Source organism: Mus caroli, unplaced genomic scaffold, assembly GCF_978045245.1.
Source record: "Mus caroli unplaced genomic scaffold, Mus_caroli_1 scaffold_11, whole genome shotgun sequence".
In the NCBI taxonomy this organism is placed as follows: Eukaryota; Metazoa; Chordata; class Mammalia; order Rodentia; family Muridae; genus Mus; species Mus caroli.
The window spans coordinates 18271543-18387980 of NW_028227266.1; the positions used below are offsets into that span (position 1 = coordinate 18271543).

General features: G+C 47.9%; 3 protein-coding genes across 12 annotated transcripts; all 3 read left to right on the top strand.

Annotated features, from left to right (window-relative positions):
* The first annotated feature begins 6548 nt into the window (after positions 1-6548).
* Positions 6549-40493, top strand: Slc44a2 (solute carrier family 44 member 2 (CTL2 blood group)). 4 transcript variants are annotated; one of them, XM_021172275.3, is made up of 23 exons: positions 6549-6659; positions 23710-23758; positions 27391-27464; positions 27560-27644; positions 27804-27888; positions 28014-28124; positions 28217-28277; positions 28362-28485; positions 28576-28659; positions 28747-28859; positions 30455-30586; positions 30916-31015; positions 31101-31193; positions 31531-31615; positions 32295-32557; positions 32641-32735; positions 33481-33584; positions 33673-33746; positions 33927-33997; positions 34137-34225; positions 37947-38031; positions 38481-38652; positions 39153-40493. In XM_021172275.3, exons 1-22 carry the CDS (start codon positions 6629-6631, stop codon positions 38603-38605), a joined length of 2133 nt encoding a protein of 710 aa, XP_021027934.1. In that variant the 5' UTR covers positions 6549-6628; the 3' UTR covers positions 38606-38652; positions 39153-40493. The 4 variants fall into 4 exon arrangements, 3 of the variants coding, with proteins under 3 accessions (XP_021027934.1, XP_021027933.1, XP_021027935.1); XR_003837607.2 differs by lacking the exon at positions 6549-6659 and adding an exon at positions 23145-23260 and having other exon boundaries at positions 38481-38656; positions 39153-39195; XM_021172274.3 differs by lacking the exon at positions 6549-6659 and adding an exon at positions 23145-23260.
* Positions 40494-55519: 15026 nt separating this feature from the next.
* Ilf3 (interleukin enhancer binding factor 3) lies at positions 55520-92942 on the top strand. 6 transcript variants are annotated; one of them, XM_085844462.1, is made up of 22 exons: positions 55520-55720; positions 56223-56392; positions 75319-75416; positions 75731-75769; positions 76143-76372; positions 76843-77020; positions 79739-79886; positions 81140-81231; positions 81623-81718; positions 82434-82545; positions 82975-83072; positions 83624-83735; positions 83821-83931; positions 85081-85280; positions 85581-85748; positions 86739-86864; positions 87029-87205; positions 87298-87454; positions 87562-87615; positions 90736-91098; positions 91655-91786; positions 92328-92942. In XM_085844462.1, exons 3-22 carry the CDS (start codon positions 75414-75416, stop codon positions 92462-92464), a joined length of 2733 nt encoding a protein of 910 aa, XP_085700588.1. In that variant the 5' UTR covers positions 55520-55720; positions 56223-56392; positions 75319-75413; the 3' UTR covers positions 92465-92942. The 6 variants fall into 6 exon arrangements, with proteins under 6 accessions (XP_085700588.1, XP_021027016.1, XP_085700589.1 ...); XM_021171357.2 differs by lacking the exon at positions 56223-56392; XM_085844463.1 differs by lacking the exon at positions 56223-56392 and having other exon boundaries at positions 90736-90990.
* A 6515-nt stretch (positions 92943-99457) lies between these two features.
* Positions 99458-113080, top strand: Qtrt1 (queuine tRNA-ribosyltransferase catalytic subunit 1). 2 transcript variants are annotated; one of them, XM_085844465.1, is made up of 11 exons: positions 99458-99725; positions 99862-99930; positions 100022-100160; positions 104038-104116; positions 104229-104344; positions 105252-105390; positions 105714-105789; positions 105862-105971; positions 106047-106134; positions 106447-106625; positions 110479-113080. In XM_085844465.1, exons 1-10 carry the CDS (start codon positions 99483-99485, stop codon positions 106597-106599), a joined length of 1212 nt encoding a protein of 403 aa, XP_085700591.1. In that variant the 5' UTR covers positions 99458-99482; the 3' UTR covers positions 106600-106625; positions 110479-113080. The 2 variants fall into 2 exon arrangements, with proteins under 2 accessions (XP_085700591.1, XP_021028505.1); XM_021172846.2 differs by lacking the exon at positions 110479-113080 and having other exon boundaries at positions 106447-106686.
* The last annotated feature ends 3358 nt before the right edge of the window (positions 113081-116438 follow it).

Genomic DNA, 116438 nt, shown 5'->3' on the forward strand with positions numbered 1-116438 from the left:
ATGGTCCTAGGGGGTGGAACGCCCACCTTTGCTGGTGACAGGCAAGCCCTATGCCCCTGATTACACTCCCAGCCCTTAATGTTTTTGTCTGGGGCCTCATGTATACAGCACAGGCTAACCTTAAATTCCCCCCCTCCCTTTTTTTTTCTTTTTTTTCAAGACAGGGTTTCTCTGTATAGCCCTGGCTGTCCTGGAACTCACTTTGTAGACCAGACTGGCCTCGAACTCAGAAATCTGCCTGCCTCTGCCTCCCAAGTACTGGGATTAAAGGCTTGTGCCACCATCGCCCAGCTTTTTTTTTTTTTTTTTTTTTTCACCTTAAATTCCCAAGTCTTCTACCTAACCCTGCCCAGTTGCAGCACCATCTTCAGCCTCGCCATAAATACCTTCCCTACACCCTTTTTAAAAGACCCATCTATTCCAGGCCTTCGTATTTAGCCAAGGATCACCTTGAACTCCTGAGCACCTCTGTACCTTCTAAGGGCCAGGGTGACATGCATACCCTACCACAGTCCATTGATGTGGTACAGTGATCAGTGATCAGGAGGGAACCCAGGGCTTTGAGTATGCTAGGCAAGTGCTCTACCAGCTAAGCCAAGCCCTCATTTTCTGGATAACCCTTTGAGGGAAGCATCGAGCTGCTGTTATCTTCCATTGGCAAGATGGGGAGCCTGAAGTTTGGCTCCAAGAGGGTAAAATTGTCCAACAGTTTTGTTTGTCTGGTTTTGTTATTAATGCTATTATATAGTCCCAGACAGCCTGGAAATCATTATCCTCCTGCCTCAGTGCTCCGGGGATCACAGGAATGCTCGATCGTGCCCAGTTTATGTGTGCTGGGGCTAGAACCCAGACACTCTTGCATGCTAGACCCATGATCTACCAGCTGGGCTCAACCCCTCAGCTTTTAGCTGGCTCCAGCTCATAGGCTCCAGGAGAGGAATCCTTCCTTACCATCAGCAGACACGGGCAGCCTGGGCTTGCCTCACCCCTGCTGGGAGTAGGATAGGCAGATCCCAGGGGCTTCCCTGCTTGCAAGGACACTGTGATATACATACATACATACATACATACACATTTACACGCACACAAACACATGCTTGAGCTCACACACACATCTCAAAATACAAGGTGTGGAGAGAGCCTGAGAAGCCAGGCTGGTAACACAAGCTTTTAACCCTAGCACTCTCCAGATAGAAGCAGGCAGATCTCCACAGTCAGATCTCTCCAGGACAGCCAGGGCTACATATTGTCACCTTGACTAAAAACAGAACTCATAATGGGGGGGGGCAGTGAAATTGCTCAAAGGTGGCTGTTTCAGCACCAGTCTAATCCCCAGGTCCTTCATGATTGATGGGAGAGAACTGATTTCTATAGGTGGCCCTCTGCCCTCTGCACACAGACACAGAAAATAAACCATATATAATTTCAAAGAAAGATGGCTAGCTCCTGAGAAGGGAATGTGTCTGGAGTTGTCCTCAGGCCTCCGGACTTAAATGTGCACAGCACAAAGCCAGCAACACCCTCCTGGGACCTAAGATGCATTCACATGGTAAATGGAACCCAGAAGCCTGGGCCCAGCGCCCTGGAATCTGAAACTCAAGGCCTAGTTAGCTAAAAAATTCATGAGACCAAGAGCCTCCTTGGGGGCAGAGAACAGACTCGCACTGTCTTGCCTCGGCCAGCCCAGCCCAGCCCAGCCCAGCCTGGCTTAGCACAGCCCAGTTTGGCTCAGTAGCCACCACCATCCCAGGGATGGTGGCTTTGTCCCAGTTTGTTCTAAATATCTTGCCCTCCTCCTCCCTCCCTGTGTCCGACCTCAGCTTCCTTATCAGCCTCCTTCCTTCTCCTCCTTCTAAAGAAATGCGTCTACCCCAGTGATCAGCGCCCACTCTCCCTCTCACACCTGTGGCTCCCAACCCAGCAGTCAGACTCCAGCTGACCTATGGCCCTCACCCCTCATTACATTCTCACCCAATTTGCTTTCTTTATGCCATTCTTTCTCTGTGGAGAGGTCCCTCTGACTTCCTACTTTGTGTCCAGGACACAGCCATCCTCTGGGTTTTTCTGTGGCCGGCAGGCACCCTTCACAACTGGCTTGTAACCTTGCTGTTTTGAGGTAGGGTTTCTTTGTGAAACCTTGGCTACTCATTGAGTAGACCAGGCTGGCCTTGAACTCAGAGATTCACCTGCTTCTGCCTCCCAAGTACTGGGATTAAAGGTGTGCTCCACCACCACCCAGCTTGTTGATGTTTTTGAGATGGCAGTGGTGGCACAGGCCTTTAATCCCAGCACTCCGGAGGCAGAGGCAGGCGAATTTCTGAGTTCGAGGCCAGCCTGGTCTACAGAGTGAGTTCCAGGACAGCCAGGGCTACACAGAGAAACCTTGTCTCAAAAAACCAAAACAAAAAAACACCAAAACACAAACAAAAAAACCAGGGTCTTTCTTTATAACTCTGGCTGTCCTGAAATTCATTATATAGACTAGGGTGGCCTTGAACTTACAGAGATCTGCTTACCTCTCACTGCTGAGTGCTGGGATTAAAGTTGTACTCTCAACAAAAATGAAGTAAGTATTTTTAAACATCCTCCTTCACACCTGCACTGCCTGGTTCCGGTCTCTCTAGAAACCATTGTTTGTTCCTGTCGTTTATGTATAAGTGCATGCATGCACGTGATGTCTTCCCAAGCTCGGTTCCTCTTCACCCATCACACCCCCATTGCCATATGGGACCAAGCTACTAAGTGGCTGTACAACGGTGGAGAGGGCGTGGGCTTCTCAGCCCCACTTCCTGAGGTTCACCTCTTTGTTCCACCTCATGCTCACTGTGTGGCAGTGCGGAAATTGCTTAACCTCTCTGAGTACTTTCCCCACACTGGAAAGTTGTTATAAAGACTTCATATAAAAAAAAATTCGAATTTCTCCTGGCTCTGAGTCAGCTCTATAAAAACTCAGCTTTTATGACTGGACACGTGGCTCAGAAGTCAAGGCTCTTCCAGAGGACCCACGCTCAATTCCCAGCACCCAGACCACAAACACCTGTAATCCCAGTTCCGGGGACCAATGCCTTCTCTGGCTTCCACGAGCAGGAGGAATACACAAGATGTGCACATGCAGACAAATGCTCACACATATAAGATTAAAAAGTAATATTAGTACCACTTCCAGGCTCTTCCACTCTAGAAAGACACTGCTTGTTTATTTGTGTGTATGTCAAGTGTGTGGGGTGCCTGGGGAGGCAAGGACGTCTAACCCATACTAATACATATTTTCACTATAAATGATAAGGTTTCTTCTGCTGCCCCAAAACATTTTTCCCTTAAGAAGACACAGTGTAAAATACGAGTTAAATAGAAAGATCTAAAAACTAATTAAGGGAAAGGCCCCTGTGTTCTTATACCAGGGTAAGCCTGTGCTTGTATCCAAAATGCTTTCCAGAAAATGAACTACGTCCCAGATGGCTCCTGCTCCAATGCATCCAACCAGGACAGCATCCTGGAGACCAGGAGACAGGAAGATCCTGAAGATAAAGGATAAACCTACAGAGAGGAAACATCCCAATAGAAAATCCAAGCTGATGACCCATGGGGACAAGGACATGATACTACTGACCCAGAAAGGATGCTGTTATATTTGCAGACTATATTACATGTTAATTCCCAGCTTTGCCAATGCAAAGTCTAAAAAGATGGCTTTCGTCACGTTTATCATAGCATTTGAGAGACAGAGGCAGTTGGATCTCTGTGGGTTCGAGACCAACCTAATCTACAGAGTGAGTTCAACCAGGGCTACACAGAGAAACCCTATCTCAAAAAAAGATAAAAAGAAAAAAGAAGCCGGGCATGGTGGCACACGCCTTTAATCCCAGCACTCAGGAGGCAGAGGCAGGCAAATTTCTGAGTTCGAGGCCAGCCTGATCTACAGAGTGAGTTCCAGGACAGCCAGGGCTATACAGAGAAACCCTGTCTTGAAAAAGAGAAAGAAAGAAAGAAAGAAAGAAAGAAAGAAAGAAAGAAAGAAAGAAAGAAAGAAAGAAAAGAAAAAGAAGAAAGAAAGGTTGCCTACAGTAGCAGACATATGAGATGTTGTTTTGTTAAGGGTTGCTTTCTGGGTTTTGTATTACCAGTCCCAGAAAGGATGACTGAAATACAAAGAGAGGTTTCAAAAATGGCTTGTATGATTAGCACAACTACTGATATTACAGCAAAAAAATTAGAAGAAATTAGTTAAGAGAAAGGCAAACTGAACCACAGTTCTACAAAATAGAGCTACTATAGATTATTTGTGGCTCAAGCACTGGCCTGGTGGTCAATAATTTCCTGGCGAGTGTTGCTTTAATGTGTCAGAGTTTTCTCATACTATTGGTGGTCAAATTAAAGAGGTCCATCCGCATAAAGAGATAATCAAAACTCTCGGAAGACATCTGCGAAGGGCCATCATGGTTCAGATGGCTTCCTCAATCCTTGGTCATTCTGTTGGGTATCCTTGTAACTGTCTTGTGCGACTAATAGACTAGCCACGCAGCGATGCCTTCAACCTTGGCCTCCGTTACAATCGTAAAGTTCTCTGTAAAGAAAAAAAATAAATAAATAAAACCAAGTGGAGATGTAGGAGCACGAAGATCATTGTGCTCAGAGAGGAACAACCTGGAATGTTAAACACACGGGTTGCTCCTTCACAGAAAGGGATACAAGGGTTGCAGGACTTGTTATCAGCACAGCAGGCCAGGAGAAGATGTGACCTTTGCACTGCCTGTGTGACCTCTCCAAAACCACACTGGATTCTCCCCCAGGCCAACATCAAGAGCTTGGGGATGGCTCTATGTGGCTTAGGCTCTCCTGAAACCAGCTATATACATAGCCAAGGATGGCCTAGAAGTCCTGTACGCCACGCTAGGCTCTTCTATGCCTCCTTCCACGGCCCACAGAGCTCCCAACTAGACTACCAGACACCCTTGCGACTCCTCTCCTCTTCTCTCTTCCTTTCCTCTCCTTCTTTCTTTTTCGTAGCTGGGGATAGACCTAGCCTTACACATGCTAGGACAAATGCTCTACCACAGAGCCACACCCTCTTTCCTTCTTCTATTTTAAGCATTCCATTTTAACTGTCTCTTTTACTTTTGGAGCGTGGGAGGGGAGTTTCAAGACAGGGTTTCTCTGTGTAGTCCTGGATGTCCTAGGCCTCACTCCATAGACCAGGGTGGGCTCCACTTGTCTTTACCTCCTGAGTGTGCCACCACCATCCAGCTCTTTTCCAGTTTTGTTTTTGTTTTTTTGAGATGGGGTTTCTCTGTATAGTCCTGGCTGTCCTGGAACTCACTTTATAGACCAGGCTGGACTCGAACTCAGAAATATGCCTGCCTCTGCCTCCCGAGTGCTGGGAATAAAGGCATGTGCCACCACGCCCGGCTTAGGTTAACCATTCTTTATTTTCTCAAGATTTATTTCTTTATTGTATATAAAAGTGTTCTGCTTGCATATATGCCTGCATGCCAGAAGAGGGCACCAGATCTCATTATATATTGTTGTGAACCACCATGTGGCTGCTGGGAATTGAACTCAAGACCTCTGGAAGCCCGGATCTGGAAGAGAGCAGTCAGTGCTCTTAACCTCTGAGACATCGCTCCAGCCCTAATCATTGTTATTTTATAACTTATTTTAGATCATGTCTGTCAACATTTCAAACCTTCCACTGATCAAAGAAAACTTTTGTTTATTGAGACTGGGTCTCATGTACCCCAGGCTGTCCTCAAACTCCTGTGTAGCTAAGGCTAGCCTTGAACTACTGTGCCTCCTTCTTCATCTCCCAAGTGCTGGGATGACAGGTGTGTGTTTTTCAAAACTACCTTTTAAGGTTGGACATGGTGGCATACACCTTTAAACCCCACACTCAGAGATAGAGGCATGGGTAGCTCTCTCAGTCTGGTCTACATAGCAACTTTCAGGACAGCTAGGACCCCAGGGAGGCTCAGTCTCAAAAATAAAATAGAATAAAATAAAGGAGATCCTGCAGCTTCTGCCTCCCCAGTGCTGGGATTGGGAGACTAAAGTCGTAAACCTCCTGCCCGGAGGCCCAGGGACATGCCACTCCTCCTCTTTTTTTCCTTTCTAACTTGTGTTCAAACTCTCAAAATCTTGCCAATCGGATGAATGAACACATGACAACTTTTTCTTCATCCCTAGCTCAGTCAGCGCTCAGTACCTGGACAAAGAATGGCTTGCTGAGCGGTGGTTGAGCACACCTTTAATCCCAGTATTCGAGGCAGACAGATCTCTTGAGTTCGAGGCCAGCCGTGTTACAGAGTTCCAGTACATCCAGGGCTGCACAGAGAAATCCTGTCTAAAAACAAAACAAAAACAAACCCACAAACCCCAAAACAACAACAAAAGGAAGGATTGACAAGCAGATGCAACACACTAATTGTCCACAGAGAGAGCGGACTGGAAACCAGAAGGCGGCTGCCCCCCAACGCCCCTCCCTGGGCACGCCCTAAGGGGCGGGGCTGCCTTGGGCGTGCGCGCTGGGGGCGGTGTCAGGCGGGGCAGGGCGGGGCCAGCAGCGCGCGGTGTCTCCCGCCCGCTTGGGTTGGGGTCGCGCTGGCTTCGGACTCAGCTCCCCTCGGTTGAGGCCATGGAGGACGATCGGAAGGACGCAGTCTATGGTAGGAGTAGCCTCTGGCCTGTAGATCGCCTGTGCTGACTTGGGAAGGAGGGGGTTTTGAGGAAGGGCGACATCTGAGAGCCTTAAAACAAAACACTCGTGGCTGCAGGCAGGACGAAGGCCCTTCTGTCCGCGTCCTCAGGCCTCTGCATCCCGCGCTGGCTCAGCCGGAGCGCTTGGCCCTAGCCCAGGTTGCCCCCCGTGTCTCTTTTCGGGGATCTTCAAGCTTACTCCCTTCCTGAGCGATGGGCCGGGACTTATGGCGCATGCTCCTCCCCTGGAGGTCCCGTTATCTGGGAGAATTAGGTGATGGGCGGGGGAGGGGATGCGAGGCGATCTTAGCTTGGGGTGTGGGCAAGAATGGGGCCCGACCTCGCCACACGTCCCGTCTCCTTAAGACCCAAGTGTCCTCCACATCTTCGCCATTTACATCCAAAATAGCGACTCCAAGTTTAGTACTAGATGGGGAAACTGAGGCAAGGTTGGAGAGTCCCATATAACTGGAATTAGGTGCCCAACGCGACAGGGAAGGTCAGAGACGAGGCGGGCAGGCGGGGAGCAATGCAGAAACTTTCCCTGCCTGTGCTGATTGTTGCAGGTGCCTGTAATTTTAAGGGTTCTAGGAGACCCGGACCTCAGTAAGGCCTGAGGGTGGCCTCAGCCACTTGGAGCTGGGGGTGGAGCCATGATGCGGATTTCTCACCCCACCCGACTCTGGGTTCCCACGGACCGGGTGTTGAACTCTGAGCCTCCTTCCTCTTTATCTATTTTAGGTTCCCTGGGCCTAAATCGGCCACAAGCCTTAAGAGGCATAGCTGTGACTCTGGCAGAGGGGCTCTATCCCTCCCCCTGATATACCACTTTGTGTGACTGGAACTTCCTGGAAACTGCAAGATTCTAGAGTCTTGGGGAGGGGGCCGGAAACGGTTCAAAAATAACTAGAAAAGCAAGTAGGCTCTCTGCCTTCCTCCTCTTTCCTGGGTCTGTGCTGTCCAGGGGGAGGGGGGGGGAAAGAATAGACAGGTCCCAGAGGCTGTGACACACCCTTCCTGGCCTAAAGGAAGGTAGCAAGACCTAGCCTTTCAGGGCTCTCCCAGCTTGAAGTTGCCAGCCCCCAGACCACCAGAAGGTCTCCCTGTCTGAAGCCCCAGGCTCTTGGGTTGCTGTGCAACTATTGAGTGCTTCTGGCTGTCTCTGGTGTGGGAGTCTTGGTCTGGGAGCCTGAGTATGCTTGGGTATCACACCTGAGAGAATCTTTGGTCTTCTCGAGGTCTGTTTGGAATAAAAGTGGGACAGAATGAGCGTGGATATTATTTTATCTGGCTTCATTTTGTCCAAAGGGTGGAACTTTTTTTGCGGGGAGAGGCAGAGGGGGGCTGTACATTGTGTTGGGATGGAAACCGGAGACCCATGGCGCATGGTTAGTAAGCCGTGGGTTTGAAGCTAGGACCCTGGCTCATGTTTAGCAAGAACTAGAATCTAGATGGGATCGCTCATGCTCAGAAAGCACTGGTGTTTATGTGTGGGTGGGGCTGGAACCCAGGGCTTCTGCAAGCGCTGAGACTGAAACTCAAGGCAACACGCATGCTCAGTGGGCAGTAGGGCCTGGAAGCCTGGAAGACTCAGTCGAGTTCAGCAAGTGATTGGCCTAGATCCCACTCTGCTGCTCAGCCCCCAACACCCCCCCCCACCCCGGCACCAGGCCCCCAGGAATTTAACGAACCTTTCACAGGCAAAGGTCTGACTGGGAACGCAGCAGTCCACCGAGGAGAGAAAGGCGTAGACCGCGAAAGGACCAGTGAGAACATGTAATTGTAGGTTGTTAAGGTTGTAGAGCAACGGACAAGATGCTATGTGTGAAAGAGCCACTAGGGTCTATTTTAAGAAATGAAGGTTGGAGTGTGCCGGCCGGGTGAGATGATTGAGACACGTGTGTTCCAGGCAGAAGGAAAGCATAATATTTTTCTCTATGAGATTCAGGAGCCTGTGAAGGAGGGTCTACCTGGCATCCAGAGCCACACCACCTCCTCCAGGCAGACCACCCTGCTTGACTGCTTGCAAATGGAAATTTTCTGTTCTCTCTTTTTTTTCCTCTCTCTTTTCCTTTCTTCCTTCCATCCTTACTTTCTCCCTCCCTCACGTCTTCCCTTCCTCCCTTTCTTCCTTATGGGTTACTGAGGTTTAAACGTAGGCCTCATAGGCCTAGAGCATACAAATTCATGAGGTAGGTGTAGCACAGACAGCCTTGACCTTAGTCATCCTATCTTTGTACCACGGACCTCAGCCCCCGCCCCCTTTTTTTTTTTGTTTTTCGAGACAGGGTTTCTCTGTATAGCCCTGGCTGTCCTGGAACTCACTCTGTAGACCAGGCTGGCCTCGAACTCAGAAATCCGCCTGCCTCTGCCTCCCAAATCCTGGGATTAAAGGCATGTGCTACCTCAGCCTTTACAAGTAGCTGGGATTACAGGCTACCAGGCCTTCCTATTGGAAGGACCTTGTTTTGCCTGAAACTTAGTCCACGTGACCAAAATGAAAATTCTGGGCTGTGCAAGCATCCCCGTAACATTGCTGCAAAATAGTTTAAGCTTCCTCTCTAAATTCACTATGTGCTGAATGACTGATCCTTTTGCCTCCCCTTCTAAATTCTGAGGCGATGGTTGTGCACCACCCTGCCCAGTTTATGTAGTGCTGGGGGAAAAAACACCCAAGGGTTCCTCTATGTGATTTATCACGCCTTAGCTCAATGTCAGCTTTCTCTCAGGCATAACGGCTAATCCCGAGGTCTCTCAGTGCTTTCCCATTCTTCAGTGTGACCAATGGGAATGGCTTCGGGGGTTGTTACAGGAAGGCTTTAGAGAGATCCAGCTTCAAGTCAAGCTGGATTCTGATCTTTCTGGGTTTTGAGACATGGTTTCAGGGTTTTACTGTCTGGCTGTCCTCAAACTCTTATTTGTAGACCAGACTGGCCTTGAACTTAGAGATCTGTCTGCCTCTGCCCCTGCCTCTCTGCTCTCTGCCCCTGTCCCTGCCCCTGCTGGGATGAAAGGCATAACCACGCCTGGGTAAGGTTCTGATCTTTATAGGCTGTGAGACTGGGTGAGTGGGTGACCTCTCTCAGATTGCACCATTATGCATAAGGCTGGCAAATTTTGTTTGTTTGTTTGTTGTTGGGTTTTGGGGTTTGTTTTTTTTTTTTTGGTTTTTCTGAGACAGGGTTTCTCTGTGTAGCCCTGGCTGTCCTGGAACTCACTTTGTAGACCAGGCTGGCCTCGCACTCAGAAATCCGCCTGCCTCTGCCTCCGGAGTGCTGGGATTAAAGGCGTGCGCCACTACTCCCGACTGGTTGTTTGTTTTTTGACACAGGATCCATCACATGTAGTGCAGGCTGGACTTGAACTCACTGTCTAGCCCAGGATGGCCTTCAATTTATTATCTTGCTCCACCTCCTAAGAGCAGGGGTGACAGGCATGTGCCAGCATGCCTGGCTGGACTCCATTGTCATCGATGTGTGGGAGGGCCTTGTGTGCTCATCAGCTACCCCTGGGGCTGTTGGCATGGATGTCTCGGCTTTTCCGTGAACTGATGGACAGGCAAACCTACCTCAGGAACAGGGCTGGGCAGGGCAGGAAGTGCCTTTCCCGGTAGATAACATGAATCTGGAAGAAGATGGCAGCTCCACAGGAAAGGGAAATGGCTCAGGGCCTGGCAGTGTCCTTAATGTCACAGCCTTCCTCCCAGCCCAGCCTTGGCAGGAGCAGGCAAAGATTCTGGAACCCAAAGCAGAGTAGCACACAGTGAAGCTTGACTAACTAACTAACTAACTAACCAACTAACTAACTAACTAACTAAGCAGACAGATGGCCTTGCTGGGGATTGTTGCTGTTTGCACTGCGCTTGCCAGGGACCCATGGGTCGATCCTCAGGCTCCTTCATCCGCAGCACCTCAGGAACTCCAGGTGCGGTGGTGCATACCAGTTCTCAGGAGGCAGGGGCAGGAAGCTCAGAATCCATCGCTGGAATTCATCATTGGCTACACGTGAGTTTGAGGCCAGCCTAGGCTACGTGGGAGTATGTCTCAAAAAAAAAAAAAAAAAAAAAAAAAAAAGAAGAAGAAAAGGAAGGGCCTGGCTAGGTGCCCGTGGTTGAGCGTGTTCACTGCTCTAGTCGAGGACTGATTTGGTTCCCAGCACCCAAGCTGCAGAACACAGCCTCTGGTAACTCCAGCTCTATAGGCGTTCACATCCTCCTCCAAGCACATGGTACACATAACCTCAGGCACACATACCACACACGTGCACATGTGTGAAAACAAGTAAAGCTGGGTGTGGTGGTGCACATGTTGAGTTCCAGCACTTGTAGGCAGAGGCTGGCAGATCTCTAAAAGCTGTAGGCCAGCCTGGTCTACCTAGTAATTTCTTTTTTTCTTTCTTTCTTCCTTCCTTCCTTCCTTTCTTCCTTCCTTCCTTCCTTTCTTTCTTTAAGATTTATTTATTTTATGGATGTGAGTATACTCTGTAGCTGTACAGATGGTTGTGAGCCTTCATCTGGTTGTTAGGAATTGAATTTAGGGGCTGGTGAGATGGCTCAGTGGGTAAGAGCACCCGACTGCTCTTGTGAAGGTCCAGAGTTCTAATCCCAGCAACCACATGGTGGCTCACAACCATCCGTAACGAGATCTGGCGCCCTCTTCTGGAGTGTCTGAAGACAGCTACAGTGTACTTACATATAATAAGTAAATAAATAAATCTTAAAAAAAAAAAAGGAACTGAATTTAGAACCTCTGCTTGCTCTGGCCCAAAGATTTATTTATTATTATAAATAAGTACACTGTAGCTGTCTTCAGACCCACCAGAAGGCGGCGCCAGATCTCATCACGGGTGGTTGTGAGCCACCATGTGGTTGCTGGGATTTGAACTCAGGACCTTCAGAAGAGCAGTCAGTGCTCTTCCACACTGAGCCATCTCACCAGCCCTCTTTCTTTCTTTCTTTCTTTCTTTCTTTCTTTCTTTCTTTCTTTCTTTCTTCCTTCCTTTCTTCCTTTCTTCTTCCTTCCTTCCTTTCTTCTTCCTTTCTTTCTTTCTTTTTTTTTTTTTTTTTTTTTTTTTTTTTTGGTTTTTTTGGTTTTTTCGAGACAGGGTTTCTCTATGTAGCCCTGGCTGTCCTGGCACTCACTTTGTAGACCAGGCTGGCCTCGAACTCAGAAATCCGCCTGCCTCTGCCTCCCGAGTGCTGGGATTAAAGGCGTGCGCCACCACGCCCGGCTCTTTCTTTCTTTCTTTCTTTCTTTCTCTTTTTGGTTTTTCTAGACAGGATTTCTCTGTCAGACATCTCAGGCCCATCTAGATACCTGATTAACATGGAGAACTCTGGGTTTCTATGTTACCTGACCAGTTGCCATGGCCATCGTGTGGAGTGTCATAGTCATGTGCTCCAGGACAGGAACTTGGCTGGGAGCACATCCAAATGCCTACCATTCTCAATTATGAGAATTGCCAGAGTTTCTTAATCTGCTCCACCTTATCAGTTTTTGTCTGGTGACACAGTTGCATGTGCCCCACATGTGTGGTCATGTGTACATATGTGGAGACCACAAGTTGACACCTGGTGACCTGGTGTATAGTTTATACTTTTATAATATTGGGGTTTTGTGCTGGGCAGTGGTGGTGCATGCCTTTAATCCCAGCACTTGGAAGGCAGAGGCAGGCAGATTTCTAAGTTCGAAGCCAGCCTGGTGTAACCGAGCCTCAGCTGAGCCTTTCTTCCTTTCTTCCTTTCTTCCTTTCTTCCTTTCTTTCTTTCTTTCTTTCTTTCTTTCTTTCTTTCTTTCTTTCTTTCTCTTTTTGGTTTTTCTAGACAGGATTTCTCTGTATAGCCCTGGCTGTCCTGAACTCACTTTGTAGACCTGAGTGCCGCATAGTTCTCAGCTCTTCTCAGTTCACAGGAGCATCTGGATGTTTGGGAACCCCAGCCTCAGCCTCTGCCTGGGCTGTTCCTCACCTGGGCTGGGGCCCCCATCTTGGACTTCATTCCACAAGCCTGGCACCCCAAGGTTGGTAGCCTAGCACCTTCCTGTCTGCCCCAGCCTCATTCATTTGGATTTTCAAGACAGTTGTAACAGTGGAACTTGCTCTGTAGACCAGGCTGGCCTTGAACTCACAGAGATCCACTTGCCTTTGCTTCCTGAGTACTGGGATTAAAGGTGTCCCCACCACCCACTGTTAGGACACATGTCCCCTTTTACTTTCCTATCTTTTAATGTGTGACCCAGTGAGTGGTAGGGTCCAGATTTCTCTGTCAGGACAGCCAGGGATACACAGAGAAAACCCTGTCTTGGAAAAAAAAAAAGATTGGGGTTTTATTGTTGTTTGTTTGTTTCTGAGACAGGGTTTCTTTTTTTGTGTATCCCTGGGCTCTTGGAACTTGCTCTGTAGGCCAGGCTGGGCTTGAACTCACAGAAATCCGCCTGCCTCTGCCTTCCTAGTGCTGGGATTAAAGGCGTGCGCCACCACTGCCTGGCCACTTTTGAAATTTTTACGAATACATTTATTCATTTATTGTATTTGTGTGAACCGGCATGTGTGTGAGGACAGGCTTGGGAGTGAAGGAGTGAGTTCTCTCCTTCAACAATGTGAACCTGGAGGATGGTGCTGAGGACGTCCGACTTGGCAGCAGTTTGCTTGTGCCCTCTGGCTCTCTAACATGTTCTGAGACCGTGTCTGTGCCTAAGCCTGTTACAGGTCTTACCCCAGCTTTTATGTGGGTGCTCATGCTTCAGACCAAGGGTTTTGCTCACAAAGCCAATTTCTCCAGGACTCCTCCATATCTCTATCTTTTTAGACTTATGATTTTAGTTCTATATGTATGGGTGTTTTGCCTGCATGTATGTCTGCAGTGTGTGGGTGCAGAGGTCAGAAGAAGAGGTCGGGTCCTCTGGAACTGGAGTTACAGATGGTTGTGAGCCAGGGTGTGGCACTGAGAAGGGGTCCTCTGTAACAGCTGTGCTCAGTGAAATACATTGTAGCAGGACTGGAGGGAGCGAGGGCTTAGTGGTTAAGAGTACTGGCTGCTCTTGCAGAGGACTCTTCCTTTCCCAGAACCCAGGTGGTGGCTCAAAACTATCATTAACTTCAGTCCCAAGGGACCTGGTTCTCTAGTCTGACCTCTGCTGGCACCATGTGTCCCCATTGTGCATAGAGAGACATGCAGGCAAGACACTCAGGTAAAATAAAAACGAACAGGCCTGATTTAAACAAGCTTTAAGATGGTTACTTTGTAGCCTTATCCAAGGAGGCTCCCTTGCTGAGGAATGATAATAGGCAGTACTGTTACCCTATGAACTAGCCAGGAGAGAATAGTGTGGGCGATGAGACTAGGGTGTGGGTGAGACTCCAAGTCAGTGAACGTCTCTTTGGTTCATCCTAGCACCAAACACGTGGAGGTTAGAAGACAGTAGGTTACAGATGTGCTGGGTCTGTGGCCTGCAGACAGCATCTGGAGAGAAAGAGGAACTACTCAGAACTTGTCTTGGAGAGGAAGTGAGGGTACAAGTGGTTTCTTCCTCTCCGTCTTTTGACTCTTGTATGGTTGTTTTTTTTTTTTTTTTTAATCTGTATTGAAATGTCTGCATGTGTTTATGACAGGGTCTCTAGTAGCCCAGACTGTCCTCACACTCAGATTCAAACTCAGTTGAAAGCCCAGGACTTGCTTTGAACTCTTGACCTGCCTCCCTTCACCATCTGAAGGCTGGGGTGACAGGCATGTTCCACCCTGCTCAGTTGATGGGATGCTAGGGAAGAGCCCAGGTTTCTCGGGTTTCACGCAAAGCCAGGGCTCCACCAATGACACCTGTGAGCTTTTATTTATGTATTCATTCATTCATTCATCCATTCATTTTCTTTTTTAAAAAATTATTATTTATTAATTTAATGTATGTGACTACACTGTAGCTCTCTTCAGACACCCCAGAAGAAGGCATCAGATCCCATTACAGATGGTTGTAAGCCACCATGTGGTTGCTGGGAACTGAACTCAGGACCTCTGGAAAAGCAGCCAGTACTCTTAACTGCTGAGCCATCTCTTTAGCTCCATTCATTCATATTCTGAGACAGGGTCTCTCTATTCAACTCTGGGTGTCCTGGTACTCAATATGTAACTAGGCTGGCCTCAAACTCAGAGATCTGCTTGCCTCTACCTCCCAAATGCTGGGATTAAAGGTGTGTGCCCCTATGTCCAGCTTTTAACTAATTTATGAATTATTTAATTTAATTAATTAATTTATTTTTAGAGGTAAACTTAGGCTGATCTAGAATTCACTCTGCAGTCTCAACTGGTCTCAATTTTACCATCCCCCTGACTTGTTACCCCAGTGCTGGGATTGCAGGCATCAGCTCCCAAGGTCAACTCCATCTTTTTCTCTTCATCCCTTCACTGCACGGGCACTGCCCCCAAATTCTTGTCAGAATAACTTGTCCAAGGAGCCAGACTCTCTGGGCCAGGCCCAGACTTCTGGGAAGGCGGGGAATGTGTGGGTGAGGCCTTGGACACTGGAGCCCTTGACTTAGCCAGTGTTTGGAAGTTGTGGGGGCAGGGTGCCACTTGATGTCCCAGTAAAAGCATAGTGGCACTGCCTGTGTTGGTTCTCTTATCTCCCACCCCCACTGTGCTCAGGCAGATGAGTCCTCATTCCCAGCTTGGCTGGACCTCCCTCCACTGACTTCCCAGTCCAGCTGCCCTGCTCTTCCCCACCACCACACCACTCTCTCTCTTCTTTCTTTTTCTTTCTTTCTTTCCTAATTTTTTTTTTTTTTGAATTTTTGGTTTTTCGAGACAGGGTTTCTCGCTGTGTAACCCTGACTGTCCTGGAACTCACTCTATAGACCAGGCTAGCCTCGAACTCAGAAATCTGCCTGCCTCTGCCTCCAAGTGCTGGGATTAAAGGCGTGCGCCACCACTCCCGGCTGGGGTTCCCTCTTAGGTGACCCTAGTGTCAAGTTGACATAAAGTTAGCTATCACAGGGATACTAGGCAAGTGCTCTACCGCTGAGCCCCGCCCCCAGCTCCTCCATAGTGGATTCTCAGCAAGGGTTCTACTGCAAGTCATGCTCAAACGCAGAGCTTGTGGGCAGCGGGGGTTAAAGAGAATGGTTTGTCTCATACTTGGAGGTACAGTCAGGGGGAGGTGGAGGCACCAGGAGCTTTAGGCAGGGGTCACATGGCATCCACTATGTGGAAAGAGAATGACATCATTAGGGTGGCCTTGCACCCTTTCTGTATTTGAATTTGTCACACTCTGTCCTCAGCCTCCTCAGTAGCTAGGATGACAGGCTTATGTCACAGACCCAGCTCTATTATAAAGCCACCAGGGCTCAGCCACAAGGCAAAAGTCCCTTTCCTAATCATCTCCCAAAGGCCCCACAGTGTACAGATAGTCTTTGTCTTAATATCTCCCAGTGAGGATTGTAGCTGGGGACGGCACAGACACATTCCAGCTCCCACACGCAGGAGCTACCAGAGAAACGGCCAGATTAGACGCTGAAGGGCTTGATCATCAGTCTACATGATTGCTATGTTGGCCACCAGCTGTGGGGATTAACCAAGTGGCTTCAGTTTAACTTTCTTTCAAGTAAGATCCCAGTTAACTTAGCTTTTTCTTTTCTATTTTCATTTTTTTCTCCCCCTCCCCTTATGCGTGTGTGTGTGTGCGCGCGCAAGTGTGTGTGTGTGTGTGTGTGTGTGAGAGAGAGAGAGAGAGAGAGAGAGAGAGAAAGAGGGAGAGAGAGCACACGCAGCTTCGCCTGCTCAGGTGAGGTGAGCGTGGTTCCAGCAGAGGCTGGAGCTGGAGTTCCAGGAGCTCAGGCTGAGCTCTTAATGGCTGAACTGTGTCTCTGGTCCCCCAGTCCCTAGTCCCCATCTTGTTGTGTTATTGTGACAAGGTCTCACGTAGCTCAGATTTTGAAAAAGATTTATTGGGCCAGGCATGGTGGGCTGGGCCTTTAAACCTAGCACTCAGGAGGCAGACAGGCAGATCTCTATGAGTCTGAGGTTAACCTGATCTATAGTGAGTTTCTTGACATCCAGGGCTATGTAGAGAGATTGCTTTGGAAAAAAAAAAAAAAACAGCAACAAAAAAGATGTATTTGAGCCAGGCGTGGTGGCCCATGCCTTTAATCCCAGCACTCGGGAGGCAGAGGCAGGCGGATTTCTGAGTTCGAGGCCAGCCTGGTCTACAAAGTGAGTGCCAGGACAGCCAGGGCTACACAGAGAAACCCTGTCTCGAAAAACCAAAAAAAAAAAAAAAAAAAAAAAAAAAAAAAGGATGTATTTAATTTGTGTGCATGTTTGTGCCTTGTGTTTCATGAATAAGGAAGGCGGAGTACAACCGCTAGACTCTGCTCCTCTGGCGGCCTCACCAGTCCAGGGGTGGCACTGACTCTCGCTGTTTTCTTTTGTGTGTGGTGTGAGCACTTAAGAGTTGAGTACTGAGGTAACCTTATCTTCCTCTGCAACTCTCTGCCTTTGTTCCTTTCTTTTCTGTGTGTGTGTCAGGGTTTCTCTGTGTAACCCTGGTTATCCTGGAACTCACTCCGTAGACCAGGCTGGACTTGAACTCACAGAGATGTGCCTGCCTCTGTCTCTCAAGTGCTGGGATTATGGCAAGAGCCACCTCGAGCTCTGTTTTTTTCAGGGTCTTACTATGCAGTCCTGGCTGACCTGAGACTCGCTGAGATTAAATGTGTGCGCCACCATGGCCAGTTTATGCCCATTGTCTGACAACATTTCCTGAGGAAACGAAACACACTTGGCCCCTCACCCTAGATAGGGAACCCAACAGACCAAAGTGGGGCGGATACCACCAAAGACCAACTTGGTGAACCATTAATTTTACTGGGGTTACTTACAGGAATAATGGGTGTGGAGTTACAGGAGAAGTGACTCAAAAACCGCTATATCACTAAAGCCCATCTCAGCATGGACGACAGTTCCCAAAGCTGGGAACCTGGAGCACACAGCACAGCCTGCAGACAGCTCAGCAGGTTGGAGGCTGACCTTTCCGGGTGCCTCAGTTGGTCTAAACCTCCCCCAGACAGTTCTTTTTGTCTGGGAGTCTTTGTAGTTTTATCCCTCTTGCTGCACAGCCTCATCTCCTCCAAGAGGGACCCTCAGTCTTTATTCTTTTCTCAGGCAGGGAGGGTCTGGTGGATCTGGTCAGTTTGAAGCTACTTTGTTGTTCTTTGCCTCTCTGCTGGATAGAATGTTTGTAGTCTCTGAGGCTGCCACACACACACACACACACACACACACAGGAAGACCTCAGTTCATTGATGCTGTTCTCCTCACTCCTCCCCATCCCCACCCCCACCCCAGGGTTTCTCTGTGTAGCCCTGGCTGTCCTGCAACTCAGTAAGACCAGGTTGCTTTTGAAGTTATACAGATCTGCCTGCCTTTAACTCTCAAGTGCTGGGACTAAAGGCATGGTCTCTACCCCAGCTGAATGACTCCGTAAATGGATTCTTGGAATTCACACCTGGGTCCTCATGCTTATAGGTCAAGTGCTCTTTACTCATTTAGCTGTAGCTTAAACTTCCCATTCTCCTACCTCTATTCCCCAAGGGTTGTCATGGCATGTGGAGCACGTGTATATTCAGCCTCAGGAGTGGAGGACTTGTGCCTCCGAGACAGGGGCTTTAAGCCACTTCCCCTCCCCACTCTGGCACTCAGCTTTCTGTTCACATTGTCTGGTTTTGTGGTTACAAAGACTCAGGCTCCCATCCTGCAGGGGTGAATCAGCCTCCATGACCAGAAAGTTTTGCAAGCGTCCCCTCCTCTCTCATCCCCAAGCAGCTGAGCTGCCAGAACCCATCAGACTGTGCCAGGAGTGGTCTAGGTTTTCCCCAAAAGGCCTCAGTGCCAGGCTGGAGCCAAGCCATTCCCATGCCTTCTCTACATTTAAGTAAAATTGCATTTATCTATTATGTGTGCAGAGGCCTGCAGGCAGGCATGCTCACTTCCTTACGTGCACACAGACATCAGAGGTCAGAGGCTAACTTGCAGGAGTCAGTCCTTTGTCTTCAATATGTGGGGCCTGGGGATGGAACTCAGGTCATGAGCCTCGGCAGCAAGTACCTGTATCTTCTGAGCCATTTCACAACTCCCCCCGCCCCCTACTCCAAACCCCGCACCCTGCAATCTAAGATCTGTCTTAAGGTTAATCCAAATTCTATCTTTCTGTCACTGTCAGCTGCTAGACAACACGGACATCTCCTTCCTTCACCAGGTCTATGTTATTGCTCAGTCACTCTTAGCGGCTCCCACGTGCCCATCAAACCTAAGCTGGGGGTTGGCAGTTTAGGAGACCTGGTTACATGGCTTTCCCCAAGGTGCCAACAGTACCTGTCTTCATGTGGCTGTCTCTTGGGCCAGGGGTCCCAGTTGACACTAGAAGCATCTAATACTCCCTTACCCTTCTCCCCACTCCCCTCCCAGCCTTGCTATCAGAGACACAGTTTCCTGCAGTTTCTTCATGCTTTTAATAGTTGAGGGTTTAACTATTAGCATGATTAATTCTTGTGGAATTTGTTTGCCTCTGAGTCAGGACAAGGTTAAATTTATTGTCTTCCACTTACATATCAGGTATACTGACTTAAAGACTTGCTTTATCTGTGGACTGAAAATTTGTAGCTGAGACTCACTTTCTGTTACGGTGTAGTAGGCCCTCAAGTTACTGTGTAGCTGAGGCTGGCTATGTCTATGCACTCCTAATAATCTTCTCAAAGGCACCTTCTTAATGCTGGGTCAACAGGTGAGGGGCATGGGCCAGCTTTATTTATTTATTGTTTATTTTATTATTTATTATTTGCAAGTACACTGTAGCTGTCTTCAGACACTCCAGAAGAGGGCGTTAGGTCTCATTACCATGTGGTTGCTGGAAATTGAACTCAGGACCTTAAGGAGATCAGTCAGTGCTCTTAACTGCTGAGCCATCTCTCCAGCCCCCAGCTTTTTAAAAACAAGACAAAACATTGTTGGGGCTCAGCGGTTAAGAGCACTGGTTGCTCTTCCAGAGGTCCTGAGTTCAATTTCTAGCAACCACATGGTGGCTTACAACCATCTGTAATGGAATCTGATGCCCTCTTCTGGTGTGTCTGAAGACAACAACAGTGTGCTCATAGACATAAAATAAATAAATAAATCTTAAAACATACACACATTGTCTCACTGTGTAGCACTGAGTTGGAACTCCCTATGTAGACCAAGCTGGCCTGGAACTCAGGAGATCCACGTGCCTCTACCTCCAGAGTGCTGGGATTACAACTGTGTGCCACAGTGGCCTGCAGATCTCTAAGTTCCAGGGCTACACGGAGAAACCGTGCCTTGAACACCGCCCCTCCAATAAATAAAATTTTTAAAAAATTAAGGTCTTTATTTACTTTTGTGCATTTGTGAGTGCCTACATATATGCTCATCACGTTCCTGCATGGTCAGTCTTCTTAGAGGTAGGAAGAGGGTGTCTCATCTCCTGGAACTGGAGTTACAGCTGCCATGTGGGTTTGGGGAACTGAATTCCCATCCCTTGCAAGAACAGCAAATGCTCTTAACTACTGAGCCATCTCTACAGCCCTAAGTGTTTAAGCTTTTTTTTTTTTTTTTTTTTTTTTCACCAGGGTTTAAGCTATGTAAGTCAGAATGGCCTCAACTCAAGGCAGTTCTTCTGCCTCAGCTTCTCAGGCCATGCATGGGTGGCAGTTGTAGGCCACCAAGCCTAGCATTAGGGGAAAGAGTTTGCTGGGGATTGGATTGAACCCTAAGACTTTACAGAAATCAAGCTACTTAGCGCTCTATCTCAAAGGAACTGGATATGAAGCAAGACACCTCGGGCTCTGGCCTGAGCCCTGCTGGAAGGAGCAGTCATCACCCTGCTGGTTCTCACTGGGAGACAGAGATTTGGATATGAAGGATGAGGTGCACTTGAGGCTTGTGAAGAGTGGTGGGGTCAGGGGGGAGGGAGCCACTAGAGAGCGTCATTGAGGATGTGGTTGTAGAGGTGACCACTTGGTTTGACTGTCCTGAAGGAACTGTCCTAGTACAGAAGTGGCTTGTTGCCTGGGACTAGATCTCCTCTGTCCACTGCTAAATCTAGGTGAGGTGTGGCCAGCTGGTGTGAGGGCTGCTAGGGGCTTTGGGAAACAGAGGGAGTTTCTTTGGGAGTTCTGGTTAGCCTCACTCATGACTTGGAGCTTTTGGCCCTGCCTGTTTGTTGAAGCCTGTGGCTTAGGGGTCACCCAAGGCTTCCTTACCATGAGCCAGGGGAGGGGAGGTAGCCTTTTTCTAAGGACAACTGATTAGAGAGCAGAGCCTGGCTGGGTGTGCTGGACTGGGAGGCGCTGCTGGAGAGGTATTAGTGTTTCTTGTGTGAGGGTGCTACTCAGTGCTTTCACATGTTAGGCACTAAGCTGGAGCACTGAGCCAGGGCTCCAGCACTGCACCGGGGGATTCTGCCACTGAGCCGGGGCCCTAGCCCCTCACTGGGGGATTCTTATATGTCCTCGTGTGTACACCTACGATGGTGAACACATCACACCAACTGCATCCCTGTTTCTTCAATATACTTTCTGTATATATACTTACCAGTATAGAAACATACAAATTAGCCAGGCAGTGGTGGCATAGGCCTTTAATCCCAGCACTTGGGAGGCAGAGGTAGGCAGATTTCTGAGTTCGAGGCCAGCCTGGTCTACACAGTGTTCCAGGACAGCCAGGGCTACACAGAGAAACCCTGTCTTGAAAAAAGAAAGAAAGAAAGAAAGAAAGAAAGAAAGAAAGAAAGAAAGAAAGATACAAATTGGGCTGGAGAGATGGCTCAGTGGTTAAGAGCACTGACTGTTCTTCCAGAGGTCCTGAGTTCAAATCCCAGCAAACACATGGTGGCTCACAGCCATCTATAATGAGATCTGATGCCCTCTTCTGGTGTGTCTGAAGACAGCTACAGTGTACTTATATTTAATAAATAAATCTTAAAAAAATGTACAAATTACTTAAGTGTGTGTGTATATATACCTCTATCCAACTGTATAATGTTAACCCAGCTGTATGCCCCACACTGACACCTGCTGCAGACCCTTACATTGACTCAACAGTGACTGTAAGCAAAACATTTTTGCAATTTACTTTTAACAAGGGTTTAACTTTTCCTCTAGCCCACCACCCAGCAGAGGTAGTGGAAGAGAAAAGTTATCAGGCTATAGGAGAAGTGGACCTGTTCAGCAATAGTTCTTTAGAGCAGTCTTGATCTTCCTTGGCAGCAGTTCAGTCCTGTAACAAACACCAAAAGGATTCAGCAGCTGCAGACCCCTCCCCCTAGGCAGGCAGACACCAGGCACGAACCAGCAGCCACAGTTCAGTCCTCTCAGCAAGCAGACTCTGTGCAAGTGGCAAGCTTTTGCAGGAACCACCGTTCTTCCGTGAGTTTCTCTCATTGGTGGCGTTACCACAAGTTGAACTCAACAACACTATGTAAGGTGAACCAATACATGTGCATCGTTAGCAAAGAATATTGAGGCAGAGCAAACCAAAGCTCAGTGCCCGTCTCCCACTGTGTGTGGGGTCATAGTTATACTCCATCATCGATTGTCTTTTCACGTGTTTGCTATAGCCAAACATCCTTTCACCTGTGTCTGCTTCAGGAAAACAGTCTTTCACGACGTGTCTGCCTTAGCAAGAATCCTTTCACCTGTGTGCCCCAGGAAACATTATTTGACATAACTGACTTTCCAAAGAATTAAAAGTTTCCACTTTTACAACTTTTAAGCTGTTTTGCCAGCTGCTTCCCACAGCCTCCTGTGCCTGATCTCTGAGGCCGGGATTGGTATTTCCTGGGGCTGTTGTTGTGAGACCCGTATTACTCTGTAGCCCAGACTGTTTTTGAGCTTGATGTCACATTTGGTCAAGCCAGACCACATATATACATACATAGAAATAGCAAATATATATATTTGCTGGGGAGGTGGAGACACAAGGATGAATAGATTAAGGTTATGCTTGGCTGGACAGTGAGTTGTATGCCAGCCTAACCTATATGAGACTCAAATAAATAAATAAATGAATAAATAGCCAATCGATCCCCCATTTCATCCATTTATTTCAGTTTTAGCCCAAATGTTTTTTCTTTGGTGTCTGCTGTTTTCCTTCCTCCCTGTGCCTCAGTTTCCGTCCTGCAGGGTGGAATATTCTGGGGTGACATTTTAGGGTTGAGAAGTGTCCCTGGTTGCATTGCCTCATGGGTAGGTGGAAGGTGGGTGGATGGAAGACAAGACCAGAGCCACCTCAGGTTCCTGGGTGGGGGCTGGGTGAAGGTGGGGGGCAGGGAGGGCTAAATCCGGCCTGCCAATGAGTGGCAGTAGCAGCTGCCGGCCCCACCCGGCCCTGCCCCCTGGATCGGTCCCTCCCCTTGGTTCTTTGGCTGGGGCCTGTCTGACCGGTTTGGGCCGTCCTGGAGCAGCTGCAGCGGGTGGCGGCTGTGTCCAGGAGGGTTCCGACCGTCAAGGCGCCGTCGGGGCTGCACCGCAGGAATGGGAAAGGATTCGCAGAATTACTACGGGAAGCACGGTACGCGAGCTCTCCTTAGGCACCCCTGGGGCAGCAGCGGGCACCGTGGACTGGCAAGGAAGGTTGCAAAAGGGAGGTGAAAGGAATTGCACTCGAGTCGCGGTCCACCTTTGGCCCACACTAGGTCCCATCACCCCAGTGTTCCCACAGCTGCCTCAGATACCATTCCACTCTCCTCTAACCGAGGACCTGACCCACAAGCATCCCTAGAACACGAACCTCTCCACAGTGGACTTTGTGTTCCTTGCTCTGCATTGTAAGTCATTCCAGGCATTTTCCTTGGGTGATAGCAGGCTGATGAATCAGCTGGCCACCCCCAGGGACAATGGTCTCTGATGAGCTTGGGTGTAGTCCCCTGTTGGTAGCATGCAGACACAACTCAGAGCTCCTTATCTCCAGCTTCTGCTGGCTGTCATTTTCTCATCCTACTCAATCCTGTTGTCTTTCAGGGACGCCTCAGAAATACGACCCCACCTTCAAAGGACCCATTTACAACAGGTAAGATCACATCCCTCATGGGGAAGAGGGCAAAGATGGGGAGATGTGTTCCAGTGTGTGTTCTCCGGCAAAGCAGGATAAACCAGTGCAGTGGTCAGTGATTCAAAAGCTAGTTTCCTCAAGGTCCTAGACACCTGCTGGTGAGTCTGGAATGGAACTGAGCCTCTTGCACACATTAGGCATGCACTGTGCACTATACATGGGGCCTTTTCTTGTTTACATTTATTTATGCGTGCACATGTATGGGTGTGGTGTGCATTTGTTACTCTGTGTGTGTGTGTGTGTGGTGGTGGTGGTGGTGATGAGAGGAAATCTTGCATGAATTGGTTTTCTTCATTATGTGATCCAAAGATCCAAAACAGTCCACACCCATCGGCTGAGCCATCACCATTGCTCCCCTGCCACCCCACCCCCAGCCTCAGTACTAAGCCGGGGCTCTACCACTGGGTGGCATTCCCACTCTGCCTTTTTGTTGTTTGTTTGTTTGTTTTTGAAACAGAGACTCTCAATGTAGCCCGGGCTGTCCTAGAACCTTCTATGTAGTCCAGGTTGGCCTTGAACTCACAGATTCACCTGCCTCTGCATAAGCCTTGTACACATAGACAAAATTTTATTTTGACCTGGATAAATAGCTTTCCTAGTCCTATGATCTCAGCTACTTGAGAGACAAGAGGATCAAAAGTTCAAGGCCTGGGGAAGGGAGGAAGAATTGATACAATTATAATCTATTGCATGGAATTCTCAAATTATTAATAAAAATATTATTTTTAAAAGGACAGTACTGGGTTAAAAGTATGTACTGCTACACCCAGCTTCTGCTTAATATTCTTTTTTAGAATTAATTTTGTGTGTATGAATATTTTGTTTACATGTGTGTATTGCACCACATGGTGGATGAGAGAGGGTATCAGAGCCCCTGGAACTGTGGCAATGTTTTCCCACATTTATGTCTGTGGTCTGCGTTGTGCCTGGCTGGTATCCAAGGAGGCCAGAAAGGGGGGTTCAGATCCGCTTGGACTGGAATTACACAAGGTTGTGGGACTCTAGGTGGATGATTGAAGTCAAACTTAGTGCTTTTAAACTGAGAGCTATCTCTTCTGCTTCTCTCTCTCTCTCTCTCTCTCTCTCTGTTATAAATATATATTTTGTTTTTTGAGACAGGGCTTCTCTGTGTAGCCCTGGCCATTCTGGAACTTGTTCTATAGGCTGGCCAACACTCCCTGGCTATTTAAAAAAAAAAAAAAAAAAAAAAAGTTCCAGGCTTTCCTGGGTGACTTTCAGAGATCCTGTCTCAATTTTTTTTTTTTTTTTTTTTTTTGGTTTTTTCAAGACAGGGTTTCTCTGTATAGCCCTGGATGTCCTGGAACTCACTTTGTAGACCAGGCTGGCCTCGAACTCAGAAATCCACCTACCTCTGCCTCCCGAGTGCTGGGATTAAAGGCGTGCGCCACCACGCCCAGCTTCAATTTTTTAAATAGAGTTTTAAATTTATTTTATGTGTGTGTTTGTCTACATGTGTGTATGTGCATTATATGCATGCCTGCTGCCCACTGAGGTCAGAAGAGGGCACCGTATCCTTTACTGGAGTTACTGATGGCTAAAAGCCACCATGTAGGTACTGAGAATTGAGCCTGTGCCCTCTAGAAGACCAGAGCAACATGCTGATATGGTTTGGTTTGGCTTTGGTTTTGTTTTTTTGAGACAAGGTTTGGGTTTCTCTGTGTAACAAAGCCCTGGTTATCCTAGAATTGATTTGCTGAATAGGCTGGCCTCAAACTCACAGACATCCACCTGCTTCTGCCTCCAGAGTTAAGGGATTAAAGGTGCAAGCCATCATACCGGCTGAGGTTTGTTGTGGGTTTTTTGTTTGTTTGGTTGGTTTGGTTTGGGTTTTTTGTTTGTTTTGTTTTGAGACAAAGTTACAAGGTTTCTCTATGTGGTCCTGGCTGTCCTGAAACTCATTATGAAGATCAGGCTGGCTTTGAACTCAGAGATCCACCGGTCTTTGCCTGGTGAATGCTGAGAGTAAAGGGGTGCACAACCACACCCAGCCTGCAACAAGTGGTTTTTCATTACTCTGCCAACTTTCCAGCACCTCGGATTTTTAAAAAAATATATTTATTTATGAGTGCTCTATCTGCAAGTATACCTGCATGCCAGATGAGGGCATCAGGTGAGTCACCATGTGGGTGCTGGGAATTGAATTTAGGACCTCTGGAGAGCAGGGGCTGCTCTTAACCACTGAGTCATCTCTCCAGCCCCAAGATTTTGTTTTCTTAAAGCCAGGACTGGAAATAAGGTTTGGCTGACAGAGTGCTTACCCAGTGTTCAGGAAGGCTTGTTCCACTCCACGCTGGGGGAACTCACCTCATCAGGGATGAGAAGGCAGCCCAAGCACAGAGTGGAGGCAGGAGCATCAGGATTTCAGGGTGAACTTGGCTGCGTAGCAACTTTGAGGGAGCCTTGAGTATGTGGGACCCTGTGTTAAATAAGTAAATAAAAAGTGAAGGGTGAGCCGGGGCGTGGTGGCGCACACCTTTAATCCCAGCACTCGGGAGGCAGAGGCAGGTGGATTTCTGAGTTCGAGGCCAGCCTATTCTACAGAGTGAGTTCCAGGACAGCCAGGGCTACCCAGAGAAACCCTGTCTCGGAAAAAAAAAAGAGTGAAGGGTGATAAGGCGGCTCAGCAAGACCATTGCCAGAAAGCCTGACGACTGGCATTCAGTCCCTCAGACCTGCATGGGGGGAGAGAAAATGGACCCCTCAAAGTCATGTGCATACATTCACAACACAGACGCACACACGAGTGTGGTGGACTGAGAAGTGTGGCAGTGGTGGCTGAAGAGATGGCTCAGCAGTTAAGAGTACAGACTGCTCTTCCAGAGGTCCTGAGTTCATTTCCCACGTGGTGGCTCACAACCATCTGTACATAAACATGCACCTGCACACCTACACACACACCCATACACACACATGCACCTGCACACACACCCACACATACACACACACAGGCACACACTCACGCACCCCCCCACACACACACACACCATTAGGAAATGTAGTAGCAGTAAAATTCGTATGACCTGGAGCTGGTGATGGCTCAGGCTTCAGCTCCCAGCACTGCAGTTCAGGGGACTCGGTGCCCTCCTCTGGAGTCCATGGACACTAGGCACACACATGGCTCACAGACACACTGGGCAGGTAAAACACCCATATACGTAAGTAAAAATTAAAAGTTTTCAAAATGAACAGAGACCAGACCTGGTGGCACAGGCCTTTAATCCAGGAGGCAGAGAGAGGTGGGTCTCTGAGTTTGACGCCAGTGACGCCAGCCTGGTCTACATAGCAGGTTTTAGGCCAGCCAAGGTTACATGGTGAGACCCCTTCAAAAAATGGGGAAAAAAGGCCAGGCGTGGTAGTACACATCTTTAATCCTAGCATTTGGGAGGCAAAGACAGACAAGATCACTTTGAGTTCAAGGCCAGCCTGGTCTACAGAGTGAATTTAAGGCTAGCCAAAGTTATATACAGAGGAAACCCTGTCTCAAACAAACCAGTTTGTTTGTTTGGCCCACATTTCAGATTATTCCTAAAAAGGGGATGTATAATGTCATTTGTTGCTCTGCTCCCCAGGGGATGCACAGATGTCATTTGCTGTGTGTTGCTCTTCCTGGCCATCGTAGGCTATGTGGCTGTGGGCATCATAGGTAAGTGCTGGAAGGGCCGGCATGGCCTCTTTGATCCAGGGTGGTGCTGTGGCAGGGAAGTGACAGAGTCTGTCTGTCTCTGCATCTCTCCACAGCCTGGACCCATGGAGACCCTCGGAAGGTGATCTACCCCACTGATAGCCGGGGCGAATTCTGTGGGCAAAAGGGGACAAAAAATGCGTGAGTTTATTTATTTGCATGTGCACTTAAGCAATAACATCCATATGGGGGTCTTGGCAGACCATGGCAGGCTTGGTGTTGAGTGCCTTAACCCCTTGAGCCATCTTTAGGTTGGGTAAGAACTCCCGACCAACTCTATTCACCCTCCTCCAACCCCAGGGACAAACCGTTCTTGTTTTACTTCAACATCGTGAAGTGTGCCAACCCCCTGGTCCTGCTGGAGTTTCACTGTCCCACCCCTCAGGTAATGCGTTTCACCTCTTCCCCTTGGTGTTTCCCCGGAGCTCTCCTCATGAGCATCACGTGGAACCTCCGTCCCGGATGGCGTCTCTGTCCTGATTCTATAGCCCCTTCCTTGTGCTCCCCCAGATCTGCGTGAAGCAGTGTCCAGACCGCTATCTCACCCTTCTGAGTGCGCGCAACACTCGTGACTTTGACTATTACAAGCAGTTCTGTGTGCCCGGCTTCCAGAATAATAAAGTGAGCAGAAAGACGGACCCCTTTGGTGCTCGGGTGGTGGATGCCAGAAGGGGCTTTTGTCAGGGATTCGCTTGTTCCTATTCTCTCTGCAGGGGGTGGCTGAGATACTCCGAGATGGGGAGTGTCCAGCAGTTATCATCCCCAGCAAACCTTGTGAGTATGGGGATCCCACGTGGATGAGGTGCAGACTGGGGAATCCGCAAGGACTCCCTCTGACAGCGCCTTCTGGTCCCACAGTGGCCCAGCGGTGCTTTCCCGCCATCCATGCCAACAAAGGAGTCCTCATGGTGGGCAATGAGACGACCTATGAGGATGGACATGGCGCCAGAAAGAACATTACAGATCTAGTGGAGGGTGCCAAGTGAGAGGACAGCCCTCTAGTGTGTGGCATCCTGGGGTGGGACTGGAGCGGACCTTCTCTGGGTATGACTTGAGTCTCTTTCAACCCTAGAAAGGCCAACAAGGTTCTAGAGGCCAGGCAACTTGCCATGCAGATATTTGAAGATTACACTGTATCCTGGTACTGGATTATCATGTGAGTTGGAAGGAAGGTGGCTGTCCCCTGGCTACCACATCTGTGAGCTAAGGATAGTGTCACTCATGCCCCTGTCTTATCCCCCAGAGGTCTGGTCATTGCCATGGTGCTGAGTCTCCTGTTCATCGTCCTGCTACGATTCCTGGCGGGCATTATGGTCTGGGTGATGATTGTTATGGTGATCCTGGTGCTTGGCTATGGTGCGTCTCCCCTTCCTCCTCCTCTTCCCTGCAGACCTAGGGTCTGCAAAGTGCAAAATGTCTGCTGCCCCGGGACAGCTTTCAGAAAAGCCAGCCTCAGCCTTCAGATGTTCTTCACTGTTTAACCGACCAACGTGCTTAAGTAGAGATTCATGCAGTTGTTGTAGGTACTTTGAGGCAGCCAGAGCCCGTCAGGAGTGGATGGATGAAATCCAGCTTGCTGGGGCTAAGCTTATAACTCAAGCACTTACCTGTAGCCCTCCAGTAGGTGCTATGGTTGTGGCTCAGTGGTTTAATGCAAGCACATGCAGGGCCCTGACTTCCTTTCCCTCTCTACCACAGAAAAAAAGAAAAGAAATAATTTACCTCTCAACTTTGAGACCCAGGGCCCCGTTTGTCATTTTAATCAACAACAAGAGACATTGTGAAGACATCTCTTTAGCCCAGTGACTAGGCTTTTCACTGTGGTGTCCAGGGTGCCAGTTCAAATCCCAGCTTTGCTGCTTCCTAGCTCTGTCCTGGGGCACATGACTAAGCCTCCTGTGCATAATTACTTCCACCATCTAATGGGAATAATTGCTTTTCTGGGTGGGAAACTTAATGAGAAGGTGGTAATGTAGTATTATGATGATAATATCAAGAGGAGAGCCTGCGAGGGGTGGAGGCCTGCCTTGCAAACCAGTGTCTTGTGTTCTAATTAAGTTTTCTTCTTCTGTGGATTTTTTTGGGGAGGGGGGTGAGAGAGTTTCTCAATGTAGCCCCGGCTGTCCTGGAACTTAACTCTGTAGAGCAGGCTGGCCTTGAACTCAGTTCCACCTGCCTCTGATTCCTGTCGGCTGGGATTGAATGTACGCAGTGCTATGGCCTGGCTTTTCTGTATTTTGATGTTCATGTACTATGTGTGTTTGTGTGCATGTACATGTGAGGACAAGTTTCAAAAGTGATTTTCCTCCTTTTACTATGTGGGTACCAGAGTTTGAATTCAGGCTTGGCAGTGGGAGCCTTTATCCACTGAGCCATTACTGGCCCTTATTCTGATTTTCTTCCTTTTAAACTTCCTGAAAGGACCTTTCATCTTGGGATCCAGATATCAAAGCATACATGTTAGCGTGGTGGTCATGCCTGTCATCTTCTGCCAGGGAAGGCGGAGTCAGGAGGATCATAATTTGAGTATGGATCCTGCTACATAATAAGACTTAGTCTCAAAAACCAAAGAAAGGTGTTCATGTTAACCATGGTTTGTGCTGTTGTTGGCAAGTTAGGTGACTTGATATTTGTTTTTGATTTTTGAGACAGGGTCTCAGTGTATAGCCCTGGCTGGCCTGGAAGTGGCTGCATAGATGTCTGCCCTTTTCTGCCTCCCAAGTACTGGCATTAAAGGGGTGTGCCTCCATGCCTGGCTGGCTCAGGTTATCATTAGACAGGAGGCTTCCTAATACCTGTTCATTCTTTCATCCACTTTTCGAGCACAAGCCTGAGCAATAAATATATTAAGTTCCAGGCCAGTCAGTGCTCCATAGTACCTGTCCCTACATACTACCCTATCTCAAAAGACAATCGGGAAAGTTACTGTCTGCGCTTGTGGCTCTACACAGGCATCTTCCACTGCTACATGGAGTACTCGAGACTCCGTGGAGAGGCAGGCTCCGACGTCTCCCTGGTGGACCTTGGCTTCCAGACGGACCTCCGTGTGTACCTGCACTTGAGGCAGACCTGGATGGCTTTTAGTGAGTTGCAGCACCCCTTCCTCCCCCATGCTTGTATTATGGGAAACCTAGGAGGGATTGAAGTAGGACTCTGAAATGGGTGACTCTCAGCTTTTAGAGAAATCATTTAATTGTATGTTATTTTATTTATATCTTAAATCAATTTCATTTCTTATTACTTTTAACTTTTAAAAATTGTATACTTCCTTGTTGAGAGGGGTGGTCTGTAACAAGGCCCTCCTGTGTGGAGGTCAGACAGAGGAAGCTCTCACTAATTCTCTGCTTCCACCGTGACTCTGGGGACTGGAAGTGAATTTACAGCCCTGATGGCTGCCCACCCTTCTCCACAGTGATCATTTTAAGCATCCTGGAAGTGGTCATCATCCTGTTACTTATCTTTCTGCGCAAAAGGATATTGATCGCCATCGCCCTCATCAAAGAAGCCAGCAGGTGGGGCCTGGAGAGCCAGGGGTGTGTGTGCCTGGGGGCTCAGCCCGGCCGTCTGAGCTTGATGTCTGTCTCTGTTCCTCCCCAGGGCTGTGGGACATGTCATGTGCTCCCTGCTCTACCCACTGGTGACCTTCTTCCTCTTGTGTCTCTGCATTGCCTACTGGGCCAGCACTTCTGTGTATCTACCCCTCATGAGTCTGGGGTCCCCAAGGACAGGTGTCCCTAAAATGCCCTGCAGTTAGGGTGGGTCTACCCCCTTTGTTTTACAAACTTCTATAACCTTTATATTGGGTAAAGGGGTGGCAGTATTTAGAGGTCTAAAGACAACTTGCAGGAGTTGTGTACTCCCTCTGTGAGTGGGTCATTGGGCTTGGTGGCAAGTACCTTTATCAGATAAGCTGGCCTCCTACCTCAGCTCTGAAGTCTCAGGACTCCAAGGGTGAGCCAGCACTCCTGAATTCCCCCACACCTTTGGGTCTCAGTTCCAGCTTTCAGTTTCCTTAATGAGCCTTCAGCTTCCTGTCCACCTCCAACACTGCCGTGTACAAGGTTGTTGATGACACAGCCTGCCCACTTCTGAGGAAAACCTGCAACCCAGAGGTAGGCGTCCCTGTGATGGAGGACAGGGCTGCCCTGGCCGCCGCCTCTTGAAGATGTTTACCTGATGTCACTCTTTTCCCTCTAACTCTTTCTTCATTCTGGTGTGTGTGTGTGTGTGTGTGTGTGTGTGTCATGTGTGTACATATGTGTTTGTCAAGGTCACTGCTTTATATTTCTCAACCTTATTCCTTTCAGACAGCATCTCTCACTATTTAGTGAGCTAAGCTGGTATCTTAGCTCCCTATGGCACTGGGGCTACAGGCTAGCACATGGTCACACCCATGAATTTATGAGCAGGATGGAGACTTGAACTCAAGTCCTCATTTTTAAGTCCCCTTACCTATTGAACCATTTCTCCAGGCGTGCTAACACCTTTTTCCGGACTAAAGTAATGGATTGTTTGTTTTGTTTTGGGTTTTGTTTGTTTGTTTGTTTGTTTGTTGGTTTTGGTTTTTCAAGACAGGGTTTCTCTGTGTAGCCCTGGCTGTCCTGGAACTCACTTTGTAGACCAGGCTGGCCTCGAACTCAGAAATCTGCCTGCCTCTGCCTCCCAAGTGCTGGGATTAAAGGCATGCGCCACCACTGCCCGGCGTAATGGATACTTTTGCTTCTAGGACCTGTCCTTGGTCTAGCCTCAGCTACTCTGAACTGACACTGTGGCTCCTTATCCCTCCCCCAGACCTTCCCCTTGCGGAATGAGAGCCTCCAGTGTCCCACTGCCCGCTGCCAGTTTGCCTTCTATGGTGGCGAATCGACCTACCACCGTGCCCTGCTGGGCCTGCAGATCTTCAATGCATTCATGTTCTTCTGGCTAGCCAACTTTGTGCTGGCCCTAGGCCAGGTAACACTGGCCGGAGCCTTTGCCTCCTATTACTGGGCTATGCGGAAGCCTGATGATATGCCTGCCTTCCCCCTCTTCTCTGCTTTTGGCCGAGCACTCAGGTAAATAGGAGTGTTGGGGTGGGAAGGGGAGGGATGCAGGGACCTCTTCTGGCCGGGCCACTGATCCGAGATTTTGATTCTAGGTACCACACGGGCTCCTTGGCTTTTGGCTCCCTTATTTTAGCCATCGTGCAGATCATCCGAGTGATGCTGGAATACCTGGACCAGCGCCTAAAAGGTGCCACCCTTCCTGTAGCTTCAGCCAGGGCCTGGACTTAGCCCCTGATTGGGTGTTGCTTGAGGGGTGGGGCCGGAGCTATGCCTCTCCTGGGTTTCCCTTTGTGAAGGGGTGGGACTGAGGGGCAGAGGAGCAGGTGGAAGAGCCAACTGAAGGCAGGCATGGTGGCACAGGCCTTTAATCCCAGTATTCCAGAGTCAGGCAGACCTTTTGTGAGAGTTAGAGGCCAGCCTGGCCTATAGAGCGAGTTCTAGAACAGCCAGAGCAACGAAGCGAGCCCCTGAGAAGAGTGAACTGAGTTGCTCAGAGTTCTGGGTGTCTAGGGGCGGGCGGGTCGGATCCAGGAAGGGCATCTCTGACTAACAAAGCTGTCTTGTTTTGAGGCAGCTTTTTACTGAGTAGTCCTAGCTGGCCTGAAACTCTGATATGAGATCCACCTGCCTCTGTTTCTGAGTGCTTGGATTGAAGGTATACATCACTGCTCCTGTTTTGTTTTAAAAGGCTGGCATCCAAACTCACTAAACAGCCAAGGATGACCGTAATTCCTGATCCTGGGCAATTCCTTTGCTGGATTGATTAATTTACTTACGCTGAGGCAGACTCACTAAGTGGTTGAGGCTGGCCTAGTAGTAGTTCAGGCAAGCCTCAGACTTTGCAATCCTTAGCTGTCTTGCTGGAGCTTGGGGGTCTCATTCAAACGAAACTCATCTCATGGCATCCTTTCATCCCTTCCGTTCTCTTTCAGCTGCACAGAACAAGTTTGCCAAGTTCCTCATGGTTTGTCTCAAGTGCTGCTTCTGGTGCCTAGAGAAGTTTATCAAATTCCTGAATAGGAATGCCTACATCATGGTGAACAGCAGGGCTGTATTGCTGCCCTGGGTGGGAGGATTCCCCATCTCCATCCCATGGGCCTCATACCTTCTTCTGTTCACTCCAGATTGCTATCTATGGCACCAACTTCTGTACCTCAGCCAGGAACGCCTTCTTCCTGCTTATGAGAAATATCATCAGGTTAGCGGGACACACCTCCACCCCTCAGCCTCCCTGTCCTATCTCACCTTTCCCAGCCCCCCTCTTGCCCTAGCCCCCTTTCTGAACCAGTCTTCCACTTACTGTGCCTCCCCTCCCACCTCCACCCTCTCCCAGGCTCTGAACCCACGCTCACACCGCTCCCTTCACTCTCCCCTACAGGGTGGCCGTCCTGGACAAAGTTACAGACTTCCTCTTCCTGTTGGGCAAACTTCTGATTGTGGGTAGTGTGGGTGAGTGGTGCCACCGGGGCTGTCTACACTGGCGTCTGGGAGCCTGTCGGGAGTGACCTGTAAGCTGGTGTCAGGCTCGCGTAATCTTCTATGGAGTCCTTCCTTGAGGACTCAGCCTTGTCCCTTCATCCCAACACAGGCATCCTGGCCTTCTTCTTCTTCACCCATCGGATCAGAATTGTGCAAGATACAGCCCCACCTCTCAATTATTACTGGGTTCCGATCCTGGTGAGCACCTTTGGGGACAGACCAGGGTAGAAGCAGGGGGTTGAAGATAGGGGTCGGGAATTGCTCAGATTTCTTTGGCGACGGTTGGGCGGTGGCACAGTCATTGGTTATTTGTTCTCTAAATATTTACTGAATACCTGCTGAAGGCACAGGGATGGAGGGACTTTTCCTTAGGAACTAGAGTTACTGCCCTTTACATTTGTTTATTGTGTTTGTGCTGGATAGATGCACTTGTGGAAAGTCAAAGACACTTAGACACTTGTAGGAAGTGGTTCTCTTCTCCTTCCATGTTTTAGGGGTTGGATTCAGGTCATCTGGCTTGGTGGTAAGTGTCTTCATCCACCAAGCCATCTTGCCAGCCCTAATAATAATTACATATACACATATATAATATATATTACATATAATTAATAATATATATTATTAATAATAGATCTTATTATCACTCTTACTATTATTGTTGAAAAATGTTATTTTGTTATTTAGGTTTCTTTTCCATTTTGTTTCGTTTGTTTTTTGAGACAAGGTTTCTCTGTGTAGCCCTGCCTGACCTGGAGCTGGCTCTGTTGACCAGGCTGGCCTCCAGTTCCCAGAGATCCACCTCCCCTTGCCTCCCAATTGCTGGGATTACAGGAGTGGGCCACCACAGCCCTGTTCTTTTCTTGTTTTTTGAGACAGGGTTTGTCTCCATAACTCTGGCTGACTTGGAGCTCGCCATGTAGACCAGGCTGGCCTCAAACTCAGTGGCTTTGTTTTTTATTTCGAAACAAAAGTCTCTCCATGTAGCCTTGACTGACTTGAAACTCATTACGTAGACCAGGCTAGACTCAGACTCAGACATCTGCCTACCCCAGCCTCTTAAGTGCTGAAATTAAAGGTGTGTGCCTTTAATTATCTCTATTTATTAGCTTTTATTTTATGTGTATTGGTGTTTTACCTGCATGTGTGTCTGTGTACCACATGCATGCATGATGCCCGTGGTGGCCAAAAGAGGGCATCAAATTCTCTGGACCTGGGATGTGGGATTACCAATGGTTGTGAGCTGCCATTCGGGCCCTGAGAATTGACCCCAGGTTCTCTGGAATTGCAGCCAGTACGCTTGTCTGCTAAGCCAACTCTCCAAAACTCCCCTCTTTGCCTTTTTTCCTTGACTGACACCCAGGCCGACATAGAACTTTTGATCTTTCTGCCTACCAAGCCCTGGGATTGTGCCACATTGTGTCACCGCAGAAAAGGCCTTGCAGGTTAGATGCGTTGGACATTATCCAATGATGATGCTGATGGCACACACCTGCCATCTCAACACTAGGAAGAACAGGCAAAAGAATCAGAAATAGAACAGTAAATTCAGGGCCAGCTCTAGCTACAGAATTCTCTATCTCAAAAAAAAAAAAAAAAAAAAAAAAAAGGCAGGCAGTGGTGGCTCATGCCTTTAATCCCAGCATTTGGGAAACCAAGGTAAGCAGATCACTGAGTTTGACAAAGCAAGTTCCAGGACAGACAGAGAAACCCTGTCTCGAAAAATCTTAAGAAAAAGAAAGTATGGAATGTCTAGGCAAAGGGGAATAGCAGAGAGCCTGAGGTCTGGACTCTATTTCCTGGCAGTGTCTCCTGCTGGATCCAGGGCTCCCTGGTTTTGGCTAGTCCAGGTGGCCAGCTTGCCCTGGTGCTGCTATCATCAGTCTCAAGTGCTGGGATTACAGGGGGCCGCCTCACTCACCTGATGCTTGCATGGGTTTGGAGAGTCTGTCTCAGGTCCCCAGGTTTGCACAGCAAATGCTTATCCACTGACCATCTCTCGTGTGCCCCAGGCAGTCCTGGCACCTGCTGTACAGCCCCGGCTGGCCTCAGATTCAGGCTGGCCTTGCACTTGAGCTGCCAAAGTACTGAGATTATAGGCACACACCATGTGGCCCTGTGGAATGTGGGATCCAATTCCATAATGCCCCAGAATGCTCAGAAAACTGCAGCTGGGGGCTGGAGAGATGGCTCAGCAGTTAAGAGTACTGATTGCTCTTCCAGAGGTCCTGAGTTCAAATCCCAGCAACCACATGGTGGCTCACAACCAGCTGTAATGAGATCTGACACCCTCTTCTGGTGTGTCTGAAGACAGCTACAATGTACTCATATATAAAATAAATAAATCTTTAATTAAAAAAACAAAACTGCAGCTGGGTAAAACCTCAAGGGAACGTCTATAGTGCTAGGAGCATCTGTAGCATGAGTGGTCTAGAATCAGACACTACTGCCAGGGGCATGACCTGAAGACTTGCTGTTAGCGGTGAAAGTAAAAGCTAGGTGAGCTAGAAACTCAACAGCATATGCCAAGGCCCTGGGGTTGGAAAAAGCAAGGAGCATTGTGGAGCTGATTGGGTTCTCCTAAGGTGAAATGTGGAAGGCCAGACCTGGTGGCTTAGGCCTGTCATTCTAGCACTTAGAAGGTAGAGGCAGGAGGATAAGGTGGTCAGTTTCATCTTGGCTACTTGTTTGAGGCCAGACGGAAAAATGTGTGAGACTATCTCAAAAAAAAAAAATCTAATCTAATCGGACTGGGTGTAGTGACTCATGCTAAGGTGAGGAAGACCCTAAGTTCCTGCCACAGTACATACAGCACGGTGGTGCACATGGAGACCTCCAGTACTGGGCAGATCCCCAGAGACACTGCCAAACTTTCTAGCCAATCACGCAGTTTATCTCCTAAAACTAAGGCGAGGGTCCAGCAAGGAGGCTCAGAAACTCACCAAGCCTGGAGACATGAGTGCCGTCCTCTGGACCCTCATGGTGGGTGGAGAGAGTCACCTACTGCAGTTCTCTTCTGACTCCATAGCATACTGTGGGGTGTGTATGTTACCATGAAATGTAATATAGATATTAAAACAAACATTTAAACTAAGGTGGAGAGAGATGATATCCGATACTGACCTGGCCTTCACACACACCAACAGCCAAGTGGACTGAGCTGTGCACTGACCCATAACCACAGCCCACTGAAGGCTAAGGCTAGAGAAGGAGCCATGCAGTACAGTAAGAGGGTGATGTTCTTACTACAGACTCATGTCAGTTCCCAGCAACTGCACTAGACTCTGTAATTCCAGTTCCAGGTGATCTGGGTACCTGTACACGTACATATAATCAAAAGTAAACATGACGGAAACAGGAAAAGATTTACTCATGGCCATATTGACATGATAAATAAAATAAATGATTTTTTTTTTTTTTTTTTTTTTTTTGAGATTGGATCTCACTATGTAGCCCTGGCTGGTTTGGAACTCTATGTAGACCAGGCTGGTCTTGAGCATTCTGTTTCCAGGTGTTGGGATTAAAGGCGTGAACCATGCTTTTAGGGCTGGAGAAATGGTTCAGCAGTTAAGAGCACTGTTATTCTTGCAGAGGACCTGGGTTCAGTTCCCAGCACCCATATAGAGCCCCACAGCCCTTCTCAGCTCCAGCCCCAGGGGGTCGGCAACTTCTGATGTTCATGGTTATCAGGCACACACATGCTACCCATATAAACATGCTCACAACACACTCACACAGATCTTTTGTAAAAGGTAAAAAGATGTTCTAAAGATGAGGCAGGAGGATTGCCATGAGTTCTATAATGGCAGACAGCCTCTTGGCTCATGAGAGGGAGAGGTTTCTTAGCCTAGGGAGGACAGTGATGGGACGGGGTTGCTCTTCACCTGAGCCAGGCTGGAACAAGATGTTTTCTCCGGAACAGACAGTGATCATCGGCTCCTACTTGATCGCGCACGGCTTCTTCAGCGTCTATGGCATGTGCGTGGACACGCTGTTCCTCTGTTTCTGTGAGTGACCCCTTTATCTCAGCCCATCAGGGACCCTGACTTCCTTCTCCCCAGAGGACAGGAAATGCCTCCCTCCAATGAAAGCACAAAGCCACCCTTACCCCAGAGTTCCCCAGGGCTGGAGGTGTCCCTTCCAGGCCCATGCATGCCTTTCTGGCTTCCTCACCGCGCTTCAAGCTAACTGTTCCCCACCCCCCTGCCACCAAGATGTAGCTGGAACACTCTGTCCCCTGGGTCTGTGGCTTTGAAATTTCTGGCTTTGTTGGGGACTAGCACAGGGTCCATGGCTGCCACTAACTCTGGTCTCCACGTGTCTTTTTTCTCCCTCCTCCCCTTCTCCCCCATGCCTGCTGGCTTCTTTTCCATTTTTTCTTCTGCCTCCCTTTTCCAACCCCCTCCTTTCCTGACCACCCCACTTTCCACCCCCTGCTGGTTCCTGGGGGGCCCAGGTGAGGACCTTGAGAGGAATGACGGCTCTCAGGAGCGACCCTACTTCATGTCGCCTGAGCTGAGAGGCATCCTATTGAAGGGGAATCCGCAGGAGGGCAAGCAGGAGGAAGTGGAGGAGGAGTAGACAGTGAGGGAGCCGGGCAAGCTGGCCAGGGGGCCTCTGGAGACCGGGTTTGTGCGTGTGACTGCGGCGCTTCTTTGACTGGGAACACGTGGGGCTCCTGCAGTCATTCCTTACCCCTTTTTCCAAAACCAGGCAGTCATCCTCTCCCTGAGCCCTAAGCCCATCCTCTCACTGGAGCATTTAGGCAGGGGCTCAGCCACGGAGCCCCTCCCTCAGGCCCTCCCTGGAGGATTCTGAGTGCTCTACCACGGAACTATGCCCCTAGCCTTGTTGATTTTGTATTTTGAGACATTGTCTCTCTCTCTCTCAGTTGCCCAGGCTGGCCTGGGACTTAAGGTAGTGAAAGCAGCCCTTGAGCCTGGCTTGTTTCAGCTTCTTAAATACCTTGGGTAGCAGGCCTTTGCTGCCACGCCCTGTTCTCCTGTGTGTTGCTTTCTAACCCTGAGGCTTTTCTATGACCCTCCCTCCCTTCCCTGCTCCCACCCCAACCCCCACACCTGCCTGTTGACTCCCTCTCATGTTACCTGCTTTGGGGCTCTGTCCACAGTGGAGGATCTGGAGAGAAATGACGGTTCAGCCGAGAGGCCTTACTTCATGTCTTCCACTCTCAAGAAACTCTTGAATAAAACCAACAAGAAAGTAGCAGAATCCTAAAGACATCTGCCTCCCAGACCTCTCAGGACGCCGGGATCGGTGCTTGCTGTGCAGCTGGGTCAGAGTCCCCAGCTCATCAGACTTGCCTAACACATCACTGCCTCTCTGCACCCTCCCCAAGTTCCCATTTCCAGGAGCCTAGAGGACTGGGGCATCTTTCCTACGCCAAAGGGCACTTGGGAGTTTTCAGTGCAGCCCCGGAAGATGGGACAGAATGGATCTCTCCAGCTCTTACAGGCGCAGACGGTGCCAATATGGTGAAGTAACTTGTTGTCGGGGATGGGAGATGGCCCTAGGATGTCTGCAGCAAGCTTCTCTGTATTTCAGTAACCCTTCTGGCCAAGAGGGAAAAGACTGGATGAGAGTGGGCAAGTCAGCTCAACGAACACTAGCGCCAAGCTCCCCAGTGGGGACAGAATTGGATCTCCATGGCTGATGTACTTAAGGGCCAGCAAATACACGTCTCACTCTTAGTCCTTTGTAGCCTAGACAGACAGTAAGGGGTCTACCTGCTTCTCTTCCATCAGGCTCCAGAACTGGATGGAGCCACCAAGAGTGCCTTCATATGTAACCCCACCTCCAGCCTGAGCTGGCTGTGGTCACAGGAAGAAATGTGTACCCAGAACTGGAGGAGTCTTCTGGATAAACAGACAGCATCTGGGAGGAGGGCCCTGTGTGAGGAACGATTGAGTGGTGGTGGTTGGGAGTAGTTGTGGAAAACAGGCCTCTGTACTTAGACCCTACAGAGTTGCTTTGACTGATGGCTTCTAAATGGAAAACTTGAGGTTGGAAAATGAATGAAAATAGGGCCTGTCTCCCCAGCCCTTTTTCTGCCAGTAATGCACACTGCTCTCTTTGTAAGAGATGAGAAACTTAAGTTCACCCAAGGGATGGTTTCAGGGACTGAGGTGTGGGTGTGTTCTATATTCCAAATGAACTAGGCCTATCTGGTTTCTTTCACTTGAAACTAGAGAATCTGTTTGCCAAACTTCTTGATCTTGGGAGCCAGTAGACTGGTTCTTCACTTTACCTACCATATGCTTAGACCCGCCTCTCACCCCTACTTTGGCCATCCGTAAGATAGCAGGATCTTGGAGACACGGCCCCCAGCCTGGGGTCCCAAGGTTTCCTGTGCCTGCCTTGTGTGCCATCCCACCCCACCCTCTTGTATGCCCAGCCCTGTGCTTATGTAATTGCATTCCGGCCAGTTAATAAAGTGCCTCTTGTACAGAGACTGACCTGGTGTGCTTAATAGGAGTGTGGGATGCTGCTGGAAGGGAAGGAGGAAGAGAGCCAGCCTGGAGCTTACCTCCCAAGCGTGCTCGGCAGCTTCTGTTGGGTCTGTCCCGTAGGACCCTGGTGAACAGAAGCTTCAGACTAGGAACTGATTCCTAGAATCCAGAAACAGCCACTTGCCTCTCCTCCCGCTCAGTAACTGCCCTGGACACGGACCCTGCACCAGCACCCGAGCCTGAGGTCTCACAGTCAAGGATAGCTAGTATTACTTTAGTATATTCTGTAATTTCTGGGTGTGTGTGGGTGAGTGTGCCCCACATAGATGCAGCTCCACGGAGGCATTGGAGCTGCTGCAGCTGGACTTAGGGTGTTGTGAGCCCCCCTTTCAGGGCTGAAGTCAATTGGTTCCTCTGCAAGATCAGGATACAGTTATTGTTTACATTTTTTATGCTTTTGGACATTTTGTCTGCATGTGCATTTGTGCACAATGCCCGTGCCTCTTTGGTATCAGAGACCAGGAGAGGACTTAGGGTGCTCCGGACCTAAGACAGTTGTGAGCACCCCCCCCCAATTCGTTTTTCTGTTGTTTTTGCTTCTTTTTAAAGCTGCAAGTGGAGAAAGAAGGCTCAGCTATGAAGAGGACCATTCTGAATGGCACTTACATATTCAAAATAGCAAATGATGATGATACTATAATAATAATAATAGCCGAGCAGTGGTGGCTCATGTCTTTAATCCCAGCACTCTGGAGGCAGAGGCAGGTGGATTTCTGAATTCAAGGCCAGCCTGGTCTACAAAGTGAGTTCCAGGACAGCCAGGGCTATACAGAGAAACCCTGTCTCGGGAAAAAAATAATAATAATAATACAGAGGCTGGAGAGAGGGCTCAGCGGTTCTATGTGTATTCTGCTCCACAGAGGACCAGATTGGTTCCCAGGTTCTTCATCAGCCAAATCACAACCTCCTGTAACTTCAGCTCCAGGGGAACTGACACATTGGTCGTCTTGGACACCCACATGCAAATACAGACACAAACACAAGTACTTTTAAGGTTTTTTTTCAAGACAGGGTTTCTCTGTGTAACAGCCCTCCCTATCCTGGAAATCACTCTATAGACCAGGCAGACCTTGAACTCGCAGAAATCTACCTGCCTGTCTCCTGAGTTCTGGGATTAATGGAATGCACCACCACAGCCTGGCTCAAAATTATTTTAAAAATATTTTTAGCCGGGCATGGTGGTGCACACCTTTAATCCCAGCACTCGTGAGGCAGAGGCAGGCAGATTTCTGAGTTTGAGGCCAGCCTGGTCTACAAAGTGAGTTCCAGGACAGCCAGAGCTACACAGAGAAACCCTGTCTGGAGAAAACCAAAAAAAAAAAAAAAAAGTCCCAGCAACCACATGGTCAGATCTCAAGGAGATCTGACTCCCTCTTCTGGTACATCTGAAGACAGCTGCAGTGCACTTACATATAATAAATAAATAAATCATTAAAAAAATTTTTTTAATTAAAAAATAATTAAGCTGGGCGTGGTGCTGCATGCTTTTAATCTCAGCACTCGGGAGGCAGAGGCAGGAGGATTTCTGAGTTCGAGGCCAGCCTGGGCTACAAGGTGAGTTCCAGGACAGCCAGGACTATACATAGAAACCCTGTCTTGAGAAAACAAAAACCAAACAAAAAAAAAACCTAAGCTGGATGTGACGGTGAAGGCCTTTAATCCCAGCACTCCAGAGGCAGAGGCAAGGCAGAGCTCTGTGAGTTCAAGCCCAGCCTGTTCTACAGAGTGATTTCCAGGACAGCTAGGGTTGGTTATATTGAGAAATCCTGTCTCAAAATACAAGCAACAAACAAACAGATCCAGAGCTGGAGAGACAGCTCAGAGGTTAAAAGCACTGTCTGCTCTTGCAGAGGACCCAGGTTCAATTTCCAGCACCCACATAACAGCTCACAACCCTCTGTAACTCCAGTCCCAGGGGATCTGACACCTTCATACACATACATGTCAACAAAACACCAATGTTCATATAATTTAAAAAGTTATTAAGAAATGTTTTTTTTATTTGTACAGGTATTCTGTCTACATATGGTCTGTGTACCAACTGCATATTTATTGCTTGCAGAGGCCAGAGGAGGGCATTGTACCCCTGGAACTGGACTTACAGATAGCTGTGAGCCACCATGTGGTTGCTGGGAATTGAACTCGGGACCTCTGGAAGAACAGCCAGTTCTCTAAACCAATAAACCATCTCTCTAGTAATTTACATTTATTCTTTTAGTGTGTGTGTGTGTATTCAGGTAAAAAAAAAAATACATGTGTGTGGGTGTGTGTCTCCTACGGTCCTAAGAAGAAAACTGAGGTCGCCAGGTTTGGTGGCAAATGCCTTTAGCTGCTAAGAAGCCAGCTTTGTTTCTGAGTGGCTCTTTGGGTCAGTCTGGTTGTCATACTGAAGGCGTACTACTGCCACCTGTTGCCTTCTTTTGTTACTGCATGTAGCCAACTATTGCTCCTGGAAAATCTCGGATCTATCAAAGGCCCCATAACCCCATCTGTCTCTGTGGCTCTCCTTCTTAGTAGAAAGTATTGTATTGAACAGGATTGGCACACACCAGGCAAGTGTCTTCCTACTCAGTCACATCTCCATTTTTTGAGGCAGTGTCTCATGTAGCCCAGAATGTCTTCTGACTCCATCTTTAGCTGACGATAACCTTGAACTCTCCTGTCTGCATCTCTCCAGCAGTGGGATAACAGGCCTGTGATACTACATTGAGCTTATATGATGATGTTGGAGATAAAACCAGGACTTTGGAGGCTAAAGAGATGGCTCAGCTTCCAGAAGTCCTGAGTTCAATTCCCAGCAACCACATGGTGGCTCACAACCATCTATAATGGGATATGATTCCCTCTTTTGGTGTGCATAAAGACAGAGCACTCATATATATAAAATAAATAAATCTTTAAAACAAAAAATAAAAAACACCAGGGCTTTGTGTATGCTGGGCAAGCACTCTACCAACTGAGCCAGCCCTCCTTCCCTCCTTTTCAAATATATCTTTAATTTTAACTTTATTTTTACACTTTACATTTTATATTTATGATTATGTATGTGTCTGCGTATATGTGTGAGGGAAGAGGCTGTAAGAGGATGGTGTCAGATGCCCAGGAGCTGTAGTTACAGGTGATTGGGAGCTGCCATGTAGATACTAGGAAATAAACACAAGGCCTCTGCAGAAGAATAGTCTCATAAGCACTGAGCCGTCCTCCAGGTCACCCTCCCCACTTTTAAAAATAAATCGGAGACAGGGTCTCTCTATATAAACCAAGCTAGCCTCAAACTCAGAGAGACTCACCTGCGTCTGCCTCCTGAGTCCTGGAATTAAAGATGTATACCAATACTTCCAGCCCTTTAAGTATTTTTTTAGATAGTGTATACCGGTGTAGCTCAAGATGACCTGCAATTTCCTAAGTAGCCCAAGTTGGCCTCAAACTTATCATCTTGGTTCAGGCTCCCTAGTAGATGGTATCTCAGGCACACTCTGTCACTCTTGGCTTTAGTCTTGGGAGGAAAGCTCTAGGACTCATCTAGTTGCCTGAGGAACATGATGGCTTTGAAGAAAGAATGCTAGAATGTCTGTCTGTATGTCAGTATGTCAGTATGTCTGCGTGTTTCTCCAGCTCCATCAGCAAGCACTAGGCCCAGGAGCAGAGGCAGAGGAGGGCAGGCTAGGTGTGATGCTCAGGGGCAGAAGTGAGAAACAGGCTCATCCATTGAGATTCAGAAATTCCAAGGCATCTTCTCCCTCTCTCCCCCACCCCTCTCCTCCCCTCCCCTCCCCCTCCTTCCCCTCCCCTCCCTCCTCTGTGATGAAGATGGGAGCTAAGGGCTCAGTTATGCTGGACACTTTGCATTTGTGACTTGCTGCAAAAGAAACTTCAGGACCATTTGTGTCTGGAATTGCCATACAAACTTCGTATACCAATCTCTGTTAAGTAAGAGTAGTTTAGTAGTAGTCCCAGCACTCTAGAAGCAGGCAGATCTCTCTGAGTTTGAGGCCAGACTGATTTACAGAGTGAGTTCCAGGACAGCCACATCTACACAAAGAAATCCTGTCTCGAAATCCTCCCCCCCTCCCCCCAAAAGGACCTCAAGAGCTGCTGTCTCAAATCCCAATTTAGGGAGAGACAGCCAGCTTGCCATCCCAGGTACACCCCCAAATACAGTTGCTTTAGCTAGACAATTATAGATTTGGTATTTTCTCCTGATTCAGTTTTTTGTTTTGTTTTTTCCCCGAGACAGGGTTTCTCTGTATAGCCCTGGCTGTCCTGGAACTCACTTTGTAGACCAGGCTGGCCTTAAACTCAGAAATCCACCTGCCTCTGCCTTCTGAGTGCTGGGATTAAAGGCCTGCGCAACCATGCCCAGCACTCTCCTCACGATTCTCAGGTTTAATTTAAGTACTAAGATTAAAGGTGTGTGCCACCACAGCTGGCTAATTCTTAATTTTGTTTTATTTATTTTATGTGTATGAGTTTTTGCCTCTGTTGTGAGACTCTTTCTGTGTCAGTGAGTGCTCCCACACCAATGAGAATGGAAGAGAGATGATTGGACTGAAGCCAGGATGCTACCCAAAAGGCCTCAGTTCTAGATCTAGATCTCGTCTGTGTCATTTCATACTCTAAAGCCCCAAGGTGGGGCAGGCACACAAGCCCGGCAGTCATCAGGTTGTTAAAGGTAAAGACCTGTTTCAGTTACTTCCGGGTCAATCTGTTCCAGGGAGCAAGAGATGCAGTATTTTAAGTAAACCATTAAATAAACCAATAAATCAGTATTTAATGTCTTTTCTACTTATTCTACTTTATTCCCTCCACCTCACTAGATGACACCTCCTGAGTTGATGCTGGAGGAATGGGTTGGTGCTTCACGGGCATCATTGCGCAGTATCCCACCAGCTCTCCTTTGTACCTCTACCTTAATCCTTTTTAATGACTTTTGGGCATTTTTTTTATACTATCCTTGATAGATTAGCATAAATCAGCATTTCTCATTAAAAACCACATGCTTCCCTTTCCAGTGGTACTCAAATCTAACCCTCTGTGGTCGCAGAGGACACTGCTGCTGCTGCTGTTATCTGATTCTGACGATTGCTTTTCTGCACAGTCGTGAATCTGTCTTGGCCTGAGTAGAGCTGGCTACGTTGCCCTTGTTCCTTGCCTACCTCTACAGCATCAGTGTCCATGCATTCTGCCAGGGCCATTGCTAGCAGGACTGGTAAAGGTAGAGGAGTTTTCTTATCTTTTGAACCTGAGGGATATAAGAACTGCTGGATATTCCTTCCTGGAAGCGCATCTAAGTCTGGGGCCAAGAATCCCAGTCTGCAACTGTCTTCCAGGGAGTGTTATTTTCCCCAGGTTTTCTCCTGTAAGACAGGCTCTTTATGGCCTTAACTCTGTGTCCCTCCCTAGAAACTCCCTTCCAGGCCCCTTTCATGGGGAAGGTCACATGTGACCAGTATTAAAGATGAGACAAATAGCTCCTCCTACAATCCCCTTTGTGTCTTCTGTCCACTGTCCACAGGCTGTTGCTAGCTGGGGCCATCACCAACAGGAATCAGTCTGCTGTGCTGCTGTGGGCAGTCAGAACGCAGCAGCGTGATGAGATCCTAGGGACGAGCCAGCCGTGGATGAAGGAGATAAGACAGAAGCCCTCAAGAGGGTAGTTGGCCATATTGATAGGTTTCTAAGGATTGGAGTTGCCCTGGCACAAGGTTGCTTTCCAGACCATCTGGGCTGCTCTTAACTCCAATTGGCCAGCCCTTGGGGCCATCTTCTTTTGAACTCACCTAACCCATGGCAGCTTCTCCTCCATTCATCTTCTTCTCTTGGTTCTCCTTGGACTGCGAGCACAGGAATCCTAATCTCCACCTATGTCTCTTCTGCCCAGCTGTTGGCTGCTGGCATCTTTTGTTTGTTTGTTTGTTTTGTTTGTTTTTGTTTTTGTTTTTCGAGTCAGGGTTTCTCTGTATAGCCCTGGCTGTCCTGGAACTCACTTTGCAGACCAGGCTGGCCTCAGAAATTCTCCTGCCTCTGCCTCCTGAGTGCTGGGATTAAAGGTGTGCGACACCACACCCGGCTTGGCTGCTGGCATCTTTATTTACCAACCAGAAATAACTTGGGTCACATAGCATCACTTGGGTCTCTGTTCAGACTCCAGGTCTCTGGGACCCACACTTAGCATTACAATAGACAGCAAGACCAAACCTCAACACTGAGGGGCTGCGTGGATGCACACATGCAGGCTCAAGAAGGGCATCGAGAGTCAGAGTAGAGGTTGTCACCCCCATTCCTAGGCCACTTTGGGATGGTCAGTTTCAGAGGCTAATCTGGGCTGACTCTCCTGGTTCACTCCTGCCCCGAGTCTACGAGTCTACAGCAGCTTTTGCACGGGGGTGGTGTTTCCGTAGCTTGGCTCCTGCAATGAGGGAGGTGGGCAATTTTGGGGCAGTGTCATCCGAATCTTTCAAGAACTACTTACTAGAGGTGGGTGTGCCTATATTGTCAAAGGCCTCCTGAGTCCTGTGGGAGGAGTGGATGAAGGTTGGGGGCCAAACACAATCTCAAAATGCACCCAAACTGCACAGGAGCAGGATTCTGGCCAAGGGAGGCCTGATTCTTGGCAGTCTTTGGCTAGTGCTGTTTTTAGAGTCCTGTTTATTCTCTCAACTTGGCCTGAAGATGGAAGGTAGGTACCACATTGTTTCCCTAGGTGTTAGGAAGGTACTCTCTGCTTACGTCCACTTCTCGAAATTTAAATAAGTGGGACCAATTGTTTTTGTGTTAGAGTGGGCTTTGGGTCCCTGCTCCAGATTATCCTGATTGCTTTTGTGTTAGTAAAGGATCCTGAGAGGAGCCCCTTGCTCAGGCCTCGGGATAATAGTGGGCCCCCAAGAACTCACAAGAGACCAAGCTTGATGCAAACCACATGAGGCTTTATTTGGGAAAGCCAGAGCTCTAGGGATGACTTATATCCCACGCAGGGGTAGAGGAGTCGACCCCAAGGGGAAAGGGGTCCCAGTTTTTAATAGGCCCTCGGGGAGTAAAGGAGAAGGGGGGGAGTAGGGGATTTCCAGATCTAAACAATGTCTATTCTAAAATGATTTCTCAAGAAATGAGTATGGGAGGGGTACAAGGAAAGAGTCTGGTGCAGGTGTAGCAAGTCCGGATTGGCCCGGCTGTGGTTGCTGGGGAGATTTTCCGACTCTTCCCCAGCAACCAATATCACAAACACCTGGCGATGGGCTTCAGTAGTGGGCACACACGAGTTCAAGGAACGGTCAAAACATCGGCAGACTCATGGGTTCAAGGAACAGCCAGAGCATTGTGCACCTCTATTTTTTCAGATCAGTGAAGCTAGTTCTGCTAACAATGAAATCTATTTTGCCAACTTCAGGGCTTCTGTGACCTTTTATATTTTGTCAGGATCTTTCATTGCATGGGCCTTGGGTCCCTGTGTGGGATTATCCTGATTGTTTTTGTGTTAGCATGGGCCTTGGGTCCCTGTGTGGGATTATCCTGATTGTTTTTGTGTTAGCATGGGCCTTGAGTCCCTGCTCCAGATTATCCTGAGAGCACTGCAGACAGGCAGGCTTTGCTAGCTTGTTGGGTCAGCATTAGCAACCTTGGAACCAACAAGTATCTTTGCAACAATTCTTGTAGGGAAGCAGCATTTATAGTTAGGTTGTTTAGCCAGCTTGTCACAGGAGTCTGGGGACTGTCATCTCTGGAATTATCTATGATCACCAGCCAGCCCTTCTGGCTTTGCGTATCCTCTACACAGGTTGCTCTTCTTTCTTCTAGCTTCTATGAGAGAGCTCTGCAAGCAGAAGAGTGTAAACATATCTCCTGGGGGTGTTGGAGGGGACTGCAGAGTGGAATTTTCATGGACTAGACCTTGGGTCTTTGTGTGAGCTTGGCGGAGCACCAATGCCACAGGCCAGGGTGTGTGTGTGTGTCTGTTTGGGATAGGCAGCTTCTAGGATTTGGTTTCTGTTTTAATTTCTTTGCCCCTGAGGTAAGCAGTTTCCTTTCTTCATATATGGCTGCTCTGAGTGTTGATGCTAGGGGCGATCCTCCTGTTGTATGCTTCAACTCCCAACTGTAAACACTTTCATATCCAAATTCGGGAGAGTTCATCCATGGACTTGCATCGAGAAGAAAATCTCTTCTGAAACCACTGTAATCACAGAGGGGCTCCCCTTCTCTTCAGACAACCTTGTTTCTGAACTTAGGTCCTGGTGACATTGCTGTGACTTCGTGGATGAGTGGAGAGCCTGGCACTTTCCTGGGGATATATATATCCCCTTGTATATAAGTACATTGTAGCTGTCTTCAGATACACATGTGGTTGCTGGGAATTGAACTCAGGACCTCTGGAAGAGCAGTCAGTGCTCTTAACCACTGAGCCATCTCAGCAGCCCCTGTATATACTATTATTACAGTGGCAGTTATTCCTTAACCCATTATTTTCCAAATAAAAGACACCATTCAGATTTACAAAGAAGCCTTCCAATACTAGAGCTGGGCAGATATCAACTCTCTAAGCTTATCTGTCTGCTTCCCTGACAAAAATCCCCATTAGTACTTGCATCTGCTCTATATGGGCTGTTTCTGTTCCATCAGGCCTGTCCTCAGAACAAACTGCTCTTCCCCACATGCTCATGGTCCATACTACTCTACGGTGACTCGCTTCCTCCTCCTCTTCTTCCTCTTCCTCCTTTCTACCTGTACTGGCTAGTTTTGTGTCAGCTTGACACAGCTGGAGTTATCACAGAGAAAGGAGCTTCAGTTGAGGAAATGCCTCCATGAGATCCAACTGTAAGGCATTTTCTCAATTAGTGATCAAGGGGGAAAGGCCCCTTGTGGGTGGGACCATCTCTGGGCTGGTAGTCTTGGGTTCTATAAGAGAGCAGGCTGAGCAAGCCAGGAGAAGCAAACCAGTAAGGAACATCCCTTCATGGCCTCTGCATCAGCTCCTGCTCCCTGACCTGTTTGAGTTCCAGTCCTGACTTCCTTTGGTGATGAACAGCAGTATGGAAGTGTAAGCCGAATAAACCCTTTCCTCCCCAACTTGCTTCTTGGTTATGATGTTTGTGCAGGAATAGAAACCCTGACTAAGACACTACCCTTGTGGTTCCAACCTGAGACCCCAAGCCTGGCAACTGAAGCTTTGCCTACCTGTCTTCTGCCCAGCTATAGGCTGTCAGCAACTTTATTAACTAATCAGGGATAACTTGGGGGTCAAGGTTTATACAACAAAAGCTGGTGTATGTGGGAACTCACTGGTTTTGGGGCAGCCAGATCTTGGGATGTGGTATTTGGCATTTGAATACACAGCAGCATCAGACCAACCCTAGTGTTTCCCGACCCTTTTGTCTATGTAATAAAGAAGGTCTTTCTCTCGATAAAAAATATATATATATATATATATATATATATATATATATATATATACAATAGGAATAATGGGAAACAATTATGAAAAGTATTAGGTAAAGTAACATTCATAAAATCCAGGCCATTTGTGTTTGGCAACTTTGAATAACAATTTTATTATCTATCCTATCTTGGTGAGTTCAGAGTTTTATATTTAAATTATTTTTTCATTAGTAACTTAAGTATTTAAATCCTTTAACTTTCGTAACTTGTAATTACCAACCTTAAAGGACCACAGTACCGGCGTCTTGGAATCCCTTTGAGGCTTGGCTTTGGAGGCCGGTGCCTTCTCTCACCAAAGCTTTAGATGCAGTAGTCTGCAGGATGCTTAAACCCCCTTGGCTCTTCCTAGTTTTCTGGGTGGTGGGTGGTCTATCCTTACATGGTCTGGAGGTCCAGCCTCGTCTCGTCTTCTAGTCGGAGTCCATGGTTCTGAGTATCACAGTCCCCTTGGCCCCTGGCAGGGGACCCAGAAATCTTCTCAGGGGTGCACTATTCCCAGTTCTGAAGACGTCCAATGTGCTGAGACACACAGGAACATCAGTCTCTTGACTAACTTCGTCTGTTGAAGGAGCTCTCACTGCAGTCTCCAGGGATGCTCTGAGACTCCCTCTGGAGTTAAGTGTTCTGAAACCAAGGAGAATGGAGGAGAGGAGTGCCACACCGCCTCCAGTAGGATTTGTGTGACAAGTTCCATAGACTGAGGTGATTGACCTCAAAAGGGGGAGGCCTCCTGGAACCGGTTATGGAACTGTTAAACTGGGAAAAAATTATTGAGCCATAGTTCTCATGGCAAACTATCTGCTTTGTTTTCAGTTATTCCTTTTCTTTTTTACATGTTCCTGTGAAAGATCCTGACAGAATGTAAAAGGTCACAGAAGCCCCGAAATTGGCAAAATAGATTTCATTGTTAGTAGAACTGCTTCACTGATTTAGAAAAATAGAGGTGCACAATGCTCTGGCCACTCCTTGAACCTGTGTGTCTGCCAATGTTCTGACCAGGCGTGTGCCCATTGCTGCACCTCACTGCCAGGTGTTTGTGATATTGGTTGCTGGGAAAAAGTCAGGAGATCTCCCCAGCAACCATAGTCAGGGCCAATCGGAGAGCTGCACCTTCATTAGACTCTTTCCTTGTTTTCCTCCCATACCCATTTCTTGAGGAATCAATCATTTTAGAATAGATATTGTTTAGATCTGGAAATCCCCTACTCCCCCCTTCTCCTTTCCCCCCTGAGGGCCTATAAAAACTGGGACCTCTTTCCCCTCGAGGTCGACTCTTCTACCCCTGCGTGGGATATGAGTCATCTCCAGAGCTCTGACTTTCCCCAAATAAAGCCTCATGTGGTTTGCAACTGTGAGACCCCGACTTAGAGTGTTTCTCCCTGGAAGGTAAAGCCCCTGGATGTTCCCCAAGCTTGTTTTCCCTGATCTTTAAAAATACAGCTAGAAAGAAGCTCTTTGTTCTCTATAGCCAGCAAAAATCCTTTTTGTTTCTATACTGTACAATCAGAGATGCCTGCCTTCCTGTGCCAAGGACATGGAGACAGATGCTGGAGAGGAGGCTGCAGCTCACTCCCCCTTCTCCAGAAAGGAGCTGTAGCCAACTCTCCTCCCAACTCCTCCCAACTCCTCCCAACTCCTCCCAACTCTCCTCCCAACTCCTCCCAATTCCTCAGATAGCTGTTAAAAGCCCCCTACTGTCACCGCTCAGGGTTGAACTCCCCTGCCCTGCCAGGCGCAAGGGACTTCCTCCTCAGCTAGCTGATAATAAAACCTCTTGCAGTTTGCATCAGGTGTGGTTTTCTCTTGGGACACTGGGGTGCTGGCCAGCTCATCCTGGGACTTGAGCGGAGGCCCAGCTTTGGGGGTCTTACACAACAAGCTCGGTCTATCATGAGTTCTTGAGTGTCTGCTATTGTCCTGAGGCCTGAGTGAGGGGCTCCTTTCGTAGTCTAGGCCAAAATTTTAAGCAAGAATAATGGGTAAGAAACCATCCCTAGAGATGGGGTCACTAATATGACCTTACCCCAGGGAAACCAATGCTTTACTTTTTAAATCATTTACAAAACTATTATGATAAATAAAAACTCCCAACAATAAAATTCCATATGGCTACAAGTGTGTCATCAGAGGTGACACACTTAATTAGAAAGACACACTTAATTAGAAAGAATTAAAATAGTTTAAATTTATGAATTGAAGATTTATAAAAAAAATCAGGCATTAGATGTTAAATAGTAACTGACAATGGGGATGGAGAGTTAGCTCAGCGGTTAAAAGCACTGACCATAAAGATTTATTAACCTGCTCTTGGCAATACGCCACTAACCTTGGACGACAGCCCCCGCTGAATACATCCTTTTAGAATTGTTTTATTTTGATGATTTATATTAAGAATGATGTTACCTGTTCTGTATGTGATTCACCAAATACATAGTTTCAGAGTTGTAATGCTTGGATGATTTTTGTGCTTTACTGTGACAAATGATTTTTGTTGGTATCTGTGATTGTTTCGCTGGATACAGTCTCTAAGAGTTATAATGTTTGTTTTGTTAATGTATAAAATCCCCTGCTTGAGAGCTGCAAAATAACCTCAGATTCAAACTGCCTCTGTGTTTGTTTCTGTTTGTCACCACCAAATCCTTACCCACCTAGCTTCGAGGACCCTCATTCCAGGGACCCCATACCTGACTGGGGTGGTCCATGGCAGAGGAGATGTCACTGGAGGACCAGAGTTAGGATGCTCAGGACAGCTTCAATGCTGGGGCCAGTTTGCTCACAACCATCAGTACAGGTACAGTGTACTCATATACATGAAATAGATAAAAATAAATAAATCTTAAAAACAGTGTATTTAAATTTTACTTTATTTTTATTGATATATGTATGTTTGCGGGTACCCATAGAGGCCAGAAGAGAACATCAGAAGAGGGCTGGGATTACAGGAAATTGTGAGCATACTGATACAGTTGCTGGGAAACAAATTTAGGTCCAATCCCTATTAAAGATATTTTAATATAGGCTTAAACAAAGAACTGACAGGCAAAGCTCCCCAGTGAGACTTTACTGCAAGCACTCAGGGGCTACGAAGAAGAGAGTATGTTCTCTGCTAGAGTAAAATACTCTTAACTGTCTCCAGCCCCCATTTTCAATTTTATGAGCTGGATGTGATAAATATTTTTCATTTCAGTATTCCAGATGTAGAGGGAGATGGCTCTCTGCTCTCTGCTGAGATCAAGGCCAGCTTAGGTGAGACACTATCTTAAAAAAGAAAAAGCTGCTGGGCGTGGTGGCGCACGCCTTTAATCCCAGCACTTGGGAGGCAGAGGCAGGCGGATTTCTGAGTTCAAGGACCGCCTGGTCTACAGAATGAGTTCCAGGACAGCCAGGGCTACACAGAGAAGCCCTGTCTCGGGACCCACCCACCCCCGACCCTGGCCAAAAAAAAAAAAAAAAAAAAAAAAGAAAGCAAAAAAGAAAACACTATGGTGCAGGGCTGGTGAGGCAGTTCCCTGGGCAAAGGTGCTCGCTACCAGGCCTGAGGACCCGAGTCCAATCCCCAGGATCCACGGAGAAGCTGATGTGGACAAGGATTTGGAGGACACAGCTTGTGACAGTGCTTGTCACAGCTGTACCCTGCAGCTCACAAGGTAGTGTGGCTGTGCCCTGACAGTGGTGCGCTCTTAAAGGACTTGTTCTTTTTGTATGGTATACATAGGTTTACATGTTCACTTGTGCATGTGGAGGGCAGAAGTGGATGCCCATCTGGTTGTCTTTATCTCTTCTTCAGTCTGTTTCACTAATCCCAGAGCTAGCTTGTTCTGCTAGGTTGGCTAACCAATGAGACCCAAGGGATCCTCTGTGTCTCCTTCCCCAGCCTGGGGTTACAGTTGTACACTACCATGCTCTGCTTTTTACCTGGGTGCAGATAATCAGCCTGAGTTCAACCTTGGGATCTCACATAAAGACAAAAATAGAAATGTCTCTGACCTTCATACAGCGTGTGGCTACACAAACACACACACACACACACACACACACACACACACACACACACACGGAGAAAGAGACAGAGACAGACAAGACAGAAAGACAGACACTGAGAAAGCCTGAAAGAAAAAATAATTTACTAACATCTGTCTGCAGGGGCTGGGGAGGCGCCTCAGAAGTAACTCCAGTTCTGGAAGATTCAACACTCTCTTCTGACTTTCTGGGGACCCTGGCACATATGTGATGCACAGACACAACGTGTTGCAGACATACACGCAGTCAAAACACTAAACACATTAAAAAAAGGAATTAAAAATCCATCTGAAAACCCCCAGGCAATCCGTATTAACCATGTCTACCACTTGGTGGCGCTGTTAGAACAGGTGTGTCATTTAGAGCGTCTTCCTGATCAGAAGCACCTTAGGTCTCCTACAAATGGGTTCATTTATAACTTTTTCCTCAATTTCAGACTTTGGGTGAGGTAGGTCTCTAAAACCTACTAGCCAAGTTAAGAAGAAAAAAAGCCAGACACCAATTCTATTATTTGTTGATGGCAGCAATAAATCCCTATAGATGGACACCAGATATGAAGAGGTAGGGGAAGTTCTGTTTATTCTTGCCTGGAATTTGCCTGTTTTGTGTGTGTGGTACGGGGGTCTGACCCAGGGCCTCCTATGCTAAGGACTCATTTTTTTTTTTTTTTTTCCGAGACAGGGTTTCTCTGTATAGCCCTGGCTGTCCTGGAACTCACTTTGTAGACCAGGCTGGCCGCGAACTCAGAAATCCTCCTGCCTCTGCCTCCCGAGTGCTGGGATTAAGGCATGCGCCACGGCTGCCCAGCGCTAAGCACTCTTAACACAGGGGCAATCTATTAAACCCTCAGTTGCCTAGTGACAAGGTCTTATTTGTAATCTAGCGACATCAAAGTGGAGGCAGAATCTTCGAGTTCAAAGCCAGTGTGTGTAAAATAGCAAAACTGTATCTCAAAAATACAAAAATGAGGAACGGTGAGATGGCTCAGCAGCCTGACAGCGTGAGTATGAGCCCTGGACCAGTGTTGACAACCGCACGTGCCAGTCTTTCAACACAGTGTCTATCAAGGTACGGAGGCTGACTTCGAATCTTGGCGCACGCGCAAGCCCAGGAACGCACACGAACTGGAGTCGTCATAAGGGCCCCACCCCTGCTCCATTGCGTCACGTGATAACGGTCGCTCGGAAAAAACCGCCTTTGGAAAAAAACAAACGAAATGGATGGGCTCTCGTCAGGTGATTCGGGTCTACCAATAGTGAAAACGAGTCAAGAATCAACAAGGCCTGTCACGTGACGGAAGCGAAGCCAGCCACTGTCACGTGACCGACCAAACCCGTGAGAGAACTGGCCCGACGTTGACGTCACGCCAACAGACCCAGTCGCTAAGTCAACGTCACGTGATATCCCCCCGCCCCTTTCGTCTCACCCGCCTACTGGGGGTTGGGCCTAGGTGGATCGCCCACGAGATGCGGGGGCGGGCCGCTGCCAGTCACGTGGCCCTGCACCTCCCAGGCGCGCGCCCGCCCGCCTGCTCGCTCGCCCCCGGTCCCCGGCTCCTCCTCCTCCTCTTCTCGCCATTGCAGTTGGGACTGAAGCAGCCCCGGCAAAAACCGCGTGGCTTTTTTTTTTTTTTTTTGAGGGGGGTTGTGAAGACTCCGGAAGGCTCGTGGCAGGAGGGCGGCGGCGCCTGAAGCCGAAGGACTGGAACGCCGGCAAGGTAAGTGGCAATGTGGCGTCTCCCGCCTCCGCCCCTCCCCCCGCCCGTTCTCCCACTTGTCAGCGATGGCTGGGCCAAGAGGACGCTAGTGACAGGGCTGTTGCGATCCCGCCGACCCTCCCCTTCGCTCGGCTCTTCCATCTCTCAGCGTCTTTCTCTTTCCTCCTCCGGCCTCGCTCCCGCGCTTGGCCGTTACTCTCCCCCATTGTGCCGAGGAAACAAAATGGCGGAGGCAGTGCCCCCGTGCGCGCGCATCCATTCTCCCCCCTTCGTGGCCCCCTCGGCCCAGGCCTGGACGCTGCTCCCGGGGGGTGCGCACGCACTGTGGTACCCTCCCCTCTCCACCGGCCGCTTACTTTCCCCCAGCCGGAGCTTTTGTCTGTTGCTTTGGCCCCGCGCACGCGCGCACGTGTTGGAGCACACACCCCCTCATATCTAGAGCATCCCAGCCGGCGTAGAAGGGAAAATTTCCTTCCTTTACTCGCTTTACCTCTTTGTTCAGGTACATCCCTGGCTTCTAGGAGGATGCCAGGTTCATCCCAGTTCCCATGGCGGGAAGCATGTCTTCTTTGTCCTGAACACGGTCCTGAACAGGGTCCCTGGAAACCCTTTCCCTAGACGATCGTTGAGAGAAGCATTTGTGGATTCACCGAGTTCTCAAAGCCCGGATCTGTAGGTTTCCTCCAAATCAACACCCAAACTTAAGATCCTTTGAGTTTCCCGACTTTCTTTAGACCGGGTGGTTTTCATTCATGGTGATTCACAGCTTGTTGAGGCTATGCCTCTTAACCCCCAAAACGGTGATGTGGTGTAATGGTTTGGGGGCCCTGTGAGCTGTAGATTGCCATGATTGAAGTCCTTTGAATGTGTGTGCTTAAAATTTTATTTCGTTAAGTAGTTGAGTGGTGGGGATTCACCTTAGGTTATTCCACAATTGGAATAAGCTACTTGGGATGTATAACGGTGTGTTTGATCCCCCCCTCCCCCGTTAAGGGTCAAAATTGGAAAAGAGTAAGCCATCTCTTAGTGAAATTGCTGGTAAGTTGGTGTTTAGGACACGTGCTGTATCAGCAGAGAGGCCTCAGTTTCTGTGGCACCCCTTGCTGTTGGGGTTCAAGTGTTCTCAATGTATCTTTCAGGTGTAAAATTCTGTTCTGTTTAAAATGCCCAGCATGGTGATGATCTCGTGTCCACAGGAAAAGGAGACGTTTAGGACTTCTCTCGTGGTTCTCCCTCAGGTTTCTGTGGGTGGGATTCTCTGCTGGTTGATTATAGAGTTCTACCACTGTTCTACGAGTGGTAGCTACTGCAGTCACTCAGCCTGCGAAATGAAGTGTGAGGAACAGCAGCAAAGGAGACAGGCCACTGCAGGTACCACTGCTCTTATCCAGTAGAGCTGAGAGGTCTTTGACCCTTAGCTGACATGTTGTGGTAGCTCCTGGTTGCTGAGGTATGTGAATGGGATCTGCAGGCCCTAGGTTTTTTTTGTTGTTGTTTTTCGAGACAGGTTTGTATAGCCCTGGCTGTCCTGGAACTCATTTGTAGACCAGGCTGTCCTGGAACTCAGAAATCCACCTGCCTCTGCCTCCTGAGTGCTGGGATTAAAGGCGTGCGTGTGCCACCGCGCCCGGCAGACCCTAGATAATTTGGCTGTCTGGAAGTCTGCAGTCCAGATTGGAGGCTGGTGATCAGTGCCAGGCTGGCCTTGGCAAAGCCTGGTGCTGTAGCAGTCGCTCTCTGCTGATTTGGACCAGCCTGGGATTCCCCTCCTACTGGAGCTGTGAAAAGGGCGTGATTGTTTTTAGTCTTTCTGATGTAGTTCCTTTGGCTTTTTCTAATGTGTTTTCTAGGCTCATGTTACTGTGAGTAATCTGTGTGCTGTTCTTTATTTCCCCTCAACTTCTGGTCTTTGACTAACTGGCTAAAGGTTTGCTCCTGGCGCCCCCCTGCCCCCCACCCCCTATTTTTTTGGAAGTACTGTCTGACTATGTAGGCCTTGAACTTAGACTCCTTCTGCCACAACCTTCTTAGGGCTGGGATTATGTTTGTATGTCACTACACCAAGTCTTTCTCCCCCAACCCACAGCCTTTTGCTCTATGGGCAAGGCGTCCTAGTATGGTCAGGACTTGGAAACAGGAGGAAGGTATAGATGTGAGTTAGAAGAGTTTTTTTTTTTTTTTTTTAAGATTTATTTATTTATTATATGTAAGTACACTGTAGCTGTCTTCAGACACTACTATCTGAAGAGGATGTCATGACGATCTCATTACGGATGGTTGTGAGCCACCATATGGTTCCTGGGACTTGAACTCAGGACCTTTGGAAGAGCAGTCAGTGCTCTTACCTGCTGAGCCATCTCTCCAGCCCTAGAAGAGTCTTTTATTGCACAGGATCTCAGTGTGTAGCCTGAGTGGCCTCTTAACTTTTGGAGTCTCTGCTTCCTGAGTGCTGGGATCAAAGGTGCGAGTCACCACATCTTGCTAGTTCTTTCTTCTCTTTGCTCTCCTCCTCCCCAGATAGAGTCTCATTTTGAAGTCCTTACTGGCCCCAATGCACTTTAATCTGAGTCAGGGATTGCAGGCTATGCTGGTATGCCTTTTCCTGTTTTTCTTTTTCTTTTTTCTCTCTCTTTTTTTTAAGCTCATCCTTTTATTGGTCTAGGGGAGTGATTCTTTTTTTTTTTTTGGTTTTTCGAGACAGGGTTTCTCTGTGTAGCCCTGGCTGTCCTGGAACTCACTCTGTAGACCAGGCTGTCCTGGAACTCAGAAATCCGCCTGCCTCTGCCTCCCAAGTGCTGGGATTAAAGGCATGCGTGTGCCACCACACCCGGCTTAGGGGAGCGATTCTTATGCTCAAGAAGTGTAGATACTTCTCTTAGCTCTGCAGGTACGGTTTATTGTAAGTGATACATTTAAGCCAGGGCCAGCTACCTATTGTCAGTTCTTTGATTACCTTGATCCCTTCTGAAAGATGGGGAGCCTCACCATCAAGTATATCAATGTGTGTGTCCCATGAACTTGCAACTTTATTTTCTTGAGACTCTGTGTAGACCAGGCTGGCCTCAAACTCAGAGATCCACCTCCCTTTGCCTCCTGACTGTTGGGATTAAAGGCATGCCACTACTGGCCACTGGTTTGTTTTTTGTTGTTTGTTTGTTTGTTTGTTTGTTTTTGGTTTTTGAATTTTGGTTTTTCCCTTTTAAAAGAGGGACAAATGTTGTAGTCCAGGTTAGCCTAGCTTCAGGATCCTGGTTTAGATTTCCCAGAGGTGGGGCTGCCATCCTGCAGGTGATTGAGCCTTTTAGTGCATTAGGACTTACTTTTCCTTTACAGTTGGTGCTTTTTCTTTGATTATAGTAAAGTTCTGGGAGAGAAAGATTTATTTACTATTTTCAGTGGTTTAGAATTAGAGCAAAAGCGGCTTGACTGAAGAGGGCTGTGGCTTTGGAGAAGGGACTGGATTTAAGTGTATTGCTGCAGCCTTCTGCAGCTGTGTCTGAACCTGTAGTGCTTGCCTCCTCCTTGCTTCATTAGCAAGTGCTGAATCGGGAGGGAAAGAGTAGGAGAGCCTCATCTGTCCGAACTTTCTAAGCATCTACGAGTTTGGGTATTTTAGGTCCTTGAGATTTTTACAATATGACATGTCTTCTTTTTTTTTTTTTTTGGTTTTTCGAGGCAGGGTTTCTCTGTATAGCCCTGGCTGTCCTGGAACTCACTCTGTAGACCAGGCTGGCCTCGAACTCAGAAATCCGCCTGCCTCTGCCTCCCAAGTGCTGGGATTAAAGGCGTGCGCCACCACTGCCCGGCCACTTGTTTTTCTTTATGGATGTTTTGCCTGCATGTATGTCTGCACACCACATGTCTGTGCCTGGTACCTGAGGAGATAAAAAGAGGGCATTGGACCCCAGGAAGAAGCTGGAGTTATGGATGCTGGGAATTGAGTTCTTCTCCAGTGCACAAGTGCTCTAAAACCATGAGCCATCTCTCCAGCCTCTAGCTTCTTTCTCTTTTCTAAATGTTTTGTAGAGGGATATCCAGTTGAAGTTTTGTTTCTTTCTAATAAAGATACTGAAAATACAAGTGAGGGCAGGCAAGATGGCTCAGTGAGTAAAGGTACTTTGCCGCCAAGCCCGACAACTTGGTTCTGTTTCCAGAACCCACATGAAATGAGAGGACTCAGTAGAAGTAGTTCTCTGATGTGTCCGTGTTTGCCGTAATGGCATGGGTACACCCACACCACCTACACAATAAACAAATGCAGTACAAAATTAAAACAAGAAAACACAAGTAGTTTAACAGTTTGTTTTTTGTCTTGCCACTTGTTTATGTTACAGTTTTGGGGGAGATGATACCAAGGCCTTGTGCATCCAGTTCTAAATAGTTGGCTATGATTGCAGCCCTATAAAGTACAACTAATTTGAAAAGAAATAATTGTTTGTTTTGTTTTGTTTTGTTTTGAGATATGGTTTCTCTGTAACACTGGATGTCCTGGAACTCTTTGTAGACCATGCTGGCCTCAAATTCAATAGATCTGCCTGTCTCTGCCTCCTGAGTTCTTGGCATTAAAGGTGTGAGCCATCATCTGTTAAACATTTATTATTCAAGGGCTTTTCTTTCTTTACATTAAAACATGTTTTAATTACGTGTCTGTGCTTGGGTATGTGTAAGTGAATACAAGAGGCTGAGGAGGACTGTGGTATTTGTTAGATTTCCCTGCAGGGGAAGTCACAGGCTATTGTGACCCACCACCCATTGTGGGTGCTGGGGATCAAATGAGTCCTCTGCAAGAACAGCATGAGTTCTTAACCACTGGGCCATCTTTATCTAGTACTCCTTCTCCCCCTGCCCCCAAGGGATCTGCCCTCTTTTTTTTGAGTCTCACTATGTAGTCCTGGCTGGCCTGTGGTTTTCATGCCTCACCCTCAAAAGAGGTATGCTCCTGCTCTACTTGCTGAGCTTGGGTTTGTGCCACCTTCTCTTTCTTTCTGTTGACCTAGCTATGGCTGTTCTGGAACTTGCTGTGTAGATCAGGCTGACCTGGAACTCATAGATTCACCTCACCTGGTATGTATGTATGGGTGGGTCATCACACCCAAATTTTCTTTCTTAGATTTATTGCACTTTTGGTTGTGTGCGTCCGTGCACACATGTGAGTGCAGGTACTGTCAACAACTAGAAGAAGATGATGGATTCTCTGGAGCTGGAATTACATGGGTGCTGGAGCCACCACCTCCCTTTCTGGAGACAGGGTTTCACTGTGTAGTATGAACTTGTAGCCAGTGTCTGGCTGTGTGTGTGTGTGTGTTTCCCCTTCGAGACAAGGTTTCTCTGTATAGCTCTGGCTGTCCTGGGACTCACTCTGGCCTTGAAATCACAGAGATCTACCTGCCTCTTCTGAGGGCTGGGATTAAAGATGTGTATCACCACTGCCTGGCCCTGGTGTATGGTTTTAAAGAACAAAGTGTTGCCTTTGATTTGTACTGTTTGGGGAATTTTTTGCAGGTTAATTGTTGCTCTTCATTCATAATTTATTTAAAAAGCCCAGGCCAGAGGACTAGGGCTGTAGTCTCAGGAGGCTGCAACAAACGATGTTGTGAGTCTGGGAGGAGAGGGGAGCAGAGTTAGACCCATTTAAAACAGTAGTGTAGGTTCAGGGTGTAGGTCCCAGCATTGTAGAAGAAAGCTGGTCAATCTCTTGTCTGTACACAGGAACTTGTACAGCCATGCAGGAAGGGGTCTCTAATCATTGTTCTCAGAGGTACTGTAGGATGCCTGACCACAGCTGTACCACTTAGGTGTGTATCTGCCTTGGGGAGGGGACCTTGAATTATTTTTGGTGTGTTTGCTTGAGTCTTATTTATTCATTTAAGTTTTTTTTAAAGATTTATTTATTTTGTGTATATGAGTACAGTGTAGCTGTCTTTAGACACACCAGAAGAGGGCACCTGATCCCATTCTAGATGTTTGTGAGCCACCATGTGGTTGCTGGGAATTGAACTTAGCACCTTTGGAAGAGCAGTCAGTGCTCTTAATCTCTGAGCCATCTCTCCAGCCCATTCATTTAATTTTCTTCTGCCATTAAAAATCCAGAGCCTCACACATGCAAAGATGTCATGTAGCCCAGGCTGCTTGACCTGCTGACTACCTCTCAAGTGCTGGTGACAAAAGTTAGCAAGATGGAGGCTGAGGCAGGAAGGTGTCGGGTTGGAGGTTAGCCTGTGCTACCAAGTGACAACATTGTCTCAAAACAAAAGTGACTAGACAGGCTGATACTTTTAATCTTAGCATGGAGGAAGCAAAGATAAGTGTGGATCTTGGTGAATTTAAGGTCAGCCTAGTTCATAGTGAGTTCCAGGCCAGGTAGGGGGATACATAGTGAGACTCTATCCATGCCCCAAGCTCCCACCAAAAAAAAAAAAAAAAAGAAAAATAAAGTGGGGGCTTAGTAGTGGTTAAGAACACTGTTTTTCCAGAAGACTTACTTTTGGTTCCCAGCACCCAAGTCAGGAGACTCAGAGTTAGCTGAAAGTCAAGCTCTAGGAGATCCAGCACCCTCTCCTGGCTTCTACTGCACCAGCATACACTTGGTATCCACATACACATAAATAAAAATAAGTCTTTTTTTTTAAAGATTTATTTGTTTATTATATGTAAGTACACTGTAGCTGTCTTCAGACACTCCAGAAGAGGGAGTCAGATCTTATTACGGATGGTTGTGAGCCACCATGTGGTTGCTGGGATTTGAACTCCTGACCTTTGGAAGAGCAGTCGGGTGCTCTTACCCACTGAGCCATTTCACCAGCCCCCCCTTTTTTTTTTTAAAGATTTATTTTTATTTATTTATTTTATGTATATGATTACACTGTCCCTGTCTTCAGACCCACCAGAAGAGGGCACTGGATTCCCATTACAGATGGTTGTGAGCCACCATGTGGTTGCTGGGAATTGAACTCAGGACTTCTGGAAGAGCAGTCAGTGCTCTTAAACCACTGAGCCATTTCTCCAGCTCCAAAAATAAGTCTTAAAGTGGGGGGGAATAAAAGATGGAAGATGGGGGCTGGAGAGATGGCTCAGCGGTTAAGAGCATTGTCTGCTCTTCTAGAGGTCCTGAGTTTAATTCCTAGCAACCACATGGTGACTCAGAACCATCTGCAATAGGATCTGATGCCTTCTTCTGCTGTGTCTGAAGAGAGCAACAGTGTACTCACATATATAAAATGAAATAAATAAATCTTAAAAAAAAAAAGGACGATGGACCTGTAAGGTAGCCCAGGGCTAAAGGTGCGTGCGTGTTACTGAAGCCCAAGCAAAAGGGGAGGAGAAAACTGACCCTTGCATCACTTCTGACCTCCATGAACAGAATGTGGAGCATGTACATGCACACAAAATACATACATACATTCAAAAATATTGAGTGCTGGGATTAAAGGTGTGCGCCACCACGCCCGGCTCCCTCTGACATTCTTAACATGATGATTGGGTGAGTGGGTGTCAGTGGGATTCTTTTTTTTTTTTTAAAGATTTTATTTATGTATTATATGTAAGTACACTGTAGCTGTCTTCAGATCTCATTAAGGATGGTTGTGAGCCACCATGTGGTTGCTGGGAATTGAACTCAGGTCCTCTGGAAGAGCAGTCAGTGCTCTTAACCACTGAGCCATCTCTCCAGCCCCGTCAGTGGGATTCTTAAGCCCTGGGCAGTATGCTTTGTCTCCATATCAGAGTCTGAGACTGTTGGGCTCTGACTTTTCAAGTTGTCTCAGAGGAAGGATCTAGGGTACAGTGTGTTTATCTGGCTTCTTAGAGCTGCGTGTGCAGCTGCAGTTATTTTAGAATGAAATTTCATTTACCACACTGGACAGGGCATCTGTCTTCCTAGCTACAGGCATAGGTAACATGCAAGACCCCATCTTCTTCCCCTCTTTTCCTCTTGTGAATGTATGTGTGGTGTCTTCCCCTTGTGTATGCTGCATATAGTGTGTAGGTGCTAGTGCATGTGTGTGTACAAGTGAATGTGGAGGACCAAAGCTGAAACCAGGTGTCTTCCTTGCTTGCTCTTCATTTGATAGAGGCAGGGTTTCTCAGATGGACACAGAACAGATTTGCTAATCTAAATGGCCAGCTTGCTTAAGTAATTCTTTGCCCTCCCCCCACCTCTGCCCCCGCTATGCTAGGATTACAGGGCTGTTGTGTGGAATCTGAGACTCCAAACTGGTTCTCAGGCTTGCACAGTGAGCACTGTGTTACTGAGCCCTCTCCTCCACTCAGGACTCCAGTTCTTTAACAACGTTAACACAAAGAACTGGCAGTGTGTTTCACTTGTAGAATTCTTACCGGTTTGCTTAAGACCACTTCCAGGACCTCCAGAAAAGTGAAAAGGTAACCTTTGGAGCACCCCCCCTTTTGTTTTTTTGTTTTTAAGTTTTTTTTAGATTTATTTATTTATTATATGTAAGTACACTGTGGCTCTCCTCAGATACTCCAGAAGAGGGCATCAGATTTTGTTAGGGATGGTTGTGAGCTACCATGTGGTTGCTGGGATTTGAACTCAGGACCTTTGGAAGAGTAGTCAGTGCTCTTAACCACTGAGCCATCTCGCCAGCCCTATTATTGTTATTATTGTTTTTAAAAATTTATTTATTGTTATATGTAAGTACACTGTAGCTGTCTTCATACACTACTATCTGAAGAGGATGTCATGCTGATCTCATTACAGATGGTTGTGAGCCACCATGTGGTTGCTGGGATTTGAACTCAGGACCTTTGGAAGAGCAGTCAGTGCTTTTAACCGCTGAGCCATCTCTCCAGCCCCGATAACCTTTGTTATAAGAAAACATACTTGTATGCTCCCTACTAACATAGTTTGAGAGGTGGTCGTATTTCCCTCCTAACTAGAGAAAGCACATTAAGAAGTAAACTTAAGCTGGGCGTGGTGGCACACGCCTTTGATCCCAGCACTCGGGAGGCAGAGGCAGGCAGATTTCTGAGTTCGAGGCCAGCCTGGTCTACAAAGTGAGTTCCAGGACAGCCTGAGTACTGGGATTACAGGACTGTATCACACCTGCTCATTAAGGATATCCTAACAGAAATAGAGAAACCCTGTCTCGAAAAAAAAACAAAAAAAAAGAAGTAGTAAACTTAGTAAATTGTTTGTTTGTTTTTGTTTTTGTTTTTTTCCAATAAGATCTAATCTGGACATGGTGGCATACACATTTAATCATAGCATTTATGAGACAGAGGCAAGCAGATCTCTGGGTTACAGGCCAGCCAGGGATATGCAATGGGACCTTGTTTAACAAACACTCTAAGCTTGAGAATTCCTTGTCTTGCTTCAGGCTATCTGACTTGAGCTTGGGGAGGGAAGGTTGCCTGCTATCCCCTCCCTGCCTGTCAGCACACTGGGAAGAGGGTCCTCATAGTCCTTTGGAGTTTTGTTAAATATCTTCCACAATATTGCGGCCTCTCACAGTTCAGGAATAGTTGATAATTTTGCTACGTCATATTTTTAGTATTGTAGTTCTGACAGCAGAGTTGTAGGTACACTGGTTTCCTTTGCAGTTAGGGCAGCAGATCGACCTACTCTGCACATGAAAGGCCTGTGTACTCTTGCACCACAGTCCTGCCCCACGTTGTTCTATTGATCCTCACAGTCTACTACTCTGACCCAAAGCTGTTCCCTTCTTTCTTTAAAAAAAAAAAATCTGTGTGTGCATTTTGCCTGCATGTATGTATTTGTGCAACCTATGTGTGCAGTGCCCAAGGAGGATGGATGAGGGTGTCTGATTCCCTGGAACAAATTGTTGTAAGCTGCATGTGGGTGTCGGGAACTGAACCCTGGTCCTCTGCAAGAGCAGTAAGTGTTGTTAGCCACTGAGACATCTCTCCAACCTCTCTTGAATTTTTGTTTAGGTTTTTTGTTTGCTTGTTTATTTTGGTGGTATTGGGAATTGAGTGCAAGGTCTCTACCGTCAAGCTGTGCCCCCAGCCCACACGCTACCTTTTTTTTCTGGTCTCACTGTAACTCTAGTTAGCCTTGAACTCCTTAGGTATACCTGGCTAGTCTCAGAAATTCACCTACCTTTGCCTCCTGAATGCCAGGGTCAAAGGCCTATGTCACCACATCTGACAGAGCTAGAGTTACAGGGGTTTGTGAGCCCATCGATGTGGCTGCTGGGAACTAAACTCAACTGTATCTTCCTGAGACATGGTCTCTTGCGCCTTGGGTTTGCCTTAAACTACTTGTCTTTATGCCTTCACCTGAGTACTGGGATTACAGGACTGTATCACACCTGCTCATTAAGGATATCCTAACAGAAATAGAGCTGAGACTTTGAAGGGGGCAGTCCTTCACATTAATGTTTGAATTGAAGGTTATTCTTGTTAATTTTTGCATGGCTGTAGAAACTGGTACAGGTGGAACAAGGGCTCCTTGAAAGAATTATAATTGAGACTTTCTTTTTAACTTCACAGTAAACACTATTTTTCTTTACTTTTTTTTTTAACGTGTGAGGGTTTCCCTGTATGTATGTTAAGCACCCAATGCTTGCAGTGTCCTCAGGGGCAAGAGGGGAGGATATCAGATCTCCTGGAACTGGAGTTAAAGATGCAGATGGTTGTGAGCTGCTATGTGGATGCTGGGAGCTGAGCTAGCCTTGAGAATTTGTATGAGAGCTTTTGATCTCTTATCAAAGTTTAGGTTGCTGGCAGCTGGTTGGGCTGCTTTTAGATTGCAGGAGTCTGTGGTGGAATCAGAGGTGAAGGAAGGAACTGCCTGGTGCTGCACAGACAGTGCTGTCAGCTTACAGCCACATTTACTGTCAGCTGAGTATGCCCCTTCCTTCAGGACCATTCCCCACAGTGTTGGGAAGGATTGATGATTTTCTGTTTTGTTCTTCAGCAGGACAGTGTTGCAAACATTACCTTGTATGTAATTAGAGGTGGAAAGATGTCTTGCACACCGTAGGCTTAAGGCTTCCTGTAGACTTGCAATGCTGCTTCAATAATAAAAGGGAGAGAACGTGTTCCTTGTCCCTGACCACTTGGAAGTTCTTTTTTTTTTTTTGGGGTTTTCGAGACAGGGTTTCTCTGTATAGCCCTGGCTGTCCTGGAACTCACTTTGTAGACCAGGCTGGCCTCGAACTCAGAAATCCGCCTGCCTCTGCCTCCCAAGTGCTGGGATTAAAGGCGTGTGCCACCACGCCCGGCGACTTGGAAGTTCTTAATCTCCATGCCTCCCTCAGCCCTCAGCTTCTCAGAGAGGCTGGTTGGTGTCTGTTGTGGTTTTTCCTGATGCTGTTTGTATCCTGGTATTGATTCTGTTTCCTCAAGGGGGGTTGCCCCCAACTAGGAGCCCATTATGTACTCAGGTAATCTCTTATGAACCTTCTCCCCACTCTAGCTGGTCGGTAAAGGCTAGAGCCTGTGATTGGACAGAGTTTAAGTGGGACTAGAGGTTTGAGAGTGGGTGCAGGGAGAGAGGCAGAAGAGTAGGAGAGGCCATGATGGACCAGAGCCACGTGGCCAGGAGAGCAAGGGGTCTTATAGCTGGGGAACAAATTAGTATAGTGTTTAGATCTGCCCAGTCTAGGCTTATAGCTTAACATTATAAATAACTGGGTTGTGCATTTTTTTCTGTAGGTTTATTGGAATTGGAAATTCCAGCAATGGGTGTCCTGGTGTATGAGTTTGAGTCCCGGCCCTGGAGATAGGTGTAGATCTGTGTGGAGTTATGTGGCAGGGGCTGGGGGCCTCTTGCTAATTTTGTTTCTACCTAAGAATCTTTAGGAATTCTCTCTGCTCCTGAAAGGTGCTGTTTTTCAGTTCATGACATGCAGATCTGGGCTTGCACAGAGACAGGGAGGCTTGCTTGGTAGATTTTTAGCTGCAGCCTGGCTCGGTCATTTGTTTGTTTTGTCAAACTGAATCAAGAGCCACCTTCATCCATTATAGTTAAGTATGGAGAGAGGGCCCAGAGAGAGTACACTGCAGGTAGGCCAGGTGTGGTCATTAGCAGCCTGATGGAGTCTCCTGAGTCAACTTGGTAGGCCTTTTGGTGGCATCAGAGGATGAAATTAGGCAGCCTCTGTTGCTAAGATAAGCCCATGTGTTTTCTGCTTAGCATTGATTGTGGTAATCAGAAAGTTGACTGGATGCTGGTATGAAGATAGAATACTGGGCTGCTGCTCTCTTTGATGCTGTTACCCCAATGAATACCTCTATTTTTGTTGTTAGAGGAGGTCCCCTCCCCCTCGCTCCCAGTTTCCTCTTTCCTTCTCACAGTGTCTCAACTGTGTAGGACAAGACTGGCCTTGAACCCTGAATCCTTAGGTCTCCTAAGCGGGGGTGGGGAGTGGGGGGAGATTTCTGGTTTATGCTACCACCCTTTTATGCAGTCCTGTGGTGGGAACCCAGGGCCCCCTGCAATTGCTGTTCTTGACCTCTACAGCTGAGCTCCAGCCACAGCCTCCAAGTGTTTTTGTTAAGAGTCCTTCAATCACCTGGGCCAATTGTCTTCTACCTGAAAGCACTCAGAATAGAGTGTAGTCAGTTGTTTTCCTCTTACTATCTTTGTGGGTTTCTAGATTTGTATTTGGCTTTTGTGTTTGGTTTGTAACTTGTATATAGGACAAAACAGGTTCAGATTTGCAACAGAGGACTTGACAGCTATAAGCACAACTGAGGTTGTTGCTCACTGACATAACTCTGGCCGTCCTGGATTTCTTACACTGGATATGATCTGTAGGATCTGTTCATCCCTTAGTCATGTGAATTATCCCATCTTTGCTTTCTTAGGGTTTGTGTGTGTGTGTGTGTGTGTGTGTGTGTGTTCGTTCATGTGTTTGCTCACTGATAGCTGCATGTGAAGGCCTGGAGGGTAGTGTAAGGTTATCACCCTCAGTTGTTTTCCACCTTAATTTTTTTTTTTTTTTTTTTGGTTTTTCGAGACAGGGTTTCTCTGTGTACTTTGGCTGTCCTAGAATTCACTCTGTAGACCAGGCTGGCCTCCAACTCAGAAATCCGCCTGCCTCTGCCTCCCGAGCGCTGGGATTAAAGGCGTGCGCCACCACTGCCTGGCCCTCCACCTTAATTTTTGAGACACTGTCACTCACAGAACCTGGAGTTTGTTCTTTCTGCTAGACTGGCTGGCCAGCCAGTATCAGTCATCTGCCTGTCTTTCCTCCCCAGTGTTGGGGTTACAGATCAACACTAACTACCGAGCTTGACTTCTGTGGATGCTGAGGATCCAAACTCAGGTCCTATGTGTTGTCTTGACCCGCTGAAACATCCTCCCAGGGCAGTTCTTCATTTAAGAATGTATTGTGTATATGTTGGGGTGTGCTGTATGTGTGCATCCTTGAATATGGATGCAGAGGGCAGATAAGGATATCAACTGTCCTATTCTGTTCCTCTCTGCTTAGTTCCCTTGAAAAGAGCTTCTCTCTGGACCTGGAGGTAGGCTGGCAGCCAGCAGAACCCGCTACAGCACTGGGGTTTATAGGTGGGTGCAGCCATGCCTAGCACCTCCATTTTCCAGGGTTTTTTTGATACAGTTAAGACCAAGGAGTAGTGTTGCCATCTTACAAAGTTATCTGGAGTTCAGTATTTGTTCACAGTTCTGTTTTGTTTTGTTTTGAGACAGGGTTTCTCTGTGTAGCCCTGGCTGTCCTGGAACTCACTCTGTAGACCAGGTTGGCCTCGAACTCAGAAATCCGCCTGCCTCAGCCTCCCAAGTGCTGGGATTAAAGGTGTGCGCCATCACTGCCTGGCTGTTCACAGCTCTTCTAATTTGGGATGTTTTCTTAAGTTTTGTTTTAGGTTTTTTGTTTCTGAGACAGGATGTCATTAATAAAACCTAATTTTTGTGGGGTTTTCATCTGCATGTATGTGTACCATGTGTGTGCAATGCCTGCAGAGGCCAGAAGAGGATGTTGTATCCCCTGGAACTGGAGTCACAGATGGTTGTGAGTCACCTTGTTTTGCTGGGAACTAAATCTAGGTCCTCTGCAAGAACAGCAAGTGCTCTTAACATCTGAGCCAGCTCTGCAGCCCCAGATTGTTTTTCTTATTAACACCGGTTCTGCTGTATTCCAGTGATACTTTATAATGTCTCCTAGGATGAGAAACTCTTGGCTAGAATAAATATCACATCAGTAGTTGTCAGTTTAAGGGCTTTAAGTCTTAGCCAGCACCAGGGCCACCCACTGGGAGACAGGAGCCACAACCTCTGCAGGAGCAACACTTAGGGCCATTGGCTCACCTCAGAAGCCCCCCTCATGTTTAGTTTAAAAATGCAGATATATTTTTCTGCATGTGTGTTCATGAGATTTGTGAGGGATGTGAGTGTAGCATGGCACATGTGTAACAGAGGACAGCCTGCTCTCCTTGTACTTATGTAGTTTGGTCAGGCTGTCAGGCAGAGTCCTTTACCCATTGAGCCATCTCCCTTTTCCCCTTGGCTGTCCCCTCCCTCCTCTATTTTTTTTTGAACTGGATGCCCAAACTGGCCTCAAAATGATCTCTAGCTTCAGCCTTGAGAGCACTGGAATTACAGACTGTGTCAACACTCAGGGCCTACAGCTCTATGTGTAAATTCTATTTATGTGTGATCTCTGTCTATGAGAGCATAAGCTACACATGTGCAGGTATCTGAGAAGGCCAGAAGAGGGTGTTAGATCTCCTGGCTTACAACCTTGTAATGGGATCTGATGACCTCTTCTGGTGTGTCTGAAGACAGCTACAGTGTACTCGTAGACATAAAATAAATAATTAAAAAAAAAAAACCCAACCAGCTATAGCTACAGTATACTGTTGCATACCTGCAACCTCAGCACTTTGGGAGGCTAGGGCAGGTGAGTGTGAGTGGCAAGTTCAAGGCCCACCTGGGGGAGCTTGGGCAAATTTTCTTTTTCTTTCTTTCTTTCTTTTTTTTTTTTTTTTTTTTTTTTGTTTGTTTTTTCAAGGCAGGGTTTCTCTGTGTAGCCCTGGCTGTCCTGGAACTCACTCTGTAGACCATACTGGCCTCAAACTCAGAAACCACTGCCTCTACCCCCCCCCCCCCCCCCCCGCCTCCCAGTGCCACCACGCCCATTATCACATCTTCTAAGTAGTACTTTTTTTTTTTTTTTGGTTTTGGGAGACAGAGTTAGCAGTACATTTTTAAAAAGTATTTTTTATTTACGTGTGTGTGCGCACATATGTCCATCCCTGTGTTGGGTAAGTATGGGAGTACTAGTGTCTGTCTGGAGTTACTGTAAGGTGTAGTGTAAACTAGTTATTTAATAGTTATTTAATAGTTGTTTAATAGTTATTTAATATGGGTGCTGGTAGTTGAACTCCAGTCCTCTACAAGAGCAGCGAGAGCCCTTAACCACAAAGCTGCCTTTCTAGCTCTCAAGTATTGGCTCTTGAGATAAATTTTCCCTTAAGCTAGGCTGGCCTCAAATATGTCCTTAATCCTGATCTTGCCTCTATCTTCCAAGTACTGAAGTTGGAGCTGTGCATGGGCATCCTTTTGCAACACAGTCTTGTATAGTTGACACCCATTTGAGTTCCAGTCTCTTCCTTTTTTTTTTTGGTTTTTCGAGACAGGGTTTCTCTGTAAAGCCCTGGCTGTCCTGGAAATCACTTTGTAGACCAGGCTGGCCTCAAACAGTCTCTTCCTTTTAACATGGGAAGAACCTGCATCATCTGGTGACAGTAACACTGTTAGGAGCAGGAGCTGTTACCATATTAAGGGTCAGAGGGACTTGAGCTTTGACCTGCTTAGCTTTTAAGATGTTGTGCAGGGCCCTTCTTTCTGTGCTGCAGGAATAAGGAGGAAGCCCATAGAAAGTTGAAAGGCAGACAGGTCACTGGACTGTGGCTCTTCCCATGTGTGCCTGCTTAGGAGCAGTTAGAGCCTAGGCTTAGTCTCTGACTTCTTATCATCCTACACATCTGCACTCTCTCCTTGCCCCACTTTTGGCCTCGGAAGCCTTTCTCTTTCCTGAGCCACCTCTGCAGCACTCTGCAACTACCATGCTGTGCTGTTAGTTTAACACTCTGACTGGGTAGTGTTGATTGCTAGGCAGTTCTGAAGCTCTTTAGGAAAGTCTCTGGCCAGTCTTGGCACTTTGTCCTTGAAGTTTATACCTTTTGATGGTTGTACCTATATTCTGTCTTGTAACTAGTGTTGCTGAAAGGCCTCACTGGTGTGATGGAGCAGATTGGTGCTGTGGAGGGGCTTAGCCGTTGACTGGTGGACACTTGCAGCCTGGTCAGGCTATTGGTAGGGCATAAGAATAGGGTAGATTGTAGTTTGCGTGTTGCTTACAGAATTATGTAACTGCTTTTGCCTTGTGTTGTACATTTGGGTGTCTTTTCTAAATGTTCATTTGTCTCTTAAGTACATTCAATTTTTATTGCTTAGAGGGGGGTACACATGCCATAACACCTAAGGAGGTTCAGATGACAGCTTGCAGGAGGAGTTGGTTTTTGCACCCTTATCCCTGAGCCATTCTGCTGGCAGCTCCTTCCAGAAATTTTTTTTTTTTTTTTTAGTTTTTTAACAGTTTGTCCATATACATAATATATTTTGATTATTTTTACTCCCTCTTCACCCTGTCACATTCCTACTGAGTCCTTTATAACAAGTCCCTTCTTGCCTCAGGGTTTTTGTTGTTGTTTTATTTGTTTTGTTGCTGTTTTATAGCCCATTGCCTTTAATTAAGGTTGCTTGTAAAAGTATGTTTGTATGGTAGTGGTGGGATTGTTCCATACTCTGGTGCAAGGGCAACTTAGCAATGGTTGCAACATTGAAGAAAATGACTCCCTTTTCCTCAGCAACTACCAAAAGGGCCTCAGCTAGGGTGGGGCCTCATAAGCCACTCCTCCATCTATGCTAAAATGACAGATCCCAAGCAGTATAGTTCTTGTGCAGTAGTCCCAGCTACTGTGAGGTTCTGAGTGCAGTGGCCAGGTAATGTCAGAAAGACATGCTTTCAGTGTTCCTACCACATCCTACTCCTCTTAGCATCCTATCTGCCCACTCTTCTGTGCTGTTGTTTCCTAGACCTTGGAGCCAGTGACTAAATGTCCCATTTAGAGCCATGCACTTAGTAATCTCTTATTTTCAGCACTTGGACTGGTTATGAGTCTGCATTAACCCAAGCCCACTGCAAACAAGCTTCTCTGCCCAAGGTTGAGAGTACTCACCACTTTTCCTTGTGACCTAATTTTCTCTGCAGTGTCCTCAAGAGTCAGAGCTCCTACCTTTTTTCCTTTTCCCAACATATTGTGATATTTTGGTTGATACTTGGTTTATGTGTGTTTGATTTCTTTTTTGTATGTGGTGTGTATGCATGTGTATGTATCCTGCTCTATCACTCACCTTAGTCCTTACACAAGCAGTTTCAAGGAAGCTGGAGCTAGGGAGTGAGCAGAAAGCTTTAGCCAGCCATCCTCCTGTCTCTAACCTACACAGTGCTGGGGTTACACAGACTTTTTTTTTTTTAAAGATTTATTTATTTATTATATGTAAGTACACTGTAGCTGTCTTCAGACACTCCAGAAGAGGGCGCCAGGTCTCGTTATGGATGGTTGTGAGCCACCATGTGGTTGCTGGGATTTGAACTCTGGACCTCCGGAAGAGCAGTCGGGTGCTCTTACCCACTGAGCCATCTCACCAGCCCCGGTTACAGACTTTCTGTTATGAGTGTTGGGGGGGTCACCTGCTGGTGTTCATGTCTGTTTAGCAAGTGTTCTTACCTATTAATCTATCTCCTGCCCTGTTTATTTATTAAAATAGGGTTATAGCCCAGGCTGGCCTTAACTTTCGTTTTCTGAGTGCAGGGAATACTATCATGCCTAATAAGCACAGTTTCGTTTTTCTTTTGCCTGCCTGCCTGCCTTCCTTTCTCTGTTTCTCTATAGCCCTGGCTTTCCTGGAACTTGCTTTGTAGACCATTCTGGCCTTCAGACTCAGAGATTACTCATGTTTCTGCCTTCTAAGTGCTGGGATTAAAGATGTACACCACCAAGTTCCACAGTTTTCATCATTTCTTTTTCCTTTTCTTTCCCTCCCTTTCTTCCTTTCACAGCATTGGCTGGCCTGGAACTTGCTCTGCAGCGCCAGTCTGGCCTCCCTCTCACAGCACTCCTGCCTCTGTCCTCACCAGGGGTTGGGAATAGTGCCTGTATTTCGCTGAATATTTCTACCCACAACATATTTTGGTAGCTTGTTAATCTTATGTTTATCTTTATTTTTTTATTACATTTATTTGTGTGCATGGGGAAGAACACAGTATGTCACCCATGTGGAGGTCAGAGGACAACTTGAGGAATGTAGTAGTTGTTTCTCTCCTTCCACTGTGTGGACCCTAAAGTTTGAAGGAAGGTCATCAGGCTTTGTGTGACTCCTTTTGTCCTTTTACCTCTGCCTGGATCACTTGTGTGTGCCACCATGCTCAGCTTTATATTACATTCTGAGTTTTAGTGCTGGGGATAATACCCAGTATCTGCAGTGTGTTAATAAGCACGTGCTCTACTACTGAGCAACCCGTTTCACCGCCTGCCCTAGTTTATTTATAAAGCCCGGCATACTTTGGTGCTGGAGTGCAGCCAGGGGAATGAGCATGTGCCTAGCTTGTATGGGTGTTTGAATCTAGAATTTATCATTTCTGTGACAAATGCCTGTAATCTAGCACTTGGAAGATAGAGATAGAGGAGAATCAGGAATTTAAGGTCATCTTTTATCTGTATAGAAAATTTTAGGCGGAGCCTGAGCTATAATAGAAAATCCTGCCTTGAAAAACTAACCCTAGGATTGGGGAGCTGGCCTAATGGATAAATCTGAAAGCTTGTTTCCTCTCCAGGCCACAGCAGGAATGGATAAAAACCTGAGTTAGAGTTCCAGTATCCTTGGGACAAGCTAGACTATGGCCTCATGGAGGATGTAATCCTAGTGCTGTGATAGGACAGAGACAGGAGGATCCCTAGGGCTTTCCAGGTGCTAACCTAGCTCTGGGTTTGGTGAGAGGCTCTATTGTAAAGGATAAAGTGGGAAATGATAGAGCATGACACCCAATACCACCTCTGTCCTCCATGTGCGCCCACAGAGACTGGTGTGCATATAGTACACACTTGCCAAATAGAGCATATGTCCAGAATGTGGGTTCTGTTTGGTTCCAGGACTGCAAAAGAGTAAGCTAGGCTTGGTGGTACATGTTTGTTGTCCTAACACTTGGGAGGTGAAAGCCAAAGGATTTGAAGTTTGGGGGCCAAAAACTCTTTGACAATATGTTGTGGGCCACTACCCCACCACCCCACTGCATTCCTGGCTCCCATTGCATGCATGCTGTATAGGAAGAAATGAAACAGGGAACACAGGGAAACAGAAACACTTCAGTCTGTCTGTCTTCTCAAAGCCTGTTGGTTTTGTATTGGGAAATTGGAGTTAGTTGTTTTGGTGCTTTGGCTTGTCTACCTGGGAAGACAGATGTTTCCTGATGTGAGCAGACCCTTTGTGAGCTAGCAACTTTATCCCTACTACCAAGTATTTAGCTGCTGAGATGATCCATTTCTGGGGTATTGAAAACTAAAAAGGTTTTCTGATCTTATAGATAGTTGAAGTATTGGTAACACCAAGGAAGTGTCACAATTTGAAAAGATAAGCCAAGACTGATTTCCAGACACTACAAGAAAAAAGGAGGGGAAAATGGTAAGACATTTTTTTCTTTGGTCATCAACACTTTTCCTTCACTTACATACAGAGACAGCATGTCCCCAGAGCATTTGATGCTGTTAGCATTTTATCTTAGATATTTGAATTCTCTAAAACAATTACGTGTCACGATGTGAATACAGTAGTCCCCCCTTAGCTGTGTTCTCAATTCCCGCGGTTTCAGTTACCTGCGGTCCACCGCAGTCTGAAAATATTAAGTGGAAATTTCCAGAAAGAAAAAATTGATAAGTTTTAAATTGTGCACCGTCCTGATGCCTGCGTCATTCACCTCACTTCATCTCATCACGTAGGCATTGTATCATCATCACTTCATCACAAGAAGAAGAAGGGTGAGTAGGACGATGCTACTTGGAGACAACATTCGCATTCCGTCCTGTCTAAGCCTTTCCTGTGCCCGATTGACCGATTAAACTACCGTACCTGTGTGTGTAGAGGTCAAACCCAGACCGTATTGGTTTTGGTGATGTCCGCGGTTTAAGGCTTCCATTGGGGTCTTGGAATGTGTACCCCGCGGATAAGGGGGGACTACTGTAGTATAGCGATACGTAGAGTGCCCCATTCCTGCTGCGGCCTGGAGAGTCTCCTCTCAGGTCCTGGGTCACGTTCCCATAGACTGTCTTCTGAAGGATGGAATGGTACTGAGGTGAGGGTGGGCTGCTGGCTGTCCTTGCATCATTTTTAGCGTAGTTTTCGCATTTCCAGCGTCCCATGAGAATTTTTGTGAATGATGATCGCCATGTGATGGCAAAGCATTCTTCAGTGTACCCAACACAAGAGGAGCTGGAGGCTGTACAGAACATGGTGTCCCATACTGAGCGGGCCCTGAAGGCTGTCTCTGACTGGATTGATGAGCAGGAGAAAGGCAACAGCGAGCTCTCTGAGGCAGAAAATATGGACACGCCCCCAGATGATGAGAGCAAAGAAGGGGCTGGGTGAGTCTCTGTCTTTGTCTCTGTCCGTTGCATCTGTGTTTGTGTGTGTGCGCGTGCACATGTATGTATGTATGTGTATATGTTTGTTGAGGAGGGCTTAGGTCTTTTCAGGCAGGGTCTCATGTAGCTCAGACTTACTATCTCACTATATAGCCAAGCCTTCCCTTGAATTCCTGACACTGCATGCTGCTATCTTAGCTAGCTCATTTAAGTGCCTTTTTTTTTTTTTTTTTTTTTTTTTTTGACAGGATCTCACTGGATAGCCTGTGCTGGCCTTTAACTTATTTTGTAGCCCAAGGTAGCATGAAAATCACAGAGATCCTTCTGCTTCAGCCTCCTGAGAGTTGGGATTACAGGTCTGTGTCACCATGTGGCACAGCTAAGCTAGCATCTCTTCTAAGAAGTGCCAACCCCTTTGGGTTCTAGCTAGGTCGGTTTCCCATTGAGCCTGACTTTTGTCTGTCTCTCAGGGAACAGAAGGCGGAACACATGACTAGGACCCTGAGGGGCGTGATGCGGGTCGGCCTGGTAGCCAAGGGTCTTCTGCTCAAGGGGGACTTGGATCTGGAGCTGGTTCTGCTCTGTAAGGAGAAGCCCACAACCGCCCTTCTGGACAAGGTGGCTGACAACCTGGCCATCCAGCTCACTGTGAGTCATTGTCAGCACCACCATCACCACCATCATGCCAGGGGGTGGGAGGTCCTAGATCTTGTGGAGAAGAGATGGTCAAAAGAAGGGAGAGCCTATCTGCCATGTGCCAGGGAGCAGGCTCCCTCTTGCACTTTCTTTGTGTTCACTTTGATAGCAGGCAGGAAACCATGGAGTATCTGGGAAATTACCTGTTGTATGTAGTGGCTAATTATCGAAAGCCTTGTACTCCTACCTTTGAAGCCTGGGCTATTGGGCTAGAAATATGTAGGCTGAATGGGATGGGGAAGTCAGACATGGACATACTTAAAACTCCATCTGGCTACAGCTGCAGGGAGTCCAATGGTAGAGTAGAGAAGGGGGAATAAGAGTGTGGTCATGGTGGCTCATACCTGTAATCCCAGCATTTAAGAGGCTGAGTCAGGAAGATTATATGTTCAGCCTGGGCTATAGAGTAAGACCCTGACTCAAAAAACAAACAGAAAAACCTCAGTCATTTCTTCTGTTACTAAAATGTTGCATAAGTAATGGTATTTAATACTTATTTAACATTTTCTAAGCCAGACCCAGAGTCAAACATATGTTTATCTCTCTCCCCCACTTTCTTTGAGACTCTGTCCATTTTGGTCCACTTTACCTTCCCTGACTTGAGAAAGAATCTCATATAGCCCAGGCTGGCCTTACCATCTCTTTTCTCTTGCCTCCAGAGAGCTAGGATTATAGGAGGGGGTCTCCCTGGCCAGTTGCCGTGGCTGACATCACACTTGTCTGAGTGATGGGGATGATGTAACATTCAGGAGTGTAGAAGCTGATCCCAGGGCAGTCAGAGATGACAAAGCTGCTTCACTGCCATAGTCTGCATTTGTAGGAAAGTCTTCATGGAGTTAACTAAAAGACAGCAAGCAGAAATTCAAAATTGGTTTTAAATCTTGCTACTTTGCAAAGAAAAGTATCTCTGTATGCCAATAAACATTTCCATAATGTGTTGTGTACATGCTCAGGACAGGAGTGTGAGTTGAGATCTGGAGGGGTAATTGTAGAATGTTAGAAACCAGAGAACTGCTGAAGGTTTCTCATAGTTGTGATTTCAGTTATTATTACTTTTTTTTTTTTTTTTTTTTTTTGGTTTTTAGAGACAGGGTTTCTCTGTGTAGCCCTGGCTGTCCTGGAACTCACTTTGTAGACCAGGCTAGCCTCGAACTCAGAAATCCACCTGCCTCTGCCTCCCGAGTGCTGGGATTAAAGGCATGTGCCACCATGCCGGGTTTTATCACATCTTTTTAAAGATTGTTAAAGAGCTTTGTGAAGAGCTGTTCATTAGGGTTAGTAATGGCTGCCTCACAATGTGCATATAGTGTCCTTGGTGAGTTCATCCAATTTTATCCCTAGTGCACACACAAAAGTCCATGCTCCTGTGGCTGTGAATCTTGACAGCTCACATCCTCACACTCTCTAAGGACTACTTTTGGACATCTGGAGATAGGAAAAATGAACATGCCTTCTCCCAGTTACTGGTTGCCAGGGATGCTTTAAACTCTCCCTATGATACAGGACAGCTTCCTCAGCAAGAAATTACTTGGTCCAGAAGGTGAACCATGCAGATTGAGAAATCTGCCTGTCAGTTTTCAGGGCACATGTCTTCTCCACAGTATATGCGCTTTACTTCTTTTAACGAAAATGATAAAAGAAACCTAATTTCCAGTTAGCATGAACTAGCTATCATATTAAAGCCGTTCAGCTTGGACTGTTGAGCACCCTGCAGACCTGCTCTGCAGGAGGCACATGCCCCACCTTTATCATTGGCTAGAGGCTGGGGTAGTGGGCTTCTTTCTCTTCAACAGTTGTCTGCTAATTGCTTCTCCCAGCATGGAACTTGTTCAGGCTGAGGATCCCCCTATGTTATGGGCCCTTGGCTTCCCAGCCTTGAAGTGTTGGCATGTTAGGTGCATGCTAGAAATTAGAGTCTTAAGCCTTGAGGTAGCTCTGAAGTTGAGGTGGGGACATCCGTATGGTAAGAAGACCCTGCCTCAGGAAATGAAAAGTAAAACTTTTTGTTGTTTTGTTTTAAATATATTCACCCTTTGTTATCTTAGACTGGCCTTGTACTCTGTCTTCTTGCCTCAGCATCCTGAGTGTTGGGATTATAGACATGTACCTCCCTGGCTTGCCTGGGTCTTCCTGTGTAGACTAGGTTGCAAGTTTGAGAACTTGCAGTGTCCTCTTGGCTCTGTCTTCAGAGTGCTGGGATTTTAGGCATGTACCCCGATGCTCAGGTTTGAATCTCATCCTTGTTTGTTTTTAAATTAAGATTCATTGTTGTTGGTGTCATTCTGTTGCCCTGGCTGGCTCTAACCTCTTGGGTTCAAGTGATTCTTTGGCTTCAGTCTCCCAAGTAACTGGACTGGCTGCCACTGCAATGGCTCCTTTAACTCTATGCCCTTGAGATAGTCTTGTTCAGTGGCTCTTATTAGCTTTAACCTCATTGTCCTGCCTCAGGTCTCTTAAGTGCTGGTCCTCTACACTTAATACTCTTAGTGGGAAATAGCTTCTTTGGTTACAGGGTTACAGGCCCAAAGACCTGGCCAGCCAAGGGCAGCTCCTGACAGACCAAATAGCGGCTCTCCTAACATTCATAGCATGAGACGCAACAGTTTGTCAGGATTGTTGATTGCCTTGCAGAGAAAGTGTTTATGAAAGCTACCTTTTTTCCTCCTCCAGACTGTAACAGAAGACAAGTATGAAATACTCCAGTCTGTGGATGATGCTGCGATTGTGATAAAAAACACAAAAGAGCCCCCCTTGTCCTTGACCATCCATCTGACCTCCCCTGTTGTCAGAGAAGAAATGGAGAAAGTATTAGCTGGAGGTAGGGAGGCCGAGAGAGGCCAGCAGAACATTGCAGACTTGGTGTTCCCTCTTGCTCAAATGTGCTATTCAGTTTTGGAGTGCTCTGATTAGAGGGTGTCAGTGTAGCTCTGACTGCCTTTACTCTAAATTCATGTCTCCCCTCGGCCTTGTATTCTTGGGAGTTTGACCCAACAGTGGCACTAAAAGTGAGTAGCACTTTGCATAGGGAGTGCACCATTTTGCTTCTCTTACTCCTCGAATGGTCTGGAATCTCCTTGTTAAACTTGTTTCCCTCTTGGAAAAAAGTGTGTCCCTGGGAATCTTACAGTGTTGCAGTGGTTAGCAGCAACCAGATGGCTTCTGTAAGAACGGCACGTAGGAGTAGTGGTCAGCTGGCCCTGCGGCACAGTCTGGGTGTTTTGTTTGGCCTCTGCCTGTGGCACTCTATGAGCTTTAGAGAGGCCAGGAGCAGCAGCAGAGTTTTGGATAAGGTTTTAGACTATTGTGCTGTCTTCCAGCCCAGACTTTGCACTTCAGATTCTAAGCTAAAATGCATAGTCCACAATTCACTGATCTCCCTGGGGCCCTCCTGGGCCTGCTGTCCAGCCTTATCCAAATCCTTGATAGCTGGCAGAGCCAAACGACAGCCTAGTTGTACCGCAGTGGAGGTTGACTTGTTGATTTCCCTTTGGCACACGTATCTGATGCCAGTGAGCAAAGCCCTCTTAGCTTATCCACTCGGGGACGCTGGACCTTTGACCAACAGGACTCTCTCTGTCAAGGCCTGGGGCTAGGGCAGTCCCGCCTGGTGGGCGGAGGTGGTCCCCTGCGCTACAGGTGGATGCCTGTTTGTGAGAAGCAGAGAGGGAGTTCATTTCCACTCCCCCACCTCTTTTTTTGTTTTTGTTTTGTTTTTGTTTTTCCTATTGTAAATTCCAGCCTAGCTAATTCGTGGGGATGTCTACTAGAAGATAGGGTTAGCCTATCTTTTCCCTTCCCTACCGATTGTTCCTTTTAGAGTAACTTTTCTTTTTTGATTTTGTTTTTTTGTTTCTGTGGTTTAAAATTTGGGAGAGGGCCTCCCAATTTTTCTGACTTCCTCTCAGAGCAGAGCTGATGGCACTTTAGCCTCTCCTTCCCTTGTCCAGGGTGGACACAAATTGAGATTGTGGGAGACTCAGCTGCCCTTTAGGAAGCTGCCACATCCCCTTTGTACCTGACAGAACCCCTTGGTCAAACTGTGCCTTGTCTTCTTATTCCATCCATGAATAGAAACGCTATCAGTCAACGATCCCCCGGACGTTCTGGACAGGCAGAAATGCCTTGCTGCCTTGGCGTCCCTCCGACACGCCAAGTGGTTCCAGGTTTGCATTTTGTTCTTCTCTTTGTCTTTTGGTAGAGAATGCCTAAGTTTTGCAACATGGCTAACTTTGACCATAAAATGTCCATAACATTGACTGTAGCCGTGCCGATCTTGTTAGCACCTGCGGCGTGCAGCTGCTAAAGGAGCGCGCCTCAATCAATTTGACTTGTCAGCCCTGAGGAGGCTCATGCTGAGCAGGGGCTGCTTTGCAGTAAGGGTAACAGGCTTCCACATATACAATGCTTGAGATGCTGGCCACATACTTGGTGGCTTTGTACCCCTGCAGTCGTGTACCCTTGGCAAAGCAGCACCATGAGACTCAAGTTGTTGATGTTTGCCTGGTGTCTTCCATGGTGCCCTGAGTATGAAGAGTCTGCACTTTCTTCCTCTAGGCCAGAGCCAATGGACTGAAGTCATGTGTCATTGTCATCCGTGTCCTAAGGGACTTGTGTACCCGAGTGCCCACCTGGGGTCCCCTCAGAGGATGGGTAAGATACACTTGTGACTAGAGGTGGGGCTAGTGTTTGTCCAGGCAGGCCCCTTGAGAGTGTAGCCTTCACATAGCTTCATGGCTGGCTATTGGCTTGGGTGGCTGCTGTTGTGATCAGTTATACCTTGGGTTGGGGTAGAAGGAAGACTAGGGCCTTCTGTGGGGGACATAGTTCGGAGAGGAGGTGGGAGCTGGCCAAGCAGTGCTGTTACTAATCTTAGGATAGGTGTACAAGTATCCTTGAACCTTGTGCCAACTAGGGTCTGAGGCCTATTCTGACTGCTGCCTGTTTTTTTTTTTTTTTTTGGTTTTTCGAGACAGGGTTTCTCTGTATAGCCCTGGCTGTCCTGGAACTCACTTTGTAGACCAGGCTGGCCTCGAACTCAGAAATCCGCCTGCCTCTGCCTCCCAAGTGCTGGGATTAAAGGCGTGCGCCACCACCGCCCGGCTGCTGCCTGTTTCTTAACAGCCTGCCATTAAACACATCCTTTCTAGTGGTTACATTTTAAGCATAATTACCCATTTAGGTTCTCAGTGTTGTTCCGTGCCTGTGAAAGTCTGCCAACCCCTGCTAGATGTCTGATACTGGACTTTCACCTCACTGGCTAGCTTTGATTCTTGGGACCGACCCCTTAGCCTCTCTCACATGGTAATAGGCTTCCTGGGATGTCATTTTCTGCAGCTGGAAGCTCATTATACTTCTTGCTTTTTAGCCTCTGGAGCTGCTGTGTGAGAAGTCCATCGGCACTGCCAATAGGCCAATGGGTGCTGGTGAAGCCCTGCGGAGAGTGCTGGAGTGCCTGGCATCCGGCATCGTAATGCCAGGTTGGGGCCTTGTGATTTTCAAGGGACAGGGAAAAGGACAGGGATGAAGGCCTTACAGCCACTGCCTCACTGGTCCACTGACTGGGTTAGGGCTACAACAGCTCCATGTCCCCCTGCTAGGGCCAAAGCACGTGACTACCCTCTTGCACCATCATATCCAGCCCTGTACCGGGTCCGCAGCCATGAATCAGAGGGCGGACCCGGGGCCCGAGGTGACCCACTCCCACGTGACTTTTCTTGCTCTGAGACACACATGATTTATTTCTGTCAAGGGCTGGATGCCGAGTGGGTCACTGAGCTCGGTGTGTTTTCCAGAGCTGGGTGTGGATGGGGCGCGGGGGGGTAACACACCTGGTTCCCTCAGCCAACAACTCTTATGAGACGACAAGAGATAATCCTCTGCATATCTTCCTTGTTTCCTGCCTTCAGATGGTTCTGGCATTTATGACCCTTGTGAAAAAGAAGCCACTGATGCTATTGGGCATCTAGACAGACAGCAACGGGAAGATATCACACAGAGTGCGCAGGTATAGTCGTCGCCATTGCCAACATGAGCCCTTACCCAGTCTGCACTCACTGGCTCCCAGTTCCATTACTGGGCATTTGAAGGGCAGCCCCTGGATCATAGGCTCAGGTTGGGGACCAAGGCAAAGGCATGGTGTCTCTGATACAGGGTGCTCCAATCTGGGCTATTTCTTTGTTCTGGCGCCATATGTGATTGTTGTCTGCCTTCCACCCTGCTTGTATGCCATGTTGGCACAGCAAGGGCAGTGGGCAACAGCTTTGCAGTGGGGCTCTTCCCCTGTGGGTCTAACACCTGACTCCATGTGGCAACCAGCCCCAGGTTGGGGTTTCCTGTACTCATCTTGAGGGGGGTGGTCACAGGCTGGCCCTCCCCCACAGCAAGGCTGGGCCCGAGCTGTCAGGCCCTGCCCTGGCTGTCAGGGGACCCCTTGATGACCTAGGGGAGACTGTTAGTAGCCCTCCAGCTCCTGCCCCATCTCAGAAGGCATTAGTAAGCACACACACAGTCACTATAGCATGAGGCAGCGGAGTCAGACTTTCTTCCCTTCTATAGCACGCTCTGCGGCTTGCTGCCTTTGGTCAACTCCATAAAGTACTGGGAATGGATCCCCTGCCTTCCAAAATGCCCAAGAAACCAAAGAACGAGAACCCGGTGGACTACACTGGTAAGGACACACAGACATTGATGACAGGTTCTCTCTAGAGTGCCGTTTGCACGTCTCAGCTGCTTTCAATTGGTCTCCTTTTCAGTTCAAATTCCCCCCAGCACCACCTATGCTATCACACCCATGAAACGCCCTATGGAAGAGGATGGGGAGGAGAAGTCTCCCAGCAAAAAGAAAAAGAAGATCCAGAAGAAAGGTACGCGTGTGTGCCCTGGTTTGTGGATGCCGTCCTTCCTTCCTTCCTGCCTGCCTGCCTGCCCCAGTGACTGTGTACCTGGAAGTTGTTAGGAGTGTGCTTTTAGTTTTTGCTTTGCTTTAAAAAAAAACATATTCAAAGCCTTTATTACTTTATTCATTCATTCATTGTGGGTTTTTTGTTTGTTTGTTTTGTTTTGTTTTGTTTTGTTTGAGGTGGGATTTCTCTGTAGCTCTTGAACTCAGAGGTCTGGCCTGCCTCTGCCTCCTGAGGGCTGGGATGAAAGACATTACCACCACTGGCCAGCTTTTTTTTTTTTTTTTTGTCGGGGGTGGTGGCACACGTCTTTAATCCCCACAGAGGCAGGTGAATTTCTGAGTTCGAGGCCAGCCTGGTCTACAGAGTGAGTTCCAGGACAGCCAGGGCTACACAGAGAAACCCTGTCTCAAAAACCAAAAAAAAAAAAAAAATTTTTTTTTTAATCTCCATTTATTTAAAAGTGTTTTGTATGGGTGTGAATGTGCATGTGTCATGGTGTTCTTGTGGAGGTTAGAGTACACACTTGGGTGTCTGCCTTCCACCTTGTTTTAGACAAGGTGTCTTTATTGTTCACTGCTGATTAGGTCAGATCAGCTGTCCCATGTACTTCCTGGGAATTGTTGGATTTTCATCTCCTGTCTAGCCACAGGAGTGCAGAGATGACAGACAGGCTGTCTTGTCTGCCTTTTTGTGAGTTCTCAGGATCTGAACTCTAAGGCCTTCATTCACAACAGTAGGCTCTTTGGCCTCTCAGCTGAATGGCGTTTTTTTGGAAACATGGTGTCTGTTAATGTAGCTATCCTTACCCTTGTCCTGGCTGTGGAGACCAGGCTGCCCTCGATGCTGATGTACTGTAAACACTTAATGTCTTGTCTGGTGACCCACTGTCTCTAATCTCGGCACCCATGACGCTCAGGTGAAAAGAACTGCCAGGACTTCAAGTCTAAGCTGAGATACAGAGCGAGAGACTTCCCCCAGAACCAGTGACAGGCCCAGACAGAGAGATGCTCCTTTGAGTCACACCTGCCACAGCGGGTTCTAGCAGTCTCTCGGCTTTGCCTTTTCTGGGCTTGGGAAGTTTGATCCCATCTTGCCTTGTTCTCTTCTTAGAGGAGAAGGCTGATCCTCCCCAAGCTATGAATGCTCTGATGAGGTTAAACCAGCTGAAGCCAGGGCTGCAGTACAAGCTGATCTCCCAGACAGGTCCTGTTCATGCTCCCATCTTCACCATGTCTGTGGAGGTAGACGGCAGTAACTTCGAGGCGTCGGGGCCATCTAAAAAGACCGCCAAGCTTCATGTAGCTGTGAAGGTAAGTGTGAGTACTCCTTTCCTAACAGAAAGTGCACTTCCCACTTTGGCCTCAAGTTTTTCAGGCTTATAGCATGCATCTCAGAAAGGGTATAAGAATATAAGTAGTTAGGTTTTTGTATCATTTGACAAGTTACATCTATCATATGGTCAAAAATAACTCGAGGAACTGAAAGAGAAAAGGTAGTTGGGATTGTGCTGCAAGCTTTCCTAGGAAGCTCTGTGGAGTTTGGGAAGGACCTGTGTAGGTGGATCCTTGCAAGCCTTCCTTGCCTGAGCCCCGGGTCTGTCTGCTCCACAGGTGTTACAGGACATGGGCTTGCCAACAGGCGCTGAAGGCAGAGACTCCAGCAAGGGGGAAGACTCCGCTGAGGAGTCAGATGGGAAGCCAGCAGTAGTGGCCCCACCCCCTGTTGTGGAAGCTGTCTCCAACCCCAGTTCTGTCTTCCCTTCAGATGCCACTACTGAGGTGAGCCTCTGGTGGGTGCTAGAGATGGCGCTGCATGCATGATGGGTGCTAGAAATAACCTATTGCCAGGACAGAGCAGGGGGTCACTAGTCCTTAAATGCAAAACAGAGTCAGGCTCGTCCATCCTGTGGCCCAGTGTGAAATCCCGAAATCTCTTCACACAGTCTGAGATTATTTTGCAGTTTTTAGTTTTTTGTAACTAGGATGGATACCAGGTTCTCAGGCTTAACACCCCCCCCTCTTAATTTTTCTTTTATGTGTGTGTATCTGTACAGCACATGTGTGCAGTGCCCTCATCCTTTAGAACTGAATTTTAAAAAGGTTATGAGCCACCATGTAGGTGCTGGGAACTGAATGTGGGTCCCCTGGAGAACGGCCAGCGCTTTAAAACTCTTGAGTTAGTTTAGTCCCTGGACCTTTTCTTCCCTCTTTAACATAAGCTCCATGGCAATATCATTTTATTATTATAATCTTTCTCTTAGATCCATTATTGTGTGTGTACACATATGAGGACCTGAGCATCCATATAGCATATGCTGAGTGGTCATAGCTTGTAGAAGTCTGTTTTCTACTGTGTGAGTTCAGAGACTGACTTGGAGCATCAGGCTTTGTGGCACAAGCATCTTTCCCATTGAGCTATCTTGCTTGTCCCTGTGTGAAACCTTGGTATATAGTAATTAATGTTTTGCAATATCAAAAGGTTGGACTTAATCTGCCAGATCTTATGCAAGTCACCTGCACAGGAAGCTATGGGAGTCATTCAGCCCAGAACCCTGTTTCCAGGGAGCCAGAACGACATGGGTGGAGCTAGTGTTTCACTGAGACCTATCAGCTGGCATAGAATAGGGGATCCAGATCCAGTTAGGGGTTCAAATGAGAGGGCTTAGCCAGTGACTGTTTCCCTTCTGGGTGGTGGAGTGCCCAAATCTAATTTAGTGGGTTTTGTTTGTTTGTTTGTTTGTTTGTGCTTTCCCTGAGGGTGTCAAATAGCAGGGGCCGATTTTGACTAAGCATGGCAAGAACCCTGTTATGGAGCTTAATGAGAAGAGACGTGGCCTCAAATATGAGCTTATTTCTGAGACAGGGGGCAGCCACGACAAACGGTTTGTTATGGAGGTGAGTAAGCAGGTGGCTGGCTAGAGGCAACTCTGAGCTTCCTGGGAAAGAAGTAAGTGCTCTGGGGGGAGCCCTGGTCCTCTCCAGAAAGGCTTTGAGATAGGCTCTCACCCTGGAGGAGGTGCTGGGTTAGTTCAGCCCACACACACTGTGTGTTTCTACAGGTTGAGGTGGACGGACAGAAGTTTCAAGGTGCTGGTTCAAACAAAAAGGTGGCAAAGGCTTATGCTGCACTTGCCGCATTAGAAAAGCTTTTCCCTGATGCCCCTCTTGCTCTTGAAGCCAACAAAAAGAAAAGGACCCCAGTACCTGTCCGAGGTGGACCCAAATTTGCTGCCAAGGTGAGGATTTACCTTTGACGCCTCTGACCATGGGTGGAAATGTGGATGATCTGAAGGTGGGGCAAACCCCATTCCTCTGCGTTCTCTTTCAGCCACACAACCCTGGCTTTGGCATGGGAGGGCCCATGCATAATGAGGTGCCCCCACCTCCCAACATCCGAGGTCGGGGCCGAGGAGGTAACATCCGAGGGCGAGGACGGGGGCGAGGATTTGGTGGCGCCAACCATGGAGGAGGCTACATGAATGCTGGTGAGGGACCTTTTTCATGTCACCTACTCCAGGAATGATTGTGTACCTTTCCTTGGGAGGCGCAGGGTGAGTGCATGTAACCCTGTAACCTGTCTGTTCTTCTGCAGGTGCTGGATATGGAAGCTATGGGTACAGCAGCAATTCGGCCACAGCAGGCTACAGTAAGTGTGCACTTTCTGTGTCTGCACTTGGGAAGCTGCGGCAGCATAGTCTGGGTCTCGTTAGGGTAGGGTGCTGGCCTCAGCATCTCTGAGGCTCAAGGCCACCAGCCGTACCTTTTTGCGGTGAATAGGTTAGCTGGCCCTCAAGACCCCCACCTCCCCGTCCCTAAAGTGTGTCCTTGACAGTTTTAATGCTAAGACAGCCTTTGAGTACCACTTAAGTTCCTTTGAAGTCGGCATTTTAAATTTCTCTGCTTTAAGCACCAGTCTTTGAGAATGCGCCTTCCTGCCCATGCACCGCTCTTGTCTTGAGAAGGAGCCTTCATTGGGGGGTCACACGAGCAGAGAAATCTAAAACCTGAATTTCAAATGTGGCGCTCTGTGCCCTTTTTCAAAAGAATTCTAATTTCTTCTCTCTGCTCTGTCTCCCCCTTTTGTAGGTGACTTTTTCACAGACTGCTACGGCTATCATGATTTTGGGGCTTCCTAGAGCGTCTAAAAGTATTGACACAAAATCAACTTTTTACTCCAATTTCCTCCAACTCCAAAACCCAAAGTGTCCGTGCTGTGTCCCTGTGCTTCACTGGGGTTCTCAACCGTGGCTTTCCACCGCAGCCTGTCTGAAACTGTTAGCCTGCAGACTTAAGACAATGGCAGTTTCTATCATGAATTTGCCTTTGAGCTTGGTCATTTCGAAGTTCACACTAAGTGGAAAAACCCTTTCTCAGAGATTTTTTTGTGTGTGTGTGTGTGCAGCCTTGCACAGAATTCTAGAGCCAGCGTTGTTCAGCATCAAGGCAAAAGCCCACCTTTGCTTTTTATGGAAAGCATTCTTTTATTTAAAGAGACAGATACTGGCACGTTTAATCTACCTTTGTCTTAATTTACAGCAGGTTTTGTATGCATTTTTAACATTTTCACAAGTTTCCACATCTGGTTGATGCCTTTGGCAGTGATGAAACTGTTTCAGCACATGTGAATCCACAATAGCTGACTCTTTCCTTGCCTTTTTACTGAGCATGTAAACCTCCGGGACGGCCAGGACTGTGGACTGCATAGAGCAGGGCCTCCCACCTTTTGTAAATGCTCTGGTGGGTCCTTGGGGCGAGGAGGTTCTGTGGCTGCTTTAGTTAAGAAAGTGAATTTGCAAAGGCATCAAAACTGCGCTTCCGTTACTTGTGTGAGAAATGAGACAGGCTTGAGAGGAGGGAATAACGGTAAAATTTTGCAAGTCCTGATGGCAGCGTCAGTGACAGACTCCTGGATTGGGTCTGGCTATGTTTTCTTTTTCACAATGGGGCTTTAAAAATGAGCTGGAAGAGTCTGACACCATCACCAGAGGTTTTTCCCAGCTCCCCCTACCCCCACCATGATCTACACTGCCTGGCACACAGACACTGAATCTGTGTGCCTAGAAATTTGTCCCAGTGTGTAATGTATAGAGTCCCTTCCTTTTGGTGGGGAGTCTTGTGATACTGTGGCTAGGCCCCCACTCTGCAGTCTTTGTTGCAGAACTGCCCCTGCCTTGACTTGCAAGATTTGACGTTTATTCAGGCAAAAAGTGGTCAAAATGGTTACTGTGTGATTTGTTTCCCAAGGTTCGAAAAGTCAGTGAAACTTTCTAAGATTTTGCATGATGTATTTTATTTTATTTTTATTTTTTAGAAAGTTATTGTTGGCAAATAATGTCTTTTTATACCAGGAAATAGTTCTGAATGACGTTGAAGACCTACCCTTCCTTATTACTATTATTTTTTAAATGAATACATGTTAAAGTAATGAGCCCTCCGTACTCGAGTCTTCATTCATGCCTGGCTTCAGGCAGGCAGCTCAGTTGCTCAGCAAAGGACCCTGGGGAAGCTAGGGCAGGGCTTGGAGGAGGTACTGGGGTGGGGTTGGGAAGTGGGTAGTGATGGAGCCCTTGGCTTCCCAGTATCCTCACTGAGTCTCCATGTGTTTGCTTTCTTGCATTGTGGAACACTTCCTCCTGCAGTGTTGTGGCTTTGTGATGGGGGTGGGAGAGACCTGTCTAGAGGAGGGCTTGCACAGGGGTATTGCCTCTCCTGGTGCTTGTGCTGGTAGCTGGGGGGAGCATCAGCATGGGTGTGAGGTGTGCATCCACAAGGGGGCAAAGGGAAGGGGTGGTGCCCTTAGTTTTCAACCTGGGAAGGAAGGAAGGACAGGCTTTGTGGGAGTATCCCTTTAACCTTCTACCTGTCTAGGGCTTGATGGGTTTCACTGGGCTTAAAGGTCTGCATGCTAAGGCACCTACTCTGGGAATCCAGGCTTATAGGAACTTCAAGGCCCCCGTTGAGCACTGGCTTCCCTTGAGCCTACCTGGAGATGGGAACTCCCTTCTTCAGTGGGGCTGAAGTGATGCCATGGCCTAGCCCAGCCCATGTCATTCCCCCAAAGTCTCCAATAGGGAGCATGTGACAAACCCAGTGATTAGAAGTGAGGGCCAGAGACTGTATTGGCCGGCCACAGTGCTAGCTCATCAGTCATGCCACTGAGACCCATCAGACATAGCCTGTGCTTGCCTTCTCATGAGCCTGGGGATACATTTTGTGCCCGCAGTCCTGTGTCTTTCACAGGAAGGGAGGAAGGAAGCTTGGCAAGTGTCTGAGTCCCAAATCACTGTCTTAAGAGCACTTGGTCTTTGAAGAAGCATGGTGGTTATGGCAGAGCAGCTCCTCCTGGGGTCTCCAAGGCTTATGCCTGTTAAGTTCATTTCCTGCACGGAGGGGGAAGGGGGTGGCTCACTGCTTCTGGGTGCTTTGCTTTTCCTGTCACCGTTGGGGACATCTGGGTAGCCGTCAGCTAGTCCTGAATGTCATCCACGCTCGGAGCCCATCTCATTGTAATGTTGACATCTGCAAAGCTGCTGTCGTGCTGCTGCTTGGCAAAGACCCCTTGTCATCAGCTGAGGGTGAGTGGAGCTGAAGGCTGGGCTGGCTTAAGCCAGGCTGCCTCAACCAGCAGAGCCTTGTGCTCCAATCTTTTTCTCGCTGCTCTGAGCAGTCGGCTGCGGGCCAGCCTTCAGGGCCCATGACTGCTTCTTCCTCCCCTCCCAGCCCTCACCCTGGGACCATCCATCTAATCTGCTGCTTCCCTGTCTAGGTCAGTTCTACAGCAATGGAGGGCATTCTGGGAATGCCGGTGGTGGAGGCAGCGGGGGAGGTGGTGGCTCATCCAGCTACAGCTCCTACTACCAAGGAGACAGCTACAACTCACCAGTACCCCCGAAGCATGCTGGGAAGAAGCCGCTGCATGGGGGCCAGCAGAAAGCCTCCTACAGCTCGGGCTACCAGTCCCACCAGGGCCAGCAGCAGCCTTACAACCAGAGCCAGTACAGCAGCTACGGCACGCCACAGGGCAAGCAGAAAGGCTATGGCCATGGGCAGGGCAGCTACTCCTACTCCAACTCTTACAACTCCCCTGGTGGTGGTGGGGGCTCTGACTACAGCTACGACAGCAAATTCAGTGAGTTGACCTCCAGTGTCCACTTCCTGGTTGGGGATGGCAAGAAGCCCAGCTCTAGCCAGGAACTGTGAGGTCTTGACTCTGAGAGGGTGGGGAGGTAGGGAGAAACTTGAAAGCATCACCTTGGGCTATAAGTTTCTTCCCTGTCTCCACCTCTGGCTGAGGCCTCTGTCCCCAGGCTATGGCTAGTTAACCAGGTTAGACATTTTGAGGCTGTCGATATCCTGGGACTTGCCAAGGTTCTGCCCAGCTCCTCAGGGATCCATCCTCATGCGCGGGTCTCAGAACCTTATGTGCACTGTTGCCCAGTAGGGTTGAGTAGCTGTGAGCTTGTCCTCATGACAGGAGAACAGCAATTAGAAGGACTGGGGACTAAGTAAGTGGTGTGGATGGTGGGGAAGGTGAAGCAGAGGGAGGTGGGACAGTGAGACAGATGAACTTGAGAGTGGGTTACAAGCCTGACCAGGGCAGGGTGACTGACAGGCTTGCCACTAAGGCCCTTGCCTACCTCAGTTATCCTTGGTTCAGGCTCTAATCACACTGATTCCTTCCTCAGACTACAGTGGGAGTGGAGGCCGGAGTGGAGGCAACAGCTATGGCTCCAGCGGGTCATCGTCCTACAACACAGGCTCACATGGAGGCTATGGCGCAGGCTCCGGAGGCAGCTCTTCATACCAAGGCAAACAAGGTGGGCCCACATGGGGTGGGGAGGGTTGAGCGCTTTTGAGGGCACAGGACTTGACAGGAATGCACTGGGCCTGAGGCTATACTGGCAACTGCTAGTGACTGTGCTTGGGGGTTGGGGAACCTGGGTGCTGGCCCACACCGTACTGTTCAGTCTTTAGAAGCTAGAGACCTCAAATTGCCCAACTCTGCCCTCCCACCCATTTTTTTTGTGTGTGGCTCCGTAGACCAAGCTGACCTCAAACTCACAGAGATGTGCCTGCCTCTGCCTCCTGAGTGCTGAGACACTCACTCATAAAGCTGTGTACTGCCACACTAGCTCAGGTTCTTACATGGTAGCACCAAATTAAAGAGGCACTTGTGTCAGAGGGGATTGAACTGAGCTGTAGGGCTCCTTTCTCTGGCCAGAAAGTCAACACTTGACATCATCCACTAGAGGCTTGTCCCACTTCTCAGGGTAGCAGTGAGTGATAGGCCTATATGACAAAGCAGGAGCTGCCACCTCAGTGTACAATTCTGTCCTCTAAGCCACTTTCATCTTGCAGGAGGCTACTCATCACAGTCAAACTACAGCTCCCCTGGGTCCAGCCAGAGCTACAGTGGCCCTGCCAGCTCCTACCAGTCCTCACAGGGTGGCTACAGTCGGAACACAGAGCACAGCATGAACTACCAGTACAGATAAAGGCCCAGGCTGCCTGCCCCTCTCAACCTTCTGCACCTCTGCCTCCAACTTGTCTCGGGAGATTGAGTCTGCACATCACCAGTTGCCATGTTCACTGGGCCAGTGCCCACCCGTCCACGTTGCTGACGTTGCCACGCTGTGAGGTGTGGTGGTCCCTGGGACCCGTGCCGTGACCCCTATTTAGCTGTGTTTTGGACTCCGTGTCTTCAGTGGTTTGTTAGTTACCATTACGTAAACCTTGTCTGAGTAGTGTTCCGAGGTCTTGCCGTTCCGTATCCCTCTGTCTGTTTATGCCTGGTGTGAGTTCCATCGGGTGTCTTTAAATAGTTGCAGGAGGGATGCGTCATCTGTTAATGCTTTTTGTGAAGTGAGTTAATGAGCTTTCATTATTTTAATGCTTAGTGTTTCAGTTTTATAAGTGAAAATTTTATTTTAAAAAACAGTGGATTTTTTTTTTTTTTTTTTTTTTTTTTTGGTATGTCTGGATCATTCAGACAGTACATTTGAATTCCGCTGAATGTAGATAAATAAAAGAAAAACAAAACAACGCCTGTCTCAGGCCTGGGTATCTGACCCCCAGCCATGGAAGAGGGGAGCAGGTCAGAGAAGACATGTTTACTAGCGAGAGTCCATCTGCAGGCCTTCCAATGTCTTCTCCGTTTGGATGGTGTTGGTTCTCCAAGTCTTCATTCACTCTACAGGACCCCAGCAGTCTCAAACTTGCACAACTCCTCCTACCTCAGCCTCCCAAGTGCTGGGATGTTGGGAACAGGGGAGACATCATCACACCCAGGTTTGATATGGTTGTAAATCTAATCTTACACCGAGGCAGAGCAGACTGGGCTGGATAAGGTCCCCCAGTTTGAGTTGGGACTGAAGCTTGTGCATGCCCAAGGGCAGTGGTTATCAGCCTCATGGTGAGGAGGGATGCTGCCAGTAGCCAGTGTTGCCTTGGGCCATGCCTCATGCTGCTCATGTTGCTCATACAGTGCAGATGATGATGCATCTTCACCAGGGAAGGAAGGCCTTCTCACCCGGGACCCTACCTGCAGAGGGTCTAGAGGGCATCCAGCCAGCCTCCCATTCAACCTGATGGGAGGAACCCAAGCGCCTCAGCAAACCCCTCTCACCTTGTCAGCAGTCTATAGTGCTGCAAGCCTGAGCCCAGTTGTCCCTCTGCTTCCCACACAAGGAACAGGTTACTCAGAAGGTATTTGCTCCAGGCTCCTGCCTCCTTTCTGCAAGGCAGCCAAGGAAAATTGCTCTCCTGCTGTGAGAAAGGGACACAAAGGGTGCCTTAGATAATAGCCTGAGGGAGGAGTTGTGAAGCCCAGGACCTTTAGAAGTCCTATGAAGACCAGAACAGCAACCACACCCTCTGCCAAACTGGCTCTCCCTTCCAGCAGCTCTGGTGATGTTGCCTGTCTCCCACACTGAAGTTTGTCAGTGGATACTCAACCAGTAGCCATTGATTGCACATGCCCACCCCTGGTGTATCTGAGCTCATCAACCTAGGAAGCTGGCTTCAGGAAGGTGGTGTAGCTTGTCCCCTGAACATAGAGAACCTGTTGTGGGCCCTTGACCTGTGCATACCTGATGGGAGGCCTTCCTGGCAGTTGCTTTCCTCCCCCAGCCAGCAGTAAGTAGACAGGAGCTGGTTCATGATGTACACACTCCTTGAGTGCTGTTCTCCAGGCTGCTGTGGATGGTGTCTCACGTTCTCTGTCTTCAAAGGTCAGCAGGGGTCTCAGCAGGAAGATAACTTCTGATAACTAGATACCCATCTGATGATAAGGTGCTTGGGGTTGGGGCCTGGGTTCCAGGTGCCAGCTGCTCCAGGGTGGTAATACTTGTCAGAGGGCGGGAAGCCTTCCAGGCTGGAAATGGGCGAGTAAAGGCCATCTTTGCAGGCCCTGGGCTTCCACCTACTTGAGCAGTGCCTGGGCCATGCCCATTCGCATCTACCAAAATACTGTCCACTTGATGGCCTCTGCCCCAAAGCTCACCATAATGCCACAGCTGCAGCTGCACATCCAGTCTGGATGTGACCTCAGGTCTGCATGCCTGATGTGCTGAGAGCCGGAGGTAAGTCACAAATAGAGGTTTGTGTGTAGAGAGACCTATACAGAGAGAGGTGCCACCACACTTAGTTCTTGTTTTTTCTACCATGTGCTTGAGTGGCAGGCTTGTTCAGGGTCTATGCTACCAGTGCTGGGACTGCTCTCTACAGTCCTTGAGCTTCCAGGCCTCAGTTGGGCCAGAAGGAGGTTAGGATCAGAGAGGAGAGAGAGTATCCTGGGCAGGGGAACAGTAGGGTTTGGACAAGGGCTGAAACTTGTATGCAAAGGGAATGTGTGACTTGTGGGCAGGGCTCACCAAATGCCAGGCCTGGGGTTATAACCCTTGTCCTGATGGGTCACTTGAGGGTTTTGACCTGGGAAGACCTGGATGATTCTTTTTAGTTATGGAGCAAGCTCAGTGGCATTGTGAGACACATGAACTACCAGTGCAGATAATGGAAATCTCTAGGACTTGAAAGAGACATAATGTGATTTGAAGTACTCAGTGGTGGGCCTTTTGAAAGGCCTGTACTCCTGCTGTGAATATTTATTTATTTATTTATTATTTATTTATTTATTTGGTTTTTCGAGACAGGGTTTCTCTGTGTAGCCCTGGCTGTCCTGGAACTCACTTTGTAGACCAGGCTGGCCTCGAACTCAGAAATCCGCCTGCCTCTGCCTCCCAGGTGCTGGGACTAAAGGCGTGTGCCACCACACCCGCCTGTGAATTGGGGTCTTAAGAGCTATGGTGACCCAGGCTTGACCCAGGCCTCTTTACTTTCAGAAAAAATGGCATCCAGGCATTGTAAGTTGTCATGGGGCACCTCTACCCTGGCTAACTAACCAGCTTAAAGGCTCTAGAGCCTCCTACAGTGCTCACCCGAATCCATGATCCTTAAACCACCGTTTGACCATTGGGTCTAAAACCCTAATTTTACATTTCTTGAAGTTCTCAGCTTCTATCTGTACCCAGAATTCTGTCTAGCCCCTGCCTGCCTGTCTAGACTCCAGACCTGTGCTCTCATGCCAGTCACCTAAGTCTCTGTTTAGTGTTCCATGGACCTCTGGATAAGTGAGAACAGTGAGAGCACAGACCACCTATGGCTAGACAGAAAATGTCAGTGCATGGCAGTTGCTCTTACTCCTAGGCATACAGCACCCCTTCCAATCCAGTTCCCTCCTCATGATTTCCTAGGTAATTCCTGGACTTTGGCACACTGGGAACTCGGCCAGCTTTCTCATTGAGTCCCCAAGCTTCCTAAGGCTGTATGCTCTCCGCCCCGCCTCTTCTATGTGCAGTGCCTTCTCCAATCTCCTGGCAACGATAGTGCCGCTGTCCCTTGTGCTGAAGTGGAGTGCCCAATGATGTTAATTGCAGGGGAGCACTCAGGATGGTTCCTGCTCTCCCACCAATGACATTAGACTGCTACTACTACTCCCATGCATATTTACCCCAATGGCAAAGCCTACATTCTCCAATCCTCACAGCTTCTTGCAGTGACATTTGTCTTCCATCCTTTCCTTTAGTCCCACCAGCCACTCTTGGAGTTCAGTGCTCAAGTGCCCTGGTACTTTTGTTTGTGCAGCCTGGAGAGCCGTCTCCAGTCTCGGCACCAACCTTCAGGTCTTACTTTAAGCTCGTGGAGCGGGGGGGGACTTCCATCAGGCTCAGTCCTTGTTTCTGAACCACTGGAAGTTACTGAGTTCACATGAGTACAAGGTTCTTGAGGTCAGAATAGGCTACAAAACACTAAAGGGAGAAAGAAAAGGAATAAAAATCTAGACCCAGAGAAGTCTACTCAAGGGGTGGAAAGGTCGGTACATAAAACCAGAGCCCTAGCACATGTCAGACCATGGCAATGAGCTTCCTCTTTGACCCTGGTACTGGGAGGCAGAGACAGATCCTTTTGTTTACTGGCAAGCCAGCCTAGTCTATTGGATAAATCAATAACATACATAGGGCATGGGGCCACAGGCCTTTAATGCCAGCACCCAGGAGGCAGAGGCAGGTGGGTTACATGTTACGACCCTGTCAATAAACCTAATAATGGCAGGTGGATCTCTGTGAGTTCAAGGCAAAAGCCAGCCTGGTCTACAGAGTGACTCCTGGGACAGCCAGGGCTAGACGGTGAAACCTTGTCTTGAGAACAACAGAAAAAGTTGGATGTCGAAGCTGGATGTAGAAGATTATACCTAAAATCTTGAAGCGTGGAGACTGGGGCAGGGAGATTGCTGTGAGTGGACAGCCTGGACTGCATCATCCCAGGACAGCATCATCTGCGGAGTAAAATCCTGCCTCAACCCAGAAAGTCGCCAGCTACTGTGGTAGTACTACAAGCTAGCACTTAGGTGAGGCAGGTGGGCCAGTGGTGCATGTTGGTAGGCAGAGGCAGGCGGATCTCTTGACTTTGAGGCCTGCCTGGTCTACAGAGCAAGTTCCTGGACAGATTGGACTGACTACAAAGAAAACCTGCCTTGACCAAAAAGCAAGAGGATCAACATCCGCTACTACGTCAGCATGAACTATGTGAGAGCTTGTCTCAAAAAATAACCAATACAGGAACGGAGAGATAGCTCAGTCCTATTCCCAGAAACCTGCATGATAGCTCACAATTGTAACTCCAGTTAGTTCCAGGATGCTTTCAGTACATATATGCTCATGTAGGCAAACCACATAAAATTCTTAAATAGCTGGCATACGTCTAGGGAGCTGAATAAATGCATAAAGATGACAGCCTGGATTTGGTTTCCTGGGACCAGAGAGCACAGACTCCTGGAAGTTGTCCTCTGACCTCCACATGGATGCTGTGGCAAGTGTGTGGGTATATCTACGCTGACAGTTACACCCACACGCATAAATGTAAGCACTCTAAAGCAGGGCTGTGACATGGAACACCAGCACTGTGTGTATGGAGGAATGGTCGTAGAGATGAGAATCGCTGGGGCTTGACTGCCAAGCTGCTTTCACTGCCTGGGGATTAAGGTGGAGAGCAACAGCAGGTTATTAGCCATCCCTTGGCCTCTGCTCACACAAGCACAAGGGCCTTGACTATTCCTCAGCCTTGGTGTCTTGAGGCATTCTAAGCTCAGCCCTATAACTTCTGGAAATTGGTATCATTTACCCTTTATCACTGCAAGAGACTCAGATTCTACCCAGTACCTCTGCCCATCATAGCAGGTTCTGCATAGCAGCTCACTGGGAATGTTGTGGGACAATGGTGCCCTCTGCCGGCAGAGGTGGCAGATACGGTTTATATTGACAGAAAATCACTTGGCTATCTTTATTAAATCTCTGGTCAGGGCAGTGGAAACAAATGACTGTACACACACACACACACACACACACACACACCTCCCTCATTGAATAAAGTAATAGTGAGAGTCACGTTTCTGGGCATTAGATTTCTTTTTGTAATGATAGGAATCCTTTGACAAAAAAAAAATATGAGCCCCTGACTACATGCTAGGTCCGTAATAAATGAACACAGAATGACAGAGACTATTGTTAGCGACTACACATATGAAGAGTATTCTATGTGAGTATGTGTGCAGAGGACTCAACCCAGAGCCTTGTTCATGCCAGGGAGAAAGTTTTTGTTTTTTTTTTTTCTTTTAAAGATTTATTTGTGTATTTAAGTATTTTGCCTGAATGTGTGTGTGCCACCATCTTAACTGCCTGGTCAGAGGAGGACATCAGATCCACTGGAAATGGAGTTAAAGGGGGCTGTGTGTGCTAGGAGTCCCATGTCCTCTGGGTACGTGCTCTTATCTGCTAACTCATTAGCCCCTATTTTGATTTTTTAAAAGATTTATTCATTGTATATGAGTACACTGTCACTGTTTCAGACACACCAGAAGAAGGCATTGGATCCAATTACAGATGATTGTGAGCCACCATGTGGTTGCTGGGAATTGAACTCAGTACCTCTGGAAGAGCAGTCAGTGCTCTTATCCGCTGAGCCATCTCTCCAGCCCTGATTTTTTTTAAAAATAATTTTATGTGCATCGATGTTTTGCCTGCATGTATGTCTGTGTGAGGGTGTCAGATTTCGGCATTACAGACAGTTGTGAGCTGCTATGTGGGTGCTAGGAATTGAATCCAGTTCCTCTGGAAGAGCAGTCGGTGCTCTTAACTGCCGAGCCATCAGGTTTTTTTTGTTTGGTTGGTTTTTTTTTTTTTTTTTTTTTTTGTTTGTTTGTTTGTTTTTTGAAATAGGGCTTCTCTATGTAGACCTGGCTGTCCTGGAACTCACTCTATAGACCAGGCCACGAACTCAGAAATCTGCCTGCCTCTGCCTCCCAAGTGCTGGGATTGCAGTAGTGCCCTACAGTGCCTTTTTTATTGCTTGTTTTTTGAGGCAGTTCACAATATAGCCCTAACTTTCCTGGAGCTTGCTATATAGGCTCACAGAGATCCACCTGCCTCTACCTTTCCTTGTATCAAAGGAGTACAATAACAGGCCTGGCTCCATCTTTCGCTCCCTTTTTGTGAGATGGGATCTCTCTGTAGCCCAAGCTGTTAGGAAACTCACTGTGCCATGTCGATCTCCAACTCCACATAATCCTTTTTCCTCAGCCTCTGAAATCTTGAGATTCCTGATGAGTTATCATATCAGGCTGCTGTATTTTATACAGCAGAAAAACATGTCTTGGAGTGTTTTAAATACATTTATTGTATGTCCGCCCATGCGAATTTGAATGGCTGTCTTGTAGGTCCCAGAGACAGGTCATCGGGCTTGGCGCCTTTATCTTCACTCGCTAAGCCTTGGCACTGGGCCTTCGAACGGTTTCCATGATAGAGGGAAAGCGACAGCCATGGGATCTGGAAGTAGTGCACCCAAGAGTGTGGAGGGTGTGGCGTCAGTTGCTATGGTTCCCTATAGCTCTCAGATCACGTGATTCAGGGCACCTCGGCGCTGTCCTCTGTGGTCTCAGGCCACGTGGTTCCGGGACTGAAAATGGCGGCAGTAGGCAGCCCAGGTTCGCTTGAGTCCGCTCCACGAATAATGCGGCTGGTCGCTGAGTGCAGTCGCTCCGGAGCTCGGGCGGGTGAGCTGCGGCTGCCGCATGGAACGGTAGCCACCCCTGTGTTCATGCCTGTGGGTACACAGGCCACCATGAAGGGTATCACCGCGGAGCAGCTGGATACCCTGGGCTGCCGCATCTGCTTGGGCAACACCTACCATCTGGGGCTGAGGCCGGTGTGTGGATTCGATCTGGGGAGTGGGCGGCGAGGGGGCCTCTGGAAAAGTCTGTTGAGTAAGGCGCACAGTGCCGGGGCTCAACCACACCTGGCCGTGGAGCTGCGGGCCACCGCTAACTTTTTCTCTCTCGCAGGGTCCGGAGCTGATCCGGAAAGCCCAGGGTCTTCATGGCTTCATGAATTGGCCCCACAATCTGCTAACGGTGAGTTGGGGTTGCCGCCCTCGGGCGCTGCGTTGAGGTGAGAGGTCCCCAGTCTCGATCTCCTGACAGCTTCGCTGCGGGGTCTCCCCAGGATAGCGGCGGCTTCCAGATGGTGTCCCTCTTCTCCCTGTCCGAGGTGACGGAGGAGGGCGTCCACTTCCGCTCGCCCTACGATGGAGAAGAGACACTTTTGAGCCCAGAGAGGTCGGTGGAAATCCAGAATGCTCTGGGTAAGAGGAGGGCTTCGGACGCCACGTTGAATTTGGGCTCTTTCACCTAACCAAAATAAGGATAAAGAATAGGTCCTGTGTTGGGCATGTGCAACAGTTAATTAGAGTGCTTTGCCAGTGTCCTGGTCTAGACCCTCACTACAGCAAACAAACAAAACAAACAGCCTGGACTGCATGGTCTCAAAGGAAGACACCCTGTCCCAAAGGAAAAAAAAAAAAAAAAAAAAAGACAAAGAAGCTGTCTTCATTTCCTGACACAAAAGAGAACTAATGTCAGTACTGTAAGCACAGTACTGAATACAGAGTCATCCTTTTTTATTTATTGGTTTGTTTTATGTGTATGTATTTTATTATTTACTTATTGTTTATTATTTTGGAGAGGGACTCACTATGTAACTTCAGCTAGGCTAGAACTCTCTAGGTAGACTGGTAGACCAGGCTGGCCTCAAACACAGATACACCCGCTTTTGCCTCTCCTCTGGAGTGCTGGCATTAAAGACAGGTGCCACCACACCCAGCTGTTAGTGTTCTTAGTAACAAACTGAATTTAATAAAATATTGGTGACAACAAGATAAGATAGGCATGGTTTGGGCCCCTTATTTCCATCTATGTAGTTTATTTTATTTTGTCTTATTTTTGAGACAGAGACGTACATAGTCAAGGCTGCCCTAGACCTCACTTCCTCTTTAACTGAGGTTGACTTTGAACCCCCGATTCTCTTCTCTCACCTCCAGAGTGGTGGGATTACAGTCAAATGCCATCATTCCTAGTTTTATACTGAGCTGAGGATCAGACCCAAGGCTTTTTATATATTGCATGAGCACTCGATTCATTGACCTACATTTACAGTCCAGGACAGTTTATGTTGTGTAGACTGCACATGGGGTTGGAGCCTTGGAACATAAGCTCCAACTCTTTCCCACTTCTGTACATACAAGTACAAAAGATCTGTTGGGAACTTTATGTCTGATGTCTCCGGTGCTGGGCATGGGCTTTATCCTAAAGCCTTCTTATGAAACCTGTGGTGTTATGCTAAGTGGAGTCAGGACAAGCTTTCCTGACAGGAGCTACCCTGAGTCCCTGTATCTTCTGATAGCAGGATAAGGTTGCTGTGATAACACCATGACCAAAAACAACTTGGGGGAGAAAGGGTTTATTTCATCTTACAAATAGCCCCTCATCAAGGGATTTAAGGCAGGTGGTCTCCCACTGAGCCACCTGCTAATCCACCAGTGCTCTGAGCCCTGGCCCTAGTTCTTGTATGTAAATGCAGGCTCTCCCTATACCATGTTGGGTGCACTGAAACTCACACTCCCTTGTTACAAGGATAACAGGCCTGCTCAGCCACACTTGGCTCTGCCACACCTGGATCAGCCACACCTGGCTCTGCCTTTTGCTTTGCTTTGTTTGTTTTGTGAGAAAGAACAAAGCTCTGTTGCTCAGCCTGGCCCTTCCTTCTTCTCCTGGTTTTGTTCAAAAGCCCTCTGTCTGTGTTTTGGATTCCTCCTGTCACTGTGGTAAAACAGCCTGACCTAAGCCAGTTGAGGAGGAAAGGGTTGATTTTTTTTATTGGGCTTATACTTCCTGGTCGCAGGTGATCATTGAGGGAAGTCAAAGCAGGACCCTGGAGCAGAAGCAATGGAGGAATGCCGCTTTCTCGCTTACGCGCAGGCTCATGCTTAGTTAGCTAGCTTCTATTAAGATTTGTTTTTATTATCGTCAGTTATATGTCTGTATGTACATGTGAGCGCAGGTGTCTGAGGCCAGAGGGAGTAGATTTTCCAGACCTGAAGTTGCAAGCAGTATTGACTTAACCTGTGTGCTGGGAACCAAGTCTGGGTCATCTGGAAGAACAGTGAGTGCTCTTAACCACAAAGCGCAACCCTCAGCCCAAAGCTTTTTTTTATTTATTCCAGCATCACTTTCCTAGAGATAGTATTGCTCATGGAGGGCTGCCCTCTCACATGGTAGTCTCTCACAGACATATGGCCACCAGCTGATCTGACCTAGGAAATCAGATTGGATGACTTTAGACTGGTATAGTCTGTATACCCGTTAGCCCTTCGTCTGCTTGTCTGTCTGCTTGTCTGTCTGTCTGTCTGATCTGTCTACCCATTTATCTGATTCTCTCTCTAAGCTGGGCCTGTAACCCAGGTTCTCACACATGCCACGTCAGGTATCTGCTGCTGAGTTTTATCCTCAGGTCCCCAAACCTTTCATTGTGTGAAGTCTTTGGCTTTCAGAATTGTTAGCAGGAAGCAGGTGGCTGTGGCTTATTTGTATTGGTGTGTGCTCTCCTGCCGTGGAACAAGAGCAGGACACAGAGGTCAGCCTTGGTGCTAGTCCTTGCTCAGTCTTGTCTCAGATGGCACAGACTGCCCTAAAACTCTAGGAGCCAAGAATGGCCTTGAATTCTATTTTTCTTTTTTTTTTAAAGTTTTTATTTATTAGTATATGTAAGTACACTGTAGCTGTCTTCAGACACACCAGAAGAGGGCGTCAGATCTCATTACGAGTGGTTGTGAGCCACCATGTGGTTGCTGGGATTTGAACTCAGGACCTCAGGAATAGCAGTCAGTTCTCTTAACCACTGAGCCATCTTGCCAGCCTGAATTCTATTTTTCTATAAAACACATTTTTAAAGATTGTATTTATTTTTGTTGGACTTGAGACAGGCAATAGATTTTCTCCACTGATGAGATAAGCCAGTTCAAGCTGAGTTTAAAATATAAAAGTAGATTTATTGGAGGCAGCTCTTTGGGGATAGGGGTGTGTTCTCTGACGGGGGTGGGGGTGGGGTGGGGGACAGAGAGAGAGTGAGAGAGAGAATGTAGAGAGAGTTTGCTAGGGTGGCTGGCCAGTCCTGTTATCAGCAGCACACACCCTGTGCACCTGGCCTGGCAGGTGATAACTTTAGCAATTGCTAGGTCCCTGAGAGCCGGCCAGTGGAATTGCCTGCATATTAACAGGGTTAGGGTTGGGGTCCTGGGTTGGAAATCTAACAACTGAGTAGCCTTGGCTGCCCTAGATCTTTCTACATAGGCTAGATTGGTGTTGAACTTAGAGTGTCTCCTGCCTCGTTTTGGAATAAATGTGAACACCAACCATGTGTAGCTATTTGATTTTATTTATTTTATGTAGGTGTTTCCCCTGCATATATATCTGTGTACCACATGTGGCACGGAGGCTGGAAGAGGGCATGGGATTCTCTGATCCTGGTTCTGAGTGGTCATGTGGCTTCTGGGAACAAAGCCAGGCTCTTTGGAATAGCAATCAGCACCCAGTCACCCCCAACCTTAGACTCTCTCTCTTTTTTTTTTTCTTTCGAGACAGGGTTTCTCTGTATCCCGACTGTTCTGGAACTCACTTTGTAGACCAGGCTGGCCTCGAACTCAGAAATCCTCCTGCCTCTGCCTCTCAAGTGCTGGGATTAAAGGTGTGCGCCACCAAGCCCAGCTGACCTTAAACTCTTGATTCTTCTGTTTCTACCTCCTGAATGCTGGGACCGAGACACCGAGGCACACCCACTTGATGCAGTTCTGGGGATGGAATCTGTTGCCTTGTGTATGCTAAACTATGGCAGTACCACTGAGGCACATCATATCAATAGTCCTTGCGCAGTAAGGGTAGAGGACTGGGAGCTGGAGAAGAGCCTGGGATCCACAGTGACAACATGCAGGGGTCGGTTCCCTCCTTCCACCATGTGGGTCCTGGAGGAAGGCACATTTGCCTGCTGATCTATCTCACTGGTCCATGAGGTTATTTGTACAAAAGAAATCCTGGCTTCTGTGCAGCCATGTTTGGATGATTACAGAAGTGGTCCCTGGGAGGGTCCTCTTCGTCCTCTTCCTCACCAGAGCACGCTCCTACCCCCAGGCTCGGACATCATCATGCAGTTGGACCATGTGGTGAGCAGCACAGTGACAGGCCCTCTAGTGGAGGAGGCCATGCACAGGTGTGTGCGGGTGTGTGTATGTGTGTCCATGCAGGGGGTGGGGAGAATGTGGGCTCCCACCATACTTCTCCCTAGCCACCTTGAGGTTCTGTGACCAGGGACCCTCCTGCAGGTCAGTCCGCTGGCTGGACAGATGCATCGCAGCCCATAAGCACCAGGACAAGCAGAACCTCTTTGCCATCATCCAGGGTGGACTGAATGCTGATCTTCGGACCACTTGCCTGAAAGGTAGAGTCAGGCACTGACAAGGGTGGGGCTGGTCCAGGTACAAGGATGCTGTGACCATAGCCATTAACTATGAGTAAAGGTGTGGGTGCAGGAGACAGAGGCCCTGAGGCCTTAGGCAGTAGGGCAGGTCTAGAAAACGGAGCCAAATACTGATCTTAGGTTGGATCATGGTTTTTGGATTTGATCATTCTCTCTGTCTGTCTGTCTGTCTGTCTCTCTCTCTTCTTTCTTTATGTCTTCTCCTTCCCCCTTCCCTTCCTCCCAGTGTGTGTATGTTTGTGTCTGTCTGTCTGTCTGCCTGTCTGTCTGTCACATGCGTGTCACGTGCACGCATGTGACAGGTGTGAGTGTGGGGGTAAGTTTTCTTCTTCCACCATGTGGGTCCTGGGCGGGGGGGGGGGGGGGCGGGGGGGGGGACTCAGATCCTCAGGCTTGACAGCAAGTGCCTTTGCCCTCTTGCTGGCTCTTCTCACAGATTTGTTGACTTATGACCGGCTTCCATGTAGCCCAGGCTGGCCTGGACTTTGCTGTGTAGCAGAGGATGATCCTGTACTTTTCATCCTCCTGCTTCCGTGTCTGAGTGCTGGGATCACTGGCATGCATCACCGCACTTGGATGATGTGTGGCTGAGCTGGGACCCAGGGCTTCCTGCACTAGGGGACACTAATGACCCAGTCACAGTCATGCAGATCAGGCTGGCCTTGAGTTCCTGATCCTCCTGCCCTGAGCTGTTGGGATTCCTCGGTGTGTCTCTAAATGCTTGTCTCAAGGTCTTGTTTTATGGGAAATGATTGCAATGTTGTATTGTACCAAAGGAGATTGAGCTTTGTGACAGTAGCATATTGTAACCTTTTATAATGTCACAAAATCCTAAATCCCCCTAAGCTGGGCTCATATGTCCTTTCAGAGATGACCAAGAGAGATGTGCCGGGCTTCGCCATCGGAGGTCTGAGTGGAGGAGAGAGCAAGGCGCAGTTCTGGAAGATGGTGGCATTGAGCACCTCCATGCTGCCTAAGGACAAGCCACGATACCTGATGGGGGTTGGGTATGTTGGGGTGGAGGAGAAAGAACCCTGAGCCCTGGTGTGTGGAGCCAATCCTGGGGTCCCCATTACCTTTTGATGGATCCTTATGGGAAGAAGGGTATAGTGTTCCTGGGGAGCTAATGAAGTGGTCTCATGAGCCACTTCCTGGAGTAGAGAATGTTTTGGGGCATCCTCAGCTATGTAGGGAGTATAAGACTAGCCTAGGCTAAGTGAAACACAGTACAGTATGAAAATATCCTCATGGGGGGAGGATGGACGGAGGCCTGGGAAGCCCTCTCTTCAGGTGGACTCTGCTTCTCCCTGTCTCCCATGGCTGCACCCAGCTATGCCACCGATTTGGTGGTCTGCGTGGCTCTTGGATGTGACATGTTCGACTGTGTGTACCCCACACGGACAGCGGTGAGTCCCGCCCCAGGGCTAGAAGGGCGAGGGGCCTGTACCCCTCGTGACCCTGACTTTCCTTGTCCCCAGCGCTTTGGATCCGCCCTTGTGCCCACTGGGAACCTTCAGTTGAAGAAGAAGCAGTATGCCAAGGATTTCAGTCCCATAAACCCTGAGTGTCCCTGTCCCACCTGCCAGACGTAGGTCTTAGAAGTTGGGATTGGAGAGGGGAGAGGGCTCAGGCAGTGTGCAGCCACCAACTGTGTGACCCACAGGCACAGCCGAGCCTTCCTGCATGCCCTGCTACACAGTGACAACACTACAGCGCTACACCACCTAACCGTGCACAACATTGCCTATCAGGTGACCTGGACAAGTGTGGGGCAGGGCCTTGGGACTTTGGGGGTGGGGTGTAGGGTTTGCAGCATGGCTCCTTTTTATTTGAAGTTGTGGGTTTGAGGCATGGTGGAGCTTCCTTGGGGCTGTAGAGTCTGTGCCATAAGGGCCTTGTGGACGAGATTCATCTAGAGGGTGTGGTGTGGGTGGGGCCCTCCAAGGTGGCTCCCTTAGCCTTGGGCCTGTGATGTGGTTGAGACTGCATGCCTGGTGCCTTGGGGACACTCTTGGGACTGCTGGTGGCTCACACCCGAGCTGATGCTTATCCCTGCCCTGCAGCTGCAGCTCCTGAGTGCCGTGCGCAGCAGTATCTTGGAACAGCGCTTTCCTGACTTTGTACGAAACTTCATGCGCACCATGTATGGTGACCACAGCCTCTGTCCTGCCTGGGCCATTGAAGCACTGGCCTCTGTGGGAGTCACGCTCACATGACCTGGTTGCTGGGGAAGGACACTGGGGTATGGGGAATTCTGAAGGATTCTTTTTTATAAAAGATTTTGTTACTACTTTTTGTTTTCATTTAAGCTCTTGTGTCTCTCTTCTTCCTTATCCCAAGCTTCACTGTAGTTGGCTATCTCGGTTCTCAGTAAGAAGTAAACCAGAGAGTGGAGGTGGGCCCATAATTGGATATATATGCAGAGGCCCGGAGTGTGTGATCCCAGGACAAAGAAAGAGAGGCAAAGCCAGGCAGATCTGGGGAGGTTGCCCTGAGGACTTGAGTTTGAGTCTGGTGGCTCCAGAGCTTGGCTGGAAAGGCAGGAGTTGGAGGTTAGCTGCAAGTTTAAGGCCAGCTTGGTTTTCACAGCCAGCCTAGGGTAGAGTAAGACCCTTTCTCAATGAAAACAAAACAAAAAAAGTAGTCATAGTAACTGTGGGGTAACTGGGAACCACTGGGCACAGCCCTGCTTTGGAAAGTAGTGTCAGACTGTGGGCTCTCTCTTGAGGTCAGGATCTCCCAGCCACCCTAGAAGCTATCGCTCTCATTCTCCCCTGGCTGTCGGGGGCCTCGATGGCCCAGGGCAGAAGCACCTCTGCCCAAGGTCACCAATGGAGAGTGGCGGCTGGCTTTTCTGCTCTCTTCTATTTCTTTATGTATGTGCGTACACTGTCTCTGTCCTCAGACACACCAGAAGAGGGCATCGGATCCCACTACAGATGGTTGTGAGCCACCTTTGGTTGCTGGGAATTGAATTCAGGACCTTTGGAAGAGCAGCCAGTTCCCTTAACTGCTGAGCCTTCGCTCCAGCCCTCAGCTCTTCTCTTAACCCTGTAGGCGCATGCTTGGCTCTGCATAGCACTCTGTACTCTCCTTAATAATAGATGTGAATTAGCAGAGGATCGCACTGTGGCCAAGCCTGCCCGGGGATGCTCTGCCCCTCACCTATGGTCTCAAAGCCAAGGCCAAGCCTGCCTGAGTGTGCCCCCCTCACCTATGGTCTTTCCTGAGTGTGCCCCCTCACCTATGGTCTTTCCTGAGTGCCCCCCTCACCTATGGTCTTTCCTGAGTGCCCCCCTCACCTATGGTCTTTCCTGAGTGTGCCCCCTCACCTATGGTCTTTCCTGAGTGCCCCCCTCACCTATGGTCTTTCCTGAGTGTGCCCCCTCACCTATGGTCTTTCCTGAGTGTGCCCCCCTCACCTATGGTCTTACCTGAGTGCCCCCTCACCTATGGTCTTTCCTAAGTGCCCCCCTCACCTATGGTCTTTCCTGAGTGCCCCCCTCACCTATGGTCTTTCCTGAGTGTGCCCCCCTCACCTATGGTCTTTCCTGAGTGTGCCCTCACCTATGGTCTTTCCTGAGTGTGCCCCCCTCACCTATGGTCTTTCCTGAGTGTGCCCCCCTCACCTATGGTCTTTCCTGAGTGCCCCCTCACCTATGGTCTTTCCTGAGTGTGCCCCCCTCACCTATGGTCTTTCCTGAGTGTGCCCCTCTCACCTATGGTCTTTCCTGAGTGTGCCCCTCACCTATGGTCTTTCCTGAGTGTGCCCCCTCACCTATGGTCTTTGCTGAGTGTGCCCCCTCACCTATGGTCTTTCCTGAGTGTGCCCCCTCACCTATGGTCTTTCCTGAGTGCCCCCCTCACCTATGGTCTTTCCTGAGTGTGCCCCCTCACCTATGGTCTTTCCTGAGTGTGCCCCCTCACCTATGGTCTTTCCTGAGTGTGCCCCTCACCTATGGTCTTTCCTGAGTGCCCCCCTCACCTATGGTCTTTCTTGAGTGCCCCCTCACCTATGGTCTTTCCTGAGTGTGCCCCCCTCACCTATTGTCTTTCCTGAGTGTGCCCCCTCACCTATGGTCTTTCCTGAGTGTGCCCCCCTCACCTATGGTCTTTCCTGAGTGCCCCCCTCACCTATGGTCTTTCCTGAGTGCCCCCTCTCCTATGGTCTTTCCTGAGTGTGCCCCCCTCACCTATGGTCTTTCTTGAGTGTGCCCCCTCACCTATGGTCTTTCCTGAGTGCCCCCCTCACCTATGGTCTTTCCTGAGTGTGCCCCCCTCACCTATGGTCTTTCCTGAGTGCCCCCCTCACCTATGGTCTTTCCTGAGTGTGCCCCCCTCACCTATGGTCTTTCCTGAGTGTGCCCCCCTCACCTATGGACTTTCCTGAGTGTGCCCCCCTCACCTATGGTCTTTCCTGAGTGTGCCCCCCTCACCTATGGTCTTTCCTGAGTGCCCCCTCACCTATGGTCTTTCCTGAGTGTGCCCCCCTCACCTATGGTCTTTCCTGAGTGTGCCCCCTCACCTATGGTCTTTCCTGAGTGCCCCCTCACCTATGGTCTTTCCTGAGTGTGCCCCCTCACCTATGGTCTTTCCTGAGTGTGCCCCTCACCTATGGTCTTTCCTGAGTGCCCCCTCACCTATGGTCTTTCCTGAGTGTGCCCCCCTCACCTATGGTCTTTCCTGAGTGTGCCCCTCACCTATGGTCTTTCCTGAGTGCCCCCTCACCTATGGTCTTTCCTGAGTGTGCCCCTCACCTATGGTCTTTCCTGAGTGCCCCCCTCACCTATGGTCTTTCCTGAGTGTGCCCCTCACCTATGGTCTTTCCTGAGTGTGCCCCTCACCTATGGTCTTTCCTGAGTGTGCCCCCCTCACCTATGGTCTTTCCTGAGTGCCCCCCTCACCTATGGTCTTTCCTGAGTGTGCCCCCTCACCTATGGTCTTTCCTGAGTGTGCCCCCTCACCTATGGTCTTTCCTGAGTGTGCCCCCTCACCTATGGTCTTTCCTGAGTGTGCCCCCCTCACCTATGGTCTTTCCTGAGTGTGTCCCCCTCACCTATGGTCTTTCCTGAGTGCCCCCTCACCTATGGTCTTTCCTGAGTGTGCCCCCCTCACCTATGGTCTTTCCTGAGTGTGCCCCCCTCACCTATGGTCTTTCCTGAGTGTGCCCCCTCACCTATGGTCTTTCCTGAGTGTGCCCCCCTCACCTATGGTCTTTCCTGAGTGTGCCCCCCTCACCTATGGTCTTTCCTGAGTGTGCCCCCTCACCTATGGTCTTTCCTGAGTGTGCCCCCCTCACCTATGGTCTTTCCTGAGTGCCCCCTCACCTATGGTCTTTCCTGAGTGTGCCCCCCTCACCTATGGTCTTTCCTGAGTGTGCCCCCTCACCTATGGTCTTTCCTGAGTGTGCCCCCCTCACCTATGGTCTTTCCTGAGTGCCCCCTCACCTATGGTCTTTCCTGAGTGTGCCCCCTCACCTATGGTCTTTCCTGAGTGCCCCCTCACCTATGGTCTTTCCTGAGTGTGCCCCTCACCTATGGTCTTTCCTGAGTGCCCCCCTCACCTATGGTCTTTCCTGAGTGCCCCCCTCACCTATGGTCTTTCCTGAGTGTGCCCCTCACCTATGGTCTTTCCTGAGTGTGCCCCCCTCACCTATGGTCTTTCCTGAGTGCCCCCCTCACCTATGGTCTTTCCTGAGTGTGCCCCCTCACCTATGGTCTTTCCTGAGTGTGCCCCCTCACCTATGGTCTTTCTTGAGTGTGCCCCCTCACCTATGGTCTTTCCTGAGTGTGCCCCCCTCACCTATGGTCTTTCCTTGTGGCCTCCCTTCCCCCCAGCTTGGAACCTGCCTGCTCTAGGGTGGAGCTACCGGCTCATTCGTCCTGCCACGCCCACTGCTGGAACCTGACTCTGCTGCCTGAAGGCACACACGTGTTTGTCCTGCTACTGGACCCTGAGTTACTTGGCGGGAAATTGGGTTCCCTCCCCCCTCCTTTATAAACTGAGTGTCTGGAAATATTAAATTGAGTCTTGATCAGAGTTTTGTCTTGACTTCATTCTTCTCTTCCGCCCTATCTAGTTACCTCTCTTTGCAGGGAACTGCCATTCTCAGTGAACCGTTCGTGTTGTGGACCGCGGGCGGGCCGCAACAGTTGGCGCCAGAACTGGGACCTGAAGAATGGCAGAGAGATGCTAAGAGAAACGATTGCTGTGTGGAGCTCCACAAGAAAGGAAAGAATCGTCGTATCGGAGGAGCATCGGAGCAACGGACAGGTACACATGCTAGCGCTAGCCCAAAAAAATTTCAGTTTTGAAAGTGTTGCGGGGATGCAGTAGGATACGAAGCAAGTTTGAAGCAGTGCTAACCCAACACTGGTTCTACTTGGGTCAGCAGTTCGTAAATCGGAACTAGATACGGAGACAGGCGGTGTGCCGCAGTTTTTTTTAGAAAAAACTGCTTAGGTGGAGGAAAGAAGGGTTCAAAATCATGATCAGGCCGTTGTGTTTAGTTTTCAGGAGTTGCTTAAGGATAAAGGAAATTCATACCGGAGAAGGTATGGGCTAAGCTGAGACAGCGTTAAGCCCGAGCGCTGGTTCACTTAGGTTCAGCAGTGAAGCTTAAGAGGAGCTAGGCACTGGCGGTAGGCCGTGGCTAGAAAAAAGCTACATTGTTAGGTGTGAGAAAGGAAAGGGTTTATTAAAAGGAAATTAATACAGGCGGATTGCCCCAGTTATAAAAACTGCATCATGAGGGAGGAAATTGTCCCAAATAGCAGGAGTACTCTGCCCCATTTTGTGTCTTGTTTATGTCTGGTGCACCAATCTGTTCTCGTGTTCAATTCATGTATGTTCGTGTCCAGTCTGTATGAATGAATGTTCTATGTTTTATGTTGGATAATAAAAATGGTATAAAAAACTTTATCTGCAAGGCCGAGAGCTGCCACGTGTTTCAGCCAAAAACCAGACACGTGGCAGGAAGGCCCCTGATGGAAAAAATGTTCGTTTTAAGAAAAAGCAGCGAGTACACAGCCTCTTAGTTTCAAATCTGATAAATGGTTCATAATTAATGTGTTTGACAATGGTAAAGTGCTTTTTTATTCTATGATTGTAGCTACAAAGATTAATATTCTCTGATTGGTCTAAAATTAACTGTTTCATTTGGTTCTTTATTAAAAATGTGTTCTGCATGTTTTCGCATTCAGCTCATAGTTGTTGGTTAAAATTAATAATTGTTACATTGCTACAGATGGTTAATGTTAAATTTGATAACTCAAGTTTAGAGTCCTTCCGACACGTGGCCTAAGGCAGCCCTAGAGGCTGAGTCTCTTAAGATATTTCTAGTTTAGATAATAATTAATGTGGTTCCTATCCTAAATAGTAAAATTTAAGATAAGATATAAAGCAATGCCTCTTTATTAAAGCGTTAAAGCTTGCTTTAATAGGTATTCATAGGTATTAATTGATATCCAAACTTCGTAATATGATAGTAATGCTTCTAATATTGATTTTAACAGTGATAAATTGTTTTAAACATAGGTTTTGCTTTCCCAAAGTTGTAGATATTATCCTAACCTTGCACAAAAACTTAAAAATTATGGTTAAAACTGCCATTGTTCCATTGACTGCAGCTTGCAGTTTGATTGCAAATTTAAGATTAATGCTCAAATTAAAAAGTATTTTACCTTTGAGTCAATACAGGGCTCTGGGCAGTCCCAGAGCGGCTTGTGGCCTTTTCTTTTGTTTTGCAAACAATGCCTAAAAAGGTTTTCCCTGTGTTCAAGAAAATTTCTTTTTAACAGTGTTACAGATCTATTCAAATGTTTAAAATAATGCTTAAATTCAAAGATTTTTGCTTCTAGTAAACTGGTAATCACTAGAAAATTTTGCCTCTATGTATGGCTAATATAGCTTTACATTATGTAAGAAAAATGTTTATTGTTTCTGCTTCTTTACGAGAAGCCAAAAGTTTTAATCTTTCAGTATATATTGTTTCCTAAGTGGAAAATATTTTATTAACTAATGCTTCTCAAGGGAAGTTTACCTTAAATCCTTGCTCTCACCCAAAAGATTCAGAGATAGTATCCTTTTGTTATTTGGTGTTTTGGTTTGCTGCAAGGGGTTTTGCAGGAAATAAAGAAAGCTTTTATAATTGTTGTTAATTGGTAATTAAAAATTAGTTGTGCCCAAGACAATTCTTTGGCCAGAAAAAACATTATTGTAAATTCATTTTTCTCATCCTCCCAGCCAATCGTTTGGCCCACGTGGGCCCAACTAGCTGCTGTGGAGCGGAGTCTTAACACACAGTTGCCCCTATTCCAGCACAAATAATCTGGTTGTGTGCTGTAGATGGTGTTTTAAAATGCTGAACAATCAAACCTTAATTTATATATTAATAGTCAATGCTATATCTCTGAGCTCATAATTACCTAAAATTGTTCGTCCCTCAGATACTATTAATTCTCAAATTTACAATTGCTTATACATATTTTTAGTTAATAAATAAATAAATTATGCACGTGTGACTCTTAATAACTTTTCTAGCCTTCTAGTTACAACCGTTCCTTAAGAAAAATAATTGAAAGTGCAATTAGTCACTGCCCCTTTACAGCCAAATATTTAAAATGTTTTGTCCAAAAAGTTATTAATTCAAAAGGTTAGATATTGTAAAATTTTAAACTTTAACCTCTTAAAAAACAAAAGAGAAATTGTATTCCCATATATACTATTTAGTGCATTTCCATGCACACTATTTAAAACATACCTTTATTTTCAAAATTTGAGATTAAAATGTCAAATTTAATAAATGCTTTTTAGTATCTTAAAAGGGTCTACTTATTGGCTTATAGATTGATCCTAAAACAGCTACCTTATTAGGAAAGGGAAAAACAGGTTCTCTCCACAGAACTCTACAGAAGCATATTGGTAATTCGTGTGCTGAGCTGACAGGTAAGTTAACTCAGTGTCCTGATTAAAAGGACTAAAGGATTAAATTCATGTTTTAGATCCATCCTTGCTTGTCATTTTTCCAGTTTGGACTAGCTTCTAGCCTTTTAACTTTATGGCAATAGTACATCAGAGACTGTATATTCAGACTTAGTAAAATTAGTCATTTAATAGAGTCATAATGATTTTTCACTCTTCAGTGTGACCAGCCATTCTAACTCAATCTTAGACTGGTCTAATATTCAGTTCAATTATTAGAAATTCCTATATTCTAAATTACCTAGCAAAGTTAATTCAGAGCATATCCCCCAAGGTCACCAAAGGCTCATCTTGCCTTTACCTTATTTATCCTAAACTCTTTGCAAACTGACATTAAAGGTCAGTCTGCAGCGGAACGCCGCTGGCACCCAGTTACTTCTAATTTGAGATTAACTTTAGCTTTACAATTTGCATCTAAATAAAGTACCTTGACTTCTCCAAACAGAAAATTTACATTACTACACTCTAACTGTTTAGTATTCTTCCTTCTCTCAAGCAGGTCAATCTACATTCTCCGGTTCTCCGCCCAGCCCCTAAGAGCAAACAGGTGGTTCTGCTAATCTCAGCATGTGGCCTTTCAGTCTAAGATAGGATTTAGATTTACCAGGAGAGCTAGGGAAGTAGAAATTTCATATATATTTACAAAGATTAGTTCTTATTTTGATAGATATAGGCTTAGTCCCTTAATTGGCCTCTGGCTTTTCACCCTTGCTGTTACTGCAAGGTGTCCTTAGTTCCTCAGGCTACTGGGAATAACAGAGATGAAGAGAAAAGACTTTTAGCTCCTATTTTAACCAAAATTAATGGTGTTAATACTGACATAATTCTTGTCTAGGCCTTGCTAAATCTGAGGTTGACAAGTCTCACATAGAGGCCTCGCAATAACTCAGAATTGCGATACTGATTCATAATCATATGAATACGGTATGGGTACCGCTTGGCGCAGGAGATCACTGCGGAGGGAAGGTCCAATTTGACCGTTTCTGAGTTCCCTGTGCGACACACCTGATTTAAAAAGAGGTTGGTATCTGACTCCAGATAAAAACCAAAATACTTACGGCTCTGCCTCCCCTCCCCAAAAGATACCAAGAGCCACAGATGTGAGTTGTTACTCACGGGAGGAATCAGGTTAATGTCCACCCAAGTCAAGGTTAAGGCCCACTCATCTACGGATGAGAAAATCTTTTGATCACCTCTGTTAAGCATTGCCTATTTAAACTTAATTAACAGGGGGGAGAGAGATTGGAGACCTTGCTGTTGTAAGAGCAGGCCCTTCACTGCCTCCCACCCAAAAAAAAAATAAAAAAGCCAATTGGCCTTGTACTAGGAGCCAGCCAGTCTTAATCGCTTCTCACTGTTTCCCCTGCCTGTCACCCAAAATTGTGGATAATTATCAGTTCAGTGTTATTCTAAAATTGTTTAGCTAAACTCAGCCAGGGTTCCAACGCCCTACTTAAAAGGCAAACAGGTAGCTACCTATTCAGCACTAATTAGCATTATAAAGTCAGAGCCTACAGTCTTAGCCAGATACAGTTTACCATTAAAATAGTTAAGGAATCCCACGGAAATAGGTTTTTTCTTTAGCTCTAGGAACTTAGGCAGAACTATTGAACATAGATAATCTTTCTGCCACAGGCCACCCCTTTTTTATTTTTTTTTTTATTTTTGTTATCTAATGGGGGGAAATGTGGCCTCCCTTCCCCCCAGCTTGGAACCTGCCTGCTCTAGGGTGGAGCTACCGGCTCATTCGTCCTGCCACGCCCACTGCTGGAACCTGACTCTGCTGCCTGAAGGCACACACGTGTTTGTCCTGCTACTGGACCCTGAGTTACTTGGCGGGAAATTGGGTTCCCTCCCCCCTCCTTTATAAACTGAGTGTCTGGAAATATTAAATTGAGTCTTGATCAGAGTTTTGTCTTGACTTCATTCTTCTCTTCCGCCCTATCTAGTTACCTCTCTTTGCAGGGAACTGCCATTCTCAGTGAACCGTTCGTGTTGTGGACCGCGGGCGGGCCGCAACATTTCCTGAGTGTGTCCCCCTCACCTATGGTCTTTCCTGAGTGCCCCCTCACCTATGGTCTTTCCTGAGTGTGCCTCCCTCACCTATGGTCTTTCCTGAGTGTGCCCCCCTCACCTATGGTCTTTCCTGAGTGTGCCCCCTCACCTATGGTCTTTCCTGAGTGTGCCCCCCTCACCTATGGTCTTTCCTGAGTGCCCCCTCACCTATGGTCTTTCCTGAGTGTGCCCCCCTCACCTATGGTCTTTCCTGAGTGTGCCCCCTCACCTATGGTCTTTCCTGAGTGTGCCCCCCTCACCTATGGTCTTTCCTGAGTGCCCCCCTCACCTATGGTCTTTCCTGAGTGCCCCCTCACCTATGGTCTTTCCTGAGTGTGCCACCCTCACCTATGGTCTTTCTTGAGTGTGCCCCCTCACCTATGGTCTTTGCTGAGTGTGCCCCCTCACCTATGGTCTTTCCTGAGTGTGCCCCCTCACCTATGGTCTTTCCTGAGTGCCCCCCTCACCTATGGTCTTTCCTGAGTGTGCCCCCTCACCTATGGTCTTTCCTGAGTGTGCCCCCTCACCTATGGTCTTTCCTGAGTGCCCCCCTCACCTATGGTCTTTCCTGAGTGTGCCCCCTCACCTATGGTCTTTCCTGAGTGTGCCCCCTCACCTATGGTCTTTCCTGAGTGTGCCCCCTCACCTATGGTCTTTCCTGAGTGCCCCCCTCACCTATGGTCTTTCCTGAGTGTGCCCCCTCACCTATGGTCTTTCCTGAGTGTGCCCCTCACCTATGGTCTTTCCTGAGTGTGCCCCCCTCACCTATGGTCTTTCCTGAGTGTGCCCCCCTCACCTATGGTCTTTCCTGAGTGCCCCCTCACCTATGGTCTTTCCTGAGTGTGCCCCCCTCACCTATGGTCTTTCCTGAGTGTGCCCCTCTCACCTATGGTCTTTCCTGAGTGTGCCCCCTCACCTATGGTCTTTCCTGAGTGTGCCCCCTCACCTATGGTCTTTGCTGAGTGTGCCCCCTCACCTATGGTCTTTCCTGAGTGTGCCCCCTCACCTATGGTCTTTC

Coding starts and splice junctions, on each gene's coding strand:
- Slc44a2 (XM_021172274.3), top strand. CDS start 23,224: ATGGGAAAGGATTCGCAGAATTACTACGGGAAGCACG. Junction 31,616..32,294: donor GGAAAACCTGCAACCCAGAG/GTAGGCGTCCCT, acceptor TCCCTCCCCCAG/ACCTTCCCCTTGCGGAATGA. Junction 38,032..38,480: donor CACGCTGTTCCTCTGTTTCT/GTGAGTGACCCC, acceptor TGGGGGGCCCAG/GTGAGGACCTTGAGAGGAAT.
- Ilf3 (XM_085844462.1), top strand. Junction 75,770..76,142: donor TCATCACAAGAAGAAGAAGG/GTGAGTAGGACG, acceptor TCGCATTTCCAG/CGTCCCATGAGAATTTTTGT. Junction 82,546..82,974: donor ATCCGGCATCGTAATGCCAG/GTTGGGGCCTTG, acceptor TCCTGCCTTCAG/ATGGTTCTGGCATTTATGAC.
- Qtrt1 (XM_085844465.1), top strand. CDS start 99,483: ATGGCGGCAGTAGGCAGCCCAGGTTCGCTTGAGTCCGCTCCACGAATA. Junction 105,391..105,713: donor CGATACCTGATGGGGGTTGG/GTATGTTGGGGT, acceptor GGCTGCACCCAG/CTATGCCACCGATTTGGTGG. Junction 105,972..106,046: donor CCCTGTCCCACCTGCCAGAC/GTAGGTCTTAGA, acceptor TGTGACCCACAG/GCACAGCCGAGCCTTCCTGC.